The 141,415-nt window shown below is 49.2% G+C and overlaps 2 protein-coding genes, 2 long non-coding RNA genes and 1 pseudogene across 8 annotated transcripts; 2 read left to right on the plus strand and 3 right to left on the minus strand.

The window, feature by feature from the left end:
* Positions 1–18,597: 18,597 nt before the first annotated feature.
* Positions 18,598–28,757, plus strand: LOC125358833. Its single transcript, XR_007212405.1, has 3 exons — positions 18,598–18,610; positions 18,986–18,987; positions 28,502–28,757. It is a non-coding gene; the product is annotated as an uncharacterized LOC125358833 (long non-coding RNA).
* On the minus strand, positions 20,869–58,755 carry Tom1 (target of myb1 membrane trafficking protein). The gene is made up of 15 exons (XM_048356296.1): positions 58,600–58,755; positions 41,433–41,517; positions 38,244–38,322; positions 37,223–37,372; positions 36,818–36,952; positions 36,588–36,731; positions 33,259–33,375; positions 30,385–30,518; positions 28,231–28,264; positions 27,778–27,871; positions 26,683–26,803; positions 24,420–24,495; positions 22,827–22,886; positions 21,826–21,865; positions 20,869–21,748 (listed from the first exon to the last, which is right to left on the minus strand). Exons 1-15 carry the CDS (start codon positions 58,649–58,651, stop codon positions 21,594–21,596), a joined length of 1,476 nt encoding a protein of 491 aa, XP_048212253.1. The 5' UTR covers positions 58,652–58,755; the 3' UTR covers positions 20,869–21,593.
* On the plus strand, positions 49,025–61,131 carry LOC125358828. Its single transcript, XR_007212403.1, has 3 exons — positions 49,025–49,055; positions 55,400–55,403; positions 60,728–61,131. It is a non-coding gene; the product is annotated as an uncharacterized LOC125358828 (long non-coding RNA).
* Positions 61,132–63,651: 2,520 nt separating this feature from the next.
* Positions 63,652–89,960, minus strand: Hmgxb4 (HMG-box containing 4). Of its 5 annotated transcripts, XR_007212408.1 has the most exons (12): positions 89,886–89,939; positions 85,037–85,136; positions 84,279–84,427; positions 83,966–84,044; positions 82,249–83,213; positions 70,149–70,230; positions 68,805–68,869; positions 67,268–67,373; positions 65,875–66,044; positions 64,458–64,580; positions 63,999–64,135; positions 63,652–63,716 (listed from the first exon to the last, which is right to left on the minus strand). XR_007212408.1 is itself a non-coding variant. In XM_048356324.1 (11 exons), exons 2-11 carry the CDS (start codon positions 85,065–85,067, stop codon positions 64,091–64,093), a joined length of 1,815 nt encoding a protein of 604 aa, XP_048212281.1. In that variant the 5' UTR covers positions 85,068–85,136; positions 89,886–89,960; the 3' UTR covers positions 63,658–64,090. The 5 variants fall into 5 exon arrangements, 4 of the variants coding, with proteins under 4 accessions (XP_048212281.1, XP_048212292.1, XP_048212301.1 ...); XM_048356324.1 differs by having other exon boundaries at positions 63,658–64,135; positions 89,886–89,960; XM_048356335.1 differs by lacking the exon at positions 85,037–85,136 and adding an exon at positions 83,754–83,868 and having other exon boundaries at positions 63,658–64,135; positions 89,886–89,936.
* On the minus strand, positions 69,545–69,667 carry LOC125341659 (annotated as a pseudogene).
* Positions 89,961–141,415: the final 51,455 nt, after the last annotated feature.

The following is a 141,415-nucleotide window of genomic DNA, read 5'->3' on the forward strand; positions in this document are numbered from 1 at the left end:
GGAGGCTGAGATTTGAAGATCATGGTTTGAAGCCAGCCCAGGCAGGAAAAGTCTGTTTGAGATTCTTATCCCCGATGAATGACACCCCTTGCCTCCTCCCCACCCCACACACCCCAAGCTAGAAGTGGATCGGTAGCTCAAGTTGTAGAGTGGTAGCCCTGAGCAAAAAAAAAAAAAAAAAAAAAAAAGGGTTAGGGACAGAGCCTGAGACCTGAGTTCAAGCCCCAGGACAGCACCAAAAAAATAAAAGTAAAAAACCTGGCATCCAAAGGTCTACTCGCTTGCCTCCTCCACACTCATAATGCTTGGTCATCCCCCCCCACCCCACCAATATGACATTTACTCTGCGTGTGTGTGTGTGTATGTTGTGCGCACATGCAAGTATGCACTCTCCTGTACTGGGGCTTGAGTCAGGGCCTCACTTGGCTTTTCTGTTCAAGGCTGGCACTCTACCACTTGAGTCACACCTCTCCTTCCTGAACTGTGACATTTATACAAACTGCCTCCAGGCTTGGATGCCTGTGACATTCTTCCAAGGCACATAGCTCCTTCTCTTCTCATCCTGGGTGCCCACTGGGCCTGGAGCAGGAATTCTTCATGAAGTGGAGCAGCAACTCCAACTGTTTGTTTCAATGGAGTATCCACATTGTATAACCTCAAACTCATTATCCTCCAGCATCAGCCTCTTGAGTGCTAGGATTGGGCGGGGGGGGGGGGCAATATAACCAGCAGCTCCTTTTATTTTAAGGTGACCAGATTGTGCCAAGGACATTGGAAGGGGCAAGGGGGTCTACCTTTGATGTGTGTCATGTGTCTAGGCTTGATTTCCTCCTGGGGGCCTGGGCTAGCCAAGCCCCACTCCTCTGTGTTCAGAAGTCACTAGTGTTTGGTAAAGTATTCGGCCAACTCTCTCTCTCTCTCTCTCTCTCTCTGTCTCTGTCTCTGTCTCTGTCTCTGTCTCTGTCTCTCTCTCTCTCTCTCTCTCTCTCTCTCTCTCCCTCTCCCTCCCCCTCTCTCTTTTGCCAGTCCTAGGGCTTGAACTCAGGGTCTGGGCTCTATCCCTGAGCCTCTCTGTAGTCAAGGATAGCTCTCTACCACTTGAGCCACAGCACCACTTTTGGCTTTTTCTGAGTAGCTTATCAGAGATAAGTCTCTGGACTTGCCAGAAATCCCAGGCTGGCTTCAAACCATAACCCTCATATCTTAGCCTGCTGAGTAGCTAGGATTATAGGCGCGAGCCACCAGAACAGGGCCAATTGTTCTTTTATGAACAACAGAACAATAAGGACAGTCAGCTGACACTTCTGTTGGCAGATGCCACTCTGAGTACTTGCAGCCTTCAATTCATTTCATCCTCACCACCCTCTGTGTGTTGGAACCATCATTACCTTCACTTTATAAATGAGGAAACCAAGGCAGAGAGGCTAAAACCAGGGTGTGAATTGGGACATCCTGGCAGAAAGACTTCAAAACATCCTGGACCACATTTGGGTCTGCTTTCTCTTTGGGAGCCACAGAGTGAGACAGGACAGTGTCTGCTTCCTTTGACTGTCACGATTCCCACTGTCATTCAGCAGGCACTGCCTAGGCCATCCTGGAAGTGACCACCTTCACAAGAGTGGCCTAGAAGGCAGATGGGCCGGACATTACCTGCTTTGCTTCACTGATTCTCCAGGGTCTAAATCAGGTGCCTGGCCAGTGACAGAGAGTCAATACTGAAATGTGGCTGAATGCCACAAAGTCTCCTCCCTTTCTGGGAAAATTGTAGAATTGTAGAATTATCACCGCTGCCAGGCAGGGCTGGAGCCCAACCACAGTCACAAACTACAGTCCTAACAAGGCACTGGTGGCTTACACCTGTAATCCTAAACTCAGATGCCTGAGATCTGAGGATCACAGTTTGAAGCCAGCCTGGGCAGGAAAATCTATGAGACTCCTATCTGCAATGAACCACCAGAGAACTGAAAGTGGCACTGTGGCTCAAAGTGGTGAGCACTAGCCTTGAGCGGAAAAAGCTCAAGGACAGTGCTCAGGCCCTGAGTTGAAACTCCAGGACAGGGGACACACACACGCACACGCACACACACACACACACACACACACACTACAGCCCTAGTCAAGTTTTACGTGTATTGTGTCCCCTAATCCTGATGATAGACAATTGACATTTTCGTCTCTATTCTTTCTTTTCTCTTTTTTGGTGGCATCTCGATTTGAACTCAGAGCCTCATACTAGGTAGATGGCTCTACTGCTAGGCCACAGGTCAAGCCCAGTTTTCTGTGCCACACAACTAGTGATAAAGCCAGGATTCCAACCACGTCAGCTGGAAGCCAGACCCCCACTCCTGTCTACTGCACCCCAACCCTTCTCACAGAAAGTCTTGGAGTTTAAGGCATGGAGGGTAAAGTCTGAATATCCAGTCAATTCAGGGACCCCAGAAGGTAAAGTTCATGTGATCTGGCCCTTTCTTATTGAACATGGAGAGTAGGGAAGCCAAGATGGGGGAACTTGCCGAGGCCTTCACTGGAGACAGAGCCTTCAATGACCCTGGGAGCCCCAGAATCTGCTAGAACAGGGGCCACGCAGAGAACTCTAGGGTAGAGGGGCCCAGGACGGGATGTTCCCGTCTCACGCTCTGCCTGTCCTATGTTGAGCTGTGGCCCTTGCCAGAGCTGATTCAGCCTCTTGACTTCCCTTTCCTCAAGTACTGGAATGATCCAGATGTCCTTCTTTCTTCCAGCTGTGGTAGACTGAATACAGACCACTCAGCTCCGCCTTCTGATCCCCCAGATGAACAGCTTTTCGTACACAGCGACAGAACCTCACGTCGAAGCGATAGTTTTGGATTCTCCTTGGGGGACCCAAAGTTATCACAAAGTTCCTCATAAGAGAGAGGCTGGTTGGTAACAGATGCAGGAGGCAGAGTGACAAGCTCTGTTGGGAAGGACCGAAGAGATTAAAAGATGCTGGGCTTTGAAGATGGAGGCTATGGTAGCCGTGACCTATGGAAGGCTAGCAGCCTCAAGAAGCTAAAGGTGGCAGTAGGAAAGGAGTTTCCTGGAACAACAGAGGAAGCTAGTCCTGATAACACAGCAGGATTTTTTTCTTTTGACCTCCAGAACCCCCAGGGAGTAAATCTGTGCAGTTTTAAACCACAATGGCTGTGGTTCTTTGCCACTGGAAGCCAAAAGAAATGAATATGCTCCCATGCAAAGTGGGACCCAGGTGGGGGTGCGGGGGTGGGGGTGCGGGGGTGGGGGTGGGGGGGTGTCCTTATGTCCCAGCATGATGCCTAGTGCTCCCCCACCAAAGCTTCTCAGACCAGCCATGCTGGAGATAACCTAGAGTGAAAGAGCCAGGGACAGCACCCAGGCCCTGAGTTCAAGAAAAAAAGTTAGGGATAACTCCCAAGATTTTGATCTGTGTGACCGGGAAAATGGAGGTGTTTCGTGTCACAGGGGTCTGTGGGAGAAGCTCAGTAGCTGGAGCCAGTGGTCTGGTCACCCCTGGAGTGTGGGAGACGGAGCTTTCTTAGCAAACAATGTGCAAAGATTTAGAAATCAACCGGAGGCTCCCGCCCAGTTCTAGAAACTCAGCTTCCTGCTGCCTGAGGTTACAGCTGCCCTTCCCCCCACCCCCCAGCCTCAGATGACTCAGCACAATCTGCCTTCCTCCCAACCATGACACAGCAGAAATGTGGCCGAGTGGAAAAGCCACTCAGCATTCCAAAGGCAAAGGCCAGAGCGGTGGGGGGTGGGGAGGGGAGGGGGGGGCAGCCTAGTTCCAGAAAAACAAGGTCTGGGGACCTGGGAAGTGGGGGGTGGGGTCTGTTGCCCCACCTGGAGGGCAGCTGGGAGAACAGAGGTCACCAGGCGACACTCCCTAGGGTGTCCTGACTACGCCATGCCACATACAGACCCAGAGAGGACATTTCTTAACTCCACACAGCAGACAAGCTCGTCACAAACACCCACAACCCACACATCAGCTTCCGAACCCCTGTGAGGGCAAGAGACCCCACAAACAAGGTGGAAGCCGCTGGTGAGCGGGGCAGATATGGTTGACACACCTGCAATGTCAGGCGAACACAGAGCTCCCCAAAGCTGTGAGGCAGGGCAGGAGGGACGAACAATGCCACGGGACAGTGGGCTTGGTGCTCCTGGCACAGCCTGAGGTAGGGGGCGAACTCTCTCACCGACACCAAGCAAGCAGGCACCTTGCCACTCCTCACCTCCTTTCCTCCTCCTCCTGCTCCCTGACTTTGCCAGGGGCATCAGAGGTGACAGGCCAGTCTCCTGGTTAACACCCTTCCATGCCCCCTGCTGTTCCGTATCCTAGCACAGCTGGCCTGCTGGCTCCCTCGCACCCGTGCTGCTGGTCTCAGAGAAAGAATACCTACCAGCCTGCCATTGTTCCTCCAGGCTTTATCTGGGGTTCTTCTCTTAAGCTTGAATCCCCTCAAGGTGTCTGCCTTTCAAAACTCAGGCCAGAAAACCCGATCCTGTGCCGAAAGAGAAAAAGCTAACAGGAAGCCTGGCACTGGGGGCTCATGCCTGTAATCCTAGCTACTCATGAGGCCCTAGGTACCCAAGCTATCCTAGCTATCCAAGAATCTCAGTTCAAAGCCAGCCCAGACACGAAAGTCCCTGAGACGCTTACCTCCAATGAACCACCAAAAAGCCAGAAGTAGACCAGTGGCTCAAGTGGTACAGTGCCAACCTTGACCAAGAAAGCTTGGGAACAGCACCCAGGTACTAAGTTAAAAAAGAAAAAAAGTCACAGCGCCAGCACATTAACAACAACAACAAAACCCCTGTATGTCCAACAGCAGGTGAAAAGTTAAATTGTGAAAATGTAGTAGAATGGACACTTGACAATAAAAATGCAGGAAATTATGAAGTAAACATCTCTCAAAATGGTTGTGCTAAATAAGTCAAAAGACACTAAACAATTACATATAAACAACATTCAGAATTCTATCAAGGTCTAAGAAATGCAGGTTAAGCCAGTCACATAGGGCTACCTAGTAGAAGGTGTACCAAGGATCCCAAGAACACTTTTGGGATTTATAATTAAAAGCCCATCACCTTGATTGATCATGGAGATGGTTTCATGGACCATGAGGTATGTCAAAATCCAACACATAGGCTGGTAGCCAGTGGTTCATGCCTGTAATCCTAGCTACTCAGGAGGCTGAAGTCAGACCACCCCGATTCAAAGACAGCTGGGGCAGAAAAACCTGACACTTATCTCCCATTAACCAGCAAACAGCCATAAATGGAAATATTGCTCAAGAGTACCAGCCTTGAGCAAAAAAGCTAAGCAACCACACAAGACCCTGAGTTCAAGCTCTGGATCCAGCACACATAGACACACAGTACCACATTTTAGACTTTTAAGTGTGCAGTTTCTTGTATGTCAGTTGTATCTCGTATGTGCAGCCAGGCTTTCCTGTCTTCTATTCACCTTTGGGGTCTTCCTGTGGGCTCTTGGTGCTCCAAGCTGTCTGGCACCACCCTGCTTGGGAGCACCTTGAAGGCATCAAGATCCATCCTGTTGGTTCCCCTTGCTAGGCCACAGCAGGTACCAGGCACACATTCTCCACATACTTAATGGATGAGGCCTGGCAGGCAGGGGTAAATTCCTTGCCTTAGGTCACTGCTCACCTGGGACTTGAGGGGGCCAGGTGTGCCTAGCCTGGGACACACTCATCTTCTAAATAAAGCTAAGAGCTCTGGACGTGGAGGAACATAGACAGCAATGTTGGCGTCAAACAATGTCTAGCCTCATGCCAAGATCCAGGCACAAAAGTTCTACAGACACATAGGCGGGAGGGGGGTGGTAGTATCTAGTCTTCAGAAATTACAGATCCCTGGCCAGACAGCCAATATGGAGCCTGACTTCAGCTCTAAGAACCTGGTGCTGCCTGGTTCTTTTGAAATTCAATCTAGGCTCAGGACTTAGCAGCTATGGACCCTTAAGCTTCTATTTCCTCATTTGGATTTTTTTTTTTCCTGGTCTTGGGGTTTGAACTCAGGGCCTGGGTGCTGTCCATGAGTCTCTTTGTGCTGAAGGCTAATGCTCTACCACTTTGAGTCACATCTACCCGCCAGTTTTCTGGTGGTTAATTGGAGAGTCTCACAGCCTTTCCTGCCTGGGCTGGCTTTGAACCATGATCCTCAGATCTCAGCCTCCTGAGTGGCTAGGATAACAGATATGAGCCACTAGTACCCAGCGTTGTCTTTTGTTTTTTCCTCAAAAGGCAAGCTTCTTTTTTGAAATGATTCCAAATGCTCAGAGAGGGGCAAATAATTCCTGCACACCTTCATCCACATTTTAAGCATTTGTCATGTGTTTCACCATCTTCATTCTATTTATGCCCACTCCCACTCAATTACATATCAAAGCTAGGCATCTGTGGCTCATGCCTGTAATCCTACCCAGGAGGATGAGATCCTCAGATCTCAGCCTAGTCAGTCCATGAGAGTCTTTATCTCCAATTAAACATCAAAAATCCAGAAGTAGACCTGTGGCCAGGGACAGTACCCAGGCCCTGACTCTGCCCCAGGACTGGCAAATAAAAGAAAAATGAAAAAAAAAAAAACCCAAAAGATTATCTGAAAATAAAAACATACACACATTTAACAAAACTATACATCACTCAAGCAGTTAAGAGACTTAGAAAAAGGAATGCATGGGAAAATTGACCAGGTCAAGGGCTTGGGCTAAGTAATGAATTAGGTGAGAAGCCAAGAACACAGGGGAGGTTTCACAAGATCTGTTGTTTGGTTGTGTCCAGGCTGCAACTTCCCGAGGCTGAGAAAAATGTTACTGTACTTTTATCTGAGTTAGAGATGGCTTCCTCCCTACGGAAACTCGATTTCCTGGCTTTTAATAAGAGAAAGGCCTGAGCTACCTTCTTGCACTTGGTTTCTTAAAAATGCCTTTTGCTCAAAATCATCCTTATAGACAAGAGGGCTTGCCTAGCATGTGAGACACTCCTAATATAATCCCTATCACTGTAGGACACACACACACACACACACACACACACACACACACACACACACAGAGGTTTCAACTGCCCAAGAACAAACAGCCGATTCCCCATTTCCATTCCCAGTCTAGGACTTAGCATTACATTTAGCTGCCCTGTCTTGATATTCTTGTCACGGAAGAAACCCACACAGGTCCCTGAGATCCACTCGTGGAAAAACCATTTCAGGGAGTCTCACACTAAGGAGAGCCTTATAAGATGAAAGTTTTAGGAAGGATTTGTAGTTTTTAGCAGGGTAAAAAAGGGAGAGAAGAGAAACATCTGCTGTCCCCATAAGGAAATAGGCGTTTGGGACTCCACAGAACTGTGGTTTTGTATCTGTAGGTTTTATCCTTGGTGAGCTTGGTGAGTCAGGCCGGTCTAAATGCGGGTGGGTAACATGGGTGAGGTCCACCCCCAGGCCCGGGTAGCTTTCAGGACTTCCCTGTACCCAACAGGAATGAAGACTTCCCAGATTTCTTTTTTTTTTGACCACTTTCAAAGAGGCAGATTTAGAGTCCTTCCTATATGTTGAGGCAGATTTAGATGGCTCCCACCCCCACCCCCCCAAGCCCCCTCATCTTGTAACTTGTACGGTGGGAAAAAGCACCTTACACTTCTTTGTTTTGCTTACTTCCTGGGCTTAACTTCGGAGTCTGGTCCTTTTAATATTTGTTTGAGAAATTCATCCTCTCTCCCCTCCCCCCTCTCCTTCTCCACCTCCCTCCCACCCCCCCCACCCCCCTTCATCTCATTTATCTGTTTCATCATATACCTAGCCTGGCTCAGCCTCAACCTGTTTCTTGAGCCAGCTGGCTTCCAGGCATCCCTTCCTCTGGGGAGCAGGACCCCCCCCCCCACTTTTCAGGGGGCTCCTAACGGCCCCTCAGATGTGAAGCCCCCAGTGGGGCCCCTAGGTGACAGGAGTTCCCGGAGACAGGGGACCTGCGGGGCAGGTGCGGGGGAGGGGGCGGGTTAAGGCAAGGGCCTCCACGCCCCCCACCCTGGGCAGCACCCCCGTCCCCGCACCCCCCCCCTCCCCGCCCCCCGGAGGATGCCGGGCCTGGGAGGACGTGCTGAAGCAGCAGGTCCAGGACTCGGCGACCTGCACGTCTCCCCTTCCGGGGCGGCCTGCACTTTGCCCCATGGGCCTCAACCAGGGACGGGAAACCAGAGCCTGAGACCGTGACTCAGCAAAATCAGGGCCTGAGACCGTGACTCAGCAAAACCAGGGCCTGAGACCGTGACTCAGCGGAACCAGAGCGCGCGGGCTGCCCGGGGCGGGGCCGGGGACACGGACGGACCGTGACTCAGCAAAACCAGAGCCTGAGACCGTGACTCTGCGAAATCCAAAGCCCGGACCGAGGCTCCGCGCGGGACGCCGGGCTCCGCGGGCCGAGCGCGCGCACGAGGCTGCCCCGGGACGGGTCGCCGGCCGCGGAAGTTCGGCCGCCGCCGCCTGGGACTTCCTTCCCACCGACCCGGCTTCCCAGCAACTAACTGCCTGAACCCGCCCGGAGAAGGCCTGGAAGCTTCCTGAGAGGTCTGGAACCCCGGGTTTGTGCTGTGACCAGATTCCTTCCTCCCCCTCCATTCTGCACGGTCTCGGCATCCCAGGACAACCGATATGGACAACAACAACTGAAAACCATCCTTAATGAGTTCCCAGGCAGATAAATGCCTCTATAATCTTTCCAATTATAAGCGATATTTGGGGGCGGGGGGGAGCCTCAGAAGATTTCCCATCCACTTACCAACATCTCAGAGTTCTATTATCCTTGACCTTCCCCCCCCCCCAATTCCTGGAATTCATGTTGATAAAATGTTATTTTTATTTTTTTTTAAATATTTTTAGTGTCCTGAGGCATTGCCTCTTTGGGTTCCTCCCCTGAGTATCCTTCTTTAGTCTCATGGTGTGTGTATCCTTGACTTCTAAACAGAATTTAAAATAATACATTTATTTTGTGCCCATCCTGGGGCCTGAATTCAAGGGCTTGGGCCCCGCCCCTGAGCTGTGCTGCTCCAGGCTATCCCCTCTTACCACTTGAGTCGCAGCTCTACTTTGGCATCTTTCGTGGTTAATTGGAGGTTAGAGCCTCACAGGTTTTTCTGCTCAGACTAGCTTGGAGCCACAACCTTAGATCTCAGCCTCCTGAATAGTTAGGATGAAAGGTGTGAGCCGCCAGCACTCCGCAAAACAATACTTATTTTAAGCCCACCAGGTAGGAAAATCCTTAACACAACACTTAAGTCTGAGATTCCAGCGGACAACACGGTAGGTTATTTCTTTGCATTAAAAGATTATAAGCTTTTGGTTAGGTGCCCATGGCTCACACCTATAGTCCTAGTTACTCAGAAGGCTGAGATATGAGGGTTGTGGTTCAAAGCCACTCTGGGCAGAAAAGTCCACAAGTTTCTTTTCACCAAATAAGCACCAAAAAAGCTGGAAGGAGAGCTGTGGCTCAAGTGGTACAGTGTTAACGTTGAGGAAAAAAAAGCTCAAGAACAGCACCCAGGCCCAGGATTAGCAAAAACAAGCGAGGCTCTGGTGGCTCACACCGGTAATGCTAGCTCTTCAGGAGACTGAGACCTTGAGGCTGCAATCCTAGAAAAGCCCAGGCAAAAGAAGTCACCAGACTCCATTTCTAGAATAACCGGCAAGAAGCCAGGCTGGCCTTGAGCAAGCAAGCAGTGCAAGATGGAGACCCTGAGTTCAAAGGTCAGTACCAGCTGGTGCTTATGGCTCACACCTGTATTTCTAGCTACTCAGTAGACTGAGACCTGAGGACTGCAGTTCAAAGTCAATCTGGGCAGAGAAACTTGAAAGACTTGCCTCAATTAACCAACAAGCTGGAAGTGGAGATGTGGCTCAGGCTTGAGGAAATTAAAAAACTAAACAAGCGCTAGAGGCCCTGGGTTCGAGCTTCAGTACCCAGTAAGCACACAAAAACAATTCTAAACAACCAAGTATAATAAAAAAGGTACAATGACAGTAGATACACAGCTAAACTTTGCATTGTTGCAATCATAATGCCTACATAATATTCTTTTTCTTTCCATTAGCAGAAATGTTTTCTCAAATTATTAAAGGCTCTTAATAAAAAAAAAAAAATTGTGGGGCCTGGGAATGTGGCCTAGTGGAGAATGCTTGCCTAGCATGCATGAAGCCCAGGGTTTAGTTCTTCAGTACCACATAAACAGAAAAAGCCAGAAGTGCCGCTCTGGCTCAAGTAGTAGAGTGCTAGCCCTGAGCAGAAAGAAGCTCAGGGACAGTGCTCAGGCCCTGAGTTCAAGGCGTAGGATGGGCAAAAAAACAAAACCAAAGAGCTGGATGCAGAGGTGTGGCCCATGTGATAGAACACCAGCCTTGAGTGAAAAGGCCAAGTGAGAGTGTGAGGCCCTGGGCAACAACAACAACAACTATTTTTTTGTTTATGTGGTTCCAAGGAATCTAACCCAGAGCCTCATACATGGTATGCAAGCCTTCTCCCAGTAAGCCACACTCTTAGCTTTGTGTAAGGCTCTTTGTTGTTTTGACATTCTAATAAACTACTTTGTAAAAGAACGGGGCACAAAGATCCACTCAAGTAGCCATGGTCACTCATTCAGTGTACAATGAACACTGCTCCTATGGCTAAACCTTTGGATGAGCAGGGTGCTGGAAGCTCACACCTATAATCCTAGCTACTCAGGAGGCTGAGATTTGAGAATCATGAGTCAACCCATCCACCAATCATCAATTATCCTTTTTTCTTTTTTTGCCAGTCCTGGACTTGAACTCAGGGCCTGAGCACTGTCCCTGAGCTTCTTATGCTCAAGGCTAGTGCTTTCCCATTTGAGCCACAGTGCCACTTCCAGCTTTTTCTGTTTTTGTGGAACTGAGAAATCAAACCCGGAGCTTTGTGCGTGCTAGGCAAACACTGTTATCACTGAGCCACATTCCCAGCCTCCCCACCATCCACCTCCCCTCCCTTTTTTAATCCTGTTTGTTCCTGTGTCTGGGAAGACAAAAGCTGCGGGTTATCTTGACCCAAGAGTGGCCCAAGGAGAGTGACAACCACAACTCCTACAAGGGACAGACACGGATTTGAAGTTGGAGATACTGGGTCTGGTGGCAGGGGGGAGAGGGGAGTGGGCTGGCCGAATGATTAGCTTTTGGAAGGTAGCCTGCTCAAAATCACACAGCTACACAGCATGACATGAAGGGGTAGTGTATGTGTGTGTGTGTGTGTGTGTGTGTGTGTGCTGTTTTGTTTTGGAGGTACTGGGGTGTGAACTCTATTTTCTACTTACTTGGCAGATCCTTTAGTGTTGAGCCACACTTCCAAAACTTTTTTGTTTGTATGTTTGTTTTTGCAAGTCCTGGGCAAACTTATGGTCTGGGCACTGTCCCTGAGCTGCTTTTTGCTCAAGGCTAGCACTCTACCTCTCGAGCCAGAGCACCACTTCTGGCTTTTTCTGTTTATGTGCTACTGAGAAATCAAATGCAGGGCTTCATGCATGCTAAGCAAGGACTCTACCAACCAAGCCACATTCCCAGCCCCTCCAGAACTTTTTTGCACTGTTATTTTATTTTACTTGCCAGTCCTGGGGCTTGAACTCAGGGTCTGGCCTGGGCACTGTTCCTGAGCTTCTTTTGCTCAATGCTAGCACTCTACCACTTGAGCCACAGTGCCACTTCTAGATTTTTCTGTGTATGTGGTACTGAGGAATTGAACCTCGGGTTTCATGCATACTAGCTAAGCACTCTGCCACTAAGCCACGTTCCCAGCCCATGCACTGGTTATTTTTGTGATCATTTTTGTTTCTGTTTTCTTTGGTGCCAGCACTGAGGCCTGAAGTCAGGACTTCAAACTTTCCGTTAGCTTTTTCACTCCATGATGGTCCTCTCTAACACTTGAACACAGCTCTACTTCTGGCTTTTTGGTAGTTAATTGGCAAGAAGAGGCTCATGGACTTGCCTTCTTGGGCTGGCTTTGAACTGCCATCCTCAGATCTCAGCCTCCTGAACAGCTAGGATTACAGATATGAGCCACTGGGCCTGGCTGTGCAAGAGGATCTTGCCTTCTGCTTTGGTGCATGCCTGTTGAAGTAGAGTCTAGAAGACATTTCTGCCTGCGCTGGCCTCAAACCAAGATCCTTCCCATCTCAGCCTCCCACGTAGGTTGGCTGACAGACCTGTACTACCAGCACCTGACTTAAAGGTGTTTTGTTTTTTTTTAAGAAATTGTAGTTAAGTACATAGAACAGAATTGGCCATTTTGATTATTGTGAGCATGTAGTTTAGTGCTGTTGAGTACATTCACCTTATTGTACAGCCACTATCCCAGCTCCAGAACGTCTGTAGCTTCTCACTCCAAACAGATCCACTGAACAATGGAACAACTAGATTTCTTGCTCAGTTTGTAGGTGAGTAAGGGGGGTGGTCACTGGGTACCCACTACTGGAAGCATGAACAAGGAGAGGCCCGCAACCCAGGCCTGATTAGAATGGCCCCCATCGGAGGGAGCATGGGGCTCAGCCTTGTGCACTACTCCAGAACAGACACTGTTGCTGTGGGCTGTTTTCTGGCTGCCCTGTGGACATGCCAGGACCTGCAGCTTCCTGCCTGGCAAAGGAGCTGTCCACTGATGAGGCCCCATCACACCCCACGTGGCCTCCACGCTTATCAGGCCAGGCAGGGTCCAGCGCCCACACTGGATCAGCTCATTCTTGCTCCACTGGATCAGCTCATTCTTGCTCCTGCTTCTACTCTCACCTTCCAGAAATGTCTATGAGTCCCTTCCCTTGGCAAAGGAGGACAAAGGGAAGGTTGTACAAACACCGGTGGTTGTCTGATTTGATCACAGCCATCCCCTTCCCTTTTTTTTTTTTTTTTTTTGCCAGTCCTGGGCCTTGGACTCAGGGCCTGAGCACTGTCCCTGGCTTCTTTTTGCTCAAGGCTGGCACTCTGCCACTTGAGCCACAGCGCCACTTCTGGCCGTTTTCTATATATGTGGTGCTGGGGAATCGAACCCAGGGCTTCAAGTATAGGAGGCTAGCACTCTTGCCACTAGGCCATATTCTCCTTCCCTCTTCTAGACATCAAGCTTATATCTAGACAGGCACAGACCCAGATAAGGTGTGCGTGTGGCAGTGGCAGGAATGAGTCATGGCTGTGGAAGGCATAGACTCTAAGCCATGCTGGGATTACACCATTGCTGCCAGTGTAATCACCAGGGTGAATTCCGACATGGATGAACGATGATGGGTCAGCAGGCTCTGACTGTGGCATGTTTGAGGTGACACTTCTGCTGTGCCCTGGAAGATGAGTGAGTTAACTTGGGCAGGGGAGGCATGTTCTAGAAGTATGCATGTACAAAGGTCCTGTGCTCGGGGCCTGAGACTTTTGAGGTGCCTGGATAGCATCGGGGCCAGGCACAGGGGTCCCGGCTAGGAGGCAAAAGTAAGAAGACAGGCTTGTGTGTTAGGCTTTGGGGTATGAGTATTGTAAAGTATGGTCAGATAGTTATTTTTTTTCCTGTGTGGTGGTATTGAGGTTTGAACTCAGAGGCTTGCAATTGCTTGCTTGCTTTGCTGGCACTCTACCACTTGAGCCATTCTCTAGCCCAGGTTTTTGCCATTTATCTGATTGGTTTGTTTATTTAGTGCCAGTCCTGAGGCTTCAGCTCAGGGCCTGGGCTCTGTCCCTTAGCCTTCTCTGCTCAAGGCTGGCTCTCTACCACTTGAGCCAAAGCTCTACATCTGTTTGAAATAAGAGTCTCACAGTCTCTGCTACCTGTGCTGAGCAGCTAGGATTACAGGCACGAGCCACAAGCATCTAGCTCTGATACACTCTTGAGACTGCATCCCAGCTGAGTGTGAGGGAAATACTGGGTGGGGGAGAGGGGGCTGTGCAGATACATTATCCCTAACCAGATGATTTGGAACTCCAGATTTACAATATGTGCCCTGCCCCAGTGTCTTTCTGCTCTGTCCTAGGCTGGAACCCCATCTCTTCTCCATTTCTACAAAGCCTGGCTCTTGACAAATATATGAGAATGGAGCATCTATGGTCACACGCACAGAGGGCTGACATCAGGCCATCTGGAAAACACTGCAAGCATGTGAGATTCGCTGCTCTTGCAAATCACCATTCTCCTTTGCTCCTTCCTCCCTGGTCCTTGCCTGGTACCGGGACTCAGATTCTCTTTCCTCTGCTCTCCCCTTTCCTTCCTTCTCCTCTGCCTCTGTGCTCTCCCACCTCTCTTCCAGAATATGCTGAGCCAGTGGAGCTGTCTCCCTCTTCCAGGGAGACCACTCAGCGTCCCCAGATCCCTTCCCTGAGCGTCCCTGTTCACAATTCTCCATGGCATGCTGCCATTCTTTCCAGCTGCAGACTTGGACTTTGCCTGCCTCTCATTTGCATCACTGTAATGGAAACTTTCTGCTCCCTTTCAAGCAAGAAAAAGCTCAGTGTTTTTCCTCAAGTCCAGTTTAACGCCCACCTTCTCTGCTGTCTCCTTTATGTCCTGTGTCCTGGGCAAGATGGCTGGAAGCTCAGGTGTCTGAGCCTTAGCTGCTTTGGCTAGGGGTGTCGCTCCTGGTAAGAGGAGACAGGAGGTGACAGAGTGGACATGGGGTTGGGGGAGCTGGGGTCTGAAGACCAAGATCAGCAATTTCCAGGGAGGGGAGAACCAGACAAGCAGGAGGCAACAAATGAGAGGCCGGGGCCCACTGCAGGCAAGGGGACAGGGCTGAGAGTGAAGTCCTGTTCATGTGGCCAGGAGACATGCATGGGAGCGTCCAGGAGCATGGAGGCTGGGCCCCACTGGAGCGGTGGCCAAGGCCTTGGCTGGCCTGAGCATGCATCTGCAGCTCCTGTCCTTTGATTCTGAGGTTCTGCCCTAGCAGTGGGTGGATGTGGTGGGCAGGAAACATGGGGCCTGGGACGTTGCCGCCTGGGATAAAGCCACCAGCCACCATTACCCACAGCTTCCATCTGGAAGAAATGACATGGTGTCTTTGTGTAAAACACCACAGACAAGCCTGATCAATGATGCACAAATGGAAGAAATAATGGTTATCAGTACATTGCAATATTTCTTTTCCTTTTTGAAATACTGGTGTTTGAATGTAGGGCCTTCCTTGCTATCCAGGTGTCCTGTTGTTCGAGCCACAACTCCAGCCCTTTACTTTCCTGTTATCTCTCTCTCTCTCTCTCTCTCTCTCTCTCTCTCTCTCTCTCTCTCTCTCTCTCTCTCTCTTTGCTAGTCCTGGGGCTTGAACTCAGGGCCTGAGCACTGTCCCTGGCTTCTTTTTGCTCAAGACTAGCACTCTACCCCTTGAGCCATAGCGCCACTTCTAGCTTTTTCTGTATATGTGGTGCTGAGAAATTGAACCCAGGGCTTCCTGTATATGAGGCAAGCACTCTACCACTAGGCCACATTCCCAGCCCCTATTTTTCTTTTATTCTTGAGGTAGTGTTTTTTCTCCTCTGGGCTCTCCTGGACTGCAGTCCCCCTGTTTATGCTTTCTTGCTGTAGCTGGGATGACAGGCAAGCTATGTAATGCACAGTTACGCCCAGCTGTTGGCTGAGATGAGCTGTTACCTAGGCTAGCCTGGAATATGAATCCTCTTGATCTTTGTCTTATGAGTAGTTAGGATTGCAGGGATAAGTCATGGCACCTGACCTATAGAATGTTTTGTAGACAAAAATTAACCAAACCAAACTCTTCTAAATCCGGCGCCACCAGAAAACTATGCTACAGGAATGCCTGGGGGGACAGGTGTGTGAGCCTTTGCTGAGCAATCTAGGGGTGCCCAGAGCAGAGGAATGGTACAGAAGAGGACAGAGAGATGCAACCTGTTCCACAGTGTCCCACTCCAGCCCAGCAGCCTCAGCAGAAGTCTCCATCTGTCACAGTTTGTTGGGTGACCTTGAGCAAGTCTCTCCACTGAGGGGACCCTCCTCTGGTGCTATTGTCTGCCCCCCTCCTGTGCACTAAATGGAGCCATCCAGCCCAGCACTTATTAAGTCCACGTACAGGTATGCGCGCTCTGTCTGGTTTTTCTAGCCTTGCAGTGTCTCTATGCATACCCCTAGCTTCATAATCAAATGCATATGCCCCTCCCGCTTCCTCTCCAGAAAAGAGGACTCAGTGTTGGGCTGGGAATATGGCCTAGTGGTAGAGCGCTCGCCTCGTATACATGAAGCCCTGGGTTCGATTCCCCAGCACCACATATACAGAAAATGGCCAGAAGTGGCGCTGTGGCTCAAGTGGCAGAGTGCTAGCCTTGAGCAAAAAGAAGCCAGGGACAGTGCTCAGGCCCTGAGTCCAAGGCCCAGGACTGGCCAAAAAAAAAAAAAAAAAAAAAAAGAGGACTCAGTGACTCTACTTCCCAACTTGGTGGCCTTAGCTTAGCTGTCCCTTCTGACCTAATTTCTCTTTAAAATGGAGCTGCCAAAGGCTCCAGTGAGGGGTTAGCCAGCTAGCCTCTCCACAGTGCTCCATTTGCTCCTCCTTTGGGGGTGGGGCAGGACTGGGGACAAGGATGTGCCTCAGCCTGGGTTTTGCTTCCTTCAGAGGCTCACTGGCTCCTCACTGTTGTATTCTGGGGAGCAAGAAAATCCACCAAGCACCGTTAAAGGTGACAAATGAGTTTTATTAGTCAGTTTGCAACTGCCTTGCCCTGGGCAGAGCCAGGAGCAGTTGCAGCCTCCAGGGTGCGATTTCCTTTCCTTTCTTCCTTTCTACAGACCTGTCTGCAGGCCTCCTGTTCTCCACAGGCCTCTGTTCCTCATAGGCCTCTCCCCTCTCTGAGGGACTCCACTTTCCATGTGGCTCTCTGTGGGCCTCTGCTCTCCACTGGGTGTACGCGCCGCTCTCTGTGTCCGCTCTGGCTGGGACAGGCACCAAGCTTCGGACTTTCCCATAGGCCTCAGGCTCTTCTTGGCTGGGCTCTGCTCTGCTCCTCTGTCCACTCTCCTTGGGCCTCTAGGTCTCAGCAGGCCTTGGCTCTTCCAGCCCAGAGCTAAGCCGCTTAGGCCTCCATTCCCTGCAGGCCCTGGACTTGGGCCTCCTCCGTCCACAGGCCTGGGGCTCCGGCTCTCCTGTCCGCAGGCCTGGGCTCCCCTCAAGCCTGATGGGAACCCAGGAACTGTTCAGCTCCACGAGGTACCTCCTGGCGCCTTGCTTTCTCCGTGCCTCTTCTTCTTTTCCTGGAAATTCCCCCCTCTTATATCCCCCCAGCTGCCCGCAGGCTGGGGGTGGTGGTTCTGGTCCCCTTAAAGTGGGGCAGGATCCCCTTTTATGCTCCACAGTGGGGTGTGGAAATGATGACTACATGGGGTGGGGATTACACTCACCCCCACACCCCGCTTAGCCTCTGGCAGGAGTTTCCCCCTTTGTTGGTCCTCAGGTGGGAGGCAACTCCAGGCCCTGCTCTGCAGCTCTGCAGCCATTTGGGTTTCTGTTTCTGCAGTTTGTTCTTTTCTGGAGGGGGTGTTGTGGAATTTGGGGGTACAGTGGACATCATAGCAGAGTGATGATGGACCATAATCACTGAAGTCACTTCCTTGAAAAGGGCTTGCCCCAAATCAACTAGCCTGCAGGTGGCTGCATGGACTGAGAGCTGTTGGTCACCTCACAATGTTCCAGCCACTACAGCATGCAGCCTGACCACTCCTTTCCCTCCTGGCCTTGCCCTGCCCTCTTTGTGGTCATGGGCCAGTCAGGTGTGTGTGCTGGGGGTGGGGGGGTGTTGTAGGCTGTCATCTGGTGCTTCTGGAAATCCTGTACTGGATCAGGAGGTGACACACTAAAAGCCCCTCTCTTCCCCAGGCTCTCTCCCCGTCCGCCACCCATCCACAGGAGCTCAAGCCAGGTGAGTGTGGGCTCCTGCCCTCTGCTGGCCAAGGCTAGAGGTGCAGTTTCAGCATGGAGCTAGTATGGACTGTGGGGTCCTGGGTGCAGACTCGCCTGAAACAGGAACAGGAGTGGCTTCCGGAGACCTGAGCTGGAGGTGAGGGGGGAGGATGGGGCCTGCTCCATGAGGCTGCTCCCTCTGGCGCTGCCCTAGGGTGGGCAGGGATGAGACCTGACAGGTCAGGGCTACTTTAAAACACTGGTGGAACTGGGGTGGGGAACAGGGCCCTCTCTCTATGCCACTCTGCCCCCTCTGTTCCTGACCCCACAGTGGGTTCATCATGACTCATCCATGGCTAGGGAGCTGGGCCAAGCCACCTGCAAATGCTTGTTAGGGGAGCAGGACAGGCTGGGTTCAGCATGGCAGAGCTGTGATTTCCACAGAGCAGAACACAGGAGCCTGGGAGAAAGGCTGAGGCCTAGAGGCTCAGTACATCTGCCCACTGAGCGTCTGTGTTTCCCCAAACCCATATGCTGAAGCTGTACCCCCCAAGACCTCAGAGTGTGACTGGAGACAAAGCCTCTAAAGATGTGACTAAGGTACAATGAGGTCATGAGACCTTGAGTAGAGATTAGTGCCCCTCCAAGGAAAAACAGGTCGCTGTCATGCAGGGGCTGGCCATGTAAAGACACAGGGCAATGGCGACCCCCTGTCATCTTATCACGTTTGTCTGTCTGAATGTGAGGGGACAAGTTTCTGCTGCTCCAGTTCACAGCACTGGGGTTTGAACTCAGTACCTCCTGCTTGCTAAGCTGGTGAGCTATGCCTACCAGTGAGCTATGACTCCTGCCCCTTTCCTCCCTTCTCTGACACTGGGGATTGAATTTACAGCCTTGTGCATGCTAGGCAATAGGCAAGCCTTCTATCACCAGTGGCCCCTCTAGCCCTTTTGTTTGCATTTTTCCTTTGAGTTACCATCTTTCTACATATTTTTTAGGCTGGCTTTGAACTCAGAATCCTCCTGCCTCTATCTCCTAAACAGCTGGGATTACAGGCATGCAACAACACTCCTAGCATCTGTGACATTCTGTGATGCTAGAAGTGAACAGGTTGTTTGGAGGTGCGAATCTTAGTTTGCATATATGTGCAGATGGTTTGAAATTTGCACATCACTTTGAATCCTTACTCCAACACACCTGGCCAAAATGAAACTTTCCCCCTTCTTCCCTTCCTTCCCTGAAGCTATGAGATAAACTGAGATAGCTTCATGAGGGGTGGCAGGAGCTCCTGTGGCACACAGGGGTAGAAGACCAGAGCTGGGCCAGGGGTGACGTCCAAGCAAGAACTGCGGGAGTCCGGCGGAGGATGGTGGGGAGGGGAAGGACAGTGGTACCAAAAGGTTGGTTAGTGGGCTGGGAATATGGCCTAGTGGCAAGAGTGCTTGCCTCCTACACATGAAGCTCTCGGTTCGATTCCCCAGCACCACATATATGGAAGATGGCCAGAAGGGGCGCTGTGGCTCAGGTGGCAGAGTGCTAGCCTTGAGCAAGAAGAAGCCAGGGACGGTGGTGCTCAGGCCCTGAGTCCAAGGCCCAGGACTGGCCAAAAAAAAAGAAAAAGAAAAAGAAAAAAAAACCCAAAAGGTTGGTTATGATTGCGACTGAATGAGAATAAAGGAAGGACAGCAGTGGAGTCATGGTTCAAGTGGCAGAGTTCAGAGGCAAACTCTGAGGTCAAACCCTAGTATTATGCACTTCTCCAAAATGGGTTTTGGAGCGCATGCTTATATGCTGGTAATTTCAGCATTCAGCACTCAGGAGGCAGAAGGCTTTTGGGTTGGAGGCTAGACCAAGTTGAGTAGCAATTTATTCCCTGACTCAAACAACCGGGTGGGGCATGCTGGTCCACACCTGTACTCCCAGGTACTTGGGAGGCAGAGGTAGAAGACTGTGGTCGGAGACCATCCCCAGGGGCGGGCTCCAGCATGTTTACCTGAACCCGCATCACCAACAGTCTGGAGTCTGGAGGTACAAGACTTGAAAGGTCAGAGATCAAGTCCTTCCTGGCGCCTGGGCAGAGCAGGAGCCAGGCTGTGGAAGGGGATATTTCAGGCTCCAGCTCCCAGCCTCCAGGCCATTGTAATGCCACCCTGCATCAGCCTCTGCGTCTGTGTGTGTTGTGTAGAGGTGGAGTGCAGTCGTGCCTAAGCTGTTGGAGGCCTGTGGAATCCCACTTGATGGCCCTTAGGCATGCATGCACGCTGCACTGCTGCCACCTTGTGGTCACCCTGAACCATCGGCTCTGAGCCCAGGAAAGAGGAAGGGCTGGGCCAACCTCCCTCCACCAGGAGGAGTAGGGGTTCTGGATGGCCAATGGGCTGGGTGGGATGTGTCATATCGAGGCAGTGCTCCTCTCCTGTTCCAGGGTGGGATCAGCCTAGGGGGTGCCTGTTGTGGTGCCTCCCTAAGCTTCCTTCTACACCCAACTGTACTTGGAGGGCTAGTCTCCACCTGGCGTACCACACTCCCAGCTCCAGATCACCACAGGATCTGGGTTCCTCTCCCCCCCCTCCCCCCCCCCCCCCCAAACAGCAGATGGAGTGGGAGCTGCTCACACAGATCCTTCTTCACACCCAGGAGCTCAGGCCAGAGTGGATCACAATGCTGCCGATTGCCTGAACGTTTGGGCAGCAAACTGCTCTGGAAACACTCCAAGCCTCTGCTCTCAACACCCAACGCTGGGCAAGGAGGTACCCAGAGCAGGGCCTCCCGGGGACCTGGAATGCAGACACAGGTCCAGAAAGGTGGTGCCCTAAGATGTAGGATCTCTGCGGGGGCCCAGCACCTTAGGCTGTGTGCCAGGGCAGCCACACTAAGCTTCAGTGTTGTCATCTGCAAAGTAGGGACTGTGTGGTTATGCTTTTATGAGCTGGGCAGTTCAAGTATCTGGCCAAGTCAAACCTCAGACTCCACACACTGCCACTAGGGTGTTTTCTATCTTTATTGGGTGGTACTAAAGGCAGCTCTCCTGTACATGAGGACCCGCCAACAGCTGGGCCCTGGATGGGTGGAGCGCTGTGGAAGGATGGCCAAGGCAGTGGAGCGTGCTGGGCCTGGGCTCTCAGCATCCTCTAGGCCTCACCCGGCTGCCTGGGCTGGTGAGGTCTGGCCTCACCATGTGGAGCTTCGTACCTGGACAGTGAGCAGCTCAGCAAGGGCCACCCCACCTGCAACAGCCAGCCAAAGCCTTTGGGCCCCATGAGGCAGGGGCTGAGAGGGCTGAGGCTGAAGCATGGGTTCCTCTGTCACCAGTCACTAGCTGGCCTACCAGCAATGTGGGCTCTGAAAGGCTCCTCTGGGGGTGGGCCCAGAGTAGGGTCTCCTTGGGGAGGACCCAGTGGGCCAACTAAGCAGCCAGGTTGTCGGGGCCTCAAGTTCTCAGCAGAGTCTTAGTGGTTGGCGGGGTGGTGACGGAGGCAGGAGCAGCCATGATTCTGATGGAGGCTGACCTGTGTCCTTAGTTAATCCTGTCTCCCAAGGCCCCAGGAAGCATGGCCCAGCTATAGCTGGATCTGCTCCATTATGAGGAGGAGAGAATGGGGTGACAGAACACCCCCAAAGCAGCCTTAATACCAAGAGAGGGGAAGAGGCCCCAACTGGGGTATGGGAACAGTGGGGCCCTTGGGCTGAGGGTACCAGGCCCCATGCTCATAAGGCAAACAGCATGTCGTCATCTTTCTCTTGGGTCTTCCTCCGAGGGGCTGCACCAGGACGGGGGCCTGGGGGCCCCTCAGTTGAGGGGCTGGCAAGGTTGGGCAGCCGGTCAGCGGCTTTGGCGCGTTCTTCCAGGAACTTGTCAAATTCTGTGGGAAGAGACGGAGGGTAGGCTGGGTGCACAGAGCCCGGGGAGTGGTGGGGGGCCAGGGTGTGACTGTCTTACCTTCACTGGTGACACCTGTGGGCTCTTCTGCATCATTCCCCTGAGGATGCAGAAAGAAAGGGGTAAAGATTAGGAGCTATGGGAGCACTGGCCAATCTGTCTGCAGTCCAAGAGGCAGCCAGGACCTAGGCCTTGACTCATCCCTCTTTCTTTGAGCTGCAAGACCTGGGGTGTCTCCTGATCCTTTAGAATGGGGAGGCTCATAGTTCAAAGCCAGCCTGGGCAGGAAAGCCTTTGAGACTTTCCTCCAATTAGCTAGCAAAATGCTGTACTAGAGACATAGCTCAGATGACAGAGAGCCAGATGTGACAAAAAAAGTAGAGTGAGTGCAAAGCTTGCCTTGATTTCCATTATTGGGACAATAGCAACCAGAAAAAAAAATTAAAAATTAAATAAAACAGGGCATTCTCAAGTCTACTTGGTGATTGTCGGAAACTAAAATGGGTCCAACGGACTGGCAAACACAGGACATAGGGGCTAGTGATCTCCAGTGGACAATTCCTTTCCACTCAGTGTCCAGAGGGGTAGACCACCTAGCTCTGTGGAGGAAAAGACGGCACCCATGGAGGCCTGGAGCTGTTGAAGCTAAAGCTGGGGAGCAGGGATGGGGTGAGGCTTCTGCCCCTAGAAAGGCCTAGGTTCTGGGCCCTGTCTGACTTTGCCACTAGGGGAATACAGCCTTTGGGCCCAACAGGCCCCATCTCCTTTGCTCCTTGGGACCTGGGTGGGAAGGTGGGGGGCAGAGAAGGCGCCCTCAGCACCAAAGCTGAGTCTCACCCCCACCTCTTCTGCCCCCTAGGGTCAGCAGTGGTGGTGTTTGGAGGCCGTCTTTGGGTACTTCCCTGCTCTGGGAGGTAGCTGGGGCAGTGCCTGAGCCTGGGAGGAGTGGGGACACTGACATATGCCCAGGGGATTGTAGCACTCTACTCTGGCCTTGTGGCCATTCATCCTCCATGATTAAAATGGGATCCCAGGTGGGGAAGGGGTGAGCTGGAACGTACCACATCCGTGGATAGCCACTGCTCAATGTCCTCCATGATTCGAGCCTGGGTGGCAGGGGTCTGGAAGGCAAGGGGCATGGCAGTCAAGGGTAGAAGCCCCCAGCCCACCCCTGGTCTTAGGCATCATTCTTTTTGCTTAGATGGCCCCGTGTCCTGCTGGGTTGGAGATCCTTGGAGATCCTACCTTAGGCTGCCCAGGACCCACTCGTTCACTGTGCCAGCCTACTGGTGAAGGGGGTAGGGGTGCAGGGCCAGGAGACGAGGCAGGAGCGAGGCTCCTAGCCGCTGGAGCAAAGCCAAGCATCAGTGGGGGCCCTTTACTCTCAAGGATGGGCTGCCCAGTTCTGACATACCAGTAAAGGCCAGAAGGTGGGAGGCCGTACATGCTCACGCATGGTGTGTGTGCATATGTGTGCACTCAGGTGCAGGTGTGGCAGCAGGGTGAGCAATGAAAGCAGCAGCACTTGGCTGGGGGATGGGGAGGAAACCACAGCCTAGGGGTCCAGAGCCACGGAGAGCGCAGTGAACGAGCTCCTTGGCATTTCCCCTAGGATCCCAGAGGATGGCCTGAGCCATTTAGGGATATAGAGAAGTAGCCATGACAGCCTGGTGGCTGCCTGGGGACCTGATGCGCCCCAGGTTCTAGAAACAGGTGCCCTTGTATTGATGGATGGCAAAGAGGAGGTTTGCAAGCCCCAGACCTGGTGGGTCAGTTGGTGGTGCAGAGGCTTCCAGTCCAGGCATCTACCGCATTACCTGTGGCCACTGTGCCAGCCTGCACAGATGAACATGGGGGCCTGGCATTCCATCGCACCCCAGGGCGCAGAGAGGGAAAACTTGCTGTGTGGTGAGCAATGCCACCAGTTGCAGAACTCGTGAATTCTGCGTGGAATCCTGGACAGACGTGGTGGTCCACAGAGCTGGCCCGATTTTATTTTGTACTTTTCCACTTGGAATCATGATCTGATGGCTTAGAGGGACAGCCTGGCTTGCCAGCCAGACTTAAGGCCCTTATGAGCAAGTGTTTGCTTGGCTTCCGGAAATCGCCCCCATGCTGCACCTTGTGGAGCCTTTTAGACTAGAAGTCACAGAGCTGACCTCCCACCCTCCAGACTTTCCAGTGGCTTCTACCTCACCTAGGACAGAAGCCATAGTCCTCTCAGCCTCCTTGTGGGGTGTCGAGATCCCTGCTACCCCCACACTTCCTCTCTCACCCCCAGCCCACCTGGCCTGCGAGTCAATCTACCACAACCTGCCTTCTCAGCACCACCCTCCAGTTCCTCCCACAGAGCCACTCTGCTCACTGAAGTGGCGGCTCTCACACCGCAAGGTGCATGCTCAAAGGCGCAGGGATTGTGCTTGCACTCTTGCCAAGGTGGAGAGTGGCCACAGGGGGCCTGGTGAGGGTACACGGCTGCCATTCATGCAGTGTGGCAACCACGTGGCTGTGGAAGTGTGCTGGGGGGCGGGGTCTGGGATAACGTGTTAGGCTTCTCACTGCCTTCCGCCTGTGCTCTTGCAGGTGACAGGTCTTTGGAGAGCAGTGAGGGGGCTGCGACCCGGCGCCGGGTGAACCTGGGCCCCTATGCTTACCGCATTGGTGTTCTGTTGCCGGGCATCCAGGGCTCCAGCCAGGCCATCTGTGGCTTGGGGGGCTTCATATTTCACCCTGAAACAGACAGCCATGGCATCAGATGCTGCTTAGCCTCAGCAGACCACCTGCCAGGGAATGTGAGGACTCATGGGACCGTCTTGAGTTGGTGGGGCCCAGGCAGAAAGGGGTGGTTCAGGTCATTTGATGGCACAAGCTGGGGTTCCAACTCTCCTGGGAATAGAAGAAAGGCTCCCATTTTCTGCCTCAGGGAATTAGGCTTGGGCATGCAATCCATGTGACAGGCATCAGCAAAAGCTAGGGAGTTTAGGGAGGGTGTTTGGCCAAGGATCAGGAACAAGATCTGATGGCTGTGACCACATTTGGCCAAGTTGAGGGGCTAGGAAATAGCTCCAGTGGCCCATGCATACGAGGCATTATCAGACCCTTCTGAGCAGTTCTAGCTCAGTATTGAAACTGCGATATGCATTCAGCTGTGTCTGAATTGGGGAGTCCTGCTGCCGAAAGTGAGGGTGCCAACTTCTGGGGGAGGGGCCATATGGCTTGCCACCCGGAGGATGGCTGCTTCTTTACCTGACCTGCCTTCATACCAGGGCGGCCTGGAGAATGTATGGCTATTCTGGGGATGGGAGCTGGTGGAGGGAAGTCCTCAGGAGGATGGTAGGAAGAAGGCAAGGAGGGAAGTCCTGTCTGAGGCACCCTGATAGAGTATGACCAGGCTCCTGGCATCCCAAGTGGAAGGGCTTTGTCAGTAGGAAGGGCTGTGATGCTGCTAGCTATGGTTGCAGCTGGAGCAGAACTAGGAACCTCCAAGGTGCTGGCTTCTCTGCAGGCCAAAGCAGGGCCAGCTGTAGGCTGGAGTTAAGTGGGAGCCAGGCAGGGGATGGAAGAGCAGGCTTAATGCCAAGTGGTCAGTGAAGGTCAGTCAGATAACCGGAGACAGAAGGTCTACAAGAAGTTTAAGGGTGGGCCAGGTAGGCAGGTAGGAGGACAAAGGGAAGAGGCACTCAGGGCTAGGGCACAGCCCTTTCCCTGTTGGTGTTCTCTGCTAAGATACGGCTCAATTCTGAGGCAGGGCCTGTAAGAAAACCAAAGGCCCGAAAAGATTCAGGATGTTATTTCAGCTGTGCCCAGCTAAAGGCAGTTCCAAAGATGTGATATGATCCCTACTGATATTTAGCACAGAATCTAGCTGCTGTGATGTGGCCTGTCTGGCTCCAGCTACACTCTCAGCATTTGTTCCCTTCTCTCCATATGTGATCTGGGCAGAAGCCAGAGCAGGTCTCTCCCACCCTGATTTTGAGCCTCTGCGCAGGCTATTCCCAGTGCCCGAAATGCTTCCTGACACTTATCCACTTCCACGTCCCACCCCACCCTGAGGTCCCCGCGGAGCTGCTTGCCCCAGCTCTGTGTCCATGAAACACTGAACATGTAAGTGCGATTACAGCCCTTGGAGGGCCAGCTCATGTCCTGGAGCCGGCTCCCCAGGGAAGCAACAGTGCAAGAGCATAGTAGCTTTCCAGTGTGGTCAGTAGTGCGACCCTGGGGGCCCATGCTGGTGGCCGCCCTCCTGGCTGCAGATCCCCCCTGATTCATTGGTTTCCATGTGCACAGGACCTTCAGCAGTGTTAACTGAGAAGTGGGCAGGGCCATGAGCAGCTCCACGGACCCATGCCAGGTGCAGGCCTGTGTGGATCCAGGCCTGGGAAGCTGGCGCCGGTGCGGGGCCTCTTCCAGCTGCTGAAAGCTTGTCTCTGAGAACAGACAGTGCGTAGGAAGGACACAGCGCTGCCTCAACGCGCATGGGTACACCACAGGGGCCACGAGGGCTCCCCTCTGGAAACTGACAGTGGCTCCAGAACAGAAGTAAGGTGGAAGTCCCCAAGGATTTGCCACCCTGGGGGTGCGTATGGGCTGTATGGTGGTAAAGTGGGGAGATGAGATGGACATACTGTGCTTTGAAATCACACCGCCTTGAATTCTGATCTTTCAAATGTTAGCTGCCTGGCCCAGGATACTGGCATGGCCTCCCAACGCCCATGGCTCGCAGGCATCCCTGTCCCACCTGCCTGTGGAGTGTGCAGTTTGCTCCTTGACCACAGGGCTCCCCTGGCCACGCTGGGTTGACTTCGGGGATGTGTGCCTTTCTCCCTGGTGTGCCCAGCAGCAGGCCAGGTGCGAGGGTCCTGAGAAGGGCTCTTCCCCTAATGGAAAGCCAGTACCTGCAGGGACCAGGCTACTCACCCTTTCCGCTGGTCAGCCAGAGAGCTGCCCCGGGTCAGTGCGAACATGTCAAATTCATCTTCCAGGCGGCCCGAGGCCTCCAGAGACTGCAGACCAGCCCTCACACTGCTGGAGCCTAGGTCTGCAGGGATGGACAGAAAGGCCACGTGAGGGATCCCCCCACGGCCCGGTGGCTCCCGCTGAGCCCAGGGCTTGGTGCTAGAAGAGCAGTGGGGCTGTGGGTGTCTGGCAGAGGATGGATGGGGCAACTGCCTGTGGGCGGTGGACAGCCTCTCCCACAGTTACCCCCAGGGCTGTGGTGAAGATCCTCCCGTCTATCTGCTGGGAAAGCAGCTAAGCCACAGGACAGAGCACAGACCTGACTTAGTCTCAGTGACTCAAAGGGGGATCCGAGTGATTTCCTAGGCTTGCATGAAACAGGGAATCATTGATGTTAAAACCAAAGCCAGTGACAATGCTAAATGCTAACATGTATCAAGAGTGCGGCTGGCTGTGGTTGTGCATGCTTGTAATCCCAGCACTTGAGAAACCAAGGCAGAATTGTGGGTTCTAGGCCAGCCTGGGCTACATAGGGAGACCTCATCTCAAACCCTCCACCACTACCCCTTCCCAAATACACCCAAAGAGGCTGGAGAAGTAGTTCTGGAGTACAGTGCTTACCTCCCATGGGTTCAATCCCTGGGCCGGTTTAATCCCCAGCATCCCCAGCCCCAGCCCTGATCTCGGTCTGTTTCTGGGTTTAGCTTGCTCAATGCTCCTGACCCAGGAGCGCTCAGGAGGGCCCATTCCTACCCATTACCGAGGAGCAGAGCAGCACAGTAAGTTTCAGTGAGGTGCCCAAACTTACCCGGATGATCTGAGTCATGGAGACTCAGTGGGGAGGGACAGTGGGATTTGTGGAGTCACTGTGGGATCCTCAGGGGAAGAACCACTTGTTTTGTTTTAGTGCCCAACCCTTAGACAAGATTCAGCTTGGGACTCCACTGAGGTGGGGTCTGGACCCATGTTCTGCTGCTGGTGAGGATGGGAAAACACCCTTGTGTGGAGCTGCTCGAGCACCGGAAGGTGCCATCAGCTGAGCCCCGCCACACTTACTCATTCCTGCCAGCTGGGAGGAGAGATTGCTTGTGGTTGCGGAGTCAGGGCCCATGTCGATGAGGTCAGCAGCTGGCTCGGTCTCACGTGCGGCCTAGGAGGAGGGAGACGCCCTGCTGCAGCTCCCTTCCCTTCTTCCAGAAGCACCGAGGCCCCGTTCTCTGCCACAGGATCTGTTTCCAGGGGCCCTGCTGCTCTGACTGGGAGTTAGAGAACTGCTCCCCTGCCACTTGGGATCCAGCTCAGCCACAGCCTGGGGAGGCTGGGAAGGCCCCGGGGGTACTCGCTGGTGACACAGCCTGTTTCCCTTAAAGGAGCAGTGGCATAGGAGTCAGAAGGAGACATCCCTTGAGCCTGGGTGGGAAGATGAGCCACCACGTGCAGGGCATCAGGGAGTGGGTAAGAACAGCACCACTGCTTCTCATCAACACTGAGTCACAGACTGCCCCTTACCTTGGCAGTCTGGCCTGTTCGGAACCGTTCAAACCTACAAGACAAAAGACCCCGGTCAAAGGGACAGAGACAGGTCCCCAGGTAGAGCCTTGCAGCAGAGTTTCTCAAACTGCTGGTCTCAAGAATCAATGCAGTGGGTCACCGTGAGGGTGACAGGACATCCTGTTCCGGCCTGGACGATCCAGTGCACACCTGCTGTCCCGCAGGACTGTGAACAGTGCCCCTCTTCCACGCGCAGAAGGGTTTCAATCTAAATGATTGAAATGACCAGTTATACGGTACAACACAAACAGAACAGAGGAGAAGCAGGAAGGCACAACACACAAACAAGGAACAAACAAGTGTCCTCTGCTACAGACTTCCACACTTGGGGGTGTGGTGGCTCTCCAAGGTGCCGTGGGACAGATCTCCTGCCTTACAGAGCCACTTTAGGGCCAAAGGGCTAGGGAGGTAGGTGGAGAGGAGGACTGGGCCTTGGTAAATGTCATCCATCACTTTGGGTTTTTGTTGTTGTTGGTTTTTTTGTTTTTTGTTTTTTTTTTGGCCAGTCCTGGGCCTTGGACTCAGGGCCTGAGCACTGTCCCTGGCTTCTTTTGCTCAAGGCTAGCACTCTGCCACTTGAGCCACAGCGCCACTTCTGGCCATTTTCTGTATATGTGGTGCTGGGGAATCGAACCCAGGGCCTCATGTATACGAGGCAGGTACTCTTGCCACTAGGCCATATCCCCAGCCCTGTTGTTGTTGTTTTGTGCCATGACTGAGACCTGAACTCAGGGCCTTATACCCTCACTTGGCATTTTGCTCAAGGCTGGCACCGTGCCACTTGAATCACAGCTGTCAAGTGTCTGAGTAGCAGTGGCTAGGACCCAGACAGCACTGGCAAACTGGGGGCTTGATAAAGGGTTGTTGGGGAGGGACCATCACATGGCTGTCTGCCTGAAACTGCAGGGGAGGGGACCTTTTCATTCTACTGGGCTAACAAGCAGGAGAGGCCGGGAAGATGTGACCAGCAGGGTTCCATTCCAATCTCAACTGACTGCAAAATCACCAGGCCAAGTGTCTGCTGAGGAGTAAAGACACAAGAAAGGCACTGGGGGCTGGTGGGGGCAGGCCAGGCTAGCCCTGCTCACCAGGTACCCTGGGCACTTGATAGGCTTTGCTTCATGACTTCCACTGTCACCGCACAGGGAGCGTGACGGCCACAGCCTGTGCAGCCCAGCAGCCCTCCTCCCGCTCCGAAACAGCACCTGAGTGTGCCTCGGGGGAGCTGCACCTCCCGGCTCACACCATCCTGGTGGGGCGGACATGGAGGGCACAGCCAAACTAAGCCACCAGTGTCTGCTGGGGCCCTGCCTCTTGAACAGGAAGGCGAGCCGGCCAAGTGTTTGGGGCTGATCTGCTTGAGGGCAGCACCCTGGGGACAGGGCCCAGGAGTTCTTGGCCCCTGAGGCCTTACTCTGCTTGTGAGGAGGCTTCATTGTCCCACTTCTTTGAATTCTGAAAGCTACCTGTTCATCATCATCATCATCATCATTATTATTATTTTGTTTTGTTTATGTGGTATTAAGGAATTGAACCCAGAACCTTATACATAGGCAAGCTCTCTACCACTAAGCCACATTCCCAGGCCAACTACCTGTTTATGAATTAAGGCTGTACTCCTAATAAATTATTTCCTGCCTAACTTGGGCAGGACGAGCTTATGTAGCTTGCAGGTCAGAAAGCTCTTGGCTAGGCGCTGGTGGTTCCCGATCGTAATCTACCTACTCAGAGGGCTGAGATCTGAGGATCACAGTTCAAAACCAGTGTGGGCAGGAAAGTCTGTGAGATTCTTATCTCCAATTAACCAGTAAAAAAGCCAGAAGGAGAGCTGGACTCCATTGAAGTAGTTGGATGCTAGCTTTGAGTGAAAAAGCTAAGGGACAACAACTAGGACCTGAGTTCAAGCTAATTAAATAATTTGCCTAAGAGCCAAGTGCAGGTACACAGCTAACTCCAAGAAGGGATGACAAGGGCAAAATGGGGTCACAGGAGTGCTTGAAGATGGTTCAGGCCACGTGCCCTTTGTGGCCTGCCTTGTATTTGAGAGAGGGATGAGGGAAAGCTATGGAGGTGAGGAGGCTGGAGGGACAAGGCCAGGGGAGGGAGGGCTACCGTTCATGGCGCAGAAACACGTTGTTGAGGTTGTCGTTCACCATGAGCAGCTCCTCCGTCAGCTGCTCATTGGAGATGCGTGGGATGAGCTCCAGCACCCGCTGCTGCATGGCTCGGCACGTGCGGTTCAGCTCCTGCAGGGGGGAGGAGGAGGTGAGACGCGGGTCCACGGTGGTGGACGGGGCTTTACCTGGGCCTGCTCTGGAGGAGGGCCTGTTTCTAAACTGGCCTGTGGGAGTCTTATGGAATGTCTCGGGGGGGGGGGGGGAGGGGGGTTCTACAAACATGATTTGAATTTCACTTCTGAGTGGCATATGCAAAATTAATTTGCGTATTAATTTGAGGTGGTGTTTCATTAGGTTGTCCAGGCTGGCTTCAAGCCAGGATGTCCTGCCTCAGCTTCCCAAGTAGTTGAGACGCGTGGCACTGCACCTGGCTCTACACTAAGATCTTAACCAACACGCTAGTTTGTTCTGTTGGCTTAAGGTGGCTTTGTGAAAGTTCTAGAATAAAGTGTCTGCCTGTTTCTTTGTGTACATGACAACCCTGAGACTGTAGGGGGGCTGGCTGAGCAAACTATAACTAGTTCTTTAGTGTATTAAAAGTAAGCTAGATGACTCCATTATTACCTATATACCCTGATTTTGAATTTTGTCCTTATTCTCATTGACTGATTTCCTTCCTTTCTTCCTTCCTTCTCTTTCCCTCCCTCCCTCTCTTCTTCCCCCACCCTCCTTTCTTGGGCCTGAGCACTGTCCCTGTGCTTGCTCAAGGCTAGCACTCTACCACTTGAGTCACACTTTCCTTCCCAGTCTGGCTTTGAACCACAGTCTTCAGATCTCAGCCTCCTGAGTAGCTAGGATCACAGACGTGAGCCACCAGTGCCCTGGCTGATTTTGTTCTCTTAATAAACTTGTTATGTCGGAATAATTTAAGACTGACAGAAAATGTGCCATGATAACACACAGAGAGTTTCCATGTACCCTTCACCCAGACTGACACTTGTAAAAACTAAGACAGTAACACAAGCACAATACTATTAATGGAACTATGCATACTTTGTTTGGGTTCCACCAGTTTTTCCACTATTGATTTTTTTTTTTTTTCTGTTCCAGGATCCTAAGCCGCCTTTAGTTACCATGTTACTGGCCTTTGATCATGTTTAAAGTGGTTGGGGAAAAAGAGGAAGAAATTGGAAGCCACAGCTCTAGAATGTGTCTGGTAAGCCTGGCTCTTTCTTTCTTCAGACACCTGCTGCTGGGTGAACAGGTGTCGGGGCAGGCTGCTGGCCTGGCTGACTACCACCACACACCAGCGCACTTCTCTCCTGGAGAGGTCATCAAGACTAGGCTAGGCTCCAATATTTGTTTTGGCTAACTGTGGACACTGCCGACCTCCCCCTCCCGAGGCCTGTGGGATTTCTTCATCTGCTATAGGACGAGGGCAGGGCAGCTCAGGATGGCTTTCAACACCCTGGGGCCTCCCCCCTTTTCCTCTCTTCACCGGTTCGTTTCCGCTTTCCTGCTGGCCACTTGTAAGAGCAGAAGGGCGGTGTTTGAAGCCAGGCCCCCTGGATCAAGTCCTGGCTATTTGCCAGACACATGACCCTAGGCTTGTCATAGTGCTTCACTTTGCCTAAGCTTCCTGACTTGGAGAATGAGCATGGTAGAAGGTTCAACTGAATGTATATCAAGTATGTAGAAAGAGCCCGGCACCTAGGGAGTATCTATTAATGGGTGCTGTCACTGTGCCAACTTTGCCAGCTGGCTCCAGTCTCTTAGTCTCCCAGACTAGTCACCCTGCATGGCCTTGGCTAGGGACAGGAAATGAACTTCACAGTAGTAATTCAGCTTTACAGCCTTGTCTAGTCCCCACATTCCTGCTTTACTCCAGCCCCCACCCCCACCCCCCACCCCCGCCGTGGAGGCACCCCTGGGACAGAGCAGCACATTAGATTTAGTGACATGGAGACCTGCCCTTGAGGTCTCAGGCCTGGTAGGAGGGAACACAAAACCTGACCACACACTGAGCACTCTGTCCCCTCAGGGATTCTGCTGACTGTGGACTGTGGGCCTTGGTTGGGGGGTGATTTCTAGTTTTCTCCATGTCTCCTCCATGTAGTATCTGTCCTTCTTCAAGCACAGCCTTTTCTGCTCTAATGGCCCCTCAGGATCATGGGAGTAACATGACACACAGAAATGAAAACTAACAGCTCTAACCTGTCTTGGCTAGGATTTGCTTATCTTGAAACTCACATTGTGCTGGGCACTGGTGGTTCACACCTATATTCTTAGCTACTCAGTAGACAGATCTGAGGATTGTAGTTCAGAGTCATCCCAGAAAGACAAATCTCTGAGATTCTTATCCAATTAACCAGCAAAATCCAAAATGGGAGGAGCTAGCCTTAAGGATAAAAACCAAGTAAAGAGTGTAAGGCCCTAAATTCAAGCCCTAGTACCAGCATAACACAACAAAACAAAACAGGATGAAACAAAAGAAACAACCCATACTGCCTCATCCTGCCTTTTGCTCACTTGCAGGTTCTAAGGGGAGGAGATCTCACCTTCTAGCTTCATCAGGCACAGGATTAGGTGTTCTACCTACACGTAATGCCTCACTCAAGTCTCATGTCCAGAATTCATACACATGAGGAAATTCAAGCAGGAGGGGCTACTTTGTTCAAGCCAGCAAGTAGTATAGCTGAGATCTGAATTTTGATCAATTTGAAACAGCCCAGAGTCCCTGTTTACAATGCCTACCACTGCCCCAGGAATTCCAAGTGAGCCCCGAAGACTGCCCTGTGGGCTGGGGAGAATTCGTGCGTGGGCAGGTGGGGAGGGGGCAGCGGAGCCTGACAGGAAGCTTCGGGCTCACCTGTAGCAGCTCCAGGTCTGAGGGCTCTGCCTGGGTGGGTACCAGCTCCGTCAGCATCTCTGACATCACCCTCACGTTCCCGCTCACCATCTCCAGCTCACTGCGAAGCTTCCCGATCTGAAACATACCATGGCGAGGAGAGAGAAGTCAAGATCTGGAGCCCCTGCTGGGCCCAGGATGGTCGGGTAGAGCCCCCAGGAGCTTCTCCTCCAGCACCCTCCCCAAGGAGCCTCCAAGCACAGCCTGTGCTCCATCAGCAGCCAGCACGGGGGCCTGCCATGCCCCACTGCCCTTCACAGAGCTCTACCAACCATGGCCATCTCCAAGCTAGAAGCTGAATGCAGGGAGAAGCTAAGCCGAGTGCGACAGGCTGAGTGGAATGGGCCCTTGAGTGTGGCTCCTCCGGGGGCCGAGGTGGCAGCTAATGAGGCCCAGGGGGTGAAGGGCCCTCCAAGGGAGGAGGGCGGCTGCAGGCACCTGGTCTCTCCTCCTCCTCTTTCCTAAGAGGACTGAGATTCAGTTTTACTTCTGGTTCTAGGGTCTCGGGCTCACCCAAGGATGTCCTAAGCCTGTGACCCACCCAGAGCAGGGAAGAGAGTCGCTTGCTCCAATGGTCAAAAGCCGCCCAATTCCTAGGCCTGGGGAGATATTGCCCACGGGCTGCACCATGTCCTCAAAGAGGACAGGCTGTGTGCATCTCGTGCACGCCAGGATGACACCAAGAGGAGGTTCCCAACATTCGGTCAGGCCGTTCCCTCAAGACCCCTTCTTATCAAGCCGGCTCCTGGGTCCAGCAGCCACAGAGCTACATTGTGTGACCAAGTTAGGATTGATTTTTGAATATGATTATTACTATGCAAAAGCATGATTATGATTTATTGACTTTTTTTTGTGTGCCAGTCCCGGGGCTTGAACTTAGGGCCTGGGTGCTGTGAGCTTTTTTGTTCAAGGTTAGCTGTCTACTACTTCTGGCTTTAGCTCCACTTCTGGCTTTCTACTGGTTCATTGGAGATAAGAGTCTCGTGGATTTTTCTGCCTGGGCTGGCTTTGAATCGTGATCCTCAGATCTCAGCCTCCTGAGTAGCTAAGGTTTTTACAGGCACCCAGCTTACTGATTTCTTTCTTCTTCTTCTTCTTTTTTTTTTTTTTTTGGCCAGTCCTGGGCCTTGGACTCAGGGCCTGGACACTGTTCCTGAGCTTCTTTTGCTCAAGGCTTACACTCTACCACTCGAGCCACTTCCAGCATTTTCTGTTCATGTGGTATGAAGGAATTAAACCCATGGCTTCATGAATGCTAGGCAAAGCACTCTACCACTAAGCTACATTCCCAGCTCTGGCTTCCTGATTTCTTAACAACTGCTGAACACTAAACACATACTGCCAACTTAACCTTTGCCACAGGTAGATTTCATTATTCCTTCTCTCTTATGTTAGCTGTTATAATAAGATGATGATATCACTGATGATACCCACTTCATGTTGGTATACCTAGCCTGTTTAATAAACACTGGTGTGAGGCAAAGTCCCTGATCTCCAATCTGCCACATCCAAACCTGTCAGAACCCAACCACCTACTTGGCCATCCTAACATGTCCTAGGAAAAAAAGAGGAACTAGGAAATGAAACAAAGATACTCTAGAACCTCTATCAGCCAGGTGCTGATGGCCCAAGCCTATAATCTTAACTACTCAGGAGGTTGAGATCTGAGGATCGTGGTTCAAAGCCAGCCTGTTCAGGAAAGTCCATGAGACTTTTATCTTCAATTAATCACCAGAAAACTGGAAGTAGAGCTGTGGCTCAAAGTGGTAGAGTCGGGCTGGGAATATGGCCTAGTGGTAGAGTGCTTGCCACGTAGACATGAAGCCCTAGGTTCCATTCCCCAGCACCACATATATAGAAAAGGCCAGAGGTGGCACTGTGGCTCAAGGGGTAGAGTGCTAGCCTTGAGCAAAAAGAAGCCAGGGACAGTGCTCAGGCCCTGAGTCCAAGCCCCAGTACTGGCAAAAAACAAAACAAAGTGGTAGAGTCCTAACCCTGAGCAAAACACTTCAGGGACAGCACCCAGGCCCTGAGTTCAAGCCCCATAACCAACAAAAAAAGAAAGAAAGAAGAACCTTCTATTACCACATGCAAACTGCTTAAAATCATAACTAAGTGTAGATAATCACAGGGTGTTTATACCCTTAGTTATTTTGTCCAGTTAGCAAAACTTTTCAAGTAATATTTGTAGTTCTGGAAGGGGTGACTTAATAACTTGCTTCAAGATAACAAAAACAGAAGTGTCTTTTCAATTAGCTGTGAGTAGCTCCAAGTAATAGACACAAGGGGTCAGTGGGTGTTGCTTTGGAAAGCCATGCCTCACTTTACTTCCACATACTCATTTCAGAGGCAACCTGATGATGGGTCTGAAACTTAGAAAACATCTCAAAAATGAGTTTACCAAGCTTAGGTGCCAGGGGCTCACGACTGATCCTAGCTGCTCAGGAGGCTGAGATCTAAGGACCATAGTTCAAAGCCAGCCTGGGCAGGAAAGTCTACAAGACTCTTAGGTCTAATTAGCTCTTTAAAGGCACATGCCAGTATACAAGTGCACACGTGAGTGCATGCTCACACGCATGCACGCAAACGTTTGCAGGGCTCCACTCCGGCCCAGCTCAGCCCCATGTCGATAGTGCAGTACCCAGCTGCCACTGGCATGCCACGGGTGTGTCAGAGGGCACAGCGGCTTGGTATGCCACAGACAGTTCACAGCCACCAGCCACCAATCACTCCTCCAGCTGCAGGAGGAAACTGAGGCTCAGAGAAAGCTTCAGCATGTTGCCTGGTCTGAGGTAGACAACCCTGCAGAGCTGGCTATGGGGCAGAAAAACTGCCCTTGATTCTTATGCTGAGCCTCAAAGCTTTACAGGGCTTTGTAGGAAGCACCCAGGGGCAGTGCACCTGCTATTATTTGTATAAATGTGTTACAACTGTTTCTGGTCAGAACCTCAGTTCAACTGAAACAGCATGTTATCCCCCAAGTAAAGCGGAAGGGACCCCCTGGGGGCGCGCTTCCTCTTCATGGTGCTTCCCGTAGGGCTCCATGAATGAAGACCAGCTCAAGTCAGCTCAAGCACAGGACAGTGGCTTCCAGGAGTCCCACAGACCTGAGCTGGAGTCTCTCTCAGCAGACTCAGATGAGCTGTGAGACTCTGGGTGACTCAATGTCCCCCTCTGAGCTTCACCCTAGGGGTCGCTGGAATGACCAAGTGGCAACTCCACACACAGTCACATCCATACCACCAGGGGCTCCTTCCCGACCCAGTTTTCTGCCACAGGCCTGTCTGTACCTGCTCGGGGGTTGGTGTGATGGGTGTGTCGTTGGGGGGCGCGGCTGGGGCAGGCAGGGGGGCAGCATGCTGGTTCGCATCCCCTCGCTGGCTGGTGTCAGAACCCAGAGCGTTGTGTCCTGATGGTGTCTCTGTGAACACCGTCTAGGGCAAAAGACAGTGGATGAGGCCTTGTGGGAGGGGCTGCAGGCTGGCCCGCCCCGCCCGGTTTCTAGCGGTCTTCCCCTCACCCTTTGAGGCGTGTGGATGGGCGACAGCATGTCCAGGTCGGTCATGGGGAACTCCAGGCCCTTCCTCCGCAGGTCCTCGTACACGGCGACGACACCTGTCAAATCGGGCGAGCTGCGGAACGCGTCGGCCCAGGACTGAGAGGGACAAGGGGACATGGCCGGTAACTGCTGCTCATCTTCTTCCCTGGGAGCCCACCCCAACCCAGCACTTTCTCTCTCTGGGAGCAGAAGTTCGTCCCCTGACCGCTTGTTCCTTGTTTTACACGCACTACCCTTACCGCACATGTGTGGTGAACATGTGGCCAGCGCTCCCCACAAAGGGAAAGCCAGCTCAGGAGGTGCGGCCTCCCGGGGGAAGAAGTACCTGCACCACCGCCCTGTCCCCCACCCCACCCCAGCACGAACCTGGATGAGATTCAGCACCTTGTCGTGCACTATGGTGGGGGGATTGTTCTTGGGCAGGATGGTCCTCACGAGCACGCCCTCCACAAAGTCCTGGCTGGCCACCAGCACGTGGAAGCGGTGCCCGCAGTTCTTCACACACGTTTCCAACACCTGGAGGGCAGAGGTGCCTGAGAACAGCCTTGCCAGAGAATGGGAAGTGCGCAGCCGCACAGAGGGGCCCAGCAGAGGGCAGGGGACTTCCCGAGACAGCCGCGTGGAAGGCATGAGGAATCCTGGATTTGGGCATGGCTGCCAGGCCGGGGGTGGTAAGTCGGCTAGAACTTTCTCCCCAAGGGGTGTCAGGACCACTGGGTCCTGATGGGCCTGGTGCAGAGGCACAGTGGTTCCCCTGAGGAAGTCAAAGACAGCCTGAGCTTTCTAGGAGTTAGTCATGTTGAGGTGGAGGACCAGCACTTGTATTCCTCCCACTGCCAGCCCATAGGAGTTGCCCTTGCTTTCCAGTCTAACTGGACCCACTGCCATGGGAAGGCTGGACAGAGCCCTCTGCTCCTCACTCCCATCCCAGTGTCCTGAGGTTAGCTTGCCCACCAGCCTGGCCTGCCCACATGGACGGTTTCAGTGCTGTTCGCAGCGAGTAATGTCACAATGCCGAAGAGCCAGGCAGTGCCCAGTTTCCCTGCACACACTCCACATCCTTGTCAGGCCCGAGTTGATGGAGCCTTTGTTGCCAGGCAGGCCCTTGGGCCTGGGGAATTCACATCGGTGGTTCTGGAGGGGAGTGGCCTCAGCCATCCACTCCCCATGCAGGGGGCGGGGAGGCCTTTCCTGGACAGCCTCTCTTACCACCCCATCTACCAACAGTGTGATGAGACAGGCTGCCCATCGGCCCTTCCTCGTGGCACTCAGCTGAGGAGCCAAGGGCGGACATGAGTCCCACAGGCTAAGGCTTTCAGGAGATTGGTTCTGCCACAGGACTGTCTGCTCGAGGGATGGATGGACAGATGGATGGACAGGCACTTACCGTGAGAGCCAGCATCACCTCGTGGAAGTTCTTATTGCCCACAATTCTCTTCTTCACTGCTCGGAAGGCATCTTTGGGGCTGGGCAGAAGGACAAAGGGAGGACAGACAGGCATGAGCACTTCTTCCTCAGCGCTGGAGACACAGTATGGAAACGTGGAGGGGGGCAGGCCTGGAACGGGCCCCTCCCTGCACAGGCCTGTGATCCATGTTCTGATCACACCAGATTCCTGCTGCTCCACCCCAGCCCCTTCAGGAGGGGCCCCTGCTCTGGGCCTGTTTTGGGGGAGGTGTGAGTGTTGCTAAAATATAAGAGTCTAAGCCCCCTCCTAGAGCACTTGGGCAAGATTCCTAGGGAGGGGTTTGGGTCTGTACCCTTTCCATGTCCCGAGGAGCTTCTCTGTCATCTCACAAAGTGGAGACAAGGCTGAAAACCACTGCTGGGCACAGTGTTCTAACAGCCCAGCCTGGCCAGCTACTCTGCCCAGCCATCCATCTCTCCACTTCAGTCTTACCAAATGCCATGTGGACACCAGGCTAGGAGCTGGGACAAGAGGCAGACAGACAACAGGCTCTTTTGCCAGGGATCTTGAATTTCAGGGAGACCAAAGTATTTGAAGGGGTGGGGGTGGGAAGCAAGTCCTGAGAGGGATGTGTAGGGCAGGTGGTACTGGAGAAGTGGACTTAGAACGGTCCTGAGTGATGGAAAGGATGGGGAGAGGGCGGCGGGGGGTGGGGGGAGGTGAGCCTGGGCCCGTACCCGTGCCCTGGGATGGGAGGAATCTGGGGCTGAGGAGGGACCAAGAGGAGGCCAGGGTGTGGAAGAGAACCAGGACACACAGGATCACAGGGAAGGGCAGATGTCTCCAAGTGCAGCTGGAGGCCTAGAGGCTGCATGCTCCTCCTGCCCTGCCTGTGCCTCGCCACTCTCTCCAGCCTTAGCTCTGCACGGGTGGAATCAGCGATGCCAGAGTGCTCGGGCCCCGCTCCCACCCTAGCTGTCCTGACGTGGGACACTAACCCTGGCTGCCCTGAGGGAGAAGTGACCGCCTAGAGGGTGGGGACAATCCTGGGGACCCCTCTCAGTAGAGCCTGGCACACTGCAGGAGCCTGGGTGACACTTGTCCAGGCTGGTGAGTGACCCTTTGGGTCCAGCCCCCCTCTGTTCAGGTCTGGCCTAGGTCCTGGACAGGAGCACAGGCAGAAGCATGGCTGGAGGGGGTGCAGGTCCTGCGTGGGGTGGCACTGCAGAGGAGCCAGGGCTGCAGTGGAGGTGATAGGTAGGTAGAGACGCCTGGCCCAGAAGCAAGAATGATTTCCACCCAGAGCAATCCTGGGGCAGCAGCTCACGCTCTTCTGCCCCCTGCTCCCCGCCCCCCCCGAGGGGGGGACAGGGCTATGTGTGCAGGTCTTGGTCTGGGGTGGCACTGTTGGGAAGCTATGGAAACTGAGTGAGGTGGGTGTATGGGGGTGTCTTTAGGGCACGGGGGCATAGCCCCTCCTCACTCTTCCTTTCTTTACAGTACTAGGGGTAGAACCCAGGGTCTTGAACCTGCTAGGCAAGTACCCCACCACTGAGCTACATCCCCAGAGCTCCCCACTCTTCTTTGGCTTCCTGGACATAAAGTATGAGGTTTGTTCTGTCATATACTCTTACTGTGATGTGCTTGCTTCTCCACAGGTCCAAAGCAACCTCTGAAACGGAGTCAAAATAACCCTTTTCTCCCTTTGAGTTGGTTACCTCAGGGTTTGTGTTTGACCTGTGGGCCACTTCTGCATTCCACTGCTGTCACCTGCTATGATGTGGTAATCTGCTAGAGCACAGGGCATATGACTCCCCTAGACACTAAGGTTTAGACAGTGAACTTGGTGCGGTCAAGAATCATGCCAGCCTTTGCCCACCGCTGGGTCTCTGATGCCTGGTGTAGTGTTTGGAAGATGCAAGGGACTCCGATGAACACTAACAGCTGTGTGCTGGTACTTCCCATGTTCACCAGGTGATGAGGCTGCACTGACTTCCCATACGATGTGCACAAAGCTCCCAGGCCATTGAGGAGGCTCAGTGGGCTTTATCTTCTCTCCAGGTGGCCCTGCCATCCGCCTGCCACTCCCACCCCAGCCTTGGTGGTGGGCACAGACACAAGTGTGGTGTGGAGCCTCAGCATGGCTGAGGACTCTGGCTGGGGCCTGGCCACCACAGCCTCTTCTGACTGACGCCTCCAGCTGGGCGGATGTGCCTGCCCCCTACCCCGCTGAACACAGAGCCCCACCTGGTGGTGGGAGGCATTACACAGAGGAAACCGAGGTCCTGCTCCAATGGCTGAGTGGATGTCTCTGACTGCATTTCCTGCTGGCTGTGGCCTCACTCTCTCACAGATCCGTCCTGGATTTCCTGAGATGACAGTGACCCTCACGTCCCCTCTCTGCTGCCCTTAGGAACTCAGGCTTTTGCTGAGCTTTGCCCTTGAGGACAAAGACCTAGAGAGGTAAATGATCTTGTCCCAGGGCCCCTCACATGGTAGGTTGGCAAATACCAGAGGTCAGAAACTAAGACCCAAGGCCGCCTCCCCACACCCAGTGCCCTGGCGGGGTTCCTGGGCACTGGGCAGAACACCATGGCTCACATACTGAACTTGGCAGTGGGTGCCAGCTCTGATTGGTCCCTCTGCCCTGCTTCCCTGTTACTGCCTTCCACATGCCCTCTTTCTGCCCTGCTGTTATCTAACCTGAGTGAAAGTGTGCTGTTGCTCACAGAAAAGCTGGCCATCCCTAATGCGCAGCCTAGCCCGCGGAGAACAGAAGAGCACCAGAGCCCCCTCCTCGTTATGAGAGTCCCCACCTGTCTTTGCCCCCGAGTATCTGCTGCACCAAGCTGGGGCTCCAGGTCCAGCTGGCCTGGGCTGCTGCTGGGAGGAGCTGTGGGGTAGCACAGCACAGGGAGGGGCCAGCTGGCCAGCTAGCTACCCATGGCTTTCTCTAAGTGTCTCATCTATTTGAAAAAGGGACTAGGCTGGATTGTGGTCAAAAAATGTTTAAACTGTTACAGTCCAGCTCAGGGTGGGACTCTTTTCTGCACTGAGGGCCACAGTGGGGGCAGCCTGGTGGTTACAGTAGGGGTGGGCTTGGGTGGAGTTCTCTGGCTGGAAGCAGGTGAGTCAACACTGGGGTCGACCCTCTCCTCTCCTCCTTACCCTTCCTCGGTTTCATTGATAATGTCGCAGATCTCCATGTTGAGGGCCCAGTCCTCACTCTGAAGGGAGCCATCTGTCGCTTTCTCTGAGAAGAAAAAACCATCAATTACATGGGTGTTGGAGTCCCGGTTGGACACAGGAGAGCAGAGGGTGTGGTGTGATTAACCTTGACTGTCCACCTGCCTACACTGAGGCACCCAGAGGATTAGTGAAGCACATCTTTAGGCGTTTCTTGAGATGCCCTGATGATCACAAGGGCTCTGACCTAATCAATGGTTTGCTTTGGTGGGTTAAAAATGCCAATAGATAATTGGGAGGTGGTGGATAACTGGGAGGGAGGGGCCACCTAGCTGGAGCAAGGGGAAGACTGCGAGGGGAGACTGCTCCTGGCTGCCATGAGGGGAGCAGCCTCTGCCCCACGTTCCTCCTTCAGTGATGTTCTGCCTCAGCTTGGGTGCAAAGCAAGGGATCCAGCAGATGTGGGGCTGAAACCTCTGAAAACATGAGCCAAAACAAATCTTTCTTCCTTTAAATCGCTTCTCTCTAGCATTTGTGACAGCAATGAAAAGTCTGACACATTGAGAGGTAGGGTTCAGGGCAGGAAGAGAGAGGGCGGAAGACAATGGAGGCTTTCTGGGAACCCAAGATGGGCCAGTTTTACCAATGTAATTGAATTTGTCACTTGGGCTTCCTACTTGGCATGGGAGGCCGAGTGGATCTCTACTGTTCCACAAATGAGAAAACCTTGGCTCAGAGTTCCACAAGTGGATGATCGGGACAAGAACTGAGGCCTGTGTGACCTCAGAGGGCTTGTTTTCAACATGGCATCAGTATTTTTTTCTTTACTTTTATAAGATCACAAAATATATGAAATCACATCTTGAAAAAACATTTAATTTTCAGGGACAAGATCTCACTATGTAGCTTATGCTGGCCTTGAATTCTTCTTTTTTTTTTTTTTTGGCCAGTCCTGGGGCCTGGACTCAGGGCCTGAGCACTGTTCCTGGCTTCTTTTTGCTCAAGGCTAGCACTCTACCCTTGAGCCACAGCGCCACTTCCGGCTTTTTCCTATATATGTGGTGCTGAGGAATTGAACCCAGGGCTTCATGTATACAAGGCAAGCACTTTACCACTAGGCCATATTCCCAGCCCTCTATCCTTTGGTCTTAACTTCAATTCTTCTGCCACACCCATTTCATATTATATGAGTTGGTCCCATTCATGTGACTCAAAATGTTAAAACATGCCAAGCCGGAATACAACCAGGAGCACATTGTGCCACTTCCCAGAGGGACCCACTGTAACCAGTTCTCTCTATAATCTCCCAGGGACACTCCATACCTAGGGAGCAAAGACTACTCCCAACAGATCACCTGGCCTCCTGTCTCCTTTTGAGCCATGGTTTCTGTCTATAGACTGGCACTTGCGCAGAATGGGTACGCGGTGACTGCTGGTGAGTCTCCTTTTAGTTGATATGAAAGTCATACCACATAAAGTGAGCTGTCTTAAAGTTATGATTCAGTGGTGCTCAGTCATAGTGCCATGACCCCTACCCGCCCCGCCGCCCCGGTCTGGGTCTCCAACGCTTTCATGCTGCGATGATTCTTGGATGAGAGTTCCAAGTGAGGAGTCTGCTACAAGGCCCTCCGGACCTCAGCCAAGGGCAGCTGCATACCTGCTATTCCAGCCCTCAGGAGACAAAGGCAGGGGGGATTGAGAGTTCAAGGCTAGACTGGGCAACACAATGCATTTGGAGCCCACCTGGGCTACAAAGAGAATCCCTGTGTCAGGTAGATAGCTAAATCCAGGATCATGCGCTGAGATATGGTTAAAGTGACATGCCTTACCTCTGTAAGCTCCAGTATGAGAAGCACTGAAAAATGCTGGTGCCAGAACTTCCATAAATGTTCTCTATCACCCTTCACTTACACACAGGTATGTAAGTCAGTCCTCCTTTCCCATCCCCCCTTTCTTCTTTCCATTCCTGGGGCTTAAAGTTAGGGTCTAGGCGCTGTCCCTGAGCCTTGGTGCTCAAGGTGCTCTACCACTTGAGCCACAATGCCACTTCCGGCTTTTTCTGAGTAGTTTATTGGAGGTAAGAGTCTCACAGACTTTCCTGCCTGGGCTGGCTTTGAACGGTGGTCCTCAGATCTCAGCTTCCTGAGTAGGATTACAGATGTGAGCCACCAGTGCCCAGCTGTCAGTCCTTCTAACCACAAATACCCAATGTCCTTCCGCTTGCACAAGCATGTAGGTCAGTCCTAGTCACAGACACCCACTGTCTTTGCGCCATCTTGGAATCTGTCCTCACGCAGACCAGTCGGGCCGCACTGCTCACAGGCACTCTGTACCCTGCTTCCGGAGGCTACCTTCCATCCCATCCGCTTCTCTGGCTGGTTCAGCACTCGGGGTTGTCTGGCAGGGAAGCTGGCTCCAGATGTGGTGCTCACACATCTGCTGGCCTCTGTGGCCATCCTTCAGGGCTCAGCACACCTGCTGACCAGGCCAGTCGGGCTAGTGACTCCTGTCCTGCAAGGCTTTCCTGCCAGCACTTGATGGGGGGGCAGGTGTCACTCACTATGGCCCAGTCATTTGTATGTTAGGCCCATTCTAGGCACCAGGACACTTGATGGACAAGAGGGGCACAGTCTTAGCCCTTTGTGCCCCAAATAGACTCAAGGACATTTTCCACCCAGGTCTGTCAGAGGACAAGGAGGATCAGAGGTCTCTGCGTGACCCTGGGACACTTCCTCTTCCAGGCTGGTGGGCTATCCTGCAGCCACGCTCCTCTGTGGGTGGCAAAGTCTGCTCGGTGGCTTCTGAGCCCTTGACTTTGAAATTAGCCTGACTTTTAGTCCTATATCCCGCATTCAGAGAGATAGCAGATGGCCAGGGACACAGGCCAAGCAGCTGGGGCAGGAGACCTTCTGCTCAAAGAATCCTTCTGACCACACACCTTTGCTGGATATGGCTTTCCTGTGCTCCACTAGCCACTTTCATGGACTCTCATGGAAGAACCAGCTGTGCTGAGCAGTGTCCGCTGGGCAGGGGTAGCTGCGGGCAGCCAGGGGCAAAGGCTACGCAAACACACAGAGCCTGCTCTTCTTCCATGGGCCAGGCCGCAGTCACAGGGCAGCGCGAGTCATGGCGTCCAGCTCGGAGTCTCTCACGGGGCCCATTCCTTCTCATCTTCCTTGGTGGCCCCCAGCTTCTCCCCTAGATCTGGCTCAGCCTCCTCACTGCCTCCTTGCTCACTCCACCCATGAATGCTTCACGCGGCCCCAGTGACGACGCCTGCCACAACTTTGCAGAGCTTCTCTGTCCTCAGTCCGGCCTTACCATATGTAACACTCAGCTTCCCAAGTTATATCCCACATGACCTCCAGCATCGTTAGCTGTTCACATAAAGACAGATTCACGCTCACCCGGAGAGGTGTGTATCACTGCCGGCGGAAGAATGAACCTTGAGATGGGGGGGCATCTATCAGTGGGGTGGCCACGGATGCCACGCCGGACCCCTGGCAGCACCCGCAGTGCCCGCCTCTCATAGCGGCCGGGGGCTCCACATTGCCCAGTGTCTTTCCTGACCACCATGTGCCCGGCCCGCCTTCCTGCAAGCCAGCTCAGTGACGCCTAGCGCACCCCGGAAAGCAGGAACACCTGTCCTCCCTAGGGAGTGCGCCAAGGTCCTGACAGGATTATGGCTGTTCTGCAACGCTGAGTCAGTGGGTGTGGAGGGAAGGCCAGGCCACTTACGGGGAGCAACACGGGAAAGAGGTGGGCACAGAGGCCCCTCGAGCCTGAGCAGTACAAGTGAGAATGCCAGCAGGAGCTGGAGACGTGGGGCCAAGCAGGGAACTGCCTCCTAAACAGCAAGGGGAGGTGGGACAAGCACCATCTGAGCGGTTCAGTGGGAACATAGCTGGGGGTGTGTGTGTGGACTTGGGATGCCTACTAGACCTCTACTGTTCCCCCAGGCCCCTTTGGGTCTGGGTAGGATTGCAGGCCTAGGAGTCACAGATACCTGGGGAGGCAGGCCTTTTAAGAGCAAAGGTGGGTTTGTGTGTGTATTTGTACATGTGTTTGTGTGCCAGTACGAAGGCTTGAACTCAGGGCTTCCTACTCCCAGGTGACTTTTGTGTTCTGGGCTGGTGCTGTAACACTTGACACTTGAGCCATACTTGCACTTCCAGCTTTTTGCTGTCTTTGTTTTTGAAAATTATTATTGGCTCATATTAGTTACATGGGGGATTTCGTTATTACCTCTCTACATATTGTTACTGCTATATTCTGATCAATTTCCCCCCCTCTATCACACTCTCTTGAGGACAGTTTTAAATGCATAGGAACCTGACGACATGGGCACAGTCTGTTTTTAATTGCCAAAGTAATTCAGCTTGCTGTTTTAAGGAAGGGAATAAAAACACTGATCCAGAGAAAGAAAACCGATTCCCTGCCTGGGAGCTGCGGACCTTTGAAGGTGGCTGGCAGGGGAGCGCCCTGCCTCCCCGCCTGGGGGCCAATGGCAGACCTCTGCTGTCAGGTGGTGCTTGCTGCCGCCCAGGGCTGGCAGTCTTACGGTTTCAGGTCACTGGGCAACCGGTCTGTCCAGGACCTTACCCTCTCTGCGTTGGGCCTGGTACAGACACATTCTGGCCAGGAGGCTCCAGGTATTCTGCCTGGCATGAGGACTGGAGCCGGCCTGCTTTCTCTCCTAACTCAGGCCACCAGGAAGGCCTGGCTCTCAAGGTCCCATGTCTGTACCTGTAGAATCAGGGTGGGTCTGCCTGCCTGCCTGCCTCATGGTGGTGACTTTCAACTAGTCCATGCACCAGCAGGTAGAGCAGGGATGAGCCACAGCGAGGCCCACTGTGACTCGGCCAAGGGAAGGAACGAGGAGGGGTCACCAAACACTGCCATAACCTAGCCACACTTCAAGCGGCTGCTTCCCTCACCTGTTCCTCCTCAATGGCAATCCGGAATCCTTCTGGTCCTGGGGGAGCTGTGCTTGGCCGTGCTCTGGAGAAGGCTGTCCTGTGGGTGCTCAGGGGAGCTGTGGGCAGCGTCGTGGACATGCCCACTGCCCACCTGTTGCCATGTTGGTCATCTCCCTCGTACCTGCATGTTCCCAGCCATGCCCTGTGCTCTTGCCACAAGGCTTGGCTCTAGTGCAGGCCCTGCCTGGCCTGTGCCATTACCTCTATCTACACAAACACAAATCTCACCAGCACTCTTCTCCATGTAAGATTGTCCCCTATCCTCTGCTGCCAAGGCTCACAGGCCTGAACTCATCAGGAATGGAGTTCAGGATCCTCAGGACTGTCCCCCACTTCCAGGCCATCTTTCACACCCCTGGGCTCCATGTGGAATGTCATCCTTCATGGATCAGGCATCCGGTGTGCACACACTCGCCAGGCACTCTGGGTAAACCAAGCAGCATCTGACTGAGAAGGACTTTGCACCCTCATCACTCTCAAGGCAGACGATGAAGAAAAAACTGGGGGGACAGAGAAATTGGTAGCTTGAATATGGCCATGCTGTTTGTATGCTATAGAGCACAGATTCAAACCCTATGATGTCTGGGTTTCAAATCCACATCTGTGTGTGTGTGTGTGTGTGTGTGTGTGTATGTGCATCAATCCCAGGGCCTTGCATACACTAGGCAAGTATTCCACCACTGAGTTTCAACAGCAGCCTTTGTTTCTTTTGAGACAGGGTCTCATTATACACCCCAGGCACTGAGAAATGAACTCTGAGTGCTGAGATCACAGTTGTGCACCACGATGCCCAGTTCAAATCTTTCCTCTTAAACCACGTTAGTGTGCCTCTCACGGGACTTGTATGTCCAGGCTTAAGAAAACACTGGTGGGCAAAACCAGAGAGGTTCCAGTCTCAGCGAATGTGCAATCCGGTGGAGGTCACAGCGGACAGGGCGGAGGGGGAGGCTGCCATGACAAAAAAGGGAAGTACTGAGTCATCGTGAGGGTTGGGACTGGGGCACAGGATGAGTCGACTGAGCCTTGCCCCAGCCCCTCCTTCCGCACCATGACAACAGCACTGCAGAGAACGGGGATCAAATGAACATGATGAACAAGCACTGGTCACAACCTGTGTGTGACCCTCCTCATGTGTCACCCCATTGTGTGTCTACAGCCTGTGCACAGAGGAAGTGGGAGGAGTGGCAGGCCAGCCTGCCAGGATGGACTCCTCCTAGGCTCACCTGTTGGGCAGACAGCAAGGAGAGGGTCCTTTCGTGTTTATAAAGGGATGGACTGACGTTCCAGGAGCCTGAGGGCCAGAGCAGTGGTGCGTTGTCAGAGCTGACAAGACCCGGGAGCTGTCCTTCAGACTCTTTGCTAAGAGACAAGAGCCTCTGTGCCCAGCTCTCCTGCTGCTCACAACTGGAAGTAGCCTGGATTAAGACACCACAGTTCCAGTTGTTTCTGCTGGATGACTGTGCTATGGAATCTTCGGCTTGGCCTGAATGATGCTGAGCTTTCCCGAAGCTTGGTGGTTGGCACTCAAGACCTGGGAGCAGCCTGGCCCTTCTCACAGCTCCGCTTCCTGCCTGTACCCTCCCCCCCACACCCCGGTGGCTCTCCTAGTCTCTCTGTTTCTCCTGTCAGGCCGCCAGCTCTCCCAGGGTACAGATTACGGCTCCTCAGTGGTCCAGTTCTCTATACTGGGCATGGCCAGTGGACCTGACCATGGACCTGCAGGACCTGCTTGCTGAATGACTTGCATGATGGCCTTGGCCGTATTCTGCTATTTTATTTGAGGGACTGCTCCCTCCCTCAACACTCATTGACTCCTGAGCGGCTGCTGTCTTTCTTCTACCTACTGCCTTTGGGATATTTGTTCCATATACTTTTTTTTGCCAGTCCTGGGGCTTGAACTCAGGGCCTGAGCACTGTCCCTGGCTTCTTTTTGCTCAAGGCTAGCACTTTACCACTTGAGCCACAGCACCCCTTCTGGCTCTTTCTGTATATGTGGTGCCGAGGAACTGAACCCAGGGTTTCATGTATGCGAGGCAAGCACTCTACCACTAGGCCATATTCCCAGTCCTTCCATATCCTGTCTTAATGCCTGCCTTCCCTAACATCCTCACATCCAGGGCTGGTCCCATCTACCAGATCTCTGCAGCTGTAATTGTGCCTACTGACTCCTGGAGACCACAGCAGCGGTGCAGGCCACTTGCAAGTGCTGGTGGGAACTTACAGCTGCTCGCAATGAACTTGTGGAGACCACCGGCATTACATTTACTAATGCTACTGCGAGGAGCCAGGGCTCCCTGACTGGCTGCTAGCTCCTGGGGTTTCACTTTTGCAGGCTCCTTTTTGGCTACTACTGACCACTCAGATCTGAGGAAGTCTCTGAGGTGGCTCCTCAGGGAGGCTCTGCTTTTGTTCTCTTCCTCTCTTTGTATATGGTGCTGGTCTTGGGGCTTGAACTCAGGGCCTGAGCACTGTTCCTAAGCATTTGTGCTCATGGCTAGTGCTCTACAGAGTACTTGAGCCATGGCTCCACTTTTGGCTTTTGGGTGGTTAATTGGAGCTAAGAGTCTCACAGGCTTTCCTGCCAAGTCTGGCTTTGAACTGTGATCCTCAGATCTCAGTCTCCTGAGTAGCAGGGATTACCAGTACCTGGTGAGGCGTAGCTGAGCTTCTTGCCACCAGGAGGAGGCCAAGATGTAATGGGAAGGATACAGAAGGGACCATTAGTAAAAGTTCATTCCAGATGGGACACCTTTCCATTCCAAGGGAATTCTGTGGGTCTCTTTCCCTTCTAAGGGGGAGAAAAACTAGAAGCACATAATGTGTGTACCACTGTACATTATACTTCCCCACAGCTGGGGTAAGAGAAGTGTGTGACCATGACCCCAGGCCATGGGTTGAGATGGAGTCTCCTGAACTTGTTTTTGCCTGGCTTCAAACCACGATGCTCTAATAATCTCTGCCTCCCAAATAGGAGAAGACCCCCCCCCCCCGCCGCCCCTCAGTCCTGGGACTTGAACTCAGCACCTGGGCACTGTCCCTGAGCTGCTTTTGCTTAAGGCTAGCACTCTACCACTTGAGCCACAGCGCCACTTCCGGGGGGCTCTACGTGGTACTGAGGTACCCAGGGCTTCATACATGCTGGGCAAGCACTCTACCATTAAGCCACCTTCCCAGCCATAAGACACAATTTAAGCATAGTGTCCACTTGGCACAAAGGAAACACCAAAGCAGATGTTACCTACTACAAAGTGTCAGCCACAAAAATGACTGAAAACGTTAAGCACTCTAATAAAAAGACTTTAAAAGTCACATGCATGCAGCGTCTGGGTTTCCTTTTTTCTCCCCCCCCCCCCGCCCTTTTCTCCCAGCCAGTAACTTGTCTTGAAGCCCATTTTCCAAATGAACAACTCCTTTCAGATACAGCCTGGAAAATTCCATCCGTTTCCTAAGTTGCTGAGCTGCCTTTCCTCAAAACCCTGGCTGCCTCTCCCCTGTCATTTTTTAACCACAGGCCACAAGAGAAGCCCTAAAATACCTTACTGAGGCTATTGCTTCCGCAACCTACACTTCTCTAGCTGCTCTAAGGAACTACAGAACCTCACCCCAGGGACTTTTCTTAGATGCAGGAGTTTCCTCAACTTCTCCAGGAAGAAGGACACACAGACAGAAGTGTGAGGGGGGGGGGGGCTGTAGGCCAAAGTCTACTATCTGCAGGATAGGCCGGTGGACTGGGGACCTGGGCCACAGGCAGCTCAAGCAGGAGGGCAGTGTGCAGGCACGATTCTCTTTTGTTCTGGAACATTGTCTTTTGGGATTAAGGTATTCCACCGATAGGAAAAGGCCCACCCACATTATGGAAGGTGATCTGTTCGACGAAAAGTCTATGGATTTTAATGTTAATCTCATGCAAAAAATCACCTTCTTGGAAACAGCTTAGGATAATGTTTTACCAAATGTTTGGATGATGTAGCCTAGCCAAGTTGGCACATAAAGTTAACTACCAAAGTGGTTGCATTGTACCAACGCAAATAAGTTCAAATTGAAAATGTCATCTCTGTCTGTCCTAATTAAAGTCTCTGACTCAGCCTGGGTGTTCCCTTCTCCCCTCCTTCTGGGCTTTCCTCCCTCTCTAGCCTCAGGAAGGAAGGATTCCTGGTTCCTTGCTCAGCTCTCCTGCAGCAGCGACCTCCCAGCTTCCAGTGTGCTATGAGGCGCTGAGTGTCATGGCTCTGGGGGTGAGGGGCCTGTGGGGAGTTTGCCACTTGGCTGGGGTACACAATGGGTGGGGCAGAAGCTGCCACCCCGGACCAGCTACGCTGGAACAAACCCTTGTTTTCAGCATCTTAGGTCCAACACTGAAAAGTGGAGGTAGGCTAGTGGGCAAACATAAAGACAAGGGTAGAGAGGCTGGGCATGGTGGTACAAACTTGCAATCCCAGCTATTTGGGAGGCTCCAGGCCCAACCTACACTACAAAGCAAGGCTGTGACTCAAAAACAAAATAAATAAACAAGCCAGATACTGGCGGCTTACACCTGTCACCCTAGCTGTTCAGGAAGTGGAGATCTGAACCCGCACAGGGAGAAAAGTCTGGAAGTGGAGGTGTGGCTCAAGTGGCAGAGCACCAGCCATGAGTGAGATCATGAGGTCCTAGGACTGGTACAAATAAATAAATAAAACAAAAGGGGTGTTTTTTCTTTTGCAATTAAAAAGAAATGATTTTAATTAAGAGGACTGTTATTACACTTTATAAATAACCAGCCTTACAATATTGACCATGGATATTTATTAAAACAGATAAGTCCTTTGACCAGGTGGCATGAAAAAACTCTTATTGAAATCCTCTAATTTGCATTTAAAACATACTTACTGTTTTCAAGATTGCTATATACTGTTTGAATGTGTGTGTATGGAAATCTTTTAGTAATATAGAACAATACTATTTTATTGAGCACACACACACACATATATATATCCTATAGTTCTTTTTTTTTTTTTTTGGCCAGTCCTGGGGCTTGGACTCAGGGCCTGAGCACTGTCCCTGGCTTCCTTTTTGCTCAAGGCTAGCACTCTGCCACTTGAGCCACAGCGCCACTTCTGGCCATTTTCTGTATATGTGGTGCTGGGGAACCGAACCCAGGGCCTCATGTATACGAGGCAAGCACTCTTGCCACTAGGCCATATCCCCAGCCCTATATCTTATAGTTTTAAGTTCTCTACATATTACATAATTTAACCCTCAACTTTCTAAGGATGGTTTTACTATTGTTATTTTAGAGGGTCATTGTGAAGCTCAGAAATGAAGTTTGCTAACTGATTCAACAAGTATTCAAATATAGGTTTTTCTGTCAGGAATCTGCTTCTTTACTAAATCTATGTCACAAATGTCAGATGGCACTGTGATCATTGCTTTCTTTTTGTCTTGGAGCTTGAACTCTGGACACCTGCCTGCTGTCCCTGAGCCTCTTTGTGCTCAAGGCTAGCACACTACCAATTTGAACCACAGCTATAGCTCTACTTTGGGTTTTCTCTGGTGGTTTACTGGATAAACCTCGGGGCTAGTAGATTGGGAAGGAGGGAAGGTGGGAGAAAAATGAGGGAGGAGGTAACAAGTTTGACAAAAAATGTATTCACTACCCCACGTATGTAACTGTATTCCCTCTGCACATCACCTTGACAATAATTTTTTTTAAGTTTCACGAGCTTTCCTGCCTGAGCTGGCTTTGAATCGCATTGCTCAGATCTCAGCCTCCAGAGCATCTAGGATTACTGGCATGAGCCACCAGTGCCTGACAACATTGTCTGGCCAGAAATACATGGAGGAAGATGTAGTTTTGGGTTACCTTATGTGGTTTTGTGGCTAGTAATGGAGAACTTGCTTAGCATGCACAGGGTCTTGGGCTCTACCCTCTGGCAATTATAGTTTTATATTTCATGTCAAGTAGAAAAAAGAAAACATCCATGAACTAGCCAAGCATGGTGGCACATACCTGTAATATCAGCTACTCAGGAGGAAGAGGCAGGAAGATTCCAAGTTCGAGACTGACTGGGGCATATGGCCTAGTGGTCAAGCGCTTGCCTCGCATACATGAAGCCCTGGGTTTGATTCCTCAGAACTACATATATAGAAAAAAGCCAGAGGTGGTGCTGTGGCTCAAGTGGTAGAGTGCTAGCCTTGGGCAAAAAGAAGCTAGAGACAATGCTCAGGCCCTGAGTTCAAGCCTCAGGACTGGCAAAAAACAAAACAAAACAAAAAACCCACACAAGCAAAAGGGCCAGGGGTATGACTCAAGCTGTAGAGCTCTTGCCTAGAACCTCAAAAACAAAAACAAGAAAACCACAAGCTAACTCACCAGAGTCATGACTTCACAGATATAATTACACAGGATGAGGCCAAATTAGCAAGCCAATTAAAGGCAACACTAGGAAAATAATAATAAAGGTGGCAATTGGGGCCACACAGATGCTCTGAGGGGCACAGGAAGGATGGTAGTTTGGAGAGTGCTGGCTCCATTGGAGACGTCCTGGGTAAGGAGGTAAAGAGTTAACTCATCCCCAGTCCCTCCGCTTCTCAAGAGGGGGGTGGCCTCAAGCTCATTAGGAGACACTGAAGGTTTTTGTTTTTGTCTAAAGCAAGAGGAGCGGAAATCCAGAAATCGGGGACTTTACTCTTATTTCTGTGAGAGAACAAAACCTATTTACCAGTTCCATCCAGAGTCAGGCAAAGCCTCATTCCCGAGGGGGAGCAGCCCCGCCCACGACCTGAAACCCGACCTGTGGGTGCTGTGGCTGCCACTCAGCCGGGGATTGCTCATGCCTCCCGGGACACCCAGGCGGCACTGGTGTCAGGGCTCCGTGAGGGCACCTTAGCTAGGGCCCCTAACTTCCGAGTGTGTCCCATTGGTGAAAATAACCCCAGGGAACTCCCGCGAGCACACCACTGTTGGGTGGGCAACAGACAAGTGTTTCACACAAGGCCACCGCCTCAACACGGGAGCCCCGGCTCAAGGGACGACCCTTAATCTTACTGCATAGATGAGGCAACTGAAGAAGAGAGAGGTGAAGTAACTTGCTCTAGGAAGAAAGCTGTGCAGACCGTCTGAACCGACTCAAACTCACCCCGGCCTTCCTACTGTGCATCCAGCCGGCGTGGGGGCCTGTCTAGATACCGTCCCCTGACATTTGCAGTATAGAGTCCTGGGTTCGAATCTGGATGTCATACTCATCAAGCAGGAAATGGGTGCTTTAAGGTGTGAGGACTTTCCAGGGCACACTGCAGGCTAAGAGAAGAGATTCTGGCTCAGGGACCAGCCAAAGCAGCCTCGAGCGTCCAGCAGTGGGTGCCTGGGGACCCCCTACTTTGAGGAACAGTGTCTTCATCCCTTTGTCGCTGGCCGATGGCTCTGACAGCAGAGGGTCGGAGGGGGGTCCCACGCAGCCTGCTCTTATACGGATACGGAGCTACAGGTAGTTTGCACTTCTTTTTCTACATGGTTGAAACGCAAGTCAAAGACCAAGATTTTGTGGCATGTGAAAACGACATAAACTTCATTTCCGGTGCCCAGAGGGTTTTACTGGAGCCTAGCCTTGCCCATTCGTTCCCCTACTGTCCACGGCTGCTCTTACTCAATTAGTGGCAGTGCTGCGTCCTCCCGCCATAGGGCCTGAAAAGCCTCAAAGAGTTACTACGTGGGCTGGGGATATGGCCTAGTGGCAAGAGTGCCTGCCTCGGATACACGAGGCCCTAGGTTCGATTCCCCAGCACCACATATACAGAAAACGGCCAGAAGCGGTGCTGTGGCTCAAGTGGCGGAGTGCTAGCCTTGAGTGGGAAGAAGCCAGGGACAGTGCTCAGGCCCTGAGTCCAAGGCCCAGGACTGGCCAAAAAAAAAAAAAAAAAAAAAAAAAAAGAGTTACTACGTGGCCTTCCTAGACTGCTACGGGGTTCCCGCATGCCCTCTGCCTTCTGTGTACCCTCGGCCCTGTTCTGATGGCAGTGCACACAGGCTCTTCCCGCCTCTCCCTCCCCACTCACTGCCCTGTGGGTCTGTGTCATCACTTTTCCTCGCTCAACAGTCTGTTCCTTCTTCCCTCTGCCTCCACCTTTGCTGCCCCCCCCCCCCACCTGCTGCTCCTCACTCTAGAGGACAGATCAGGTGGCTCCTCTTTGTTACCATGGGGACCGGGTGGGGACTTCAAACAGGTGGAAGCAGAACTGGGCAGGAACCAGCTCTCAGCCTCCCGCCTGGCGTCCACAACAGGTCTAGGATGCTCACTCTGCTGGCCAGCCATCTTCCCCAAGGGGGTGCCTCATTTCTGCCTGTGGCTTCCTGGCTCACCTGGGGGCCCCCAAGGATGCTCTCTCCGACAGCCACCTTCCCCCTGCGCCCCCCCCCCCCCCCACTCCCCTGCGCTCCAGGGCCCAGCCGCAGGCTCTGGGCTCTTTTCGCCACCACCTGGCCACTGTCCTCCTCCAGTCTCTGCGGTCTGCAGCTTGCTTTCATCAATCAGCTGCAATTTGGATTCAATGTGCTGGAGCGAGCTGACAGAAATAGAAAATAGAACTACGAGGTTGGCCTCTGACTTCTGTCCATAAAACAGAGCCAGGGAAGACCTCAGGGAAAGGGTTTAAATTCCTTAAGCGTCCAGGGCAGTGTCAATATCCTCGAGGACTAAGGGCCAGCTGCCGCTTTCCTAGGACGGGATACAGGTGGGTGATCTGGACGTTGTGCAAACACATGGTCCTGTCCTAAACCGTGGAGAGAACCCTTAGAGAGCGTCAGGCCCTGAGCAGCCGAGAAACCCTGGGAAGTGCTCCTTCCCTTACACCTACTCCTGGGGATATGGAAGACATAGCAGGACTTCACAGGGCCCTCACGAAGATGAACACCTAGGAACTAGCACAGTGTTTGCGCGCACAGTGTTACTTTCCTTTCTTCCCTCCTGCCAGGGGCCAGGCGCCGAGGGCCAGGTAAGTAAGGGTGGCTCCTTCTCTCCCCAAGCACAGTGCAGCAAAGAGGAGACACTGTGCAAGTCCAGTGAAAGGAGACAGTGGTGTGTCAGGAGGTGATGGCAGCAAGAGCAGGTACTCTCTGGGGACCAGTGGATTCACAACCACTCCCAGTGAGGGAGGCCCAGAGTATGCGATAGAAAAAACAAACAGTGGTTGTGTCTGAAGAGGTCTGGGAGGTCTCCCGGAGGAGGCAATAGTGTTCTCCGTGCCTGGGGTGAGCAAGCTCTTCACAGGCACCCAGGCATCAGGGTCAGTAGGCATCAGGCAGATGAGAAGTCTGGGAGCCCAGTGGCTCTACTTTCAACAAGGGCCTGTAGCAAAGAGAGGCCTGGTTTCCAGGAACACCAGTAGCTAAAACTCAGGCATCGGAGAAGGGTCACTTGAGCCCAGGAGCTGGAGGCCTATCTCAAAAACAAAATAAGTACAGTAACTCAGCGTCAACATCTAAAAGATTGGGATTTGTATGAGTGTGTATGTATGCATGCGTGTGTGTGTGTGTGTGTGTGTGTTGGTATTGAGGCTTAACTCAAGGCCTGACACTGTCCGTTATCTTTTTTACTCAAGGCTAATGCTCTACCAGTTGTGCCACAGCTCCATTTCTAGCTCTTTGGTGGTTAATTGGAGACGAAGAGTCTGGCTGATTTCCAACTGTGATCTTCAGATCTTCTCCTCCTGAGTAGCTAGGAATACAGGCATGAACCACTAGCTTCTGGCTTTTCAGTCTCCCTATGTAACTCAAGCTGGCTTTGAACTCATAATCTCCTTGTCTCCACCCACATAAAGCTGGGATTATAGGTGTATCCATCACACTTAACTCTTTCAGAGCCTCTTCAGCATTGGTTCAAGTTTCAGAGACTCTGTGTATATCATTTTAGCTTCACTATCGATGTATTGGGGTCTTGGGTGAGTCAGTTTTCACCTTCTCCATTTTAGGCCTCATTCTTCTCTTGAATAGGGTCCAAGAAGAGATATCCAGTATGAAGTCTGTCAGCCAGCTCCACAGCATCCCAGAGAACTTGTTAGAAATGCAAATTCTAGGTATCTCTCCTAGTCCCACCTGTCCAAAACTCTGAGGCCTGACACAGCCTTCCATTTCCTAACAAGCCATTCTGGGGCTTCTAATGGGAGCCACGGGATCCAAAGCAGGAACCTTCCATCCAGTAGTAACAACTGCTTTGTGCTCTAAGGTATTAGGCTGTAGCAACATTCTCCTTGGCCAAAAAATTTCTTGCCTAAGAAAGGTAATCTTTCAGGTAAGAAGAGACGCTGCATTTTCTATAACCAGAGACCAGTGAGCCTCAGAAATATGTAGTTGGCTTTGAAAGCTGGATTTATTTACTTCCCTTTAAGTAGGAAGTTTCCAATAGAGAGGGGAGAAGAAAAGAGAGGAGAGGGGAGAGAAGGAGAGGGGAGGGCGGGGAAAGGAGAACTGCCTTCTCTTTTCAGCTCCCAAACAATGACTCACTGTGGGGTGGGCACCCGTGCCTCAGGGAGCATCGGCTGTCCATTTCCCGGACTGCCAGACCTCAGTAGAACCACAGATAGCTGTGGAGGCGAGTGTGTGTGTGTGTGTGTGTGTGTGTGTGTGTGTGTGTGTGCGCGCACCAGTCCTGGGACTTAAACTCAGGGCCTGGGTACTGTCCCTGGCTTCCTTTTGCTCAAGGTAGCACTCTACCTCTTAAGCCACAGTGCCACTTCTGGCTTTCTGTTTATGTGGTTCTGAGGAATTGAACCCAGGGCTTCATGAATGCTAGGCAAGCACTCTACCGCCAAGCCACATTCCCAGCCCCGTGGTGGCAATTTTTTTTTGGCCAGCCCTGGGCCCTGAACTCCGGGCTTGAGCACAGTCCCTGGCTTCCTTTTGCTCAGGGCTAGCACTCTGCCACTTGAGCCACAGCGCCACTTCTGGCTTTTTCTATATATAGGTGGTGCTGGGGAATCGAACCCAGGGCTTCATGTATAGGAGGCAAGCACTCTTGCCACTAGGCCACATTCCCAGCTCTGTGGTGGCGGTTTTAACCGAGCGGAATGGCACATTTACAGGGAGGTTTGGTTTCCAAGACCTAAGAATGGAATGTTTTACTTAGAAGATGTAACTTTCACAGTGTGGACTTAGGGCTGGAAGTCATCAGAAAGATGCAGAGGGAATTTCACAGTGCTGTCCGGAGAGAGGACCGCACCCAGACGGTCCATGGACGCTAGATCTCACTCAGTGTCTCCTTAACAAGCTAGAGGCCAGGTGATGCTCACGCCCACAATCCTGGTGGAGATAAAAGGATCCCGGCTGGAAGCCAACCGGGGGCGGAGAAGTCCAAGAGACTCTTATCTCCAATTAATTAGCAAAAAGCCGGAAGTGATGTGGCTCAAGTGGTAGAGCGCCAGCCACGAGTAAGAAAGCTCCGGGACAGCCCGATCATTAGGGGTTACTGTCCCCCTAATAACAAGCAGAGAGGGCGAGGGCCGTCACGGACAAAGCACAAACAGTAGGGCGCCACCTGGGCGCCACCGAGTAGCGGCAGGTGCCCGGGCCAGTGAGGACGGCCAGTCTCCCGGGGGCCGGTCGGTGACCGAGACGAGACGGGCGCGCCCCGAGCCCGGGAAGGCGAGGCCGGCCCACTTCCCGGCGCTGCACCAGCCGCCCCGGCGCCAAGCCCCGTCTCCCCACGGTCTCTCGGGGAAGGGACTCCAGCCCTTCTCACGTATCCCTGTCTTGAGAGCCAGGCGGTCCGGGAAGCAGCGTGCACGAGCCGGGTGGCGGGGACCGCACGGAGCGCGCGCGAGGCAGGGTGCGGCCCAACGCCCGCTCCCCCTGCCCCTCCCCCCCCCGAAACAGTCCCTTTAACCCCAAAACTTTCTCCCTCCACTTGGGACCCCAGCACGTTCACATTGGCAGAGCCGCGGTCACTCTGACCCGCCCCCTCTCGTTCGCTATTGGTGACCACCAGCATCCATCCCCAGTATAGGCCTCCTAATGGTCCGCGCTACTGTCAATCAAGGGCGGGCGGGAGAGTGGGCGGGGCAAAGCGGAGGAGCGACACGCTAGCCTCACCGCCTTCCCAGCTTTGCCGAGTCCCGACTGGGGACCTGGAGATGCCCCAGGGGGTCCGGAACGGCGCATAGCAACCGCCGCGGAGCGGTGCGGGGCTCCAGGGACTCACCGATGCGTTGTCCCACTGGAGAGCTGAATGGGTTCCCCAGGAGAAAGTCCATCGTCGCCGCTGCCACTACCACCACCAACCCCAGGAATCAGCTGACAGCAACCGCCAGCGCCGCCGACCCGTCACGTGACTCGCCGGACGGCCCGCGGGGAGGTGCTGGAGGGGGCGGGGCCGGCGCTGTGGTGCGCAGCCACAGGTCCCGCCCCAAGGCGAGGAGGGCGCGGCGGGCGGAGGGAGGGGGCCCAGCCGCAGCCCCTCGGCGCCGGCTGACGTCACGCGCGGCCGAGGGGCGGGGCCAGAGAGCCCAGGCCCCTAAGCCACGCCCCGTCTGGCCCCACCCCTCCGGCTAGGTTCCTCAGGTGCACACAGCTCGAGGGAACCTGGGTCCCACTAGAGCATTGGACTCCCAAATAGTTCTCAAACATCTTTCCCATCTTTGTGATTCTAGTATCTTCTTCAGCCTGGCTGTGTTGTCAGTCAGATGACACCCACCCACTACGTACTTGATCTTTTTGGTCATGGCTCTTCTAAAAAGAAAAAAAAAAAGCACACTAATAAATTCCATCAAGTGTTTTGTTCATCTGCCCACGGCAGGGTGCTTTAGGATTTATTGATAACGATGTCTGTGAATTTTAAATCTAAAAGGCTAAGTTGGCTTTCTTTGCCCAAGTTGTGGATGATGGAAACGTTAGAAGCAAATGCCTTGTGGGATTCATTTGTGTGTTTACTTCTTTGAGCAGCCATGAGGCCAACAGACTTAACTGTACGCCATAAAAGCTGCTTTGAAGTGTGAAGAATCCCTATGGGACCTGTTACAAATGCTCTTCCCCTCAGTGCTCCAGACGTTTGGTGAGTGCTGGGATACTGTGCCTACCTTGCTCACCATGAGCTAATACAATGGCTAGCGGATGAGAATTTAAACCAGTCTATCAGTAACTATTTGCGTATAAAGGGTGTGTATGTACTGAAGATGACCTTCATGTTAAAGTACTTTCTGAATCTCCATTTAAACATACTGCTTGATGGTATAGAGAATGTTTAGCATGAACTTTTGGATTCTTCCATTTAACCTTGAATGCCTTCATTCTAGGTGGTGACATGCCATAAAGTTTTTTTTTTTTTTTTTTTTTGGCCAGTCCTGGGCTTGAACCCAGGGCCTGGGCACTGTCCCCGGCTTCTTTTTGCTCAAGGCTAGCACTCTAACACTTGAGCCACAGTGCCACTTCTGGCTTTCTTATGTGGTACCAAGGAATCGAACCCAGGTCTTCATGCACGCTAGGCAATCACTGTACCACTAAGCCACATTCCCAGCCCAATTTAAGCACTTTTAGACCAAAAAAAAAAAATCAAGATATGCTGCATTGACAATTTAAAGACAATAGTGTAAGAAAAGTGGAGCCACTTGGACATAAAAACAAAGAAAAGATCTCAATTTTCCTACAGTCTTATTTTTTCTGCAGTATAGAGAGAATGGAGAATTCTTATGAATTCTAAACACAAATTAAAACTTGAAAGTAGTTTGGAGTAAAAACAGCCTAGGCTTCGGGGAGGGTGGGCTATAATTGGGCTTTGCCACTTACTTGCTATCCATTCAGGAACTGTACCTTTCTGCTTGTTATATTTGATATATGCAAATCACTGTCGTAGTCATTCAATGATAGAGGGGTCTCTCTTTGGCTGCCTCCCCACTAGAAGTTAGCCTTTTAATCAACTATACTAATCCATCATTATTTTTTCATTCATGCGTTTATTTGGTACTGGGGTTTGAACTTAGGGTATCATGTTGGCTATTTCACTATGACCTTGAACAGTTTTTTTTTTTTTTTTTTTTTTGCTGGTTCTGGGCTCTGTCCTTGAGCTTCTCTGTACTCAAGGCTAGTGTTCTACCACTTGAGCCACAACACCACTTATGGCTTTTTCTGAGTAGTGTACTGGAGATGAGAGTCTCATACACTTTCCTGCCTGGGCTGGCTTTGAACTATGGTCCTCAGATCTCAGCCTCCCGAGTAGCTAAGATTACAGGCTTGAGCCACTAGCACCTGGCTTCACTTTGTTTTTTGATTGAAAAAAAATTTTTTTTGTTGGCTGTGGTGATTGAACTCAGGGCCTAGATGTTGTCCTTGAGTAGCTAGGATTACAAGCATGAACTACCAGTGCCAGGCTGATTGAAAAAAAATTCTTTTAACCTTGAAATGCAACTTTCCATATACTCAATATTCATACCATTACTAAAGATTCATGTTAGGTTGGCTTGCTGCAGGGCTGGAAACAGAGGTGACAACTCAGTATTTTACAGATGTGGCTTTTTGGAAGCTCTTCACCCAACATCATTGACAAAGGGATAGTACTGAGCACAGCACAGAACGTAGTGCATGTAGATTTGCACAGTCTGATGGGTGTTTTATTGATTTAGGCCAGCACCATAATATACATATTTTCACCTGCTAATAAACAAGAGCATCAAGTATCATATTCCCTGGTATTACAACTTGCAAATGACAACAGAGAGCTTCTCCAATGTAAATAAAGATAGTAGAAACAGTAAGATAAGTTAGGAAAGTGGTTAAGGTTAGAAATCTAACCTCTATTTCAACTTTGTTTATTTATTTATTTAGTGCCAGTACTGGGGCTGGAAATGGACTTCGCACTCCTGCTTGGCTTTTTTTGCTTAATGGTACTACCTGCTTTGCCACTTGAGCCATACCTCCATGTCTGGCTTAATGGTTAATGGGATATAAGAGTCTCTGGGATTTGTTTGCCTAGGCTGGCTTTGAACTGTGATCCTCAGATCTCAGCCTCCTAAGTAGCAAGGATTACCAGCATGAGTTACAGGTGCGAGCGACCGGCACCTGGGGTTTAAAGAAAATTATGAAGCCAGGGGCTGATGGCTCATGCCTGTAATCCTTGCTACTCAGGAGGATGAGATCTGAGGATTGCTGTTCAAAGCCAGCCTGGGCAGGAAAGGCAGTGAGACTCTTATCTCCAATTAACCAACAAAAATCAGAAGTGGGGCTGTGGCTCAAAGTGGTAGAATACTAGCCTTGAACAAAAGAGCTTAGGGACAGTGCCCAGGCCCCACATTCAAGCCCTATGACCGGGAAAAAAAAAAAAAAAGAGAGAGAGAGAAAATTATGGTAGGGTAATGTGTGAAAAATAGGTTTCATATTGTCATAGGAACTATTATTAGGCAAAAGACAGCTGAGACTGGACTACAAATATTAAAAATGTGATCTTTAATAATGTAAGTACAAAATTTTGTTTCTTTATACAACTGTAATGGGATTTGGACCAAACCACTAGGATTTATTTAAAAAACAAAATAAAACAATGATATAAAACTGCAAGAAGGCCTGAATCCAAAGTTTTTCCTCTAATAGTACCAAATACCACAGGTACAGGTTATTATACAAATGTGTACAAATCTTAAATACAAATATAGTAGGGCTGGATTTCAAAGGAAAACAGTGAAAAGGCAGGTCCTGACCAGGATATTAGGACTTCTTCCTGTACTGCCCACAGCTCCCGGGCCTCAGGACACCCCGTTGTCTGTCAGGAAGCCCCGTGGGCACGGAGGTGGCATGGCGTAAGGTCCCGACACATGCAAATTGCGATGTCTGCTCGTCTTGATTTTAGTTCCTACATGTTCCTTTCCTCCTGTGGCTGAGAAGAGGCTGGGTAGCCAGCAGCGCGGCTTTGGGAAGCTGAGTGACAGGACTGGCAGGGAGGCGGGAAGGAAGGAAGCGGGATGCAGGCTGGCTGCACCATCCCCAGACTCACTGTGACGCCATGGGTGTCATCGCCATTGGTGCCATCGAGGCCAGGCCGGGCGAGGGAAGAACACTAACTCTAGAGCTTAGTTGGGCAGAGCCTCACATCAAGCTTAAAAAACCGCCCTGTGCTCCTTTCCTACTGGGAGGAGGTGTGGGTCTTTGGAAGTAAGGGCAGTTGATTTCTTTTTTAACATTATTGTTTTGTTGGTTGTTTGGTACTGGGGTTTGAACTCGGGGCCTCGTACTTGCTAGACAGGCGCGCTACCAAGAGCCTACCTGGCGGCCCTCCCTTAACATTATTGAAGGCCATGAAGTTCTTTACAGAGTTAGAATCCTAACATAATGACTCCTTTCTGAGGTATGCCTTGAAATGTAGATGATTTGGAATTTTCAGAACAGACCAGAGGGAGCGAGGGAGAAATGACAAGTCTGTATGTTCCGCATGCTGCTGCTGGTGGAGGCTTTTGTAGTTAAATTATCTATACAGAAATTTACAGGATAAATTAAAATCTAAGAAATTTCAGAGTCAAATATACATAATTAAAACACACATTCACACGCGTATATAAATAGACCTACATGAGCACTGAGTACTTTTCTTCTTCTTTTTGCCATTCACTACCGTGTGGGATGTGGAATGTTCCTGTCTGCCCACCAGGGGTACTGACAAGATGAACCCAAGACCCACCCTGGGCAAGGCTGTCCCTCGATCACCACTAGCAGTGAAGCGGCAGAGTCTGGGGATTCGGTGGCCAATCTAATGCTGCCGAAGAAGATACCAGCTCTTGGCTTTGCAGATTCACTAGGTGATACTGACAGCTTTGCTCACCTCAAGGTATCTTTTTTTTTTTTTTTCCCCCTGCCATCTTATAGCAACTTGGCCTCTCCTGAGGCCTGCAAGGGAACCAATGCTTACAATAACTGAGACCCTGAACCTGAACAGCAGGGCGACAGTGAAGCCCTGCTCCGCCCACCTAGGCCAGGTCTAGAGCTACAGTGGGAAAGGTCTTAGCACCTTCCCCCCTGGGGCATTTCAAATTGAAAGGCTTTGGACTCTTGGTCAGCTGTCGTCATCTCAATCTTATTACTTTTTTTTTTTTTTTTTTTTGCCAGTCCTGGGGCTTGAACTCAGGGCCTGAGCACTGTCCCTGGCTTCTTTTCTGCCAACTTGAGCCACAGCACCACTTCTGGACTTTTCTCTATATGTGGTGCTGAGGAATAGAACCTAGGGCTTCATGTATACGAGGCAAGCACTCTTGCCACTAGGCCATATTCCCAGCCCTCTTATTACATTTCTGACTGTAAGACAGGTAAGGCAAATGGTCAGTGATGGGTCTGGAGGTACAACTGAGTTTGGAAACAAACAAAAATCGCATTTTTGCTGTCTATAAAGAGATGCGTGTGCACCCAGAACAAGTCCCTAGGCCCCTTACACTGATTTTTTTTTTTTTAAGGCAGATTTATCCACAAGAGAATAAAGAACCCAAGCCCACGTTCATGCCAAAGTTTCCTTGTGGCTAAACCTTTGCCCTTCCATAAAATTATTAAAAGCAAAGTAGTTACAGTCCTATGTATATACTGTACATTATTATACACATATGTATAGATAAAAAACTTTAAAACCTATACCCAGACGAAGGGGCCAGCGGAGGGGTCTGAACAGTCATGTCTACGCAAACCAGCAATGGGGCAGAGAAGGGCCTGTCCCGGGCAGCTGCCTGTCACAGTCCGGGCATGATGTAGGCAATGTTGTCTAGTGTGTTCGACTGCAAAAAAAGAGAGAGTGTTTAGATGAGAACTTTAGTGTGGGTCCTCATGACAGAAGTGAGTGGAGTTGTCCATGATGCTGGCAATTTTCCACGCACCTCTCCATGAATCCAAGTGACCAAAAAAAAAAAAAAAAAAAAAAAAAAAAAAAAAAAAAAAAAAAAAGGCAGAGCACTGGGTGCTGGTGGCTCAGGCCTGTATTCCTACTCAGGAGGCTGAGAGCTGAGGACTGTGGTTTGAAAGTCCATGAACTCTTACTTCCAGTTAACCACCAGGAAACTGGAAGTGGAGTTGTAGTTCAAAGTGGTAGAGAACACTCACCAGGACCTGTTTGGGACAGCCATTCAGTTCAGGTAGTTGTGTGGTCAGACATGCCAAGGGACCAAGAGCACAGATAATGGAGTCCAGAAGCACTGACAAACTGCCGGAAACTGCCACCATGCCCTGCAAGGAGAGGAAGCACACTCCTCATGGTCTCTTCATTTTCCGCCCGACTTCCTTAAAGGGTGGTGAAAGTCCCCGTTCCTTTCTATGTTCTTCCAGAGCAACACTCAATAAGTATTCTTTTGTCTTTTTATCAAGGTTTGGACTCAGGACCTCATACTTGCTTGGTTTTCTTGCTAGGCTGGTTGCTCTACCATTTGAGCCATAACCTCTAGTCCAGCTTTTCAGTGGTTATTTTTAAAATATGGTCTCTCTCATTTAAGTCTGGGCTGGCCTGGACTGCAAGTGTACTATTTACTCTTCCTGCATACCTGGGATGATAGGTATGTGCCACCATGCTTGGCTTCTTATTGGTTGAGATACAGGTCTCCAAGTGCCACCCTCTTGATTTATCTCCTGAGTATCTAGGAGTACTGTTGTGAGCCACCACACTCAGTCCCTGTACTGATTTCTTAGTGTAAAATTGCTCTAGGAGCCACTTTTAGTAGTGATTTCTTGGCTGAAATGTCTTAGAACTGAGTTATACTATGATCCTGAGTTAGCTAAGGGGCAGCACTGTTAGAAATGAAAAGAGGTAGGGGCTGGGAATATGGTTTAGTGGTAGAGTGCTTGCCTCGCATACATGAAGCTCTGGGTTCGATTCCTCAGCACCACATATACAGAAAACGGCCAGAAGTGGCGCTGTGGCTCAAGTGGTAGAGTGCTAGCCTTGAGCAAAAAGAAGCCAGGGACAGTGCTCAGGCCCTGAGTCCAAGGCCCAGGGCTGGCAAAAAAAAAAAAAAAAAAAAAAAGATAGAAATGAAATGAGGTAACAAATGAAACATGGCAGCTTTGCAGGTTAAGCGATTTTGAAAATGAAGCTTAAAAGGGCAAAGATTTCCCTTGGGCACCTGGTGCTGTCTAATTCAAGTGCATGGTAATGAGGAGTGTGAGCAGCTCACCTTCTCCGTTTGCTATCTAATGCAAACCAGGTGATTCCTCTAGACAATCTAGGCTGCTATCTAAACCCGGCGGAGACTGCAGTGAACAATTCCCTCTGCTTCAGGAGGATCAGGGGTCAGAACCGCAGGAGACTTGTCGCTCATCCACTCCACTCCATTTCTAAGTTCTGTTTGTGTTGAGGTTTGCACAGGATGGGATCAGGATAAACTCTGAGAGCCACTATACAGATTCCACACCTTAGCTGTTCCTCACAGGCTAGCATGACTGGTTGCTCACTGAGTATACACGAAAGGAGTCACTGCATCCCAGCCCGGTGAAAGCAAAGGGCTGCTGCTGAGACCGCCGGGCCTACCTCTGTCTCCTGCAGGCGGTGTCCAATGAGGCTGAGGGACTCGCCCAGCAGCTGGAGGTGCGCGGCCACGTCGATGGGCTCTGTCTCAGGGGCTTTGGCGGGCGAGGCTGGAAGCAGCATGGTGGTAGGGGGGGACTTCTTTGGAGGTGACAGGACTCCCACAGAGGAAGCTGAGAAGAGGGGGAGGGAGGGAAGTCTGCGGACAGCCTTGAACATCACAAAACGTTATCCCTGGTTTCCACTTTTTATGAACGATACCAAGCATTAATAAAACGGTGGCGTGTGGGCTAAATGCAGCCCATTTTGTGAACCCGAAATTGTTTTATACTTTTAAAGGGCTGTGGAACAAAGCAATGTGTTATGGTACCAATAATGCATATGGCATATAAAAGTCATACTTAACTTTCTATTTTTTGCAATACTAAGGACTGAACTCAGGGCCTTGCACTTGCTAGGCAGGTGCTCTATACTTGCATCATGCCTCTAATCATTTTATCTTTTTTCTTTAGTGTGAGTGCAGGGGCTTGATCTCAGAGCCTGGGTGCTGTACTTCAGCTTTCTAGCTCAAAGCTAGTATCCTACCACGTGAGCCAGAGCTCTACTGGCTTTTTGCTTGTTAACTGGAGAAAAGAGTGTCAAGTATATTTCTACCTGGGCTGGCTTCGACCCACAATCCTCAGATCTCAGCCTCTTGAGTAGCTAGGATTACAGGAGTGAGCCACCTGTGCCCAGCTCTCCATTATGAGGTAGGGTTGCATTTTATACACAGAATGCAAAATTCCTACTTGTGCTTCTCCACGTCAGTGGAGACGGCAGACACTTGCCACTTTTCCTAGCCATTGTGCGTCCTGGCAGCTAGGCACACACCACACCAAGCCATTGTTGAGCCTTGTACACTTTTATGCCTAGAGCTGTAATCCCCTATTTCAGCCTCCTGAGTAGCCAGGATTACAGGCACAAGCCGCTGTGCCCAGCTACTTCTAAATTTTCATGAAAAATGTTAGATGAGATCCAAATCAATTTTCTACATTGGAATCTTTTTTGTTTTGCAGCCTGTGGTATTCAGAAACAAAACCTAGGTATTAAGGCCTGATTCTAATTTGAGCTGCCCTTCCAATTTCCTAGAAAGGAATTAAAATTTATAGCGCTTTAGAGAAAGAGTCAAAAAAAAGCCTGTAGGGACAAAGGGTGAGCAAATGCAGCAGTGGTACTCACTAGACACTGTTGAAATGAACTATACAACTTGTGGGTGGAGATGGAAGGAAAAAAATGGGAGAGAGCAAGGGAAGGGGTGAGTGACACTGTCCAAAAAGGAATATGCTCATTACCTGACTTATTGTAACTCCTGTGTATGTCACCTTTATAATAATAATTTTAAAAAAGTGGCTGCTACCTCTGACTTTCATGCAGCCCTCTGGACCTGATGCTTTTCTTTTCACAGTTGTAGCCTCGGCTTTGTTCTGTTTGTGCTGCAGGTACTGGGCCTTTTGCTTCCAAATCTGTAATCAGATCAGTGCACAATACGTTTGAACAAATTAAGAAACACAAACAGGAAAGCAATCACAGAACAAAATGAAACGCAGAAAGGGAACAGTGGAAGGAGGGAGGGAGGGCTGATGGTGGAGGTCACTGAATTAGCTCTGGATAGTTGACACCTGTTTTGTTGACTTATGTTTCTGGGCCTCCTGATTACTATTTGAGACACAATGCAGCCCTTTTGTTTTGATTTTGTTCCTGAAACAAAGCCTGCTGTTACCTGCTTTCCCTGGGTTGGCCTTGAACTCATAATCTTCCTGCCTTTATAAGGGGGATTACAGGTGTGCCTGACCACTGCCGTCCTAAGAGGGGATGACCTTTAGATCATTGTAAGGCTGAGCAGCTAGGATTACAGGTGTGCCCTATTGTGCTGGGGCCAATAAACTGCCATCCTAAGTCAGACTTAGGATCACAGTAAGGTCGAAACATAAACTACATAGCAAACATCTGGCTCAATATAATGTCCACGTGGTTTCAGCATTTTCTCAAACCTGCTGGCTGGCAACACCAGTAGTGGGATAACAATGACATGTAAACAGCAACGAGAGGTGATCCATCTTCCCAAACCACTTCCTATCATGCAGTAGAAAGGGGGCTGTGCACGTTCAGGTATAATTATTCTTTTCTTATTAGCTTCTTGATTACGGTGGACATTATGAATGCCAGTGAGGATGGTCGCCTGCAGCCTACTACGGGGAATTACCACGTTTTTATTCTTTTTTGGTGGCACTGGGGCTTCAATGCAGGTCCTTGAACTTGCTATAGGCAAGCTCTCTACTAGTCGAGCCACACCTCCACTCCTTTTTGCTTCAGTTATTTTTCAGATCTTTATGCGTGTGTGTGTGTGTGTGTGTGTGTGTGTGTGCCTGAATTAGGCTCAAAGTATGATCTTCCTATCTCTGGCTGGACCAAAACTTATTGGCTGAAGCATGATGCTCGTTTTTCACAGCTGACTACTAAGTGTTGGTAGTAGAGGGCTCTGACTAGATTTTTTTTTTTGTAATTTATTTATTAAACAAAAATTTTTTGACAAGGTGTTGTGCAAAAAGGGTACAGTTACATAGTAGGGCAGTGTGTACATTTCTTGTGATAGCTTACACCCTGTTTTTCTTTCCCTTCCCTAGGTCTGACTAGATTTTAACACTTAAATCTCTGTCCAAGTTTGGTCTTTTTGGGCTCAATTTAAAAAAAAATTAAGAAAACTATAAATATAGTTACACCTTTGCCATGTGCTATTCAACCCTGACAGCATTCATGCCCTCTAGGAAAGCATTTTCTATTGCCTTGTGCTTTCTTTGCACTAGTCTAGTGCTGTCTGGCTGACTGTCTACAGGAGACTGACACATTTTAGAAGGCAGAAAGCAATGAGAAACATGTCTGAAGTGAATACTTACCAGCTTGTCCTTTTCTGGCAACTGCTTCCACACCTCAGCCAGTTTTTTACTAAGCTCCCCAAAATCTGACACACACACAAAAAAATAATTACATTTAAGAAAACAGAAAAGTGATGGGAGCAAAAACTGGAAAAAGTGTTTTGAAGATCAGACTGAAATATCACATGGCTTTCAGAAATCCAGAGCAGACAGCCCCCCCCTTCCATTTCCCGTGTGTCTTGGGCGGGAAGGGGAGGGTCTCGTGATCGGGATTTAGGCTCTGATCCACACACATCTACTCTCTGGGGACCAAATCCTTGGCCCTTTCTCATTTGTTCTCACAGTACAAGGCCTTCCATGTGAGGTCAAAGACCACATGTGACATCGCATTTGGTAAAAGAAAGGTTTCCCCCTCGCTTCAGATTTCTGAGAGATCAGAACTGAAGAACAACTTCCTTATGGCAGCTCAGAAGCAACTCTCGAGTGGGTACATATTCTTCCATCTGTGCAATGACTTGTGCTCATTAGGTACACTCCTGGTACTTCACAGCACAGTGGGGCGGTAGCTGGCTTACTTCTTAGGTCAGTGAGAAGTAACTTGACAAATACTAACGACAGAACACAAATCATCTCATTATAACTTTACTCACGGTTTTTTTTTTAAATGTTGTTTTGTTTTTATACCTTTTATATTAACTTTATTCTCAGAGCCAACCTGCATGAGTTAACAAACCCTCATCATTGCCAACTATTGTAGGAATCATATTCTTTCTTACATGTACCAAAAGCTCATGCTCAACATTGAGTTCTGGGTTACAAAAGAGGATTTACTGTTTGTACTTGTCTGTAAGGGCTTTGTTGCAAATTAAACACACACAAGTGCCATCCAAGGCCGTTTAAATAAAAGGTTAAGGATAGAAAGTTGGAATAAACTACATATTGATGTGTGTTTACCTGTATGCCCCCTCTCCTTGCTTGGAGACAGACCTCAGTAGGTAGCCTAGGCTGGCCTTCAACTCATGATCTTCCTGCCTCTGTCTCCTGAGTACAGGGCTTATAAGCATGTGCCAACATGCCTAACTCCCAAGAAAGGTTTATAAGCATTTGATTTTATACTTTTCTCCCTTTTAGCAGTTTCAGAGATATGTATAGTAAGCTCAACTCTTTTACTAGTGGAGTAAGCTAAGGGAAAACCTAAAAGGATTTGTAGCCCGTGGAAAGAAATATGTGTGCTCTAAGACCATGGGAAGAAGTTGCCAGCTGGCTGAATTGATCGATTGCTTCAGAGATACAGTGGGGAGTTAAAAACAAAAACAAACATCCTACAAAAAACCCCAACCCCCTAAAGAGCAGTAAGGGTCTTACCTATGCCAGGATGGTCAGCCACAATGGTCACGCGGTACTCTTTACAGAACACTTGGTAGGCGGACATGTTCTTCTTTTTTGGCTAGGGCCACACAGAAAACAGGACATCAGATGAGAACCCAAGCGCAGGAGCTCCCACTCCACGGGAACATGCTCCTGCACTTCAAGAAGAGTTCCTTAGCACTAGCCAGCTTTCCATGCTATCTGCCAGTCAAAGGTGAACAAAAACTAATGCTCTGTGCCCTGCGTTTTTCCACTTGTTGCAGCTACATGCTGGTGTTCTGCCAACCCACTCACTCTTCCTACATTCCATCCCATGCTGCGTGCTTCTTTTCGAAGTGCTAAGAAAATCTTTAACCCCACGCTATGTTGCCTATCTTGTTGATATCCTTTGTTTTGTTTTTGTTGCCAGTCCTGGGGCTTGGACTCAGGGCCTGAGCACTGTCCCTGGCTTCTTTTTGCTGGCTGGCTCTCTACCTCTTGAGCCACAGCGCCACTGCCGGCCCTTTTCCATATATGTGGTGCTGAGGAATCGAACCCAGGGCTTCATGTACATGAGGCAAGCACTCTACCACTAGGTCATATTCCCAGCCATCGTTTACATCCTTGAAAACGAGGACCCACAGACTTTCCTTCTCAACTTGGGTCAGAAATCCAACAGCCAAGTCTGTATTCTTTTTGTTTCTCTGGTTTGAGTTTGAATCTTACGATTCTTGGATTCTGCTTTTATGTCCTTTAAAACAAACAAACAAAAAACACCTCTTGTTTTATTTATTTACTTTTGTTTATGTGGTATTGAAGAATCAAACCCAGGGCCACAGAGTGCTAGGCAAGCATTCACTCTACCCACTAAGCCATATTCCCAGCCTGGTCCTCTTTGTTATTTATCACTATTTCATTTTCACATTCTGGTGGCTCAGGGTGAGAAGTAAGTAACTGAAGACTGCTTTGTATGAAAGCATGTCTGTCCTTCACTGTGTTAGGACAATACCAAAAGCAACAGGTAATTTATTTTAATTTTATTTAAAATTATTTTTGAGTAGCTATACAAAGCTATTCAATTCAACAAATCCATTTATAAGTACAATGCATTTTTTTTTTTTTTTTGGCCAGTCCTGGGCCTTGGACTCAGGGCCTGAGCACCATCCCTGGCTTCTTCCCGCTCAAGGCTAGCACTCTGCCACCTGAGCCACAGCGCCCCTCCTGGCCGTCTTCCATATATGTGATGCTGGGGAATCAAACCGAGAGCTTCATGTGTAGGCCTAAGGCAAGCACTCTTGCCACTAGGCCATATTCCCAGCCAGTACAATGCATCTTGATCAATGTTACCAACATGTGATGTGTGTGTGTGTGTGTGTGTGTGTGTGTGTGTGTGTGTGTGTGTGTTCTGGGGCTTAAATTCAGGGCCTGGATGCTGTCCTTGAGCTTTTTTTGCTCAAGGCCAACATTCTACCATTTGAGCCACAGTGCCACTTCCAGCTTTTTATGTGCTACTGAGGAATCGAACCCAGGGCTTCATGCATGTTAGGCAATTACTCTACCACTAAGCCACATTCCTAGCCCTGATTCATGCTTTAAAAAGCTACTGGGAACTAGTTTTTTTTTTTTTTTGGTCCTGGGGCTTGAACTCTGGGGCCTGGGTGCTGTACCTGAGCTTTCTTTGCTCAAGGCTAGTGCTTTATCATAGCTCCTGGGCTTTTGTGGTTACATGCAAGTAAGAGTCCCAAGGACTTCCTTCCTGGGCTGGCATTGAATTGTGATCCTGAGATCTCAGCCTCCTGTACAGGCGTGAGACACTGGCATCTGGCAAAAAAATTTAGTTTTAACTGGGTAAGGGCAGACATACAACTGTTTCCTTATTCGTTTGGGGGGCATAAAGTTTAACAAAAGAGTAAAAGAACTAATTTCACTATCTTGGTAACTTTTAAAAACTGGCTTGCTTATGTGCCTTGTGAGAAAAAAAATTTTAAATAAAAATCTTTACTCCTGGGCTGGGAGGGTGGCTTAATGGCAGAGCGCTTGCCTTGCATGCATGAAGCCCTGGGTTTGATTCCTTGGTACTATATAAGCAGAAAAAGCCAGAAGTGGTGCTGTGGCTCAAGTGGTAGAGCATTAGCTTTGAGCAAAACACAGTGCCCAGGCCCTAAGCAAAAGCCCCAGGATTGGCAACAAAACAAAACAAAATAACAACAAAAAGAAGACCACACAATAATGCTTTACTCCTGAACTGCAGAATTAATCTCACCACTACTGACTAATGAGAAACATAGAAAGAATATGTGTGTGGAAGGTTCCATACTCATTTGGCCATATTATAAAACTTGGAAGCTAGGTGCCAGGTGGCTCGTGCCTATAATCCTAGCTCCTCAGGAGGCTGAGATTTGAGCCTGGACAGGAAAGTTCCTGAGACTCTAATCTCCAATGAACCAGCCAAAAGCTCGAAGTGGAAGTGTGCCTCAAGTGGTGGAGTACCAGCCTTGAGTGAAAAAGCCATGGGACAGTGCCCAGGCCATGTAAATTCAAGCTCCGGTATAGGCACGTGCGCACCCCCCCCCCCAAGGAAACTTGCAAAGAAGCATTTTAACTGTGTTTTCTAAAATATGACATGATACTGTATATGTTTAACCTCCCTATCCCTAGGCCAGTTATAACTATAACAAAGTTAAAACTACATTTAAAACAATCATTCAGAGTCGGGGACAGTGGTTCACATTTGCAATTCTAGCTATCTGGGAAACAGAGATTAGGAGATCACTCTTTGCGGTTAGCCTGGGGAAAGTGTTTCTGAGATTGATTCCACCTGAACCAACAGGCGTGGTGCCATTTGCTTGTCATACCAGGTATGTGGGAAATCTAAAGAGGAGGATTACAGTCCAGCAGCCCAGGCATAAACTCAAGACCCTATATAAAAGATAACCAGAGCAAAAAGGACTGGCTAGAGTGCTTGCCTAGCAAGTGCAAGGCCCTGAATACTACCAAAAGGTAATAATAATAATGATCACAATATTTAACCAATATACGGGATGTAATTTTGTATACAGAAGGAAGAAGCCTTCCTCATACCTCAAAAGGGCCTTTATTCAATTACATAGAATTTACTGAATAACTTCTGGATGGTGGTATAGTAGTTGAAAGAGTAAATTGTGAAAGCCTCACAAAACTGAAAGTTCAAAGCCTTATCACCTTGCCTTGGTTACACCATACACCAAGTATTTGATACTGAATAAAACCTCTAAGAAGTGGATAGCTGTTCTGATATATGGCATCAAAAACATTTCAATGACAAAGAACAAAAAGTAGCCCAAAAGGAAGGGCAAAATAGCAAAAGTAACTTATTAAGAGGTTACTGAACTGGGCATTCTTTGGGAGGCTGAGGCAGGAAGATTGTTGAGCGAGACCCTGTCTTAATAACAAGAACAAACAAAATTCAAAAAGCAAAGAAACAGGGGCTGGGGATATAGCCTAGTGGCAAGAGTGCCTGCCTCGGATACACGAGGCCCTAGGTTCGATTCCCCAGCACCACATATACAGAAAACGGCCAGAAGCGGCGCTGTGGCTCAAGTGGCGGAGTGCTAGCCTTGAGCGGGAAGAAGCCAGGGACAGTGCTCAGGCCCTGAGTCCAAGGCCCAGGACTGGCCAAAAAAAAAAAGCAAAGAAACAGCAGTATTCTGTCATTTGTCTGCTAATGTACTATAGACATAGGGAATACAGCCAAGAGTGAAGCATATAATCCAACATAAGACAGAGTAATGAAATACCATGCTAGTTCAGGGAAAGGCCTGAGTGCTACGGGAACACATAATAGGAATGCTTCACTGAATCAGAATCAGAGGAAGCCTTCTGGGGGAAATGACATTTAAATTTAATCTAGACCTGAAGGCTGGGCAGAAGTAGACAGATAAACTGATTAAGAGTACCCTAGGCAGAGGGAACAAGTGGTGCATTCATCACAGGCAGTAAGAGATGGGAGCAAGAGGATGTCCAAAGCTGAGGTTTCGAGTCAGCCTTTCAAGAGCATGACTCCAGGTGGAAGAAGCAGGTCCAGTATTGCCAGCAAGCACTGGATAAGAGCAAGGGCAAAAGGAAGAGAGCCATCTGGAGGACAGGGATGTGGCCTCCAGCAAACAGATTGGACAGGAAGGAAAACAAACAGGAATTCATGAAGGAAATGGGGCAAAGCAGAGACCAACAGAGATGAGTTAGAATCCAGCTATAAATTACTAAGAGTTGTGCAAGTGGCTTCATCTTCCTGAGCTTCAGTTTCCCTCTAAGTAAAACCTGGAGGGCTGAGGATGTAGCTCAGTGGTAGAGCACTTGCCTAGCATATGAAAGGCCCTGGGTTCAATCCCAAGCAAAGGGGCTTAGGAACACACACACAAAAATCTTTGGACAAGATCATTTAACTCAAAGGAGGGGGATACCCAGCAGTGTTTTACACTTCAGGAGGTGCCCAATGTTATTTTTGTGGGAGGAAGAATTTCAAATAGCCTCCATGATTATTAAAAAATTGTTATTATTAAGGAATCGTACTAAGGAGTCACAATTCCATAAACCAGGTAGGGACAATGTCACCCCTTCCTTCTCTGTCTTCCATTTTCTCCCTCCAGTCCTTACCCATAAGTTGCACAGTTCATTTTTTACATAGTGTATATTGAATACTGTGACTGCATTTGTTCACCCTTCCTCCCATCATTCCTGTGTCCTTTTGCCACCACCCCCCCTGCAAAAAAAAAAGGAAAAAAAGAAAAATATAAACAATAACACCACAAAAACCACATTTCCTGAAATTTGTTTTGGTAAGCAGTACTTCAGATGTCCAGAGGAGTTATGCCTTTGGGTTCCTTTCCTACTCCAAGTCTGTGTGTAAATGCATAGGGGCTCCCAGGACTTGGCTACCTGGTAGACATGTCCTTCCCTTACACATAGGCCAGACTGGTGAATATGAAGGTCACCAGTCCCAGGATTATATTCCATTACATGGCAAAGGGGATTTTGCAGCTGTCATTAACATACCTAGTGGTATCTAATGGGAGACTTTCCTGATTGCTCCTGACCTTATCAGATGAACCCTTAAAAGAGATAAACAGGTCATTTTGTAGAAAACAACAAGCAGATTCTAAAATTGATATGGAGAAACAGAAGACCTAGGATAGTTAGCACAGTACTGAAGAAAACTGGAGGAGAGACACCACTTGATTTCAACACTTACTGTAAACTATAGTGATCAAGACAGTATGGAACTCAGAAAAAAAACAAACATAATAGTGGGCCCAGAAACAGACCCAAATCAATGTAACCAACTGGTATTTGGTTAAGGAGCAAAAGTAATACAATGGGGAAAAGATTGTCTACTCAACAAAGAATCTTGGAACAACTAGGTATTCGTAAACTGGGGGTAGGGGCATAAAAACAAAAGAAATTAGATCTAGACCCAACACTTCTTACATCCTTCAAGAAAACTACCTCTCAAAATGAATCAGACTTAGACATAAAACACAAAACTATAAAACTGCTGGAAGATGATTCAGGGAAAAATAGTGACCCAGCAATTAAGTGATCATTTTTAAGATTCATGAAACCAAGCTGGGTGTTGGTGGCTCACACCTGTAATCCCAGCTGCTAATCTCAGGTAGCTGAGATCTGAGGATTGTCTTTTGAAGCCAGTTGGGCAGAAAAGTCCAAGAGACTCTTATCTCCAATGAACCCCCAAAACGTCCGAAGTGGAACTGGAGCTCAAGTGGTAGAGCCTTGAGTGAAAAAAAGGGGCAGCACCCAGGCTGTGAGTTCAAGCTCCAATACTGTCATGAAACAAACAAACAAACAACCTTTGAATGGCAAGGGAATACAAGAGGCATATCTCCAAGGAAGACATGCAGACAGTAAAGTAACATATGAGGATGAAATGCAAATTCCACTGAAAATGGCTAAAATCCAGAATGATGACAAACTGATGAGGATGTAAAATGGTTCAGCCCGTCTAGAAAACTGAAGGTTTCTTATAAAAAGATAACTTTTCCTTATCAGTCAATCCAATCCTTTGGTCATGCTCCTTTGTTGTTTTGTATTTACCCAAAGGAGCAGAAAAAAACCTATCTTCACATAACCAGCACATGGATGTTTACAGCAGCTTTATTCATAGTTGCCCAAACTGGAAAGCAACCCAGATATCCTGCAGCTGGTGAACACTTGAACTGTGGAACAACCAGACAATGGACTATTACTTAGAGCTGAGAGAAAAACTGAGTAACCAAGCCATGGAAAGACATGAAGGCAATTTAAGTACAGAAGCTAGTTTGAAAAGGCTACCTACAGGTATGATTCTAATTATGTGATATTCTAAAAAAGGCAAAACAACAAGACAAGAGAAGGATGAATGGCTGTCGGAGGAGAGGTGAGCAGGCAGAGAAAGATCTTCAGGGTAGCGAAAAACTTTGTATGATCCTACACTAGGATGTACCTATCAGTGTATGTTCAAACTCACAGAGTGGACAGAGCAAGAATAAACCCCATGTAAACTACAGACTTTGGGTGACGATGTGTCTAGGGAGCGAGGGTGTGTCAGTTATAAAAGACGTGGTTACTGGGGATGCTGATAATAGAGGAGGCTAGAAGTGTGTGTGTGTGTGGTGTGGGGAGGTATATGGGAGATAGATCTGTACTTTCTTTTCAATTTTGCTGCAATCTAAAAATAAAACTTTTGCTCTACAAAAATGAAGTCATACAAGTTTCCTGCCAGCCATGGGGACAAGGAATCCTAGCACCCAGGAGGTACAACAGGAGGATCTCAAGTTCAAGGCCAGTCTGGGCTACACAGTTGGGTTTTGTCTTTAATGAAAACAAACAAAGGGGCTGGGAATGTGGCCTAGTGGTAAAATGCTTGCCTCCCATACATGAAGCCAGTCACTATATCCCTTCCCTACTCACCAGGAAGCACGCCAATGAGCCGAAGGAAGCTCCTTTTACAACATCTGCTTTTGCTTATTTATTTATTTATTTATTTGCCCGTCCTGGAGCTTGAACTCAGAGCCTAGGCACTGTCTTTGTGCTTCTTTTACTCAAGGCTAGCACTCTACCAATTGAGCTACAGCAACCACTTCCGGCTTTTTCTGTTTATGTGGTACTAAGGAATCGAACCCAGGGCTTCATGCATGCTAGGCAAGTGCTCTACCACTGAGCCACAATCCCAGCCCTGCTTTTGCTTCTTAAAGAATGTTTTCTTCTTCTGTTTTCCAATATATGAGATCTGGCAGAATTTGTTTCCTTAAAGGTGAGTATAACACTGAGGCAGGGTATGAGATGCATAAAGTCTCCTTGCCAAGTCAGTCTACTATGAAAAAAGACTGGTTTTCAAGTATATTTTCTGCTTTTGCAGAACTATAAGATGTGAGCAACAGTGATTGTAACATTAGCCAGCATGTAAACCACACCCTGTGCTAAGGTATTACATGTACTGGTAATGGAACCTAATCCCATTATACAAAGGAGCAAGCAAGAGGGAGCAATCTTAAGGGGACACAGTTAGTGAGCAGCAGTATGCTGAGTTCCTCAGACAAGCTTTGCACCATTTATTATAGTCTTCTTTTTTTTTTTTTTGGCCCGTCCTGGGCCTTGAACTCAGGGCCTGAGCACTGTCCCTGGCTTCTTCCCGCTCAAGGCTAGCACTCTGCCACTTGAGCCACAGCGCTGCTTCTGGCAGTTTTCTGTATATGTGGTGCTGGGGAATCGAACCTAGGGCCTCGTGTATCCGAGGCAGGCACTCTTGCCACTAGGCTATATCCCCAGCCCTATTATAGTCTTCTTAAACAAAAAAGTACAGAACAATCTTTACATCTTTCAAAAAAACCAACCTCAGATTCCAGGACAATGAATTGGTTTTCTTTTCCTTTCCTCCATTTTCTCCATTACTCTTCCTTCTTCTTTTGAGACATCACCTCACTATGTAGCCTAAGCTGATTTGAACTTTTGGAGCCTCCTTCCTTGGCCTCCAGAGTGTTGGGGTTACGGGTATGTGCCACCATGCCCAGCTTCGGTTTTGACCCAGAATCTACTTTTAGCTTTGCCATGGAACCGAGGAATCACATCTTAAGCTTTCAGAAAGGCACATGGTAGGTATAATGGGAAAGATCTCAGATACAGGGTTAATAAAGTCTGTACTGAAGTTCTAGCTTCCTATGTCAAATGGGGCTAATGATACTCTCAATCTCGACTGCTAGTCCCAGTCTGGCACATGGCAGGCAGCAATAGATGGTGGCTAATTTTTACCATTTGTTATTGTTATTCAATCTCAGGTTTGCCAGAGAGAGAGAGAGCAAGAAAGAGAGAGACTTTATGTAATACGATCACAAGTCTAATTATATCTTATTAGTAGATCAACAAACAATGCAGGTGTGTGCCAGGCACTCGCCACCTGAGCCAGCCTTAGGTTGCTTAGAGGACATGTGCACATTCTGAAAATCTACAGAAACCTGAAGACATATTTTTAAAGTGGCAACACTACAATGTTGTGTGGTAAAATGTACCTTAAATATAAAACCAGTCATGAGAAGATAGAGAAGCCACATCTTGAAAGTCCGAATTTTGGAGTCTTTATTGGGATGCTATCAGTCTGCAGGTGGGCCAATTACAAAAACCTGCAGCCTCGAACCGAGTGTACACCAAGCTTTTCAAGACAAAGGTCACATGTTGGGTGGAGTCCAAACCTCAGCAAAGCATCATACATAAACACAGCACAAGGAGTAGAGCTCTCTTGGGGCTAAACAACCGAATATCTACATATTCCCCAAAGCAGGGCCCCCCTGGCTCTACCCATTGAGCCGGGCATCGGCCGTAACACAGCAGGACACCTTTGAATGACAGTGAATGGGCTTGTATTAATTTAGTAAAAACAAGGTATGTTTGAGATGGAACTGTATCCTCCTCCTGAAATATGACGGAAAACATCTACTCTGATGGGCTGACCATCCATTGGAAATCATCAAGGTATGAGCATACTTTTCCTTAGAAAGCAAAACTCAAACAAAAAAGCATATGAGCAATACAAACAAAAAGCAAAGGCTACCCTTCCACCAGGCAGTGCAGTTTCCCTTCATCAGGCATTAGTCCAGACTCCCCACCAAGAGCCCATCCTGCATGTTCACATCCACGCCGTCACCTCCCGGTACAAGGGACCCCTTTCCTCACACCGCACTCGAGGTCCTTGGCCCCTCTCGCACGACACCAAGCTATATGAAGTCGTCTTTCTCTCCCCTTCTGTTTCTCCTCCATTCAGGCACATAGCCAGGCCTGCTACTGAGTAGGTTCCAAGATCAGAAGAGAAAGGATGCCTTCACAGAGGGATGGCTGGAGAGTCCCTCCCCCACGATTTCTCCAGTAGCCTTCTACAACATTCTGCACAGGGCTCATTTCGGATCCATTCACACATTTCACTTATTGTACACGAACACACAATTCTGAATCCAAGTTCCAACAGTTCTACTAAGTTGTGGGCCTTCCATGGTTCAAAGAGGAACTTATTTTTGCAACAACTACAGCTCTGTAACGATACAGCGTGAGTCAAAGGAATGTAGATCTCATTGAAAATGGGAACTGCTCTGAGATGTCAGCCTGTTGCTATCCTTGAAATTTGAATACTTAAAATACTCAGCAGTTGGGGCTGGGAATATGGCCTAGTGGCAAGAGTGCTTGCCTCGTATACATGAGGCCCTGGGTTCGACTCCTCAGCACCACATATACAGAAAATACTCAGCAGTGCCTCAGTGAATTGGCATGGTGCCCACAGGGCCTTGGCACATGGAAGCCCTAAACACTTGTACATAATCACCTCATTTACTCCTCAGTAGTCCTTGTCCAACACCTCACAGCTTCTAAGGGGGACAGCAAAGGCAGGACTCAGACCAAGCCATCTGGCTCCTCAGCCCAAGACTTCAACCACTTAACATCTAAATGTTCTAAATGTCCCATATCAGCTATTGTTATATAGAAAATCTTCCGAGAAGCCACATATTGAAGGATCGAATCTTGGGAGTTTTTATTAGAGCATTAGCAGTCTGCAGGCAGCCAGTTGCTACAAAGGCCTGTAGCCAGAAATACTCTTAACACTAGCAGGAAACAGGCAGAGAGGGAAGATAGAACAAAAACAATACCATCAAGCCAATTCAGCTCCAATGGAGAGCTGACTTGGGATGCCACAGTGACTGGAGACCAACCAGGAGACAGGACACAGGACACGAACATGGAGACATGTGGCATGGCGTAATGGCACCTGAGCTGGCTTAACCCTAAATAGGGTCAGGTCAGGGGGCAGGGTCACAGGAAGCTCCCAGTCCTAAGCACTTGAATGACAGGTTCAGTAACGTATAGGCCATATGCCCACCTCTGTCTCTTGGGATTTAGGAACACCCATCACCTGGGGATGGGACTTGCCTTCCTCTAGGAATCCAGGCACACTTATCAAGACAAGATGGCAGATAGTACAACTTGCCATGTGGCCAGTGATGGCGCTGGCCAGATCTGACCTCCATATTACACTATTCTCATCTTTATTATTATTTTTTGCTACAGTTCTGGTCATAGAATCTAAGATTGAAGGATTCATAGCTTTTAGTATTGCTACCAAGTGGCTCTCCAGGCTCTGCTCATTGAAGGCTGATGAACGCTATACCTGATATACATCTTTTACCTCTGGATGGAGTCTGTTCCCAGCTTTCAGACAGTTCTTAGACTGAAACAAAACATAGCAAAGAATGCTTTCTTATAGCTTCAGGAAAGTTTTGTGCCCAGGTTAGGTTTAAAAAACAAGTAAAATGAAAGTGGTGGTACATGCTTGTAATTAATTCCAGCATTTAGGAGGCTAACGCAGGAGGATCCAGCCTTTAAGGCCATCTGGACTATATAGCAAGACACTGTCTCAAAAGCAAACAAAACAAATACTCTGTTCCCCCTGCCCCCATGGTGTATGCACTATAAATTTGTTGAATGAAGGATTAGATTCAGGCTATTCCTGATTTTTTTTGGATGGTCACAATTGAACATCAAGGTTCTGGCTTTTACAAATTAAACTTCTCAGTAGCTGCTAGCCACATGGTGAATTGTAAATGAAACGTCTACAACCTTGAAGAGATCACTATTTCTCAGTGCACGCAGGTTCATTTGTTTCCACCCTCCAGAATGCAAGGCAAGGCGTCAGATCTTATATACTTTCCACGGGATATAGTTAGGTTAAGACTTTCTTGCTTTGTTATTGAATTTATAAATGTCTGTAAGAACAGATGCCTTTGACCACAGGGACAGAAAACTTTTATTTATGTGTTTAGCTATGTTGATGAAAGGCCTCATAGCCCAAGCTGGCCTTGAACTTCTGATCCTCTTGCTTGCACTTTGAGTGCTAGGATTTAAAAGTGTGTGCCTCCACTCCTGGCACAAAGCCTACTTTTTTAGAAAAAGGAAACACTTAATGACACAGTCTTAAAGTGCAAAATAGGAAACTTTCTGGAGTTGAGAAGAAATAAATCAAACCTAGACAACTGATTTCTCATTCCCACTGCCCCTATGGACAGCGAGCACCCCAGATCAAGAACTGTGTTCTGTTCATCTCTGCCCAGCCTGGCCCCCACCATGGCATACAGCCTAAGTCCTTGGATGGTAAGGAAGGGAGAGCACCCAAGAGGTCATTTCTCACAAACCCATGTAGTTAGCAGAAAGCTGTCAGCTCGTTCTGTTCACTGGTCATCATTATGCTAGTTTTGAAAATCTCTCTCACTAAATGAACTCAAAGGACATCTCTTCCTATCTCTCAATTGCCCTGGCAGTCAGTGTGGCTCTTTCTACAAACTCTTTCCAAGAACCAGCTGGAATAAGCCATGGCGTTCTCAATACTGTGACCAGCACAATGGAAGAATAACACTCCATACATAATGGAGACTGCTTTTACTTTTTGTACCAGATAGACTTGGCCACTGGCAATGTTTACCGCTTCAATTAATTCCAAAGATCCTCCTGACCCTTGCTAAATGCCGGTGGCACTCCTCAGCTGCTGAACAAGTTCACTTCCTAACCAGGGAGAATCTGAGCATTACTACCCCCACTTTGGAAAACATCTTACCTTTTCTCCTCGCTCTCTCTCTCGGTCCCTCTCTTCTTTTTTCTTTTTTTTCTCGCCATGTCCATCCATGTGGAGGGCAGGAGGGGCAGGGGTGGGGGCGGGGGCGGAGGCTCCAGTGTATGGGAGGCTGGGGGGAGGGCCAGCGCTCATGGGGGCCTCCCCTGCTGCTGCTGAGGACGACAGTCCTGAACTTCTCTTGGACTTGGAGTGTCGCCTCTCTTTATGCTTCTCCTTGTCCTTCTTCTTTTTGCTCTTCTTTGACTTCTTTTTCTTCTTGATTTCCCGGTAAGAATCATCTATCACTAATTCACCGGCCTCTAGCTCCCCACCAGAGGATGAGTCTGATTCTACTAGAATAGGCTCAAGCCCTGAAAGGTCAAGGTTAGCGCTTTGGGGTTCTGCAAACTGCGAAGCATCAGACGCACAGCCTTCAGGGCCAGGAGACGAATGTGGGTCTGAGGATGACTTGTGCTTTTTCCGGGCTGTTTTCAGAAAGCTCTGTAACTCGTGTCCTAGGAGTAAAGCACCTTGCTCATCCCGAGCTGATTTCTTGGAGGATTTCTTCACGGCTGCTTGTTGGGAAGGGTACTGAAAGGACTCCTCCTCAACCGAGCCACTTCCCTTCTCCTTTGGTGATAGAATAAGTTTCATCTTCAAGCCGTCGGGCTCCCGAAGGGTCAATGTTTCTGTGTTCACGTAGAGCGGCTTCATTTTTTTGGATTTGTGGGTACTGCTGTCCTCCAGGGAGAGCTCCCCACTGCTTCCACTGCCCTTCTTCCTGTGGTGTTCCTTTTTACTTTCTGAATGGCTGGAGGAGCTTGAGGACTTCTCCCCTGCCTTTTTGGGGGGCTTGGAGCCCGTGGCCAGGGGGGAAGTGATAGCTTTCAACAGGTCCATAGCTGTATCGGCAGGTGGTGGACTGGACTTTTTCTTTTTCTTCTGTGATGATTCCAAAGACGAAATGTCTAGAAATAATCAAGAGAGGTACTGTCAACAGGACAGGAAGCAACTTCCAGCAAGTTTTCTCTCTCACCAAAAACAACCAACTAACAGGAGGAAGAGGCTAAGAGGAGCGACTTGAGGGGAGACTCTTTGGTTCCTAATGTTTGGAGATGATACTCGTGTGCTTCTTGGCTTGGTAGAGTTTGCCTTTGAACCTTGAGACCATTCTTGCCACTAAAGTTGTTTCTCTTCGCTGAGTCTTCACAAGCAACCAAAGAGAGCATACCCAGAAGAACAGACTATAGCTGTGGGATTAAGGGTAGTTGTAATTTAGATTAGGTCACAGATGGAGTATCGCTTGTTTCTGTGTTCAGGACAAACTCATTCTGGTGAAAGGTTAGATATAGCTAAGAAAACTGGTTTTGTGAGTGGATATACACTGGCTAAGAAATGACTCAGAGACATGGGCCAGAGGGTCCAAGGATTGCATTTTGGCAAAAGGATAGCGCTAGATAACAATGGCACAGATAAGTGGATGGTTGGGGGGAGAAGGAACCTGGTACCTGGTATATCACAAATGAAGACTGTTCTTCTATGCTGAATCCTCCAAAATACCAGCCCTCCACCTCTCTCCTCCTTCACAATGGTTTATCGGCACTCAGAACAAGAACCACTGTCCTGTTAAATAGGCCACTGAGTCAGCAACATCTGGATCCTTTTCCCCTACCCCGACTCCAAGAACCAGTGACGTGCCTATCCCGCCTGCTGCCCTTACCTCCATAGTAGTAATCATCAGAGGAGTGCTTCCTCTTCTTCTTGTGTGTGTCCGTGCCCAAGAAGTAAAGCTCACTATCCTGCAATGGAAGAGCCAGCGTTGACCAACAGGGAGAAAAGGAGGCAAAGAGTTGGGCACTATTCTTGTTCTCTGATTAACTTCAGAGAACACAATAAGGGACATGAAATAATAAAAATAGATGCGAAGGACATTTTTTTCCTCTTTAAGGTTTTGTAAAAAGACACTTCGGTCTTCAAATATTAGGAAATAAGGTTAAGAAGTAGTCTAAATCTTTATTCTGTTTAGAGCGTACCTTTAACTTCTTCTTGGAAGAATTCCTGACCTGAGCAGCGATTTCTTCCTCTTCCCTCAAGAAGTCTTTGTAAGAGCGTTTCTTTTCTCGTTGGCTTCGACCAGCAGCAAGTCCTACGTCATCGAAGCTGTGATCACCATCAAAGCAATCTGGGAAGCACAGATGCATTTGGGAAAGGAAATGAGAAAGCCAAGTAAGTAACAAGCGAACATGACCATCCCATTTCCATACTACAATCATGTTTCAGTGAGTCCACTGAAATACTGGGCTAGACCCAGAGGGCCAAGGATATTTCTCGATGACCTGCTGCAAACCGTAAGCATCCAACCTGAAGAAACAGTATTTCCACACTATGCACATGTACATCCTCAGACATGATTTCTTAGTTGTGACTGGCAGTAGACAGACTTGCAGAGGTTAAAGCTGAAAAGAATAAGGATTCATGTGCTGTGCTGCTCTGTGGGAGTCCAGTGTGTGATTCCCATCCCCAGACTCCTGCACACTGGAGCTGGCAAGGACCAAGAGTGGTGCTGGGGGGTCACCCCAGTAAGTTAAGAGACTCGTGTTGGAATCCCTGTCCTGGTGTTCGTTTCCACGGGCCCAGTGTGGGGATGATGGAGCTGAGTGTCTTAACAGTGCTCTGGACCATCACTTGGGAGTCCAGGCTGAGGTGCCCAGTTCTGGTTTCTATATCCACGGGCTGCCTGGACTGAAGCGATAACCCCCTTTGGAATGCTTCTCTGAGTAAGGGGCCATACCTTCTTTCTTCATGGAGTCATCATAAGCCATGGTGGATTCTGCAGGGTCTTTGAGATTGTGTCACTGTGTCCAGGCTCCTTCCCATCCACAGGGCCAGGTCTGAGAAACAAAGAAGGAAAACCCTCCTGTAATGCGAAATCACTGTGGAGAAGCAACCATCCTGGAGGAAATGCGAAGTGATCCGAAGAGACAGGAGTGTCTTGTCGTCTCCTCATTCTGTCTGTGAGTACACCTGGGTAGAATCTGCAGGAAGCGCTAGCCTTAATGTGATTTGTTTCAGGAATTAAAAGTTGTTGCTTGGAGGGAGTATATCAACTACTTCCTAAGATTAAAAATACTTCCAAAATTAATGAGAATTTCTGGAATGCCAACACGACTGTTAACACCGAGGCAGGGTAAAAACTTGACATGAAGTCAGGGTGTAGGTTTAGTCTTGGTGACAGGATGCACAGGTAAAGCCAGATGCAGAGGAAGATAGACCACCAAACACTTGAAGACCACAGGACCCTACTAGTTGGTGAGCTGGTAACATTTATTTACTGTACTGTAACTTAAGACAGAAATGATGATGTTTGAGCATCACTTAGAGGACAGCATAGTAAAGATCTTGTAATGTTTTATTTCGCATCTGTTAAGCTGTTTGAATTTGCTATAGTTCACAAAGGTGTTAAGGTAGGTTTACTGTCTGCCTTAGTTGGTCATATGACAGCTAACAACACTAGCAGCCCTTCTTGAAGACTAGGTGGAAAATAGGGAGACTTGTCCAACGTTCATACAATTTTTAGGATTCTAAGATTTTTCACTAATTAGAAGTACTATAACTTAAATGTTTTCAACACTGTATTGGATACTTAAACTTTATCTTAGCATTCAAGTTCAGATGTCCACCTGACTTTGAAGGTGGCAATGTAATACACTGCACTGCGTTGTAAGACAAAGTTCTCCAAATACCTGAAGGGCAATGTCTCAAGTCCTGGAGGAAATCTGCAGGAAGCTTAAAGTTATATATGAAGACAAGTATCGGTGGCTCATGTCTGTACCCTCATTATTCAGGAGACTGAGATCTGAGGATTGCAGTTCAGAGCCAGCCCAGGCAGGAAAGTCTATAAGAGTCTCATCTCCAATTAACCAGGGAGAGATGGTAGTGGAGCTGTGGCTCAAATGGTAGGGTGCCAGCCTTCACTTAAAGAGCTAGGCAAGAGCCTGAGGCTATGAGTTCATGCCACAGTACTGGCATACACATACACAAAATATTTTGATAATGTCCTCATCTAGTTACTCAAACATTTAAAAGTTCATCTGATTGGTCATTTATTCAAATTTTATTTTTACCTTCCTCATTACAGATGTGACTTAGAGAAACTGAAGGACATGTTAATGACACAATATTACTCCAGCTTCAGGTAGGTGTGGACATGGCGAAGGATATAACTTTTGTGAACAAAAAGATGAACTGGACTCACAAGGGGAATTTTAATAAGTGAACATTTGAAAAACATAAAAAGTAGAAAACTTATTTGCACAGAGAAAACAACAATACACAGCTAGGCCCAAGTTGAAAAGAAAGAAGGGGAAAAGTATTGCCAAAATGATATATCAGCTTAAGAAACATAAACATGTAAAATAATGGCCTTGCTCAAGGTAAGAAAAGCTACAAAAAAGTAAAGAAACAAAATTAAGTTTAAAATAAACTGGAAAAGGGCTTTTTGCTCCATGGAGCCTATGCACTTGGTGGGATGGGATATATCAGGCCTTATGTAAACACTTCAAGAGGCAAGATACACAATGTAGCCGTTTCTCAGGTTTCTGCCTTTAAGTAACTAACTCAAATGGGCATGTCTTCCCTCTACTTCCACTTGAGCAGGGCTCCAAAAGGAATGGAAGTGGGTTATGAAGAAAGAATTAAATCCACTGATTTAAACATGGCACTTCCTCTCACTGGCACTGAAATACTGGGATTAGAAAACTACACAGATCATTGTTTGTCACAGCCTGGTAATGTCAACCATAGCTTGAGACCTCCACTTAAGACCTTGAGACCTACACTTTTCATGCCCATTGATTTTTCAACAAAAAAAGAAAAAACGAAAATCCCCCCAAACAAATAAAACTCCAAATACACACACACCTACACACACTCCCCCAAAACTAAAATTTATTTTTTGTCATAAATATAGCCATTATTCTGTGGTCATCAAGTCATACTTTTAAATATAAGTAAGGGCAGGCCTAGACACGTCTAAGTAGCCTTTCCTTCTGAGACCATCAGAATTGACATTGGTCATGCAGTTTGCAGTCAGAACAGGAATAGGTGCCTCTGTAGACACTGTCAGAAAGAAAACAATTGTGACTTAATGGTCACGGAAATGCACTTGATGTCTATAACTGCCTGCCCTAAAAAAACTTGTGGATTAAAAGAAGCTGTGAAACAGAAAATTAGAAACAGCTCCTTAGAGGCAGGCCAGCATAACCCACACTGTATTGGCATTATGTATTAGAAATAGGCCTGCTTAACTTTAAATACACTAAGACACATTTTATATGTTTCTACCGGATAAAATTCTATAGAGAAATTGAATGAAGTCTGAAAACAAGTCCAATTCACTGAAGAGGTAGAGCGGCTGAGAGCCTGAAAAGCACCATGGGTGGCACCCTCATTGCTTGGGATGACTGATGGGTCCTTGATTGCTAAGTTAAGATCAGAGTATTATTGTACTGCAGGGGTTAATTGGGCTGGCTGACTCATAAAAGAAAGATTCCAGATAAAAGTCTCAAGCAATAGCATAAAAGACAGGCAAAGTTCAAGCAACATTCATGTAAGATTAGATGAACCCCTGATTCTTCCTCCAGATGATGAATTATTATCTGTGATTAATATTAAGTTCAGGTTCAGGGGCAGGAAGCAGATTGGAAGGATTAATGAAAATGAAAAAAATTTGGCTTAATTTTCACATAAAAAACCATAATTATATTAAATGTTGGCAAATGTAAAAACAAGTGTTAAAACCCATTCTCCTGAATTCCATAATTTTGGAGCTTACAAAATTTAGCGCTTTTAACTTCAAGAAGCAGGAATAATTTTACAGTTGTTTATCCCTGTTCTAATGTAAATCTTCATTATAGGTAAAAGTTCACTACTTTAATAATGCTTACAGAGGAATGAAGCATACTATCATAAAAATGCATACTTGGGTAAGGTGTAAATTTGTTCTGGGACTTTTTCTTCAGAGTATGGAAAATGAAAGGCAGAGTTGCCATTCAGCTTGAAGATAAAAATACAAGTTATTTTCACTGTATAGGTTTTTGGGACGACCAAAACAAGGAAAAAAATTAAAACCATCAGATGTAGGACTTTGTTATTTTGAAAACTCAAGCTTTAAATACCAAAAAAGTTTTGGAAGGCGTTTTTTGTTTGTTTTTAAGGTGATCACTAACTGCAACTACTATCAACCTTCATCATCCCACCTGTAAGGTGTGGGCACTAAGAGAAACCCTAAGCTCCAGGTCTAAAGCTTTGTCCAAACGGTTCATTTTCCTCTTTCTCCAACACTCCTTTCAGGAAATCAAATTGCCAGTTGGTGCCGGTAAAGGAAGGTGCACATCTAAGTGGCTGCTTCTGAAATTTTGGTTGTTGGTACTTCTAGGATACAAGCGGGTGAGATCTTCTCAGGTTCGTGGGTTTCCTCCAATCTCTGAACACAGTGATTGTGAATTCTGCCACTCCCACCTCCTAGGACCCACCAGTGTGCAGCACTCAAGGCCCCTGCCTGAGCTCTGGGAGCCCGCAGAGATCCCGCCAGCCAGAGATGGGGATGGATTCCTCAGATTGCAGAGAGAATTATCCGGACCACGAACCACCGCACAGATCGGTTGACAACACACATTTTCATGAGACCAGCGATAACAGATTTTTTGACCAGGCTCAGGCGAACAACAACAGGCTTTCCTTTTGAATTCAAGGCTTTTTTTTTTTTAATTTCTTTTACGATGAGGGAATATAATCAGCCACCAGTTTAGCCATCAGAGAGAAAGAAGGATGGCCGTTTTCTTCTCTTGTGCATATTACAGAATAAAGTGAATCTACAAGTAGTTATGGAGGGGATGGGGGGATAGGGCCTGGAATGGAAGCGACTCCTCGCTATGAATGCATGTTCAAACTGGGTCGCAGCAAAAAGCAGACCAAAAAAAAAAAAAATACACACACACAATACCAGGGTACCCATACCGACAGCCACAGCCCAGGACCACCATTTCTGGGTCCCCCAAAGCAAGTCAATGGGGTTCCCCCCCTTCCCACCCGGGGGTTGCTCTGCAGCATCCACTAGTTCCACGACGCTGTCTTCCCGGGAAGGGAAGCGCGCTCCGTGCACCTCCCCGGGGCGGCCGGGCACCCAGCGCCCCCGTGGGCGCGGCCCCAGCCCCTGACGGCCCCGGGCACCCAGGATCGCAGCCTCTCCAAGCCTTTGCCCGGCCCGCCTGGGTTCCCGCGCCCCGGCGGTCCCGGCGGCCCCGCGGGCGGAGGCAGACGGGCCGGCAGGGGAGGGGCGGCGGCCCGCGGGCCCCGGGGCGCCCGCACGCCCCCTCCCGGTCCCGCAGCTTTCCCGCCTTCCCCGTTTGAACAGCTCCCGCCGCCTTCCTCCGGCGGCCCCGCTCTAAGCCCTTCCCGGAGGCGGCTGCAGCCGCTACTCCAGTCCCCGGCTCGGCTCCCGGGCTAGGCCGCAGGGGGTCTGGGACGCCCCTGAGGTGGTGTCGCGGGCCCCGAGTGGCCGGAGGCAGCAGGGCAGGGCCGTGGCCACCTCGGGGTGGGGGCTCGTCCCGGTCTTGTGGGGGGTCTTTGCTGGCTGCTACCTTCACTCCGCTCGCCCGGATCCCGCCTTGGCGCCGCCGACCGCCGCCATCTTGGAGAAGGAGAGAAAAGCGCGAGCGGCCAGGGAGCCTCAGTCGAGCCCAGAGCGCAGGCTCCAGCCCAGTCCGGGGAAATCCCGCTGGAGCAAAGAGCGCCGAGAGCATCGAATGAGAAACCCAAGCTGGCTGAGCTTGTGCACGGGTATTGATTGAGAATTGCTTGGGTGCTAGGCTTGGGATAGATCCTTCCTGCGCATCCCAGCATTTTCCAAGTCTTCAGGTGGAGATATTCATCGCATTAAGAACTTATCTTAATCTTAATTAAGAAATGATTATCTTAATTAAGCAATGCTTGTCTTAATCATTGCGCTGTGATTATCTCAGAACATCATGCCATTCTTTCGAGATATCTTTATACGGCACAGTATTTCCCCTCTTTGCAAAACGAAGAAGCATGCATATGAACAGCACTGATAGTTATTTGTAACTTGGCGTCTATATTTGGATATTTGGGCTATAGGGTGATGTGGAAAGAATGTATCTTTGTAGCAATGTGCTGTAAAATAATTTGCCCGACTGGTCATTACATTTCTTCACAGAGATGAAATTCCATTCAGATAACAAGAGAGAGCCTGAATTCTCTGATTGGCAGTGGAGACCTTGGATCATTGGGTAGACAGGGCAATGTTCTGAAGTTAGTTTAATATAAAGATCCTACTTATCTAGAGCTAGTATATTGGGTTTCTTCTATGTGAACAGTGAGCTCTCCACCTTGGGAGGTGTTCTAGCACAAACTGGCATCTTCCTACTGTAGAACAGTGGGGTTAGAGAGGTAGATTGGCTTCTAGGGTTGTGAACCTCCTAAGACAATGCAAAATCATGTTGTTTGTATGCATGTGGGTTTCTCTGGGGTGAGGTTAAGAGGCTCTGTCCTAGCAGGGTTTTTCATTCCAGAACTAGATGTGTGCTTAGAAATGATGTACCAAGAGAAGCAATGAGTGATCTGATAAGGATTAGAAGCTAGACTACCAGACTTGGCTCACACATTAATTATATATCATACATATTATAAATTATTATATATAATATATACATTATTTTTGTGGGGGCACTGGGGCTTCAGGGTCGGGGCATTGTCCCTTAGTTCAAGACTAGTGCTCTACCACTTGAGTCATATCTCTAGTTCTGGCCTTTTGATGGTAAATTGGAGAAAAGAATCTCACCAACTTTTCTGCCCCAGGCTGGCTTAGAACTGTGATAATCAGATCTTACCCTTCTGAATAGCTAGGATTACCAGTGCACAGTGTGAGAATGTCCTTATTTTTATGAAATAGGTTCTAAAGGTTTGCAGGTAGCCAGGCACCAGTGGTTTATGCCTGTAATCCTAGCTACTCAAAAGGCTGAGATCTGAGGATCATAGTTCAAAGCCAGACTGGGCAGGAAAATCCAAGAAATTCATATTTCCTATTAACCACCAAAAAGTAGAGCTGTAGCTCAAGTGGTAGAGGGTAGCCTTGCACATAAAAGCTCAGGGACAGAGTCCAGACCCTGAGTTGAATCCCCAAGACACACACACACACACACACACACACACAGTTTGGAGGCAAAGATCACATCTACCACCAAGAGTGAAACTGTTTCAGAGGATGATGTTTGCTGTATGTGTAAGGTATGAAAAGGCTCCAGTGGATACTTTGGGAAGATCTGAGTGAAAGGCACCTGAGGACTCTTAGCGTTATTCTTGCAATTTGTCTCTAAATCTGAAATAAAATCAGGCTGGGTGCCAGTGGCTCATGCTTGTAATCCTAGTTACTCACGAGTCTGAGATTTGAGGATCAAGGTTCAAAGCCAGCCCAGGCAGTCTGTTCAGCATCCCCCCTCTTCTCCTAGTGTAACTGGCCCTAGGTGGTCCATCCAGAGCAGGAAATAAGGACTCTGGCCTCTAAGGAACTGGTTCAGCAGAAAAAGACACCAGTGCCATACATTTTCCTTTAAAAAGAACTTACAAATCAAAATGCTCTTGGTGGAAAGGCTCTTCCTTGTATCCCCACAAACTTTCTTCTGAAATATGTTTTGTTTTTAAAAATAAACAAAGAAATGACTAAACACAAGGTTTCACTCTGTAGCCCAGACAGGCCACAAATTCTCAATCCTCTTACCCCACTTCCTAAATTCTGTGATTATAACATGTATCACCTGATCCTACAAGGCTAAAGTTTATTTACAGAAAAGGAAACGGAAGCTCAGAAGGGTACAGGATTGCCCTAAATTAAATTGCTAGTCACTACACCTAGATGCTGCTGCTAGCCCAGCCTCTAACAATGATTATACAACTAGGTTTGGAAAGGCAGGGTCTGGTTTTAGGCCATCTGAAAGAGGCCTTCCTCTGTGTTGCCACTAGAGGACGCCACCTGTCCAGTTCACAAGTACTTCTGATTTTTACGGGTAAGAATTTCTATAAAAGAACTCTAGCTTGGGGCTTTTCACCCACACGGGTCCCTTCTACTTTTGTACTCAATTTTTTGCATTTTTAGATTTGGGTTACTATTATTCACAAAAGACTTCTCGAATAAGCTTTAGGCTCCTCAAATTTGGATTCACCCTTGCTTATGCAAATAGCAAGGTGTGTGTGTGTGTGTGTGTGTGTGTGTGTGTGTGTGTGTGTGTGTGTGTGATTTCCACTGGATCTGGGCTGTGGGCATTGGAGAGCCTGTTTGACCTAGACCCTCTGCTACACAGGTCACAGCTGCCTGCAAATGTTTGTGGAATGAATAAAACCAGGGAGGTGACCAATTCCTAAGACACAGCACTGCTTTTACCTCCTGGTGGTGGGTTGGGCTGTAATTGCCTGCTGGCTCTTCTTTCCCCATCTCAGCCCTGCCATTAGCCAGTTCATCTCTGCCCTCCCTTAGCCCCTACCTTCACTCAGGATGGCTGGCACCACTCTGACTCTGCTAAGGCTTCTTGGGGGGTCTCTGGATTCCCATGGGGGTTTGCCTGGGGGTTTCTGTGTATGAGAAGCCCAGGCAGCCCCATGGAGCCACTCTGAGCAGCCCCATCCACCTCTGCTGCTTCCCAGGCCACAGGCCCCCCTCCCCCCACCCCCGGGAGAATTCAAGGACCTACAGTCTCGCCTTATGCCCTCTACTCCATCATTGCATCTGACTTTCCATCATGGTGCTACATGGCTCATTTGCAGTTGAAGAACCTGAGCAGCCATTGTACTTCCATATTGTAGCTTGGGCCTGACCGGGCCCTGAAGCTTCTGGGAATAACTGCAGAACGTGTCCATTTGAAAATGCAGTCTAAAATAATGAAGGTAGCCAGAGAGACTTCATTTGACCAGAGATCAGTTAAAGTTAGAATGTTTTAGCCATTGTGACACAAAGGAAATGTATTGAAGTGTGGCCAGTGTGTTTTGTGTTCCTGAAACATGGTTGATGTGTCCCCCTCAAGCTAAGGATGACTCGGGTGACACCTTTGTGATCCAACCCAGATCATTTGTCTACACTAATCATTTCGAACCCCATAAGCTAGCCAATCACCTTCACCAGGCCCATTCCCGCCATTGATTAGGCCAATCATTCTTAAGAATTATTTTATAACTTTCCTGTGATACGAAATGATTTGCTGCGAGTTGCTATGCTGTTTTATGATTTTCCTGCGGTGTGACATGATTTGCTGTGTGATGATGTGACTCATGGAATGTTCCCCCAAACCCTATAAAAACCCTGCTGAATGGAGGGTCAGGGCTGTCGCATCAGACCTGCTGTGTCGGTGACGATCGTGAGCCCAGGCTGGAGCTTGCAATAAAAACTCTTGTGTGATGACATCCGCTTTTGTCTCCTTGGTGGTCTTTGGGGACTCTGAAATCTGGGCATCAAACAGTTTCCTTCCTGAACTTGCTCCAATGGGTTTTGGGGGTTTTCTTCTGACTTCTTTGCTCTGTGCATTCTCTCTAGTAACCCTGACCACTGCAGGGGGCGTGTGGAAGGCATCCTGACAGCTCCCACACCTCGGACACCTACCTGCTTCTGCTGAGCTCCAGAGACCCTGCCACCAGCACATCAAGGGGTGTGCTCCAGGTGAAAGGCATTGCCTAAGTGTCCCCCAAAGGCATTTACTCCTGAGCTGGGCACCTGGGGAGGTATGGAACCTCTCTCTCTCTCTCTCTCTTTCTCTCTCTCTCTCTCTCTCTCTCTCTCTCTCTCTCTCTCCCTCTCCTCTGCCTATCATCTATTTATATTTTTGTGCCAGGATTAGGGCTTGAACTCAGGGCCTGAGCGTTATCCCAGCTTTTCTGCTCAAGGTGCTCACTCTACTACTTGAGGCACAGTTCCACTTCTGGCTTTTTTGGTAATTTGTTGGAAAGCATCTCACCGACTGGTAACTCAGTCATGAGAAACAGAGAAGCCACATTTTGAAAGGTTGAAGTGGGAGTCTTTATTAGAAAGCCAGCGACTGTGAGCGGACTTATAACTCCCCAAATCTTGCAGCCTGGAATATACTTAATACTGTTAGAAAACTGAGCCATGCGGGTATTAAGGAAGGATTAATTCCTGCCTTAGTCCCCAAGATCAAGCAAGATAACAAGCTTGACCACATGCCTGTCCTCAGGCAGTTCTAATCTGGGATGTAACAGGGACTCCACCCTTGGTCCCTAGGAGACAATAGCCCCTCACCCCAGGTGGGGCTCACTGTAGGGCTGGTCAAAGACATCACCCTAGGACCATAACCCATTTTCTGTTTTCTATTTCCTTGTTAGACCCTATGTAAGCCCACCCCCAAACCAGTCAGCAGCACAACCTCCAAACCCGCGGGAAAGTCTGTGCCCTTCACTGTTCCTCAATAAACAGTCCTTGCCTGTTGAGGCTCGAATCCGGCCTATTCCTTTTCCGTTCTCCTCCATTTTCCTAACGTATGGTGCCAAACCCCCTGTTACCCTCTTGCCCACCTCAGCCCAAGAACTGGAACCATTAATACATTCCTGCTCTGAAACCCTAGACCTCTCTCTAAACCCATTCTCCCACATCTCAGACCTGCCTATCCCTGGCGCCCCTGACTGGTTTGTTGATGGCAGCTGTCTTAGAGGCTCCCCCTATAGGGCAGGATATGCCATTATTCAAGGTAACCAGGAGGAATCCAGCCGTCCTGTACACATTGAACACATAGAAGTAAAATCTTTACCCGCCCCCCTCACCCATACCACCTCACAGTGGGCAGAGCTGGTTGTTCTAACATGGACCCTCCACCATACTGCTGGTTGGAAAGTTAACATCTATCCATCTATACCGACTCAAAATATGCATATATCATCATCCACTCCAACATCCTAATTTGGAGGGAGAGAGGATTTTTTAACTCTAAAAGGATCCCCTATTGTTAATGCCACCCTTATCCAGGACCTCCTGGATTCTACACTGCTCCCAGAGCAGGTAGCCATCATTCATTTTCGTGGACACCAAAAGGGGAAAGATTACATTTCCCTCCTTCACAACCTTGCAGACTCACTAGCCCACGAAGCAGACACTGCCCCGCAGCAGGGTGAGGCCCGGCTCCTCTTCTAGACAGAGGTGAGGAGAAATGTAAATGAAAAGAAAAGTTAGTAAAGACAGCCTTGGAAAGGGAAATTGAAGAAACAAGAAATGGTCCCCTCTGGATAAGAAAGGATTAGAAAAGTAACAATTGTCTAAAAGGTGTGTTCCATGGAACTTAAGACAAACCCCAGAAAGTGTGAGTATGTAGCAGATGGTATGAGTTCGCCTCCATTTTCCTAACAATAAAGAGCAGGAAAACAACCTCAAAAAAACCTCTGATAAACTCTAATGGAGAGCTGAAGAAGGATGCCATGGTGACCCGAGGAGAGTTGGGAGACACGAAGCATAGTGCAAAACGGCAGCTGAGCTGGTCAGGGCCTAAATAGGGGCATGGTCAAGGGGTAGGGTCACAGGGAGCTGGAGAGTTCCAAGAGTCTCAGGAGTTCACGGTATAGTTCTGGCAGGCCCAATAACCTATTGTCCAAGTCCTCGCCCCTGCCTCTAGGAATTCAGGCATGCCCATCACCTGGGGGTGGGTCTTTACCTTTATCCACCAAGAAGCCAGGATGGCGCCAGGTAGAACCAGCATCCTTATTTCAATAAGAGTCCCAAGGACTTTCTTGCCCAGCTTGGCTTCCAACCAAGAACCTCAGTGCTCAGCTAGGATTGCAGGTATGAGACATTAGGTAGTTGGAGCAATTTCCCCTCACCCCCCAACAGTGATCTCTTTCTGTTGATACTGTTCCCAGTGTTCCACCCCCCCCACTCGCTTCCCAGAGGGGAGAGGGGTGGAGGCCATTTGTACCGTGTCCTCTCCCCTCCCATCAACCTGCACACACACTCGATGTATCCCCCTGATGCTGTCAGCTGCCCATATACCATCAAGAATGTATTTCCCCACTTTTGAGTGCTGGTTAACTCAATTTATAGCAATTTATTCCCCCAACGCAGACAGTAACTCAACTGGTGAGAGGAGGGGGAGGGGGGGGAGTTCCTTCCACCCAGCACTGTCTCAGTACTGGCGATCAAAATGCTAATGCGTGGAATAGATTTCTGCAAGTAAATCGGCCTGGTTGGCAGCTGTGTGAGCTGAGTTAAATGCCTTTTAAGTAAATCTCAGCGTGAGTTATGGGAGGCTCACCCCTGCGAGTATGCGCAGAGGCTGCTTGCTGCAAAGCCCTGAGACTGTGTGGGGTACCTGTCAGTGTCTCACACTGAGAGTTCTTTTAGTATTCAGTCAAAAGGGGCTCCGCGTTTCATGATCACTGGTTACTGATGGCTACAGTGTGAGGCTGAGGTATTTGTTCACTCACTGCTTTACTCGTTCATTCACTTGTTGTATGGTGAGGAAACAGAGGAAAAGCTACATTCTGAGAGGCGGAACCAGGAGTCTTTACGAGAGTACTGTCGGTCTGCAGGGGTTCCAAGATGGCGTTACTTAGATCCAGTATCCTTATTTCACACTCACCAATTCACTCATTCATTCGTTCACGCATTCATTCATTCCCTATGCCTTTGTAGGTTCAGGATGTGACAGACAGTGGAGACACAGATGAAGCTTGCTGTAATGTGGAGGTCAGATCTGGCCAGCGCCATCATTGGCTATTGAGGGGTGTCAGATTGACTCCATCTCAGATTAGTTAAAGAGAGCAGAAGCGGACTCCATCTTCACTAAGATCTCCCCTGCCCTATCCTTCACTGTGATAAGATTGTATAAACTGCTTGACCACCTGAGTAGTGGAACATTCAAGGTTAAACTTGTGCCCTCCCACGCCGAGTAGGCCTATCCACCTGCGTCAGGTGAGCCCCGCCAAATCCATGCACCAAGTCTAACTAACATGCTAGGTTGGTTCAAACAGTTACTATGAGGCAGATTGTAACTCCATTGGCCACCTGCGTGTGACCTGGTGTGCTCTGTAAGTGTTGTAACCTCATTGGCCACCTGTGTGTGGCAGGCTTGACCATGTGGTGTTTGCCTTTATAACCCGACCCCGAACGTGGCCCGGGGTGTGTGGTCCCAGCTCCCGAGTGTGGGCTGTGACCCTGGCCCATCAGTATATTTTTACTTCTTCAATAAATCCATTTTTTTACTTGAGACTCTCTGAGTGGTAAACTCTTGGAAGGATGGGGGATTTCCACCCCCCCCCGGAGCCCATTACAATGTGGTCCCCTCCCTTGGGGGGGACCCCATTATACTTACCACTCTCTTGGGCCAGATGCCTCCGTTTCCCCTGTGCGGTCAGGATGGAAGTGGCATCTCTGAGAGTACACGTGCGGCTCTCACAATGTAGTGAGTATGAAGTCTGTAGCTGAGGGCTTACGTACAGGTGCCAGTTGGACGTAAGTGTGCAGGGCTGAGTGCACGGAGTGCTCAATGGAATTTACCTGTTGCTGTTGTTGTTTGTGGCATCTGTACGGGGGGCACGGGGAGGAGGCTCAGGCACGCTTTGTGGAGGACATGTTGTGGGCTGATGCTGGTACATTCAAGGCAGGAAAGGGATGATGATTCTTTGTTTTTGTGCCAGTACTGGGGCTTGAACTCAGTGTCTTCCAGGCTTTTCATCTGAAGATGTGCGTCCCTACGCCGTCTCTGCAGACATTCCCTGCGCACTTGGCCACGAGCCTCGGTGCTCCTGTCTGTAAAGTGGGTCAGTAGATGCGGCCTCCAGGAGATGATGGAGAAGGAGGCCATTCACAAAGCTCTGAGGATTCTGTGTGTTGCATCTTGAACATCTAGGACAGTTGAGAAATAGGCCACTGTGCTCTCTCCCTGCCCTTGATGGATCCCTGTGTGTGAGAATTGGTTCCTGTTGCTCTTGAGGGGAGCAAACAAGTCGATGTGTGTGTGTGTGTGTATGTGTGTGTGTGTGTGTGTGTGTGTGTGTGTGTGTATCTGGGCTGCAAGAGGAGCGGAGCTGGGTCTGGCAGGCTGTGTGCTGGAGGGGAGCTGTTTTCTCCAAGGTTGTCTCTCAACACTAGCCACGTCCCTCCTTCCTTATAAATAAAGGTGGCCCCAGTCAGCACTGTGGCCGGACCAAAAAATATCAATAACACGGCTCATTATGGAAATTGCATAATGCATCATTAGTTAGTAATTATGACTTTGTCAAGCGCCTGTTAATTTTTATGTAAGAATCACTCAGAGTGTGACATGGAAATATTAGCTTGTCATCGCTTGCCTTTCTGGTGGGGGAGAATGATCTTGAAAGTTAGGTTAATGATGTGCCAGAGGAAGGAGGAGGAGGAGAGGGAGGAGCTGGAGGAGGGTGGGAGGAAGGGAACAAAGTAGATTAGGGGAGCTGGAGGAGGGTGCCCCACACCGGGAGATGCAGGTGGGAGGATGGGGAGCCAGTCTCAAAAGGCCACGCATGTCAGCCCTGCTGGCTTCCTGCTTCTATCCAGAGAAAGCCAAAGAGTTTGCGTGGGGTGTTGACACATTTCCCTAATAAGAAGGCATTATCATTTCACAGCCTCCCCGGAGATTCTTGGCATGTCTCATTTTGCTTGAATAAATTATTAATTTGGTCTAATTAGGCTCATCCAGCAGCTGGAAAGCGGGCTGAGCTAATTCAGGATTCCTGTGCACCCTGCCTCTGTGTGTGTGTGTGTGTGTGTGTGTGTGTGTGTGTGTGTGTCTGTGTGTCTGTGTGTCTGTGCCTGGTTGTCTGGGGGTGTGGGGGGTGGGTGGGGCAGGTCCCCTGGTCATGGTGGGGATTGAGGAGGGAGGGAAGAGGGTGATAGAGGCGGGAGACAAGGTTTTACCCTACCCCATGACTCTATCCGTCTTACCTGCTAACTGTGTTTTGAGTGCTATGACCCATCTGTATTTTTTCAGATACCAGGGGTCTTATGTGAGCAGCAGGGTTTCCTAGGATAGCAGGTCAAAGGAGTGGATGGCCTCAAGTTGTTCCTCGGTCATGTGTTCAAGGGGCTTCATCATTAGGTGTGGGTCTGTTAAGTTCATCACCTCTGAGTTCCAGATTCCCGAAGACAGCATCAGCTACGTGGATTTTGGAGCCAGACAACTCTGAGTACAGGATGGAGCTTCTCTGTACACAGTCTTGAGTGAAGCAGGAAATGCCATCAACTCCGTGAGCTTAGCCACAGCTCATCCACCACTGCAGAGGTGGGAAGAGATGAAAAACGCCATGCACCTTCTGCTCATGCCTATAATCCTAGCAATTTAGGGGGCTGAGATCCCAGGGTCGTGGTTCAAAGTCAGCCCAGGCAGAAAAGTCTAGGAGACTCTTTATCTCCAATTAACCAGCAAAAAGTCAGCAGCTTAAACAAAATAAGCCAAGTGATAGAATGAGGTTCTCAGTTCAACTCCTAGTACTGACACACACAACACACACAACAATTGTGTGTTCGCTTCCCAGTGTGGTACCTGCTCTGGCTCAGATGTCCAATAAATGGTAGTTATAGTGCTCACATCAGAAGTAGGGGCAGTGCTGGTCTCTGCTGTTTTGTGCACAAGGAATGGAAAACTAAGAAAAAGGTCATGACTTACTCAGGACAGACCCAGAAGCAAGACTTGCTGTTTTTTTTAATCCTGGTCCCTTAAAGTTGATCCTGGCATTTATTTATTTTGCTATTTATTTATCTTGACAAAAGTTTGCTGAAAAGTAGTCAGTAAAAAGCAAATGTGTGCCAGGTGCTGGGGGCTCACACCTGTCATCCTAGCTACTCAGGAGGCTGAGATCTAAGGATCGAGGTTCAAAGCCAGCCCAGGCAGAAAAGTTCCCATGAGATTCTTACCTCCAATTAACCACTCAAAAAGTGGAAGTGACTCTGTGGCTCAAATGGTAGAGTGTTAGTCTTGACCACAAAGAGGCTCAGAGACAGCACCCAGGCCTGAAGTTCAAGCTCCACAACTGACCAAAAAAAACAAGCAAGCAAGCAATGTGCTTAAGCCTGAGGATGATATGAGGATGATGATTAGTGCTGTTCCTGGGTCTTGAACTCAAGGCCTGGGTGCTGCCCCTGAGCTTTTCTGCTCAAGGCTGGTGTCCTGCCACTTGAGCCACATTTCCACTTTCAGCTTTTCGGTGGCTGGTTGGAGCTAAGAGCCTCACAGACTTTCATTTCTGGGCTGGCTCTGAGCCATGATCTTCAGATCTCAGCCTCATGAGTAGCTAGGATTGTAGGAGTGGACCGCCCGCACCTTGCCCTTGTTATTTTTCAATGGCATTCAAATCTCGCTCACAATTTCTTCCCATGTAATGAGCTTTCAAGATTATACTTGGTTTTGAGAGAAGAAAATATCTTCCTGGGGTTTTCTGTGATGGACAACCTGCTTCTAAGCAGCATTAGGACCCACGGAGTCCCTGGAGTCCCTTCTGGTACTTGGCAGTTCTGGTGTCTCTCATGCTCTTTGTGGTTCTGCAGGGCACAGAGCTGCTTTCAGGCCACGAGCTCCATCTTCCAGGAGCCTCAGCTTAGTGGAGGGCACTGGAGAGTCTTTCTGGAACTTTCAGATGAATGAAGAAAACACACTCAACAACACAGCCACAGTGATTGTAATTTAATCTTGCTTCTGTGTTCCTAGGCTCTTGTAATACCTCAAGGCCAGCAATTTAAATCAATCAACAAACATAATAACATCAACCTCTCTTCCCAAGTGCCAGCTTATCATAATCAGAGAATCAGAAGCTACCCAACTCCCTTGCGCTATGAATGCAGAGACCAAGGCACATTCAGCAAATTGGACATTCTCTTTCGGTCTCTCTTTTTGGTGGTACTGGAGTTTGAACTCAGGGCCTTGCTCTTGCTAGGTAGGCACTCTACCCTTGAATTATGACCTTGCCTTTTGTGTTTTATTTATTTGTTTATTTAAAAATCCCATGCTTTTTCCCCTCAAGCCATCCTCAGAGCTATATGTTCCTACTTCCACCTCCTGAGTAGCTAGAATTTGCAGGCATTTGCTACCACAGTCTAACTTTTTACTGGGGTGGCCTCAGACAATAATCTTATCTCTGTATTCCCACTTATCTAGAATTATAGATGTGAGCCAATCTGTCCAACCCTGATCTGATATTTGTCTTTCCTTTTCTTTTCTTATTGTTATTATAAAGGTGATTTTCAGAGAGGTTACAGTTATATAAGTCAAATCCATTTCTTTTGGGACAATATCTCCCCTTCCCTTGCTCTCTCCCAGTTTTCCCCTCCCACCCCACCCACAAATTGTAGAGTTCATTTTCAACATGGTGTCTAGTGAACATCACTGCTGCATTTGTTTGGTCTGACATTTTTGACTCCTCCATTAATTTATATAGTTGGATTCTTCTTCCACCACCCTACTGGCCTTCCTGCTTCCAGTCTCTTCCACTGGAGGCTGTTTTACTTCACAGGGAGACGGATTCTCCTGCAACAGGATTTCTTCATCTTAATCTAACTTTTTCATGTTGATTCTTTATCTAAGAAAATCAAAATCTACCCACACTGGGTCAGGAAAAGATGTGTGTAGCTAGATGTTGGTGAATCATGCCTGTAATCCTAGCTCTTCAGGAGGATGAGATCTGAGAATGATGGTTCAAGGCCAGACTGGGTGGGAAAGTCTGAGACTCTTATCTGTAGTTAACCATCCAAAAAAGCTATAAGTGGAACTGTAGCTTAAGTGATAGAGTGACAGCCTCGAGGGAAAAAGCACTCAGGCCCTAAGTTCAAACACAGGGACTGGTACACACACACACACACACACACACACACACACACACACACACCACAGAGTAGTACCTTTACATGTTTGGTTGTAGAAGTCTCCCACTTTCTCTTGGTCTGTCCACAAATACCTTGAATTCACTTTTCTTTATTGAAATACAGTTTTCAATATTGAATTGAATATAGAATTGTAGCTGTATAGTCAGGCCTGTAATTCTAGCTCTTCAGGAGGCTGAGATCTGAGGATTGTGGTCCAAAGCCAGCCTGGGCAGGAAAGTTCCAGCCTGTGAGAATCTTATCTCCAATTAACCACCAAAAAACTGGAAGTGGTGCTGTGGCTCAAGTGGTAGAGAACTAGCCTTGAGCTGAAGAGCTCAGGGACAGCGCCCAGGTCCTGAGTACAAGACTCATGACTGACAAAAAGAAAAAAGAAGACATTGCTCTGTTTCATTTTATTTATTTATTTATTGCCAGTCCTGGGCCTTGGACTCAGGTCCTGAGCACTGTCCCTGGCTTCTCTTTTTTGCTCAAGGCTAGCACTCTGCCACTTGAGTCACAGTGCCACTTCTGGCCATTTTCTATATATGTGGTGCTGGGGAATCGAACCCAGGGCTTCATGTACGGGAGCCAAGCACTCTACCGCTAGGCCACATTCCCAGCCCTTGCTCTGCTTCCGTTTTCACCATTATTAGAGCCAGTTGAGCATCCTTGTTCTTTTGTAAGCATTTCATCCATTTTTTTTCCTGTTAAGATTTCCTGTGTGTTCTGTCCCTCTCAGAAGTATTCAGGTTGCTCTACGGGCACCTCCTATCATGGAGCCTACATTTTAGGGTCTTTGGAAATTTGTAATTTGCTCCTGATGTTTGAAGATATTTATGTTTACTAAATGTATCCCATTTTAGGCTGTCTTGGGTTTCTCTAGTCTTTTGGTTTAATGTCTCTCATCGGTTCTGGTAAGATCATAGTCATTTTCTTCTTATCTCTTCCAGTACAGATTCTTTCCAATTCCTCCTGTGCATTCATTCTGAATTCTAATTATGTTATAATTAATTATGGTATGCTCAATCTTTTTACTCTATATTCTATTGATATCCTTATTTTGTTTTTATTTTCTATCTCTACTTTCATCTCATGGGTATTTTGGATACTTTTTTCAAGGTTTTTCCTCTTTCATTGACAAATTCTCTCCCTCTCTTTCTTACTGAGTCAAGGTAGCCCAGTCCCCTTAGCTAGTTCTAATGAAACTGAGTTTTAGATTTATTCATTTGTTTATTCACACCCTTAACTTTTGTGCTCAAGGCTAGTGCTCTACAACTTGAATCATAGGTCCACTTCTGGATTTTTGGTAGTTAATTAGACAAGAATCTCATGGTCCCTTCTGCCCACAATGGCTTTGAACCGTGATAATCAGATATCAGTCTCCTAAGAATCTGGGATTATAGGTTTGAGCCATCAGTGCCCAGCTAGATTTATTTTTCAGTAATTTTTTGATGCTATTTGAAATGATGGTGATTTAAAAAATTAAGAATCCCATTGCTCCTTTAATTTTTATATTATATCTCATAGTATTTTCTAGATGAACAATCATGTCATCTGTGAGTAAAAAATCTTATGTCTTCCTTTCTAATTTTTGTGATGGTTACTTTGTTATCTTCCTTTATTGCGCTGGACAGGATTTCTAGTGCAGCGATTGATAGATGTAGTGAAAGCAGGTATTCTCAATTTGTTCCTGACCTTACGGAGATAAAGCATGTTTTAAAAACTGTTTGTGTTACTATGACACAATACTGGAGCATAGGCAATCTATAAGGAATAGGAAATATCTGCTGGGTGCTGGTGGCTCCCACCTATCATCCTAGCTACTCAGGAGGCTGAGACCTGGAGGATCGTGGTTTGAAACCAGCCTAGGCTGGAAATTCTATGAGATGTGTATGTCCAGTTAACCAGCAAAAAGCTGGGAGTGGAGCCGTGGTTCAAGTGGTAGAGCACTCGCCTTGAGCACAAAAATCTCAGAGATAGCATCTAGTCCCTGCTAGACTGGCACAAAACAGAAAGAAAGAAAAGAGAGAGAAAGAAGGAAAAGGAAGGAAGGAAGGAAGGAAGGAAGGAAGGAAGAGTACACAGGTAATGTCTCATCTTTGCTTCCACAGTGGCCCTTGTTCAATTATCTGGAAGGGATGAACATCATCCTCATATAGCAGAAAGACAGAAGGGCACCGAGGGGCTGGATGGTTCCATCCCCTGCCCTTCTGTAAGGGTCCTAATTCATTCTGAGGATGATGACTCACCCCACCACTTCACACAGTTGCTTCAGGAATTAAGTTTCCACACGGATTTTGAATAGGACACAAACATTGAAACCTTCATAGCATTTTTGTCTGAAAATGCTTTCATTCCACTCTTATTTCTGAAGGACATTTTCATTGCATATAGAAATATTGGTTGGCAGAATAATTTTTTTTCCTCCTAGCACTACAAAGGTGCTATTCCACTATTTTGTATCCTACTTTGTTTCCATAGCAACATTAGCTGTCACTCGTATTATGTCACCTCTATATATGATGTGCCATTTTCCCTTGGATAGTTAAAAAAAAATATTCTCCTTATCCTTTTATCAGTTTGGCTATAATGCGCTCAAATACAGATTTATTTTCACTTATCCTGCTTGAGGTTCAGTTTTCTTAGATATGTGGGTCTACAGTAAACTTTTGAATTTCCTATAGAGATGAAGTTTAAAACAAAGTTTTAAAAAAAACCAAACAAACATGAACTGTAAGATGGCGTTTCCTGTCTGGAATTCCAGCAACCCTGGAGACAGGGGCAGAAAAAGGATGATTTCCACACTATACTGAGCTAAATAATGAGGCTTTGTCTCAAAAACCCAAACCATACCAACCAACCAAACCCCCAAAGTTTCCACACCCCCTAAATCAACCACCCACCCACCCAAGCAACCACACTCATACATTCACTCTGTCTTGTTCTCTCTCTCTTTCACACAGACACACACACACATAGACACACACACACACACACAAACCCAACCCCCAAAGTTTCTACCACCCTTGAAAATAACACCCCCTAAATCAACCACCATCCAACCAACCAACCACACTCATACACTCACTCTCTGTCTTGTTCTTTCTCTTTCTCTTTCACACAGACACACACACAGACACACACACACACACACACACACACACACATCAGGCACTGGTGGCTCACGCCTTTAATCCTAGCTACTCGGGAGGCTGAGACCTGGAGGAATATGACTCAAATCTAGCTAAGGCAGAAAAGTCTGAAGGACTCAATTTCCAATTTACTGACAGAAAATTGGGTTGGGGCATGGCTCAAGTGGTGGAACATCATCCATGGACAAACACAGTGCAAGGCCTCGAGAGTTCAAGCCCTGGACCTGGCAGAAAACGAAACCCTCCAGCTTTGATCACACTATATCTGTTCTCAGTATTTTGGCAAAATGCATCTCAATGTAAAACTATTTGCCACCATTGTAGAGACTTATAAATCTTCTGGAATAGGGAAAGATGGGGTAGCCAGTGAAGATGAGAGCCTAGGGGATAAAATTTCCTAGCAATGGAAAAAAAATCTTTATAAAAGATTGGAACTCAGATGCCTAGTCCCTAGCAAGGGATGGACTTTATGTTCTGCTTGAAGAATAAAAAGATAGGGGCTGGACTTCCTGTTTAATTTGGTCCCTGATCCTAGAGAGAACACAGGATCTTTTTACTGTGTAAGGGTTGGGAAAATATCAGGACCTTTTGATTCTCCTATGCTCTTCTATGACCTAAGGTGTTGGTCATTGTGATAGTTAATCTTGATTGGCAACTTGACTGAATTGAGAATCACCTAGGAGATTAATAAAGCACATCTCAGGGTATGTCTGGGAAGGTGTTTCCAGAGATCATTAGGTCTTGATGGTGTTGATGTTTAATCCATCAGTGGGTCCACAATTTGAGTAGACTATTAGGAAGTTGTAGAACTCTGGAGGGGAGGCCTGGTTGGAGGAAGTGGGTCACTGGTTGTGTGTGTGTGTGTGTGTGTGTGTATGTGTGTGTGTGTGTGTGTGTGTGTGTGTGTGTGTGTAGTGGCTGGCCTTACCTTTCCTGTTATAGCTCACTTCCATTTCCTGTCTGCCATGATCTGAGATGTTCTAAGGCTTCCTTGCCTTGCTGGACTGAAACCATGAAACCATAACTCCTTTCTTTAAGATGCTCTGTCAGGTACTTTGGGCACAGTGATGAAAAACTAACACAGGTACCAGGCCAGGGTATTGGGTGAGTCCCCGAGTAGCATAAGGGTGAGAAACAACTTAAGGGAGGGAAGCTTTACTTGCTTCCTGATTTCAGAGGTTTCAGTTGTCATGGCAAGGGCAGCATGGTGGAAGATTTTTCTGGAGTCCAGCTATATCACAGAGGTCAAGTGAAGCCTTAGTCAAATCCAGTGTTTTACCAAGGATGGGAGAGGAACTTGGCTGTGAGGCACTGGAGGCTTTCCTGCAGGGATAAGAATACATGCTGGTGTGGAGTCTCCAGGATGGCAAGTAGATAACTGATAGTTCTAGTACTCGATTCAGTCATCTCTCTTCTGTGTCTTGACAGTATTTAAACTCTTGACACCGGAACTACTCCTAGTAGGATTTAAATACTTTACTGACCCAAAAGTTTAAATACTTTCCTCAGTAGGAAAGTCAACTAGAAACAGAATGAAGTTAGGTTTCTGCTACCAAGCAAAATGACGCTTAAGGCAGGCACTGGTGGCTCATGCCTGTAATCCTATCTACTCAGGAGGCTGAGATCCAAGGATCGTGGTTCAAAGTCAGCCCAGTCAGGAAAGTCCATGAGTCTCTTATTTCCAATTAATCACCACAAAAAGAAAAAGCCAGAAGTGGAGCTATGGCGCAAGCGGCAGAGTGCTAGCCTTGGGCAAACCTGCTCAGGGACAGCACCCAAGCCCTGAGTTTAAGTCCCAGAATATTGAGGAGGAGGAGGAAGAGAAGGAGGGAGACAGTGGTGGCAGCTGTACCTTAAGAGAGAAATTCTGGGCTGGTGAAACAAAAAGTTTTATTTCTTATGTCTAATTCTTAAATTGTGACTCCATTTGTCATTGTGGCTATTATTATTTTTGTTGTTATTGTTGCTATTATTATTAGAATATTATACTCTTCACTTTGAACCCTCCCATCCCTCTTTGTTTGTCCAATTTGTGTGTGTGTGTGTGTGCAAGAGAGTGAGTGTGTGTGTGTGTACTGGTACAAGGTCTTGAATTTGAGGCCTTACCATTTTGCCTTAGTTTTTTGCTTAAGGCTAGTAGTCTACCATTTGAGCCATATGTCCACTTTAGAATGTTAGCTGGTTTATTGGACATCAGAGTCTCCTGGATTTATCTGTCTGTTTCGGCTTTGAATTGAGATCCTCAGATCTCAGCCTTCTCAGTAGCTAAAGTTGTAAGATTATAGGCAGGAGCCACCAGTGCCTGGCTGCCTAGCCAGTTTTTAAGCAAGTCTCATAAGACTCAATCTACAGAGTTATTTGATGCTGTAGCTGTTGTTTAGTAGATGTACAAAAAATAAAGATTGAACCAGATGGTTGAATTTTTTGATTTATGTAGGCCAGCAAAGGTTGCACTGGTTTGTGTCTTGAGATCTGCTGTTTTTAACCAGGGCTACTCATTTTAGACAAGAGTCAGTTGAGAAACCCTGTGGGGAAAGGAAGCTCAGTAGGGAAGATTCTAGGCCTTTATTTGTGGCAGTCCTTCCTACTTGGAACACGTCCCTGATCAAGCCTCAGAGCGTTCTGCATTATCATTAGCCCATACATACTCTTCCCCTCCCTTCTCATTCCACATGCAGTAGCTAGAAGACATAGATATGGAGAAGCAAAGGGACAGGTGGTCAGAACCTGGATTTGGAACCAGACCAGGGAAGACCTCAAGACCATTGAGAGCTTTAAGCCTAGGAGAAACTTTGTATGAAAACAGTGTTTGAGGAACATCAGGGTGCTAGTGGCTTGCCCTGCAATCTTGTCTGTTCAGGAAGCTGAGGTCTGAGGATCACATGAGACTTTTTTTTTCCCCCCAGTTGTGGGGCTTGAACTCAGGGCCTGGGCATGATGGTCCCTTAGCTCTTTTTGCTCAAGACTAGCACTCTACCACTTTGAGCCACCGCGCCACTTTCTGGTTTCCAGCAGTTAATCGGAGATAAGACAGAGACTCTTCCAATTAACTAGCACAAAGATGGAAGTGGCGCTGTGGCTCAAAGGCCAGCCTTGGGTGAAAAAGCTTAGGGATGGCACACAGGTTCTGAGTTTAAGTCCCAGCCAGTACTGGTGAGTGTGTGTGCGCGCGCGTGTGCGCGCAAGCACACACACGAAGATTAATGTTATGATGGCTTTTTTTTTTTTATCATTGAGACATCTAGGAAACCAAAATTAAACAATAATTTTTTTTAAATCTAGATTTTGTTTCCTTTTTATTTTTTAAGGGAAAAGTGACCAATTCTCTGGTATAAGGTGTTATGGACCTGGAGACCATACAGGATCTAACAGTCATAAAACTGCAACCCTCAGCCTGTTGTAAGATGTGTCCATTCTTCCTGTTCTCTGGTGTCCCCATAGCTGCAGGCCTTCAGTGATGGTCTGGGACCCTGTAAGAATGTTCACCCTCAAATCCATTGTCTCCTGCAAATGCTGCCACCCCCTCGAGGGGCGTCTAGGACTTTTCTACCCGCCCCAGGCTCCCATGGGCAATATTTATCTGTGCCAGGTTGAAAGCTTCTAATATTTTCTCACTCTGAGTGAGAGTTAATGGTTTGGTCTTATCTCTCCTCCCAGACCGTGAGCTTTTTGAGGGCCTGGCAACATTTTATCTCAGACTCACAGTGGAGAATCAAAATATATTGGTGAAGTGATCTCCTATGTGTAAACCACCGGGACTTAGGAATCATGAGAGGAAGGGAAGATCACGCGTGCTCCCGGCGACTTCGGGTGGAAGTGTACTTTCTTGTAGGTGTGCGTTGAAGAGAGGGAGGTGAGTTTTTAGTGCTGGTGGTGGTCTGAGTGTCACAAGGGGAAAAAGCATAAGTCATCCAGGGTCATTTATATAAGAAACATGGACTAGGTGCTGGTGGCTCACGCCTGTAACCCTAGCTACTCTGGAGGTTGAGCTCCGAGGATCACGGTTTGAAGCCATCCCCGGCAGGAAAGTCTGTGAGACTCTTCTTCTATGAAGTATTCAGGAAAGGCTGGAACTTAGAAAAAGCTGCTATCCCTTAGCTTTTTCACTCAAGGCTGACACTCTACCTCTTGAGCCATGGTTCCACTACCTGATACAATGGATGAGCCATCCCCAGCTCTTTGTTTCTTCCTTCCTTCCTTCCCTCCTTGCCAGTACTGGTGGGGGAGTGTGCTTGAACTCACACTATCTTTCTCATTTCACTCTATGGTTCCTCCATCCACTCCTTTGTTCAAGTCAGTGACTCAGAAACCACACCTACAATCTGTCAGCAAGTGTACCTCCAGGCCACCCCCTGTCCATGGTCTTTATTAGCCAGGTGACACTGGACGTTTGTGTTGCTCTCCCTCTTGCGTGCTTGCCTGTGGACCTGCTGCTCAGGTGGTTCATCTGGGTTTTTGTCCTGAGCTTTTAGTTTTCCTTCTCTCCCACCCTCCCTCCCTCCTGCCCTCCCCTCTTTCCTTGCCCTCTCCCCTTCTGTATGGTAGCCTCACCCCTCTCCTGGGGCTGCCTTTGGGGGGCTCCTGGGCAGTGCTCTTGGCTTCCTCTCTGCGCTGATTCCAATTCTCTGATTGGTTTTCCACTTCAGTGTCCGCGTCAGCCCTTGTCTGCCAGGTGTTCCAATCAAGGTCCTGTTTGTGAGTCAGGAGCTGGGATCTATAGGGTGGGGTATAATCCAGGACAGCTGAGAGGAGGAAGAAATAAATCACAACTGTGAATTTAGGTCCCAGAAGGTCAAAATGAGGAATTCTAAGTGAGGCACCCAATCCAAAAAATGGAGGTGAGCTCAGAAAGAAGGTGCTCTCTGTGTTCAGTTGTGGGGCTGAGCACTGTGCGATGAAGCGGCTTCCATGCGGGAGGGGTGGAAGGGGCGGGCTGAACCCAGACGCAGTGCCCACCTTTAGGTCTGTTTTCTGATTCACACTCAGGTGCTACATGGAATAGCTGATATCCTGTAAACCCCATTCCCCGCCCCCCCCCCCCCCCAATCCCGTAGCCTGAATACCAGTTCCTTGGGAATGTATTCCTCCCAATTTCATATTTGTTGTGGGCCTTCCCTGCTACCCCATTTCTTACTCTCCCTCTTTGGTTTTCATGGTTCTCGTTCAGTTTACGATCACACACCTGACTGTTTTCTTGCTTTGATCACTGGACGCTTGCCAGATGGAGTCCAGGAAGGCAGGGCCCCCTCTCTTTGATTCAGGGTGTGTATCAAGCACCTAGCACATTGTGCTAGTAGCACTTGAATGCTGATGAATGCAGGACCAGCAGGACCAGCAGGACCAGGACACAGGACGGCACTGGGGATGGATGAGAGGAAAGGGGCACAGCCGGTCCCTGGATGTGGGCTGACTGGGCCATGCTTGGTTTTCTTAGTTGGCTGTGTTGGGTTTACTCTGCTTCTCAACAGCTCACCAGGATCTGCCTGGGCTCCTCCCAATGCCCCAGGCTCCTGTTCTACCTGCCTTTGATCCTTCTGGGCCCTCCTCATCTTGTACCTACCTTGTGTCAGCCCCTGCAAAGGATCTCACAGTGTCAAGGGAGAAATGAGGCTTACAGAGCTAAGAGACACAGGAGCACTGATGGGTGGGAAAATCAGAGGTCTCAGGGAAGACGGGTGTTGCAATGGGTTGAAGGAATGATGCAATCTCTCCAGGTGAAGCAGGGGAGAAGGGCCTTCTGGCCTGAGGGTCTAGCAGCTGCGTTGAATGCCCAAGGGCGTTTATGGTGGCTGTGACATAGAATGTTTCAGGTACTGTGCAAAACAATTGAATGCCTTCCACCACTCTGTGGGGAACTCATTCATTTCCATCTTATAGGTGAGGAAACTGACTCACAGAGGTTAATTCATTTGGCCAAGGTCACACAGTGAGAAAGCTGAGATGATTGTGGAAGGTTAGGAAAGGAAGTGGCATGAGAAAGGGTTCTCTTTAGAGACTATACAAGCAAGATGAGAGAGGATGGGGGAGGGAGTGGGTAAAGCACTGCCCAGTGAGGGAGGAGACTGGGCTATGGAGGTGAGAGGGATCCAGCTTTGTCCTGTCTCCAAATATCTGCAGTCCCTCTCAACCTAGAGAGAATGGGGAGGTGGGCCCTGAGGGAAGAAGACCATGAACTTGAAATAGCCCGACATAAATGCTTCTGAGTTACATCCCAGCTCTCCAGGCCTGTTCCCACACTGAGCCTGGGCCATCTTTTTTTTTCTCCCAGGAGACTAATTGATAATCCAGGGTGATAAAGGATGATCACTGTCGTCCCCATTGAAATGCAACAGCAATGGTGGCATCTATAAATCTCCCAGAGCTCAAGAGAGAAGAGTGAAGTGAGTGTTGCATTATAAACCACAAAGCCCATTAATCACACGGCTACTGACCGTAAATATGACAAGTACATCCATCAATCCCACACCTTTCTTTTTGCTCTGAGAATGTACGCATTAGCAACTTAATGGATTTAGAAGCATTTTCTCCTATAGACTTATTCTTAGCCTCATGCACCCAAAGCGAAGGAAAAAGGAGTCCCCTTTTCCCTGTACTATTCAGGGGGTCTATTTTGAGTGTCTGAGTACTAGTGCTTTTGCCTGAATTTCTCTTTCCTTCCGTCCTTCCTTCCTTCCTTCCTTCCTTCCTTCCTTCCTTCCTTCCTTCCTTCCTTCCTTCCTCTCTCTTCTCTCTCTTCTTTCTTTTCTCTCTCTTTCTTTCTTTCTCTCTTTCTTTCTCTCTCTTCTTCTTTCTTCTCTCTCTTTCTTTCTCTCTCTTTCTCTCTTTCTTTCTTTCTTTCTCTCTCTCTCTTTCTTTCTTTCTTTCTTTCTTTCTCTTTCTTTCTTTCTTCCTTCCTTCCTTCCTTCCTTCCTTTCTTTCTTTCTTTCTTTCTTTCTTTCTTTCTTTCTTTCTTTCTTTCTTTCTTTCTTTCTTTCTTTCTTTCTCTCTCTCTCTCTCTCTCTCTCTTTCTTTCTTTCTTTCTTTCTTTCTTTCTCTTCTTTCTTTCTTTCTTTCTTTCTTTCTTTCTTTCTTTCTTTCTTTCTTTCCTTTCTTTCTTTCTTTCTCTCTTTTCTTTCCAGTCCTGGGGCTTGAACTCAGGGCCTGAGCACTGTCTCTGGCTTCTTTTTGCTCAAGGCTAGCACTCTACTTCTGGAGTTACAACGACACTTCTGGCCTTTTCTGCATATGTGGTGCTGAGGAACTGAACCCAGGGCTTCATGCATGCTAGGCAAGCGCTCTACTGCTAAGCCACATTGCCAGCCCTTGCCTGCATTTCCGAGCCTCAGAGACTCTAGAACCTGCCTGGGCAGCCACACATTCCAGTGGCCGTGTCTTGTCCTGTGCCTTCCCCACACCCACTGCTCCTTCATTGGAAAGTTTGGGACAGTGCTGGGCTTCTGGGCTCAGATCTTTTCCTGAGATTGGGTGGATTGGGGTAGCACAAGCTCAAAATCCTGAAACCATGTCTTCATCCTGTTCTAGGACTGAGCTTCTTTCTTCTCGCTGAGATTGGATCTTTGCCTATGTCTGTAGGTGAGTTGTCACACACATGTCTGCTTCATTTCCTAGCAGTCCTCACGGTGTAGGGGGAGACGCAGAGGCTAGCAATGGGGAAGATCCTGCTTTTCCTCTTGGTCACGGGGGTTCTTACTTACCAGTCCCTCCCTGACCTTGGGATGTACTTGGTAGGTTCAAAAAAGGTGCAGAAAATAGACAAAGAGATGGCTAAACACCAGCACAGGTTTACTGGGGGCGGGGGGAGGTATCTGTGGAGGGGAGCCTCCAGCCAAAGCTAGAGACTTACTCTTTGCTTTGTGTCTGAGATATTCATAGAGGGTCTGAAGGAATGTTAGAATTGTCTGGAGGGGGCTGGTATGAAAATAACTAATGGTAGGATGCAGATAAGCTACAAAATAGGTCACAGCTGGGACGGGGGGGGGAGGAAAGCGGGGTGTCAGTCCCAGACCCTGTTCTGTTCCAAGAGCTGGTCTGTTGCCAGCAAAGTGGGTCACAATCGGTCAAGGAGAGAGGGTAAAGGCGGAAGTGTTCATAAATCAAGGCAGTGGCCTGGGGCCTCAAGATAAGCACACTTGACTCTTTGGACTTAACAGTCGTCTGGCTGCATTTATAGATTTCCGTCTTTGTCTGGGGCCATCCCATCTGCTGACCTTTCCAAGGGCTGCGTGATGGCTGCCCCTCAGCCTGGGGCCCAGGTGTCTGCTCCCCCTCCCCCTCCTCCTCCCACGATGGATGAGGAAGTCTGACTCTGGATTGAGGAGGAACAGAGGTTTGGGGGTCACACAGATCTCACTTTGGATCCCAGCATGTGACATGTCACTTCACCAGCCGGAGCCGGCTTCCCTTCCCCAGGTGCACAGGCCTCTCTGTGTCTGCGCTGGGACGCTAGTGGCTGGTGTGTAAGTGTATGCCACCCGGCAACGTGACTCCATTGAGCCCCTGGTATTCTCTCAGTGAGGGGCTCACATGTGCTTGCACTTGGCAGGCGCAGGAGCTGCATTTGAGGTCAAGATCTCCAGGTGGGGGTGCTCGGTCAGAGATTTTTGTGGCTTGGAGGACACCGGCAATTTCTGGGAGGATCTCTGTTTGTCACGATTGGGTAGGCAATCACAGGTAAGGGGCCAGGAGGCTGCCAAACATCCTGGAGTGTCTGGGGTCACCTCTCCCATGACCATGAAGCAGGACCTGGTGTCCCTAAGCAACTCTGGAGGAGCCGCATTCCGGGAGAAGCCGGCTGGCCGTGACCACAAGATCACAGCTTCCATCTCGCTGGAAGGGGAGGAACAGATCTAACCAGGTTCAGAGCCCCAGGCCCTTGGAGGCCGTTGGCGCTACCTCTGCTTCATCTTTCGGGCTGGTGGGCTTCCTTTCCTGCCATTCCATCTCCTCCTCCATTCCTCTCCAGACACAGGCTAAGTCTTGCCCCTGACTGACCAGGGCACTGAATCTGACTTCGTAGACAAACGAGGGGAGGGCCTCCTCCCCTTGGCACCGAGCTCTGTCACCATGAACGCAACCAGGGTTGAGCCATCACATCCTGTGGTGGGGTTGTCTTAGGGACCTGGTGCATGGCAGTCCTCTGCGGAGATGGTCTCGCCCTTCACCATGAAAGCAGACCCTGGACACCCCCGTGGTTCCAGCGGGAAGGGGATGCTAAAGGCATACAGACTGGTATTTGTTTTCCTTGCTGCTGTTCCCTAAAAGATGCAGGGCAACAGCGTTCTACGTAGCACTTATGCTGCGTTAGTGATAGAAGTGATCTGGAGACGATTTAAAGCTTATGAGAGCATGACGAAGCTACTCGCAAATACGACACTGCTTTTACATAAGGTCCGTGGATGCTGGTATTCAGGTGGGCCTGAAAATAACACCCCCACATGGGCAAAGATAATGCCTCTGGTTCTGCTCATGTTGTTCCTTTCAGGTCAGTGACCATTCTCTCACCCTAGCAGTCCCCTACAGCGTGCAACCCCTCTCCCCAAAACATTGCATTGTTCTTGTGTCCATGTCCCCCTCTCCCCACCCCACCCCGCCCCTGTGAGCACTTCTCACTTTTCATTTCCTGGTCTGTCTTCCTTCTACTGGCCTGTGAGAGAGTAAGTGCAGGGTCTTCCCCAAAGCAGAGCTGATGTCTGTCAGAGGACTAATAGGTGTTACATAATGATCTGGTGCTCCTGAGCTCAAGTGGTACCCTGGTGGAGGATGTGGGTTTCAGGAGAGCATTTCCATACTCTGCAGGATAGGATGTATCTGTTGCTTGTTGCTGCTGTAACAAATGACCACAAAGTAATTTATAACACTGCATTTCTGTGAGAAGTCAGAAACAAGCCTGGGAGCTAAACATCACATTGTGGGCAGGACACATTGTTGGAAGCTCTAGGGAAGAATGTTTGCTCTATTATTAATTGTTTTTTTTTTTGTCGGTTGTGGGGCTTGAACTCAGGACCTGGGCACTGTCCCTGATTCTTTTTGCTCAAGGTTAGTGCTCTACCATTTTGAGCCACTGCGCCACTTCTGGTTTTCTAATGGTTAATTGGAGATAAGAGTCTCATGGACTTCCTTACCCATCTAGCTTTGAACCATGATCCTTGGATCAGGCTCCTGAGTAGCTAGGATTATGGGCATGAGCCACTGGCACCCACAAGTGTTGGTCCATGACCAGGACTCGAACTGGGTACCTGCAGTCACTTTCACTCACTGACTAGCGGTCTACCAACTGAGTCATGTCTCCAACTTCTGTTTCCTTTCTTTTGCCAGCTCCTGGGATCTGCCACTTCCTTGGCTCCCTGCTCTTTCTTCAAGTCCGTCAATCTTGTGTTTCTTGGACTATGCTGATAAAGTCACATCGCCTTCTCTGACCCTAACCCAGAATGGTCCTCCCACTTTAAGGAACCACGTGATTACATTGGACCCACTTGAATAATGCAGGCCAGCCCTCACATCCTCTTCACATATGGAGCCTAGCCCCCTGATCTGCTCCTGAACCTTTCATTTTGTTTTTAGCAAGAGTTGAACTAAAGGCCCCTGGAAATAAAACCACTTTGCTGATTTGAGGTGGTTCATGTCCTTCTATTTTCTCCTTTAGTCTCACTGTCTATGATGCCTCGAGTCTTGTATAAGTTGTCACATCTAGTTGTATTTTAGATCTAGTTTCTGCATATGAGAGGAAACATGGGCCTTTTGTCTCTCTGAGCTTGGTTTACCTCACATGATTTTGTTCTAGGTCCATCCATTTCCCTGCCAATGACATAATATTATTCTTTCTAATGGCTGTATAAAATTCCCTTGTGTATAGGTATTGTTGTGCCAAGTCGCGAAACCACCACCAAGAAGACCACCGAGACTCAGACATTCCGAAATGCAAAAGCAAGGCAAGGCTTTATTTAAGCGAGCTGCAACTCGGGCCTCATCCTACCCACCGACACAGTGGAGGTTAGGAGGGAGCCCCGAGCTGTGATTACACAGGGCTTATAAAGGCAAAGAACAAGGTTACAACAATCAGGTGTTCAAGCAAGCAAGATTAGGACACAGGTACAAATCTGATTGGCTCAGGGTTCGATTCTAAAATGGGGTTCATGTGGTAAAATGGGGTTCACGTGGTAAAATGGGGCCTGACTTCAAAGTCTGGCACTTCATTTCTCCCTTTTTCTTTTTGGTACCTTGGGAGCCAATCATGGCTCCATTCTGTCCATTTCAATGGCTTGCATGTCTAGGGGATGATATAGAGGTAAGGCATGGGCCAGTAGGGCCCAAAGTAGTATCCGAAAATAACTCTGGTCCCTCGGTTTTAAAGGGGGGGCTGATGGGTGAAGATCATCCATCTTCTGTAATTTCTTCAGGCTGACTCAGGGGCGTTGACCTTACCTAGCCAGGAACCTATAACCTTAGTTTACTTTACCAAGGTACTGCAGGATTACTGCAAACTGAAAATTAACTTTCAGCTATATAGACTTACCATTAGCTGTATAGTGTTTAGTCTCCAAATGTAGGCAACAAAACAATACATAAACTTCTCAGCTGTGCTCTAAGGGTCAGGTGGCTATACCCGTATTCCTGAGCAAGCCCAAAACTACCTAAAATAAGGGGGTCACCTCACTTTGGAGTGAGCTACCAAAATAACATCAACACTAGCCAGGGTAGTAAGGAAAGAAGGCAAAAAGAAAATTATAACAATATTCAGTCTAACTTTCTTTTCTTGAGGCGAAGGCGAAGCGGCTGAGTTGGGTGCTTGGAGACCTCCCATGTTCTACCACGGTAGTTGTCGTCCAGGGCAAAGGGGTCAGCTGGCCTGGCGTGGAAGCAATGAACCCAAGTGGCGATGCTGTCTAGGGTTCCTTCCACCGTGGTTCTAAGGATTTCAATCCCCTGGTCTGAATAAATGGGGGGTAGGGACAGAAGCAGAATCATATAATGCCTTAAGTTGGGGTCACATTCTTGTGCACGAGCTGCAAATAATCGAGTTTACACAAAAATTCAGCATCATCCAAATCAGCAAGCAATTCAGTCTGAAGGCTAGGGATAATGGGCGGGGGGTACCCGTACATTATTTCAAAAGGAGTAAAGCCAAGCTGACAGGGAGAATTTCTTACTCTAAGCAGAGCAAAAGGAAGGAGTGACACCCAGTCTGCGCCAGTCTCTAAGGCCAGTTTAGTTAAGGTCTCTTTTAGAGTCCGATTCATTTTCTCTATCTGTCCTGAACTCTGGGGTCTATAAGCACAATGCAATTTCCAATCCGTCCCCAGTGCTGCGGCTATTCCCTGACTTACTTTTGAGACGAAAGCCTGTCCGTTGTCTGACCCAATGGTGGATGGGAAGCAATACCTGGGTAGGATTTCTTCCAGGATCTTCTTAGCCACTACATTCGCAGTCTCATGCTTTGTTGGATAGGCTTCAACACATCCTGAAAAGGTGTCTACAAAAACTAGCAAATATTTGTAATTTCTGTGAAATCTACTTCCCAATACACGCCTGGCCTATTCCCACAGAGGCGAGCTCCTTTAGTAATCTGTTGATTGGGGGCATTGGCAAGCTGACAGGCCTTGCAATTTTTAACAATATCTTCAATAAGTTGATCTCCTTGTCTAATTTTCACTTTGGTTTGTCGGAGCAAGTCTTGCATTTTTTGGGTTCCCATGTGAGAAGCTCAGATTCTCTTAAGGATCCCCTTACCCAGCCCTTGTGGCAGGATAAGTTTCCCTTCACAAGTTTTCCACCAGTCATTGTTTCCTTCTCTGTCCAGGGGTTTTGTGGGCCATGGGATTTTTCTTTATCCACTCCAAGCCTTCTTGGAAATACTGGGGTACAGGAGGCAAAGCTCATGGCCCTGGGTCTACTAAAGTCTGTTCCCAGGAACTCTGACTTGTCTGGCTGATTTAGGCACAGGGATTTTCAGCACAGTCTACATGCATCTGACAGCCAACGCTTGCTCTCTTTTAATATGAAGTCCAGATGGGTGACTTCAGGTTTAAAATTTGTGCCTTTTAACATTCTAGTTTGTAAAAGCTTTTTCCTGACTGGCTGGGGAACTGATCTCTGATGACCTAAAAAGTTACCTTTGCAGGCCTTTAACAGATCTCAATAAGGACACAATCTCAGGTCTACAAACTTTCTTTCCTGAACAGATATATCAGCTTAAAATTCTCACTGCCAGTCAGAGCTTTGAGTAAATGCGGGGGGGTTGAGATTTTAATCTATCCTCTCATTTGACAAACTTCCCCTTACTAACCACTATCACAGATGACTGGCAAGTTCCTGCCCAGTAGACAGACATGGGCATTGGAAAGGCATGCTTATGAACTATTCTTCTAGGACTTCCCGGCTTTGATTAACTTTTGAAAGGCCAAACAGGAGTGACTGTAGGATCTGACACCATCTCTGCCATCCAAGCAGTGGCTTATAGCTGCCTCTGGATGCTCTATCACTTTTGTCCCAGGAGGAGTGACTTTCCACTGGACTTGGACTCAGGGCCTGAGCACTGTCCCCCAGCTCTCCAGCTCAAGGCTAGCACCCTACCACTTTGAGCTCCACACAACTCCGTTCCCAGCACTCTGCTGGCTGATTAGAGACAAGTCTCTCACAGGGACCTTTCTTTGCCCGGGCTGGCTTTGAACCGCAGATTCAGATCAGTGAGTCTTATAAGGGGCCACTTTACTCCAATTATAAGCAACAAGGTGGTCCACACAGAAGTAGTTTTTAAGCATGCTCTCTTACCTGGAACTTATTAAGGGTCAGTATTAGATCTCAACAAACTTGTAGGAATCACCTGTGCTTCTCTGTGGGCCTGCTGGAAACGGTTACAAAAAACCTACAAAGAAGCTGGAATGGCAATTAAACATTTTGGTAGCCATAATTCTCCTTTTCTCACTTTGCAATAATTATTTAGGACAATTTTACTTCTAAATTTCTTATCTAGAAATGTATTCTTTATTTCCAAAGCCTTTTTAACACTAATACAACATTTTAGCTTTTATCTGTATTGGAAAAACTGAAGCTCACAGGCATTCTGAAACCAGGTGCCGCCCTTTGCCTAAGGGCTGCTTGTTTCAAAAGAGCCTCTTTTTTTTTTTTTTTTCAGTCCCAGTTACTGCATGGCATGAAGACCTTTGAATTTTTCCTTAATGCAAGAATTACAATTATAAATACTTATCCATTCAGCTTTCCAATATATTAGTGAAAAACATTGGTCCATTTTGCCATTTCTTCCTACATACATAGAGTTAATGAGAGTTTACTTCTATCCCCATTAGTTTAGTATGTATATATATATATATATCCTTTTAAATCCAAATTTCTGACACTTAGCTCTGATTTTTTTAAATTTTAATTAAAGAACCCTGAGAAATCCTTTTTTAACTGTAGTTCTTCTCTAAAACAATGCAATAATACCTTTAAAGCATTTGGTAATGCCCAAACTTGATGACCATTTGAATTTAAACAAACTTAGTTTTGCATCATACTGCAGTCTTGAACATGTTCACACTCACACATGCACACACACATACATTTTCAAAAGATCTTAAAGCGCGCAGAATAAGCATCGGCCGTACATTTTAAGACAAAAACCTTTAACAAATGATTTTAGCATTCTCCAGCCTCATTTTCCAGGGCTTGATAGTTTTAGCAAAACATTTTTAGTCTTAGTAAAACATTTTAGCACACCAAACAATTTTCTGCTTATGAAGGCTGGGTGGGGGTCCCCCTAGAATTCTTTTTTGCGGACACTCTCACTGATTGACTGATTGTGGGCTGTCACCAGTACATCTTTCCAGTGAGCTAAAGTCAAGTCCAGGAGAGTGGAAGGAACGATCCCCATCATCCGTTTGTCAGTCAGGCACAGCACAAGAAAGAAACACACAAAAATAATCACAGGCACAAAGACCAGACAACACTTACAGACAGACTTAGGGAGCCGCGGCTTACAGGTTCGATTGTGTCTCTCCTGCCCCTGTGAGGAGGCAGACCACACAGTCTCACTGTGCCTCTCCTGCCCCTGTGAGGGGGCAGACCACACAGTATCACTGTGCCTCTCCTGCCCCTGTGAGGGGGCAGACCACACAGTCTCACTGTGTCTCTCCTGCCCCTGTGAGGGGGCAGACCACACAGTCTTGAGGCTCTCTCTCTCCCATTCCTGTGTAGGAACGGACCAGACAACCCCGAATATAGAGTGGACTAGACAGGCGCCCGTTAGAAGGGCCTTCTGGTCCAGTCCTTCAGGTCCAGGGTGGTAGTGGGAAGCCTGAGCCCCCTGTGGAGGGGTTGAGGTGTTTCCCAAGTCCCCCAGGATGCCCATACGAGCGTGTCCACTCCGGCTGGTCCTTCACTACCTACAGGTTCAGATTCAAGCAGCTGGCCTAAACAGAAAACAAAACTACAAATCACACAGACACAGACACACAGAATGAACTGCCCTATTTTCTTACCTTCGGAGTCTGGGGTCTCGGGGGTCTCTGGGGCCATTCCGGACGAAACCCCAAATGTTGTGCCAAGTCGCGAAACCACCACCAAGAAGACCACCGAGACTCAGACATTCCGAAATGCAAAAGCAAGGCAAGGCTTTATTTAAGCGAGCTGCAACTCGGGCCTCGTCCTACCCACCGACACAGTGGAGGTTAGGAGGGAGCCCCGAGCTGTGATTACACAGGGCTTATAAAGGCAAAGAACAAGGTTACAACAATCAGGTGTTCAAGCAAGCAAGATTAGGACACAGGTACAAATCTGATTGGCTCAGGGTTCGATTCTAAAATGGGGTTCACGTGGTAAAATGGGGTTCACGTGGTAAAATGGGGCCTGACTTCAAAGTCTGGCACTTCAGTATCACATCTTTTTTGTTTTGCTTATCTATTGTAGGGTATTGGGCTGTTTCTACAACTTGGCTATCGTGAATAGTGCAGCAATGAACATGGCTATGCAAATGTCTTTACAGTGTCTTGGTTTGTGATGTTCTGGGTAGATGCCCAGGAGTGGTATGGCTGGGTCGTAGGGAAGCTCTATGGTTAGTTTTTTGAGGAACCTCCAGATTGCTGTCCAGAGAGGTTGTACTAGTAGATGTTGGCCAATCTAACTGAGGTACGATGGACTCTCCAAGTTGTTTTGATTTGGGGCTGGGAATATGGCCTAGTGGTAAAGTGCTCACCTCATATAGATGAAACCCTGGGTTCGATTCCTCAGCACCACATATATAGAAAAAAGCCAGAAGTGGTGCTGTGGCTCAAGAGGTAGAGTGCTAGCCTTGAGCAAAAAGAAGCCAGGGACAGTGCTCGGGCCCTGAGTCCACGCCCCAGGACTGGCAACAAAAACAAAACAAACAAACAAGTTATTTTGATTTGCATTTCCTTTATGGCCAGTGATGCATTTCCTCACAATCTTTCTTTCTTTCTCTCTCTCTCTTTCTTTTTCTTCTTCCTTCCCTCCCTCCCTCCCACCTTTCCTTCCTTCCTTCCTTCCTTAGTTCCTTCGTTCCTTCGTTCCTTCCTTCCTTCCTTCCTTCCTTCCTTCCTTCCTTCCTTCCTTCCTTCTTTCCTTCCTTCCTTCCTTCCTTCCTTCCTTCCTTCCTTCCTTCCTTCCTTCCTTCCTTCCTTCCTTCCTTCCTTCCTTCTTGCCATTCTTTTTTTTTTTTGCCAGTCCTGGGCCTTGGACTCAGGGCCTGAGCACTGTCCCTGGCTTCTTTTTGCTCAAGGCTAGCACTCTGCCACTTGAGCTACAGCGCCATTTTTGGCCGTTTTCTGTATATGTGGTGCTGGGGAATTGAACCCAGAGCCTCATGTATACGAGGCAGGCACTCTTGCCACTAGGCCATATCCCCAGCCCTCTTCTTGCCATTCTTACCTCTTCTTCTGGTAAGTCTCTCCTTAGCTTCTTTGCCAGTATAGTGATTGGTTTATTAGCTTTGAGAGGGGTTAGTTTCTTGAGCTTCTTTTATATTTTGGACATTAGGCCTTTGTCATTTGTATTGCTGTTAAAGATCTTCTCCCAGTCTGATTGCTATCTGTCTGGTTTAGTAACTGTGTTCTTTGCTGTGCAGAAACTTTTACTTTTGATGTAATCCCACTTGTCAAGTCTCCTATTTGCTGTGCTCCTGGGACTCTTTTCAAAAAGTTTCTGCCTATGCCTAAAAGTTGTGTTTTTCCTACTCCATCTTGCAGTAATTTCAAACTTTCAGGTCTGAGGTTGAGGTCTTGGATCCACTTTGAGTTGGTATCAGTGCATGGTGACAAACAGGAATCCACTTTGAGTTTTCCACATAAGAATGCCCAGTTTCTCCAACACCAATTATTGAAGAAGCTATCTTTTTATTTCTACCATATAGCTTTGGTTTCCTTATCAAGTATCAGATATCTGCAAGTATATGGTTTTATTTCTGGGTCTTCTATTCCATTCCATTGATCTTCGGTTGACCATCTTTTTATTTCTCTTGCAATCTGAGGTGGTACTTCTGAGAGTCAAAATGGGGCAGGTGTGGGGGTGCCGTGGACAGCTTGCATGAGGGGTTTGGGTGACAGGAGCCCAGGGAGGCCCTGTGTCAGTGACGCATGAGTTTCCTTGTGCCAAGGGGTAGCCTGACTGTCCTCTGCCTGGTCAGGATTCCTAAGAGGTGGAGACCAGAGGAGGTGGAGGTGGCTTGTGACTCCTGCCACTGGCATCTGTTCTTCTGCAGTTTCTGAGTCCTGGCTCTGGCCTCTGATGCTACCTGGCTGCTTGTGGCCTGTGGCAGAGGAGACTTAGCTCTCCTGACTGACTTCTATGCCTGCCCTCAGGCCACACCAGAGCAGGTGGGGAGCCAGACTCAGTGGGAGTCTGGGACAGAAGTATGGCCCAGGACAGCAATGGGAGGGACTGCTAGAGACTCTTGATATGGGGTAGGCAGAGCCAGCAGCACTACTTCTACCTCATCCTTGAGGTGCAGGGGGAACCAGTCACTCTTCCCCTTTGCAGGAAGGATGATGGCAGAGGAGAAGGAGCAGGGAGTCTCCAGGGCTCAGCTGCCCCAACGCACCTTGTGCTGTGTCCTAACTGTGCAGCTGTCCAGGTAAAGCGGCAGAGTGGCAGCACCTGCGCGTTACCTGTCCAAGAGACAGAGTCATGTGTGCCACCTGACCGCTCCACCCAGCCCATGTTCACCTCAAGGGACCAGATCCTACATTCCCACACAGCAGTTCCCTTGGAGCATCCTGCAACTGTGCGTTTAGCTCTCCTGAACCACGTGTGGCTTCTCCTTCCAATCCCCCCTCCCCTCCTCTTGCCTTTCTTCCTGCTCTTCTCATGGGGAAGCAGACCCAGATTAAAGAAAATAATTAATGTGTTTTGATTTTTCTTATCTCACTCCATTCTTTCTTGCCCCTAGCTTCTCTAATGCTGGTTGTGCATTCATTCATTCATTCATTCATTCATTTAACAAATACCTATTGAGCTGAATACTTGCTGCCAGGCACTGGCAATCCAGTGATTAAAAAGACAAACTAAGATGCTCAAAGCTAGTGGCTCATGTCAGTAATTCTAGCTACTCAGGGGATCTGAGGATCATAGTTCAAAGCCAGTCTGGGCAGGAAAGTCTGTGAGATGATTATTATCTCTAATAAACTACCAAGAAAGTGGGAAGTGGGAGTAGAGCTGTGGCTCAAGTGATATAACACCAACATTGAGTGAAAAAAGCTCAGGGACAGTGTGCAGGCCATGAGTCCAAGCTTTAACACACACACACACACACACACACACCTGAGGTAGGGGAGGGGACCACTTTGAGAAATATACATTGGTGAAATCAATCATGGGGTTGGGAGTGGATGGTGTTGGGGATTCTGCTAGCTTACTTTTGAGAAAATGAGACTATTGTTGCCACCTGTCAGGAAGTTGTTTTGCTAAGTAGATAGATTAAGTAGACAGATCTGAGATGATAGGGTCATGCATGGCTGTCCCTCTCCGGTTGGGCGGACACAAGAGTGAGGTTGCAATGGAGCAGGTGTTTTCTCATTCTCTGCTGACATCCTCTTGACAGAAGCATGTAGAGGGCTCAGCGTCAGTGTGAGTGGAAGCAGTCATCTGGTAAAGGCCACCAGAAAGGCAGGGTGAGGATGGATGCCTTTTGTCAATCTGTCACAGAGAGACAGGCTTGTTGCTTTGTGACAGCGAATGTTTCAGATTTAGAGACCCACGGACCTTCTGTTTAGCCATGGTAGGGGAGAGTGGCTTCCATGTCAGTGTCTCCCTGGGAAGATGCCCCAACTCTTACGGGGGTGAGGTGGTCCCAGGGAAAGCCCTGCTGCAGGGTAAGTCACAAAGCTGCTTTCTGGTGGCTGTGTGTAGGGAGACCGGAAGCCAACATGGTTTGAATTTATTAGTGTCACCAGCTACCCCGAGCATTAGCCCTGGGGGCAGAGGACACCAGGGCCTCCGATTCATCTTCTCATTTCTGCTGTACAGAGTGGACCTGAGATGACTTTGGCAGTCCCAGCTAAGGGCGGCCTCACCCTCCTCCATGTGCAGGTGTCTTGGGTCCAAAGATACAGGGGATGTTTGTTTTTCCATTATAGCCAGACATAAAAACATGAACAGCTCCACGAGCAGCTTATTTCCGGGCTGGGCGGGCTGGGACCAGTTTATGAAAATGCTCTGTGGTGCTGAAGATGCCACTAGTGGGCCTGGGGCTTGAGAGCAGGCTGCCCGCTTTTGGCTGGGTGACATGGGAAGTCAGGAGGATCGGGGTTCTATGCCATGCTGGTGGAGTCTCTGGACCAGCTTAGATCTAGTACTTCCCATGGTCCCTGGCATGTGCTAAACTGTTGGGGATTCAGCTTGGCCTTGAAGGGGGAAGGGTGATGAAGGCTCCTGAGACACTGCCCTTCCCCCAGCCCTGGGGCCATGTGGAAGGGAGCCACTCCCACCTTCCGGCTTCAACCGGAAGAGAAGCAAAGCAGCCCCCGCTTCTCGGCTCGGCCACGTGTGTAATGGCGGAGACCCCAGAGACCTGGTCCTTGAGGTGCTATGGTCTCCGCCCATAGAGGAAGTTCCGTGACATCACCTGATGGACAGTCCATTAGCCAATTGTTAATAGCCGCTTTCCTCATCATCTCTGCTGGTATAAACTGTTATCCCCTCCCTTGAATAAACCAGAACATCCTTTGAGAGTTCTCCGGGACACCCACGTGCCCATGTCTTCCTTGGCGGGTATGGGGGTCTCGTGACCACATGCCAACTGAGGCTACCCATGGCCTCCGCTCCTGCAGTTAATTCCCTACTGGCCAGGGGGATGTGAAAGGGGGGCAGAGGACCACACACGGAAGAGGCAGAGAAGCCCAGGACCCCCACGTGGATGGGGGGTAGAGTGAAGCCCTCACTAAGCATTCTGGTATTTGCTGACCTTCTTGCTTCTGTAATGAATTTAGTTTAGCAAATTGAATGATTTGGGCTTAGAAGTCCTGGCTCAAGAGCCCTCTGCTACCTTCCCTCCCAAGACATGGCTGTGCAGGGTTGCTCTTCTTGTTCCCAAGGTCCCTGTGGCCAGTGAACCTTTGCCTCTTAAGTCCTCACTCAAGATGCGTTACTCAGTACAGTTAGCTCTCCTGGTTACAATCTTCAAAACCTCCTCAGTGTTTTTTGTTTTTCTGAAAAATGGGTAAAAACAAAAGAAGTACTGTAGAGGTGACTCAGAGGGTGAAGCCAGGAGTCCAGGAGGGGGCAGAGCCAAGTTCTTAGAAAAGGAGAGACCACCTGTGTTGGGCTGGATTTCATCATTGCTGTGGCCCAGTGTCCTCCTGCAAGTCTCTCCTTTAGAACAGAGATGGTAGCATTGTCTGACATAGGGTAGGTGTTTGGACTTTAGCTTCCACTTCTTCAGATAAAAAGAAATTGTATCCGAGGAACTCCATCTGAGAATTGGCACCAGGGTATCAACTCCCTGGATTTCTAGTTGAATCTCAACAGGAATGAAACGTCTGTAGGATACTGAGAAGAGATGAGTGTTTGATTTATTGTGTTGTGCTGGTCCTGGGGCTTGAACTCAGGGCCTGGGCACTGTCATTGAGCACTTTTTTTCCTGCTCAAGGCTAGTGCTCTATTATTTGAGCCACACCTCCACTTTTGACTTTTGTGGTGATCAGTTGGAGATAAGAGTCTTATGGACTTTCCTGCCTGGTCTGGCTTTGAACCACAATCTTTGAGCTCAGCCTCCTGAGTAGCTAGGATGAGATGTTATTTTGTGTGGGGGAAAGAATGAAAGTAATTTATTTGTGTCAAGAGAACACACTGTGGAGGCTGGGAATATGGCCTAGTGGTAGAGCACTTGCCTCGAATACATGAAGCTCTGGGTTTGATTCCTCAGCACCACATAGATAGAAAAATCCAGAAGTGGTGCTGTGGCTTAAGTGGTAGAGTGCTAGCCTTGAGCAAAAGGAAGCCAGGGACAGTGCTCAGACCCTGAGTTCAAGTCCCAAGACATGCAGAGAGAGAGAGAGAGAGAGGGGAGAGAGAGAGAGAGAGAGAGAGAGAACAGACTATGTGAATTCTGTGGTATGCTTTCCCCACAACAGAGAAGCCAGTTCCCCTCTGTGGGCTCTAAGAACTACGTTCAGTGAATGACCTCTTGTGAACAGGGTGTACCAGAAGTGTGGATGTGTGTTTTCCAGGACTAGGTCAAGGACAGTGCTGTCATGGCTTTCTCCTGACTCTGTCTCAGGTCACTTGCCTGCAGGAAGCTGTCAGCCATGTTGGTAGGATGCTCAAGCCACCCTGTGGAGGCAACACTGTGAGCAATGAGGTCACTGTGTGTGGCTATGTGAGGGAGCTGTCATTCTTGCGCCTCATTCGGGCTTCAGGGTGAGTGGAGTTTTGCCAACACTGCACTGAATCTGATACAAGGCAATTTACAAAGGAGAAGAGGTTTATTTAGTTCTTGGTTCTGGAGACCAGGAAATCTAAGCAGCGGATGCCAGCATCTGCGCAGCTTCTGAGGAGGGCCTTGTGCGGCATTAAAACATGGTGGAAGGTGTCACATGGTGGAAAAAGCAAGCATGTGTCACACCAGGTCTCTTCTTCTTATGAAGCCAACGGCTGGTGCACTGTGAGGGCCCTACTCTCTTGGTCATCTTAATCACTTCCCCTGCTCTCAATGTTTAATTTTGACAGATGGTTTTGCTACTTGCAAGAAAAAAAAAACCCTGCATTGTCATTCAGTTTGCTCATGAGATTATTTGTAATGATTATAGTTAGAAGCAGGGAAAAAAACTTGGAAAATTTTTAGGAAAAAGTGCCATTCTCCTTCTCAGGGGGTGAAAATACTTACAATCAAATCACCACCCTTCCAACTTTGCAGCTTTTAAAAAATCCTCCTGGAATGTCTTATCTGATATACACTTACTGCTTCAGGATCTGCTAGAGACGGAGGAAGGGGGGAAGAGCCAGACGCAGGCCAGATGGAATGAGCAGAGTAACCTATCTGTGCCTTTAATAATGCCCTAGCCAGGGGTACCTGTCACTATGCGCAAAGGGAAGAGAGAAGAATGAGCCAGTTCATTTCTAAATGGCTCTGTAACTCCGGGGTGCTATTGAGCAGAGACAAAGGACACCCCATCATTCTTGGGAAGGAACCAAGACGTCTGGGAAGCAGGCACAGCCTCTGTCCATGGTGCTGAAGCCTCCTGCCACTGTGTTCCATAAATAAGCTGAGAGATGGATCCCTGGGCCCCATTGATTTCCCCTCACCATTATTGATTGTGTTCTTAGATGAGTGGAGACTTTTCGACCAGAACTAAGCTCTGTGTATCTTTCTTGGAAGTCTTTGTGGTGCCGGAGGAAGGAAGCGGAGGGAGGAAGCTCTGTGTCATGTTCTCATATGAGGCAGCCCAGCAGCTACTACATCCTGGGAGCGGGGACATGGGAGTTCTCTGGGGTTCCAGAAGTCAACTTGGGCAGGTTGTGTTTGTGCAGATACCCACTTGGTCTTTCCCAGTGGATCCTGAGGCTGCATTGCTTCCGAGTTCCAGGGGGCAAGTCTGGTGCCACTGGCTGCCCCTAGGGGGTGCACTTGAGTAGACACTATCTCCCACCCTGCACCCCTCACCCCCAGCCTCTGAGGCTGGGGTTTTGAGCTTGTGTTGTTCTTCATGACATCCCTTACTTCCCTTTCTAACTCATTGATCAACCGCTTCTTAGCTCTTCCTCTGGGCCAGGGGTTGGAAAGAATCACGTTGGTCAGTGAAGGTGAATGTACATTTATGACCTTCCAAGAGGAGAAGGTCCTGCTGCAGGCTCTTCCCAGGTGAGGGGGCTGTGGATTCTGCTGGGAGGCCTTAGGGAGGTGATAGTGAAACTGGGTATTGAAGCAAGAGTAGGCGTTTTCTGGAGGTGAGAATGGAGACATGTGGGATAAGTAGATGCAGGCCTAGTTGGAATGTGTTGGCCAAGACCAAGGACACTAGTTACCAGTGCCCTACTCAGAGACAACTGAATGATGTGGAGTGCTGATCTGTGTTCACACCAGACTGGCAGCTCTTTGAGGTCAAGGTCTTCATCCAGTTTATCTCCATTTCCTCAGTGCTGGCAAAAGGCCTCGGATACTTGATGAAACCAGAAAGAAGCAGCTTTGCTCATTTTGATAGAGAATCCATATTGCAGTCTGCAGCAGAAACCCTGAAGAGTAGAGAGGGATTTATGGGCCCCCACCCAAGAACTGGAACTTGAAGGTTTGGACTGGAGTCTAGAATGTGCATTTCTAACACGTCCCTAGCAGGCGGTGCTGCTGCTACTACAGGTCTGGATATTGCTATATTTTGGAACATTCCATCAGTATTCGATGCCATTGTTTTTGAGTACATACTTAATTCCTCTCGGGGGAGGGCAGGTGGATGGTGTAGGACACATGGATTAAAGTGGCCTTAGTGTTGAATAGAACAAGTTCTGCCACCTGTGTGATCTTGCCACAATCCCGTGCCCCACTTCCCCATCCAGAAAATGGCACCCTCCCCCAGCTGCCAAGCCTTGTTGAGATAGGACTTTGCATCTCCTCTGTAAGGAAAGAGACTTTGAAGGGTAGAGGACAGACAGTACTTGTAGGACTCTTGAATAAAGTTTCATGTGAGAGAAACTCATCTCAATCCGACTCATGAAAAAAAAAGGAAACAAATGGCCTGCACAACTTAGAAGTTTGGGTGTCTGGAGTCAGGTATACCTTCATTCAGGAATTCAAATAATATCTTCATGCAAATGGAGTCCTAAGCCAGAGGGCCATCCCTGGGGCAGAGGGAAATGGATCCCAGTGGACCAGCTTCAGCCATTTCTCCCAAGAGGCCAGTAGTGCTGAATGTAAGGCTTGCTGAGAGGAGACCGCCATGCGGAAGTGTGCAGAGAGTGACTAATGGCAGGGAGAGAGGTTATATAGGGAGAGGGTGGGAGGAAGTGTGGCCACAGTGGATGCAGAAGTGACCTCAGAGCCTGAGGAACCTCTCACTGTCCGAGGGAGGCATGCCTGAGGCGGTTCAGGAAGTGACCTCAGTGGCTGAGGAAGTGACCTCAGAGCCTGGGGTCCTTTGCTGACTCATAGTCAGGTGATTGGCAGTCAGGTGATTGCTGGTTCTGGGGCAGATGGTTTCTGGTTAGGTGTGCTGTCCTTCATGAAGAGGAAGGGGGTAGTGGGCTGTTCTCCCTGGCAGACCTAAAAGTGAAGACAGAAAAAGAATTTATTTTTCATGTGGCCACTGGAGAGGAAAATAGTCCAGGGATTAAAAGTCTGTTTTTCCAAGGGTCTAACAAGAGTCTTGGGTTATACGTGGAAGGTTGGGGGCTTGCATAGCTGCCCATCTTGGTCAGGCCATGGTCTGGTTGGGCATCATCTCAGGATGGTCAGATGAGGCCTTGTCAGAGTTAAGAGAGACTATTACCTGGAGGGCAGGAAGGGTTGATTTGATTCTGGTCATGTGTATTCATTAGGCTTGTTATCCCAGTTCAAAGGGACTATAGTAGGCACTGGTGGCTCACACCTGTAATCCTAGCTACTCAGGATGCTGAAATATGAGAATGGCAGTTCAAAGCCAGCTTGGGGAAGGAAAAGTCCCCGTGAGACTCATATCTCCAATTAACTGCCAGAAAACCGGAAGTGGCGCTATGGCTCAAGTGGTAGAGTGCCGGCCTTGAGCTAAAGAGCTCAGGGACAGTGCTTAGGCCCAGAGTTCAAAGCCCATGACCAACAAAAAAAGAGAAAAGGAAAGAAATGACTGTAGCAGAGAAAGGACAAGGCAGGAGGAAGGCAGAGGTGACAAGCTTTTTGTCTGTTTTTATTACCTGCAGGTATCTGTAGAGCCACGTGAAGAGTAAGAATTTTTAAAAAAGCAAAATTAGCCTCTTGGTCTTTGTTTCATTCACAACCCGGCCTCATTCCATCTTTGGTTCATCTTTCATCTGCATTGGTCCCATGTCGGGCAGTTTCCCTTGATAGAGTAGCTGAGATGACCCAGGCAACCTCAGGTCAGAGAAGATGTCTCTTTCTAAAGAGTCTTAACAAAAGCTTTTCTTTGATTGGCTTGGGTCATGTGACTCTTCCTGAGCCAATCGCTGAGCTTGGGAAACTGAGCTTTGATTGGCCAAGCCTTAGGCAATACAGAGAGAGGGAGAGAGAGGGAGAAAGAGGAGGGAGAGGGAGAGGGAGAAGGGGAGGGGGAGGGGGAGAGGGAGAGGGAAAGGGGGAGAGGGAGAGGGAAAGGGGGAGGGGGAGAGGGGGAGATATGATTTAGCAGGGAAGTTGTTCTGCTGCTGGAGAAAAGAAGACAGGGGGAAGAATGCTGGTATACTCTATAACTTCCTAGCTTTCAAAGTCTCCCATAACTTAGAGCCTTCTCTGTTTTAAACTTCCTCTCATCTGCCTGGCTTTAATGAGGTGTTTAAGGACTTAAGAACACCTCCCATTACTCTAATGCTTTACACATTTCACACATCAATTCACATACTCTTTTTTAGAATCTTATGTCTGCCTAACCCTTATGTACACACAGCCTCTTAGAATCTTGGAATCTTACTACTGGGAAATAAACAGATCTGGAGAGGAGAATTTGCTTGCCTATGGTCATATAACCTGCTAATGACACAAAACCAAAAATTTCCCCTGAGTGGGAAACCCATTGCCCTTTGTATGGCTCCATCTCTGCTGCCTTTTCTGGAAATAATCCCCATTCTTAAGGGTGAAAGACACATGTTTATTGTTCTCCAAAGCCACAGGCTGTGAGCTTGCCCCTAGCTGGGACCTGTGCTGTGGGCATGTTGTCCATCTGTGTGGTTTCTTGTAACGGCAGAAAGCTTTTCTCTGGGTGTGCCATGGCTCCCTTCTTTTTGCAGTTCAGACCCAGGCAAGCAGCGTGGACGAGTCCCATTTTCCTGGCCTTTTCCAAGTGGGCTCTGAGGGTTTCCAGGATCAGCGGAATCCAGGCCCCGCTCTGCTGAGTTGGAATCTGCATTTCTACAAGATCCCTGGAGGAAGCTGGGCTCAGGACTTGCTAGAAGCTTCTTTGTCAACGGGTCATCCTTTCCTGTCCTGGAGAGAGGAGGAAAATGGCCACTAGGTGGCAGTATTGTCTGGGCGGAGACAAACAGGGCTGGAAAGGGGGCGGGGGCGGGGGGTGCTTCCAGGTGGGAGAAAAGAGCCTCACTCCGGGAGCTTTGAGCTGCATTGGAACACACGGTACTGATTCTAGGGTCCCAGCCGTGACACCCATATGTTCTCCCAAAACTTGAAGGGGTTCTGGGATAGTTCAAAGATTCACACTAATCCAGTGAGAAGAAGACTGGAAGGAGTCACTAGACCTGCAGCCATGGTAAAGGTGACTGCACCTCCTTGCTGCAGACAGGGCCCAGGGGGCCGAGGCAGGAAGCTGTTGGGAGCTTCTGCTTGTTCTGCACCTCCCCTTGGCTCCAGAAACACCTCCGGCACGGGGACACCTTTGTGAGAGTGAACGTCCGATTTGTGATGGGGACTTCTTTCAAGACTGTGGGCACAGAGTTGATTAGGTTTTAAAGACTGGGACTTTTGGTTCCCCTCCAAACTTGCCACTGCCCTGCGTTTTAGCTGTGTCTCCCTGTGTCATTGGTATTCTCCTGGTCTCCGGCTCGACCACAAACTCGCTGGGTGTCCTTCTCTGTTTTCCAGATAAAAAGCAAGTGCCCAAGTGTTTGTTTGTTTTCCGATTGGTTGTGGGGCTTGAACTCGGGGTCTGGGTTTTCCACTTGAGGCTAGAGCTCTATTGCTTCGAGCCACAGCTGCCAGTTTGTTTTAGGTATGTGTGCCCATACTGGAGCTTAAACTCAGAACTTGGGTGCTGCCCCTTGGCTTTTTTCTCTTCACTGCTTGAGCCACACACGGTTCCACTTCCGTCTTTTTGCTGGTCAATTGGAGATGAGAATCTCAGATCTCAGTCTCCAGCGTAGCTAGGATGAGGGGTGTTAACCACTGACAAATGCCATTTTAATGCAGCAGTGTCTTCCTAGTTAAGGAAAGCTGCGCAAAATGAGGGCAGGTTGTGGTTTTGAGGTGTTAGGAGGAGATAGAGGGAATTTGGGAACAGGATGGAGAGGCACTGATAACAGGTCAGTCTCCCTCTTCTGTTCCTTGTTCTGTTCTTTACACGGCAGCCAGAGAGTGGCTCCACTCTCTTCTTAAAAGCCTTCCATGGTTTCCCTTTGCCCTTGAATGATGCCAATTCCTGACCTGGGGTCCTCACAGGTGCCTGGCCCTCCCTCGGTGGGGGGGGGGGCATGTTTTTCTGGTCTTCTCCTCCATTCTCATTCCCACTCTGGGCTCTTTGAATTTTCGTTTGCTTTCTGTGTGCCTAGTACTCTTCATTCGGACCCCCTGTTTAAGTGCTACGTCCCTAGAGGAGCCTGCCTCGGGGCTGTGTGGTCTGAGGTAGCCTTGTCTGCCTGTCACTCCTCATTTAAATTCCCAGCGCACAGGAGTTCTTGCTATCAGAAACGGCACTTCTGGATTGGTCTAGCCCTCTCCGAGTAGAAGGAAACCAGCCTCAGAGGAGGGAGGTCCGTCCTGTTTGATCGCATGGTCTCCTTCCCGGAGACCTAGAATGATTAGTGCCCAGCACAAGGTGTGCTCACTACGTTTTTGCTGCTGAATGAAGACACTTACATCCTGTCTGCCTGGAACATGGAACATTCCACGCCCAGCAGGGGCCCCTCAATTGTTTACTCAGACACAATGCCCTGCAGGGGAGGGCCCACACCCTGCCACCTCCTTCCTCGGTCCCACCCCCACCCCCTGCCTACTGCGTGGGAAGGCTAAGAGATTTGGAGGGGAGACAGACACCTGCTTGCAAATGGCTCGGTATAACGCGTGCCTGTGCTCCAAAGCCTGTTAATTCCAGCGAGTCGGGGGAGAAAATAATTAAACCCTATTTTATAACGATTCGGCGTTATCTCACACTTTGGGTTCTGTTGTAATTATTAAGCAGAATGGGAAAGAAAACATCTAAATACTATAATTAACTTTCAGATCAGAACAGATGTCTGCCTGGGGAGGTCTCACCTCTGGGGCAAGCTTCTTTTTTCTTCTTTCTGCTGTTGCTCGCTCCATCTCCTGCCCCTTTCCACCCAGAGGTGCAACTTCTTCATTTCTAGACACACAGGGTCAGGGTAGATTCACCGAGCACAGATTCCAGGGAATGATAAACTCTGGCTCATCCTCTAAAGCTGGATCACCTCCAATTGAGTTCTGTGCACCCTGTTGGCTCCTTGCCTGTGGGAGTTACTTCCTCCCTGAGCAGTTAGACATGTCTTTCACACCAGGCTCCCAGTGAGCCCTCCTAGGACAGAGCCTGGTACTTGGAATTACTCACCAGTCTTGTTTTTTTTTACGGGTTGTGGGGCTTGATCTCAGGGCCTAGGTGCTGAGCATGAGCTCTTCAGCTCAAGGCTAGTGCTCTACCACTTTGAGTTATAGTACCACTTCCGGTTTCTTGGTGGTTTATTGGTGATAAGAGTCTCATGGATTTTCCTGCCCTGGCTGGCTTTGAACCGCAATCCCCAGATCTCAGCCTCCTAAGTAGCTGGGATTACAGCCACGAGCCACCAGTGCCCGGTTACTCACCAATCTTGTTGGATAATGGCATTCTCATTCCCTTTCTCTACATCCAGAATTACCCGAGTCTGCTGTCTTGCTCAGGAAGTATCTGGTACATCAAATAAGTCAGTCAGAGATGGGGCCTGGGAGAAGGAAGAGAGAAACAGCCAGAGGGAGAAAGGAAGATGTGCATTGGGGGTGGTGGTGGTGGTGGTGGTGGTGGTGGTGTCCATCTCTGTCAGTGAGGGCTGCAGTAATAGATTAACACAGACTGGAGGGGGCAGGAAACGGAGGCTGAGAGTGTTCCCAAGCCTCTTCCTTGGCTTGCTGAGAGCTGTCTATTTCCTGTGGCTTCAAGTGATCATCTCTCTCTGCCTGTGTCCTCATCTTCCTTCTCCTCTGGCGCTGGTACTGGGGCTTGAACTCAGAGCCAGGGCACTGACCCTGAACATTTTTGCTTGAGGCTAGAGCTCCACCACTCAAGCCACAGCTCTACTTCTGGAGGTTTTTTTTTGGTGGTGAATTGGAGATAAGAATCTCATGGACTTTCTCGCCCTGGCTGGCTTCGAACTGCAGCCCTCAGATCTCTGACTCCTGATTAGTTAGGATTAAAGGCCACCTGTGCCCAACTGTTAGTAAGGACAGTAGCCATACTGGACTAGGACCTTCCCAATGACCTTGAATTAGCTGTCTCCAAAGACAGTCAACACGGGACACAATTGAGCCCATAGCTGAGTCCACGGTCCCTCTGTCACTCGGATTGGGGGGGGGGAGGTGGAACACTAACCAAGAGACTCTAAAAAGGGGATCAGAACGAGTTGGCACTACATGGTTGGAATATCGGTGGCCTCACCTGGCCTTTCTTGGGCTCCTCCTTGCTTTCCTCTTGGCCATCTTTGACGTTGGGGTTGCCATAGAGCGTTTCCACTCTGGCCAGTAGGGGGAGACAGAGCTCTTGACACCAGCTCCCCATCTGGAAACATCAACCAGCCATCTCAGGAGCTGTTAATAATGCCTGTTTTCGGTTACTGTCACAAAACGCCACAACTTGGGTGCTTTGTAGACAGTAAATGTTCATTTGGGTCCTACTTCCTACAGCTGTCACAACGGCGATTCAGTCTGAACATGACTTTCAGGAGGACATTCCAACCACAGCAGGTGGGGGAGCCCAGGGGGGTCCTGGGGGAGGGGTGTGTCTCCCAGGATTTGTCACTTGCTACCTCTGAGAATCCAACCCCGCCGGCATGCTGTGTGTTTGGGGGTGGGATGTGGGGAAAAGAGGGTGCTGAGTCCCACCTGCGGCTGTAAATCTCCAGCCCTCACAAGGAATAAAAATAGCATGTTGATCGCGCCACCGCCAGCTTGTGTGCTCCAGAGTCGGGAGAGGTTTCTTGATATGATCAGGATTATCTGGTAATGCTTAATGAAGGGCCTCCTGTGCTGCCCGCGGCAGCTTATGTTAAGCCCTTGCTAACCCGCGGAGGGCATGATAGAGATCACATCAGTGTGGGCCACCTCCTTGGGCCACCGAGGCGGGCCCAGGCCTGGCCCAGGCAGGCAGGGGCTCAGAAAGAAAGGGGTGCTGAGGCCCCCCCCCACCCGGGAGACAGAAACGGTTGGAAAGACCACTGGGCATGGAGGAGGGGGCTTTTCCCAGCTCTGCCTCTCACCCCCTGTGTGTCAGGGAGGAAGCCATGCTTTAAGCAGGGGAAAATGGGGGTGGGGAGGGGTGTTTTCTCTCACTGGTCGGATTTGATTATACGCCTGAAGGTCATTAAGAAGGACTGTGTGACATGAACTCCAGGAAATGGAGACAAGAGGGTTGTTCTGTCTGTTGTTTCTGTTTTCTTTTTGCCTTGTTGGTTTATGTCTGTGAGAGGGGAAGGGAGGGCAAGAAATGGAGGGACAAAGGGAGAGCAAATGCAGCAGTGGTACTCACTAGACACTATATTGAAAATAAACTATACAAGTTTGTGAGTTGGGGAGGGGAGTGAAAAACTAGGAGAGAGTGAGGGAAGGGGTGACAATGTTGAAAAAGAAATGTACTCTTTACCTGACTTATATAACTGTAACCCCTCTGTACATTACCTTTATAATAACAATAAAAATGTATTTTATTAATTTATTTTTTTTTGTGCCAGTCCTGGGGCTTCGAATTCAGGGCCTAAGCACTGTCCCTGAGCTTCTTTTGCTCAAGGCTAGCACTCTACCACTTCCGGCTTTTTCTGTGTTAGTGGTACTGAGGAATTGAACCCAGGGCTTCATGCATGCTAGGCAAGCACTCTACTACTAAGCCACGTTCCCAGCCCCTAAAAAAATGTATTTTTAAAATAAGGAGTGGGGTCAAGTGCTGGCAGTTGTAATCCTAGCTACTCAGGAGGCTGAGATCTGAGGATCGAAGTTTGAAGCCAGCCTGAGCAGGAGAGTCTGTGTGCCTCTTATCTCCAATTAACCACCAGAAAACCAGAAGTGGAGCTGTGGCTCAAAGTGGTAGACTGTTAGCCTTAAGCGTAGTGCCTAGGTCCTGAGTTCAAGCCCCATGACCAACAACAACAAGAGGAAGGACTAGAGCTGGGTACAGTTTAAGCCCCACTAGTAGTACACATGCACAGGTACACGTACACATACACAGAGGACCAGGAGGGTCACATAGGATTCTTCAAAGCAACTACAGTTGAATAGTGATGTCTGTCACACATCTTGGCATGGGAGCGAATAGTACACATGCCAGCTATCCATCTCTCTGCATTCTTATTAAATCCTAGGGGCCCTCAGCCTGGGGTTGGAGCTCCTGTGCTCCAATCTTCCTTCTGTGGCTTCTACCAGGCCCGGTAAGGCTTCTCTTCCTATCAGCTGCTGGTGGCAAGGACAGGATCGAGTGGACATGGACATGTCCTATGCTGTCCTTTGGGATTGAAGTACTCTTTTCTTCCCCCCACTTTTGGGAATCAGTCATTTCCCCAGAAGTATACTAGGTGGAAGGGAATGGCCACTTCTTGAAGGGGTCCCTGTGTTCAGAGATGGGATCACTTAGTAGTAAAACATGGGATAATTCTTTTTGGAGGTGCTAGGATTTGAACTCAGGACTTGGTGCTTACTGGGGAGGTACTCTACCACTTGAGCAAGTCCACAGGTTCCCTTTGCTGTTATTCTTTAGGTGAAGTCTTGCTTTCATACCAGCTTGGGCTACTGATCCTCCTATTCCTGTTTCTCTTTGTCACTGGGATGACAGGCATGTACTACTGCACCCAGCCATTGGTTGAGATGGACTCTCTTGAACATTTTTTCTTGGGCTGGACTTGAACCTCAATCCCCGCAGCTCTGCTTTGAGTAGATAGGGTCATAGGCTTGGGCCACTGCGCCTGGCTCAACTTGGGACAATTTTGAAAGCCCATCTTAGTTCTGTGGCTGTTAGGACCAGCTGAGCTTCCTTGGCTGGGACCGAACTGCATTCCTCACCTTCTCACTAATGCTCTTCTTGAAAGTGTCCCCAAGAAACTTCCCACACGTGCAGCTGCAGCTTAGCGTTGGTTTCCAGGGACCCTGCCCTAAGAAGTCAGGCAATCATTGCCTGTTAGCGACCCGGGCTACTTTTATTCCCCCCTTCCTGATCGGAGGCCTGGAGCAGTGTGGATCCGACTGCTCAGGGTGGCAGGCTTCCTCCAAGGACAAAGCTAGAGTTGAAGATGTTCCTGTGTGAAGATCTCTCTCTCTCTCTCTCTCTCTCTCTCTCTCTCTCTCTCTCTCTTGCATCAGTCATGGGTTTTTTTTTTTTTTTTCTTCTCAAGGCTAGTACTCTACCACTTTGAGCCACAGCTCCACTTCTGTGTTTAGGTGGTTAATTGGAGACGAGTCTCATGGACTTTCCTACTTGGGCTGGCTTTGAACTGCGATCCTCAGATCTCAGCCTCCTGAGTAGCTAGGATGACAGGCGTGAGCCACCAGTGCCCATCCTCTGCAGGATTTTGTCTTCAGTCTGCAGAGGGGAGAGCCGAGGTCAGAGGAAGTGGCTTCCAGGAAGTGGAGGTCAGCGATATTTCAGAGCCAGGTTTCCAACTGCCTGATCCCAAAGCCTAGGTCTTAGCCAGGAAACGTATCCAATGTGTGTAACACATTTGAATTGTACTAGCAACCTCGAGGGGAACAAAAGTGATATTCAAATATGTGAACAAAGAGGCATTAAACCAGGTGCGGTGGGGCACACCTGTGTTCCCGGTCTGCCTCCTGGTCCATCGTTGCTTCAAGCAGCCATCTTAGGGATTCAGTGTCGGGGGACCTGGGCCTCCCTGGGGACCCTCATGGCTGAGGGCGTGGCTTCTCTGTTGCCCCTGTGCGGCCTTCCCTTCTTGTCCCAGGGAGGCTGGATTTCGGTTGGTGTTTCTGGCATCTCTCCTGCCCAATACCAAGGGTTTGTTGAGCTTGGCTGTGGATTACTGAGGACTCCCAGACTCTCGAGAGAGCCGCCTTCCTGTCCACCCTCGCCCGGTAGCCCTGCTGTTTTGGTTCCCTGTGCATCCTCAGTGTGTGATGGGCGTTCCGCCCCACTGCCTGTTGGGAGATGGGGGCGATGAGGCACATGGCGTGGAAAGGCCCAGATACTGCAGCAGCTGCCATCTGCTTCAGGCGACGCTGGTGCCCTGGGCGGCTGTGCAGGAGGGATGGGGGTGTCGTGGGCTGAGGTGTGCAGATCACTGAGGTGTGATGTCCCCTCCCCGATATGTGTGGTTCAGCTGGTCCATCCCCCCCACTGCGCCCACTCCCACGTGACAGAGGGGAGGAGAAATGGAGGTCCACAGCGGTGTGTGGACCGTCAAGTCTGAGGTCTGTCTCGAAGGCAGGTGTGGCCTGGACCCCTGCGTGTTCTCCTCCTGGGTGTGGGGCCTGGAGAGCCTGGGCTTGCTGATTCAGGGTGGAGAGAGACGTTGCCCTCACTTTAGAGGAGCTGGATTCCGGTAGAAGAACAACGGATGGGGGCAGGGAGGAAAGGCTCAGTGTCTCACTCCAGGTCATGAAGCAGAGAGCCAAGATCCAGAGGGGTGGCCGGCCTGTCGGCCAGTGCTGCACAGTGCCAGGCCATGGCTCTTCTCTAGACAGGAGGGGATTCGGCTGGGCGCTGGTGGGTGGCTCAACGCCTGCAATCCTAGCTACTAAGGAGGCCGAGATCTTTGGATCGCTGTTGAAGCCAACCCTGGATAGGAAAGTCCAAGAGACTCTTATCTCCAAAGAACCACTTGAAAACTGGAAGTGGAGCTGTGATTCAAAGTGGCAAAGTGTTAACCTTGGGCACACGTGCGCACACACACACACACACACACACACATACACACACACACAGAGAACAGACAGTCTGGAACAGAACAAAGAAAATCTAGACCTGGATTCAGGAGTCCTGGTTCTTGTGCCAGCTCTGCTCCTGTCTTGCTGTGCAGCCTCGGTGAATCACTCTCGTGCTCTGGTCTCATAAATGGACAGTTTGGATAGCTACGTTCTGGTTCAAGAGCCCAGAAGCTCCAAAGCTTTGCTTTTCTCCTCATTCACCTGCAGACTTGGTCCTGGTTGTGGTTGTGCTAATTTATGACTTTCATTGGCCCCCCCTTTAGATCCATCTGTACATCCCCAGGCAGGCCCTGAGGTCTTTAAGAAGACGAAGGAAGGCAGTTCATCTCCATGTCCTGCTTATCCAGTTAAGGGCCAGTTGAACGCCCAGTGTCACCACTGGAGGCGCTAGAGAGCCACAGAAAATGCAGACAAAGCGCTTTCAGGGGTAACAGGCTGGACAGCCTGATGTATTCCATCCCCAACCCCCTCCCCCTCCCCCAGCCCAGCAGAGCCAGCTGTGTGCAGTGCACAGCCTGGCTGATGGGACAGCCAGAAGGTGGCGGTGATGGCCCAGGGCATCTTGAATCATGGGGAGACACTGTCAGTTCTGGCCTTCCCGCCCAGGTCCCGGCCTCAGTCTACCCACCTGTCCACACCCTAGAGCCTTATCTGGCTTGCAACTAGGTCTTGAGGCCTGATTCTGGGGCAGGGGTGGGGGGTCCTTACCTTTGTTCCTTGACCCCCCCCTTAGCTTGCCCAAATGTCTTCTCGGAGGCCCCCCTCCTCCCCCAGTTCCTCCAGAGAGCAGGGGTGTTTTCCCACAGGGCTCCCTTCTGTTCTGCCCTCCCTGGGTCTCTACGTTCAAACACAGGCAGTGCCATTCTCCTCTGAGAAGCGCCACACCCAGGGACAGAGCGCAAGGCCACGGCGGGGGACTGGACGCGTCCAGCTGGACCTGGGGCTGGCAGCAGGTCCCAAGGGGCAGCGTTGCAGGCCTAGGGCAGAGATGGCTCTTGCCTTGACAAGTGGACCTCCTGCTATCTCTCTCTTTTTTTTTTTCCAGATGAGAAGTGGGCTGGCCTCTAGTGTTCACCCACCGGCCACCCACCCAGCCAGGTCTGGCTGGCCCCCAGGGTGGAACGTGAGCAGAACCAGCGCCCTCCCCTGCTGGGGTCAGAATTCCAGTGTGGCTTTCCTTGGGTGCCAGCAGTGCCCTGGCTCCTCCCTCCACCTTTTCACCCCATGGCCTGTGGGTGACCCTGGTTTATGGGCCTCCTATCTCCTCCTAGAGCTGCAGGCTCCCCTTATTGCTGCTCAATTACACCCCACAGGAGCACGCCCTATGGCAGGGGGGAAGCCTGGGGCTCTCATTGTTCTACCAGGCTTTTCATACCCAGCCAGCCCCAGGCAGGACCTGCTCCCAAGCCTCTCCAGCTAGCCACTGGGGGTGGGGTGGGGGTGGGGTCAGAGGTCAGGCCCCTGTGCCCCGTAGAGGAGCCATGGGCAAGCACTCCAGATCTGGCCTTTCCATCTGGTGAGAATCCAGATGGAGCCCCCCATTTTTTTTGAGTCTATCTGCCAGACTTGTACCAGGCATGGGGCCAGCAGTTTTCAGGGGAGCTGCCAGGTGGAGTAGCCAGGGCTCAGGGGAGAAGGCATCTCGAGAGTGCAGATCCCTCCCTCCCCACGCCAGACCGGATTCCTCAGACCATGGAAGGGGGGGTAGAA

Source organism: Perognathus longimembris, chromosome 1 (assembly GCF_023159225.1).
Source record: "Perognathus longimembris pacificus isolate PPM17 chromosome 1, ASM2315922v1, whole genome shotgun sequence".
Taxonomy (NCBI): Eukaryota; Metazoa; Chordata; class Mammalia; order Rodentia; family Heteromyidae; genus Perognathus; species Perognathus longimembris.

What these genes read in the sequence shown, in the direction of transcription:
- Hmgxb4 (XM_048356324.1), bottom strand. Translation starts at nt 85,067, where the DNA reads ATGGCTTATGATGACTCCATGAAGAAAGAAG. An exon ending in CTTCCAAGAAGAAGTTAAAG is followed by an intron (nt 84,045 to 84,278) that starts GTACGCTCTAAA and finishes CTTCCATTGCAG; the next exon opens with GATAGTGAGCTTTACTTCTT. An exon ending in ACCGCCTGCAGGAGACAGAG is followed by an intron (nt 64,581 to 65,874) that starts GTAGGCCCGGCG and finishes CTCTCCTTGCAG; the next exon opens with GGCATGGTGGCAGTTTCCGG.
- Tom1 (XM_048356296.1), bottom strand. Translation starts at nt 58,651, where the DNA reads ATGGACTTTCTCCTGGGGAACCCATTCAGCTCTCCAGTGGGACAACGC. An exon ending in GAACAGGCCAGACTGCCAAG is followed by an intron (nt 27,872 to 28,230) that starts GTAAGGGGCAGT and finishes CCCTCCTCCTAG; the next exon opens with GCCGCACGTGAGACCGAGCC. An exon ending in AGTGGCTATCCACGGATGTG is followed by an intron (nt 21,866 to 22,826) that starts GTACGTTCCAGC and finishes CTGCATCCTCAG; the next exon opens with GGGAATGATGCAGAAGAGCC.